Source organism: Toxotes jaculatrix, chromosome 14, assembly GCF_017976425.1.
Source record: "Toxotes jaculatrix isolate fToxJac2 chromosome 14, fToxJac2.pri, whole genome shotgun sequence".
NCBI lineage: Eukaryota > Metazoa > Chordata > Actinopteri > Toxotidae > Toxotes > Toxotes jaculatrix.
This window is the reverse complement of record NC_054407.1, coordinates 13,567,163-13,711,341: the sequence shown is the minus strand read 5'-3', so window position 1 is coordinate 13,711,341 and position 144,179 is coordinate 13,567,163. Positions and strand designations below refer to the sequence as shown.

At 39.7% G+C, this 144,179-nt stretch overlaps 1 protein-coding gene across 1 annotated transcript; it reads left to right on the top strand.

The window, feature by feature from the left end:
- Positions 1-55,125: 55,125 nt before the first annotated feature.
- Positions 55,126-115,717, top strand: tnr (tenascin R (restrictin, janusin)). Its single transcript, XM_041055472.1, has 28 exons — positions 55,126-55,209; positions 56,239-56,455; positions 56,585-56,685; positions 57,795-57,960; positions 58,911-59,387; positions 64,681-64,800; positions 64,953-65,096; positions 66,513-66,628; positions 69,803-69,953; positions 72,614-72,792; positions 73,166-73,256; positions 73,665-73,747; positions 74,674-74,776; positions 75,583-75,672; positions 77,722-77,855; positions 78,046-78,175; positions 81,003-81,269; positions 84,343-84,462; positions 84,857-85,000; positions 90,892-91,011; positions 93,011-93,154; positions 102,019-102,149; positions 106,221-106,353; positions 107,120-107,271; positions 107,504-107,600; positions 113,340-113,501; positions 114,140-114,303; positions 115,598-115,717. Exons 1-28 carry the CDS (start codon positions 55,126-55,128, stop codon positions 115,715-115,717), a joined length of 4,140 nt encoding a protein of 1,379 aa, XP_040911406.1.
- The last annotated feature ends 28,462 nt before the right edge of the window (positions 115,718-144,179 follow it).

The following is a 144,179-nucleotide window of genomic DNA, read 5'->3' as shown; positions in this document are numbered from 1 at the left end:
CACTGGAATATAACACTTTTTCCATGTATTTGTTTATCAGGTTTCAGACATCCTGGGAACATTCTGTGTAAACACCCTGTTCTCTAGCCTCTTTTTGACCTTCCATTGTGGTATTGTTCCCTCAATGTACAGACTACAAATGAAACCCTTGTAGAAAAGGTGTTTTAGCTAAGTTTTTAAAAATGTTTTTTTATTGTAAACAATCTCTTTCACCGCACTGTTTCTCAGTAAACACAATAATACGCCACAGGGCGAGAATAACAAAAAATATTCAATACAGTGGTTTTTGAAAATAATAATAAAAAAAAATACATCAACATTTAAGCCTGTGGGAACACACTTTTAAAAACCAGTAATTACAGATAATAATTGAGGTTTTTCATGAGTGGCAGCATCAGAGGAAGAGCTTGGAACACATTGCAACCAGGCCCTTCCAAACTTATTTTGGCCTTTTTGCCTCCAACCGTATGAATTGTGTAGCTTAGTTAAGCAAATCTAGTTTAATTTTTTATGTTTACCTTTCTATGTATTTTCTCCATTGCTTTTGCAAGAAACCAAAAAAAATGTGTGATATACTTGTATTTGCTCACAAAAATACACTGTAGGGCTCTCAGAGGATTTATAAATGAGGTCTGCTCCTCCAGGAGCATTGTTAATCTAGACCAAGGTCACTCCAGTAGTTTTTAGATATACTCTACATTTTTAGTGTCTATTTGTGTGTATGTATTTATACATGTGTTCAAGTGTAGATCAACTTGTTTATATGTGCACTATGAACCTGCAGAATTTAAGTGTATAGAGAAAATGAAGACCCATACACTCACAGTTATTGGCAGACGGAGGGACATGGGGGACCCCTGCAAGGTCAGTGTCACTGAGCCATGACAAAGATCCAGTGTTGTAAATAATAAGAGCTCTGACCTTTCACGGGAGCAAGATGAGCCATTTATCAGCTTCATCGACCCATTGTCTACTTCTTAACTGGTGTTTGTCATAGCAAGTGCGAACAATGAATGGATGTTAATAGTGACATTTATTTACATAATGAAACTTTGTTGGGTTGTAATACTAATATTGAAAGAGCAACCTCATTTAAAATAATAAACCGACTTTGGACATTTTTTCAGCAATAACCATTCAATGAATATGGATTCTGTTTTTGTCTTTCTGTGTAGTTGTTTTTGAATTCACTGGAGTCTGACATTCCCCTTTGGGATTCAAATTACCTATACGTAGAGACACGTGCAAAAACACACAACCACAAGATTCACATAATACATGGTTGTGCATCAGTGTTAATCTAGGGCTGTTGTTTATTATGTAAAATTCAAACTTTAATTCGAACATAGGGAAAACCTGTAATGATCTGTTCCAATTCAAACTTCACAACCTATCAGGTCAGCAGACGGTTTGAAGTAGTTTGCCTTGTAGTCCAGCAGGGGGCACTCTTAAAATCCACTACCGCCTTGACCAACGGCATGCCATATTGACCTTTCGCTAAACTAAGCTAATCATAAAAATGGAGGACAGTGGGTGAGTAAGCAGTGTGAGGAAGTATTTGGGGTTCTACACCTTGTTGTCGATAGCTAAAGTAGCAACAAATGTGAGGTTGTTTACCGACTGTAAAAAGCAGCTACCTTACTATGACAGTGCTGTAGGAGCTACTTTCAACTTGCTCAGTCCACAGTATGTTTTGCTGCACTGCCAGATACTTTGTTTATTTTAGGTAATTTTCAGAAATATCTGTTACTTTATGCAATAGTAATCTGGAGATCAGATTTATATGTTTCCCTGAATTTTCGATACAGTATTTACACAACTGCATCACACTGTAGCCTGCATTATCTTGCCTGTCTTTATACAGCATCCATTTGAGTAATTCTCTTTAAAAGTGAATGCCTGCTCATCATTCTGAGCTTGTTTTTGTTGTTTGTCTTGCATTTGCTTCCCTGGTTATTGGATTTTGTGGAGGAAGGACCTTTCTGTTGCACTTTTCCACCTTATATGACCTTATTTCTCAGTGGGCACCTGTCATCGGCAAAAGATTGGAGCCCTCTCTCATAAAGCCCTTAACCTCCAGAGGCACCGTGTTGTTAGCAAGTCATAACAAATGTAAACAAAAAGATAAAATAAATATATCTAAAAAAAAAAAAAACCATCTCAAAAATCTATTGACATACAGTGAGGCTTTGATTAAAGACCACTGGGAGTATACAACTAACCAGCACTCCTAAATTTATCTTGGCTCTTTTCAAAGACCTGACTGAGTATCTACACTAACACTTGCTCTTAGAGCCATTTTGAAAATGAAAACCCTGAAAGCCCACGCTGCATCAGGCTGCACTCTTCAGGCCAGAGCAGATGAAACCAAGCCCTCCATGCTTTGTTGTAGCGCTGCTTCATCTCTATTTAACGGTGAATGAAAGAGAGAGAAAAGAGGGATGGAAAGACAGAGATGTTGATACGACACAGCTGGGACGTGCACTCAATTTCACAACACCAGAAATATTATGGAGCGTGTCCTAGCTGGCAGAGCACACCAGTAAGCCCCAGGCCTCCCATTATATTGAGGGGTAAGACATATCACTCCCGTATCACTTGTCAATAAAGACGATGGCCTCTGGGAGACTGGACATGAGAATAGCTTAATAAAAATACACTTCAAATAAAGTTTACAGCCGTATAATAAATCATAGTAACACATAGCAAAAAACAATATGATAAATGTCCATCGTTGTAAGCTTTAGTATTTGTTATTCTGAAAGACTGTCTTGAGATTGTTTTTCACAGAAAACCATCCTACATATAACTTAGGCTAGATTTAAGCTTATTTATTCAAGTGAATAACTTGAACTTAAGTTTTCCTATATTTATTTAAGCATCCATTTTAAAAAACTATTTAAGCAAATACTATATACTATACATTCTCATTCAGTTGGGTTACAATTGAATGAAAATCATCTGCTCAACAGCACATTTTTAATGCAAAAACAAACCAAATTCTTTCTATGAGCTTCCCGTTTTTTTCAGATGTCCTTGAATGCAACGCCAAGGAGAATTTTGAACTTGCTTGCAGCTGAAGGACCAGACAGTGATGAAAAAAAAACACTTGGGCCAAAAATAAATAAATAAATAAATAAAGACAAAATGTGTGTGCTGTGATGGATTAGGTTTCTCAAACCAGTTTCGAGTCTCTGCCAGTTAATTTGCAAAACATAGTGAAATGAAATAAAATCACACTGGCTGCCTAGAAGGTAGGAAATCAATCTAAAAGCTTGCTTTGGAAAATTGTTAACAATAATGTAAAGTGTACTCAATTTGCAGTTAATGGTCTAAAACATTCTTCCAGGTTGGTTCCTCTAATGAGAATTAGATCAACTCCTTCCTCATTGTATTCAGGTTTAGAGGAGTGATTTCAGCTTGGTGTATTATCATAGTCCATTTTGACTGTACAGCAGTAGATTTGGTGCACATACAGTCTTATCACAGCTTGGCCCCAGCAAGTCTCCCTTTAGAATAGGATTATATTTAAACAGTTGTGAGTAAGGACCTGTTCTTCACATGCAGCCTTGATTAGTTTTAGTATTGTGTTTGAATTATTCTCCAAAGCTGGTTTAGATTCTGGACAATTTTTCTTCTCCTACAGGAGCAGAGACTGTTCTTTAATGCTATTCTTTCTTATACTGTATTAATTAATTTTTTTTAACTTGTGGTGAGGTGGAGCAAAACCTGATCCAAACCCTTGATATGCTCCTCCTGTAATCTGATTGTCTAAGACCTTTTCCCTGTAACCTTGACATTTTCTCACTTGTTAAGAGGTGCTGCGTGATCACAGGCTTTGAAAGACAGTTGTGGCGAGCAGAAATGGCTAAATATTAATGAAGAAAAAGTTTCGAACGGGTTGTACTGAAAACAGCCTTTTAAAATCAGCAGCATCTTAACATTAAACTGAGGCAACTTTGCAAGTGTGACATTGCAAATGTATTATTGTTTTACATTAAGTATTTATATGTGAAAAATGGAAGATGTTTAATATTCAGCAGAACAGGCATATTTTTGCACTGATAAAATGTAAAAAAAAAAAAAAAAAAAAGACTAGTTTTTGCTTACTAATTTCTGTGTGTATGTGTGTTTGGCACATTGACTTGTTAAAAATACTTTATGCGCCTCCTTCGGAAAAAGTCAAATCAATGACCCTGGTGCTCTTGAGTCTGTCCAATTGAGGCTGGCAGGTCAGGATGTTCAGAGGGAGCTAGATGAATCGGGCAGCAGCTCCCCCAATCGATTATGATGTGGACCAGGGGAGGAGGTAAAGAAAGAGGAGAGGTAAGCATGGGCCTAAGGCAAAATGAAAACATCTGCGTTCGTTCAAACCAATTAATTGCGAGGACCTGTAATGGCGCAGACCGGTGAATGTTCCCACCCTTCTCTCCTCCCTCATTAATACTCCTTGCCATTTCCTCATCTTCATCTTTGCTGGTCCTTTGGCCCTTCTATCTGCCATCTGTCTTTTTGCTCCCCTCCATGCCTGCCATTTTCTTCTGCATCTTTCTGTTTTCATCTGCTCTCCCCCACCTCCCTCCCCCCACTTTTCCATGCCCTCTCCACCTCTTTGCCTCTTTCATTATCCCATCCTCACTGCTTCGTGCCCTTTTTTTTACCTTTTCTTCTTGTACATAATGGAAATATACAGAAAAGATAGTTCACTGATCGTCGTCTCCTGTCTTCCTTTGCTGCCTCCTCACACCCCTCTACTCCTTTCTTTTCTTTCTGATTTCTTATCTACATCACCTGCCCGCACTTCACTGTCTCCACTGCACACACTCACACTTGCGCACATACACACACACACACACACACTTGCACACACACACACACACAAAATGTTGAATTAATTCCTTCAGCGTTCCTGCTCACCGTTGGTGGTCCTTTATCTCTTGGGGTTGTGGAAAGGTGACTGGATGGCTCCCCATCATTAAAACCTCATCATCTGAGATGACACTGTCTGCCATTATTGACTTTCACTTTTTTTCTCCACAAAGAATGTGTCCATAAAATCCAATTGGCAGATGACTATTCAACCGCGATTTCATTAAAGGTGAATTTAACACTTTTATAGACGCTATAAGTACAGAATAATACAGACAGAATACTATAACACGGACAGAATAATACCAGTTCTTGCGCAGAACTCTGCGCAGAACGCCAGAACTCTGAGCAGTTTCACTGCATAGTCTTCATTTTCTAAAATACAAGATCCGGCCAGGGCAGATAATAATGTGTTATGGGTTTCCTGGACTGCTTTCAAGAGAGAGAGTGAGAGCCAAGAGAGAGAGAGAGAGGGAAGGAAGCAATAGAGAAAAAGATGGAAATGTCAAAGTGGATCATTTCAGTGGAAGACTGGAGCCTGGACGCTCCCGAACAGAGGCATCCCTAAAGGTCACGTCAATAATTCTCCTGTTTCTCCAGCTGGCCATTAATCATTTGGTCGTACGTCTGTCATCATAGGGGGCTAATGAGATCTACATAGATCATTTCTTCCTCTGGCTGGAGGACAACCCTGCTGTTTTAAAAAAAGCTCTCTCATTGATCTTGTGTTCGTCTCAGAGGATCTACGTGTGGCCACAGTCCGTGTTGCTCTGCAGTGTTTCCTCTTTTTTTTGTTTTTTTTTGTTTGTTTTTTTTTTTGGGTGGGTGGTTTGAGCTAAATAGATGTGGGTGATTTGATGGAGCTTTTGAAATAATGGAGCGTGAATCATATGAGAGCATGACTTTCATAATGGATGAAATGGGTCCAATTTTGTGACTGGAATGACCTTGTACCAAAAAATCAACCAGATATTAGAAAGTGCAGTACCACATAATGAACAAATAAAACTCAGAAGCTGCTATTTGATAGTGAATTGAGGACAATCTGAATTTTGTTTACGCTCTGAAATACGTTACTAGTTCATATTTTCCATAAAATTGAGGTGCTGTTGGTGAGTCTAGGCAGATGGCTTCTTAATCACTGTCAATGGAACACCTTCATGATTTGGTCATCTAATTTTTGGCCATCAGGAGGTACAGGATATGAGCCGTATGGCTCCAAAATGAAATGTCCAGCCTTTGATTAAACTGGCTACTTGCTACTTTCTCTGACAAAGTGATTGATTGTTCAAACTTCAAAACAAGCGACAACACCCTTCAGGTTTCAAGAGTTTTAAGATATGAGGCAATATTCTGTAGCCTATACAACATTTTATTTGACAAGGCTTGAAATGAATCTTAACCTGATTAAACCCCCATGCTCATTAATCATCCTGTCAATCAATAAATCAACAGGTCCGGTCAATGAAACTGTAGTTTAACAATGTCAAAAGAGCCATTCGTCAAGCTTTTGTAAATTTAAAGCAGATATACATCTGGGACACTTTTCAAACAGCTGACTGGATGACAGATTGCTGGTCAGTGATGACTCAACCATTGTAAAAGGGAACATTAAAATCTCTACACATGCGGCTGACAAATTGCCTGCTCGGCAATGAGAATATGTAATGCAATGAAAAGAATTAGTCAACGTCAGTGGCACTTTTGTGTTTAATTTTAGTTCAATCTAACCGTGTTTCGGTCATAACATCCAATTTATTGAATCACTGTGACTCGAGGTATGCACTTTTTCGAGCTTTTTCAGCTTTTGTGGTTGGGAAACCTCAATTTGTGGATTAACATTACACTATAACCCTGATGAAAAATATAATTTTGAGTTCTTTTCAGTGACTTTTATTTTACCATCCGAATCTACCTCAGGCCACTTCAAGTCATGATGATAAAAACACATCTGTATGACCATAGGGCTTAACATTTACCACAAAGCCAATAAAACTGTCTGTAGAATTTTGTCTACAGACTGTCTGAAAGACTGAAAACTGTCTGTAGTCTCATGAATGAGACTGAAAACCTGAGGCCCACTCTGACAGAAGACCTGGTAGAGCTCCTGCGCTGTGATGGGGAGATCAGTATCGTCAGTGCAGCACTTCTGCATGGCAGGGAGGTTAAAAAAAAAGTGGAGAAAAAGCAAAACAGCACATCTGGACATCACACAAAGACATAAAATAAATAGGAAGCATGAAGCAAAAGATTTTGACTTGTTATTAAACATAAATGACCCCCTTAGTTAGTGCTGCATACCTGGCAGAAATGATGATAAGCTGTCTGGTATATGCGGGTGATGTACCATGGTCCCCACCAACTGTGCTGTGCTTTTTTCTTGACAGCACTTCTGTGTTTCAGCTTTGAGTTGATGAGCGAGCGAGCACCCCTGCTCTCATGGCAGGCTCAGTGGGATAGTGAGCATTGCATGTGCTTCTAAGTGTGTGTTTCTGTGTTAGACATGCATTTAAACCATGAGTATGGTTGCTAGTGAATTGGATAAAAAAAAAAAAAAAAAAAAGTCATTTGCTATGCATTTCAGTTAAATCCAATATCCTGCCCCCGTCACTGTGATTACCAGGCTGTCACACTCAACTGAGATCGCTGTCAAAATACAAATCTACTGTACACAAAACATTTACTTTATGATTATTTTGTGTGTGCTCGCATGTTTGTGTGTGCAGTTTTCTCACTGTTCCCGCATCTGTCGTGACAAGCAATGCATTTATCTAGTTTCTGACTTCCGTGTTTTATTTACCCATTTATATTCAGTCCCTGTGCCTAATAATCACAGATGATGCATCACATATTCAGAATCATTCAATTACAGGAGGAATATGCCCTGTACCCAACAAAAACATTTCAGATTTTCCATTTCAGCTGTCCTCCCAACAAGCACTATAATGTAAGTCCATTGTTGTCTTGGCCCAGTCTTTGCTTTTATAATAGAGAATGAAAGCTCATTATATGAGTCATGACAGATTTTCTTTGTGCAGGAGAAGAATCAAATGGTTTTGAGTCTGACTGTACCATTGCTTGCCTTTATAATTTTACAGTAAATAGCAGAAAAGTCAGTTACCCTTCTATGCCCCCAAAATACATTGAACAAAAATTAAAGCAGAGCAAATGCTCCAAATCTCTATTCTCTTTTCACATTTATTCATTTTTTGGGTTTTCTTGGAGCTCAGGATGCAGTAAAAGTTGTTCCCAAATATATATCTCACTCTTCAACTATTCCCTGGTCCGTTGTGCCTTTTCTAAATTTACATTTCAGTTACTATGAAATGTTTGCATTCAGAATATCAGATACATTGTGTTGGTGAAACACAAAGCCATGGCCTAATCTTAAAACCAGTTTAGATTTTTTTTTTTATTAATCTTGCAACTATGTTTAACAGTTTATTGAACTAACGTTGTTTTCACATGTGAGTTGCAAATCCTTGTTGTATTTGCAATTTAAACACAAGAAGTATGAATCAGTCAATAAAATTAACCACCAACAGGCGGTTGTGGAATAAAAAATAAGGTTCCACTCTATTTATAAGAAATCTTGAGATGAAACCTTGGCTCTGGTATTTTGTGATGAATTGATAAAACAAGTAATTTTACTGCTGTACTGTAGCTGCCCATTGAGTAGCTTTTGCCAACAAAGACTGAGCCAAACTTTATTTTTCAAGCTCATTGACTCTTACAGAAATCTTAAAGGAGCATAATAGTGGCTTTGCATGTTTTACACCACTAAATACAAACAGTTTACTGAACAGTACTGCCCACTATTTACCAAAGAAAGCAGCATTTCTTTGACTTATGTGGCAACTCTACACAGGAAACTCAAAATAATGTAATAATAATATATTAGAGTTTGTAGGGTGCATTCACTGTCTGAAAGCACAGATAGTGATGGGCGCAGAGAGCTTGGAAAGTACAACAGGGTCTTTTAAGAGTCCAGAAACATTAATGGACACTGGCATCTATTTATAGTGGGAACAGCTAAAGACGGTGAATAGAAAAGCTGAACAAAGAGGGAGAGAGCAGAGCCACTGGCAGTGTTTTCATAATGCTTTCAGGTTGTGTAATGCAAAACAACTTTATAGTGAAAAAGTGTTTTTTTTTTCTTTTTTTTTTTTACTTTTATATGTGAATTCTTAGATTCTATGTTTGTTTCACCAGAAAAAAATTAATGAAACCATCCAAAGTACTGCAAATTTGAACCAAATTCCCAGGACATTTTCAGGTTAAAGGATGAATCTGTGGTCACAGAGCCAAAAAGGCTATCTATCCACCCTTGTCTGTTTCTTGGTTTGTTGTTGTCAGCAGAAATACACAAAAATTACTTGATTTGACATTTTTGCACCAAACTTGGTGGAGGGATGGGGCATGGGCCAGAGAAGAAAACCTAAAATTTGGGTGCGGCTCCAGAATTTATTTTGTATCGCTTTCTTCAACATTACATTTTTCGCCTTGATGGAGGTATGCGCTGTACTCAGTGCTGTGCTAGTATAAAGCTGTTGTTGTGCTTTTCTCAGGGGAGCCCAAATTTTTAGCAATGGAAGAAAAAAAAAAACATACAGACAGGACATATTCACTTTTTTATGTGTTCAGTGTTTGTAGTCGGTCAAGTCGATGTTCTCATCACTATTCTGACCACAGCATCTTATACAGTTGGGAGGAGTGAGGAAAACATGTTTTTGTAATTCATCTTCTCCAGCTCTCTGGGTGACGCCATAAAGTCACACCATGATATATTTCTCTTTCTTAAGACATATCCAAGAATTATGCCCCATTTGAAGAAATCCCTGAAGGTTCTAATTCATATTCTCTATATGATTGGACCATCAATACTGAGGGTAAGTGAAGGTCGCTGTGACAGTTTTACGGGTTGGCAGATTTGCCTGCCTCACTGCTGTTTCTTCACAAAGCTCTGTATTGCTGTTTTTCCAGTACTGCTGATTGCATTGTATCGTGACAGACTGCCAGTTCAAAAGATAGCAAATACAATCAAAGCTGCATTAGACTGAATGTGACCTCTGCTTGCTTGTTCCTGATAGGTTGTTGATAATATAAAGTAGCTTACCCTGCCCTGAATAGCCTTGAAGACATAAGTGATATAAAATGTGTTTTTTTTCTTTCTTTTTTTTTTTTCTCATTCAGGTGATGATCAAGGTGACCTGTTTGTCACTGATCATGGATCAATAAACAAGCTCTGTGAACCTACAGTGAAATCAGGCACTGGTCTCACAATGCATTATGCTTTTAGCTGAGTGATCTTTTTACTGTCAAAAACAGTAACAATAAAAAAAGATCAAGGGCTTTACAAAGGGTCTAACATCTATTTTAAACGTTGGAAATATCCACTGACTGATGCATAGCTTGAAAAACAAAACAGCATGTCTGCTTCATGCTATGTGAAGTATTAGATGAATATTTTATGATTTTCCAGACCTGCGTTTGATATTAATGAACTTTCAGTCTGAGCCTAGGCTGCTAGCTCGCTAAGATGACATATCTGCCTGCCCACCTGTTATGAATATTTATAACGTGCTGGTGGACAAAGGTTAAAGAGGCACATTTTGATTTTGGCTCCCAGGCTCCAATTCTTCTCCTTGATTGGTAGTCAAGAAATGTTGCTGTCCATGGTCCTGAACTAGTGATCCACTTACACTCGAGTGGTGGATTCTCTCTCACTCTCCTCTGTTTCTTTGTTCTTTCTCTCATCATATTGTCCCTCTCATTGCAGTCCGTGGAACAGTCAATGTTGTCAGCTATTCAGGATGGCTCAAGTGTCTTAGGAGAAAAGAAAAAAAAGCTTTGATTACAATTGTAAATGACTGAATGGCTTGTTCAACTGCTGCATGATCCCTCACCTTTTCTGCACTAAGAAGAAGAAGGAATTAGATTGGAGAGAAAGAGAACATGTGAAAGCCTTATTGACCCTCACCTGTAAAACAAAGGTTACAAAAAGGTCTGAAAAAAAAAAAACAGTCTGGGATTAAATGTACTTCTGCCCTGAGTGCTGCCATACTTGACCTGTGGTGGACACTTTTCCCCTCTCTCTGTTTCTCTTTCCGCCTCTCTCTCCATAACCACATCTCAAACTAAATGGAAAGCCTGTAGGAGTGTGAGTGTCATAAGTATGGCTGCGCATGGCAAAACAATTGCAGCCTGTCCACTGCATAATAGACGAGTGGAAGTGTAAGCACTGTTCCGTCCATGAAATCAATGGTCCACTGCTTGGTGGCTGGCTGACTCCTCTCAAAACACACCCAGGCGGGTGCCATAAAGGATGTTTATTAGGCTGACAAGTCGACACTGCAGCTCCTTGTCATGCTCTGATAATAGGGGCCAGGCACAGACCAGTGGAAGCCTTGCTTCAGCTGTTTAGGAGACAGACAACCCCTTCAGGGGTGCAGATAAGAAAGGAGAGGAAATAAGAGAGGAAAAGAAAAGAAAGAAGGAAGGAAGAAAGAGGGAGGGTGGTGTATAAATGCAGCTAGTGCCTGTTTTATGAGCGGAAGAAAAGAAGGGAGAAAATAGGAAAAGGAGAGGAAGAGGTGCAAGGTAGAGCCAGGTGTAGAAAAACAGATTCAGAGAGGATGGAGAATGGTAGGTGAGATTATGCAAGCAGTGCTTGAGAGTGAGGTATCTGATGTGATCACAAAATATGTAAAAAAAAGTGTAATATTTTCACGAGGTCTACTTCATTGCCAGTTTAATATATGGATGCTTGAAAAGAACTGGATATAGTGCTGGTACTCCATTTATTGCAGTGAGTGTTGCTTGCCAGGCACATACGGCTCAAAGATTTCTTCCTCAGGTTCTCAGTTTTTGGTCCCATAGAGCATGTGCATTACAGACTTTGCTTCCATGTTATGCGGCCCACTGCACGTGTGCATTAGTGTTTCCCCCGCTGGACCCACCTGCACGTTCCCACCCGGTTCATTGACTTTATGTTGTGATGAAGTCAAGTAAATGACTAACTGACTTCTCTACTTTTAGAAATTTAAATCCTGCATGGATTAAAAATTCATAAAAGAAAAGCATAAGAAATGAACTTGTTTGCAGTTGGAGGTGACTTGTCAACAGTTTTAAAGATGTCTTTATAATGGTGGTGTATGGGGGAAAATACTTTTTGAGGCGAAGGGAATGTTTTTTTGAATGAATTTTTTTTTTTTTTTTTTTTCACAAGTGGCCACCGGCTGAGTTGTGGCACCGTATCCAGATCTCTCAATACAGCCACAGTCTTGGCTGACTGACTTCCTGCTGGCTCCCTCCTCTGACAAGTGGCATGAAAATAATTTACTGTAGAGCTGAAACGATTAATGGATTAAGCCATTTGTCAATCAATAGGCAGCTGTTTTAATAATAGCTCAATCAGGTAATTGTTAACTCAGTTTTCAGACAAAAATCACAAATAGTTTCTAGTTCCACCTTCTCAGTTGCAAGGATTTCATGCTTTTCTTTGTCTCATGTGATAGTAAACTAAATCTTGATGATGTCTCCTTGGGCTTCAGGAAATTGTGATGAGCATTTTGTTCTGCTCTGTTGTAGATAATAATTACTTGATCAATCAAGAAAATAACCAGCAGATTAATCTATAAAATAACTGTTAGTTGTTGCCTAATGTACTGATATAGCTGCCCGAGTCTTTACAAATTTAATTAGAAAAATGAATTGATCATTTTACAGCCATTCCCTTGGTAATTATTTTAGATGAAATCTCTTTGGGTCAGTGGACGTCAGGCTTTCTGCAATTTCAACTGTGGCCATTATGCCAAAATTTCCTCCCAGCCCAGTGCAGTTTCCTGGTTTAAGACTTTAAATTACATTTTTCCTGTTCTCACAGTGATGTTTCTGCATACAGTAAAAATTGCTGTGTTAAGCTTCGTCAGCATATTTCGTGCACTGGATACACTGTAAAATATATCCAAAGCTTTTTAAGATTTGTTTTAGACACTGTATGCACTCCTTCTCTTCTCTTCTCTTCTCCATTGTTCTCCTGTAATGAGTGGCTCTACATTCACTGTGAACCCAGAACAGATGCAAGCTATAAATCAGCTAATCAATGGCACCAAAGTTAGTCCCTGAACAATATTGTAGGAAAACGGCCTCAATGAGCCTCATTGATTCGGCTTCACAAATCGTTATTTCCCTAAGAAAGGCTGACCTTGAAAGACAACAAGGTCGTTACTTGTCACTCTTCACACTGAGAAACTTATTGTAATTTAAAAGTGCCCCCATGCACAGTTAACCACAATGGGAGTTTTTCAGTCATTGATTTCTGTTTCATATTTCAATTATATTTAAGTCATTCCTTGTCAGTGGAATCTCTCCCTTCGACCTTCATAATTATCTCTTCTCTCAGGGAACCAGGTCAAAGCAAGAAGATGAGCAGATAGGGTGAGATGTGGCTTATTTCTTGCTAACTCATCATAAAATAGTGCATCGCACCTCCATTTTTCCAAGGGTCAGTCCTTTTGAGTCAGCTCTGCAGAGGGAAGTTCCCAGCACCATTATGTCATCAGGAACAAGAGGACGGAAGGAGAGAAAGTGCTACAAAAGAAGCTATTTTAATTAAAGCTGGCAGATTTACTCGCCTACCCGGGTTTAAAGCGTAGGCGGCCCGGGCCGATGGGGGGCAAAGTGGCGGTCGTTAAAATGACTCATGCCAGGCAGGGGCGGAAAAGAGCCCCCTGAGGAACGGGTGGGGGAATTAAGGTGGGCAGTTGGAGGCTGTTCTGTAATGAGGACAAATAGCGGAGAAGTTTGTCGTCTGACAGAAGGTCTGGAGCTGGCCAGGGAAATATGCATAGTGCAATACTTTTAGTTCCTGTGACATTTTGGCTGCACTATGTCATCTTCATGAGAGATGTGGGGAAGGACAAGGGATGAGCTAACAAGTAAGAAAGATTAGATAAAACAAAAGCAACTAAAATACTTAGGCATGGCATTCTGTGAAGCTTATTGTTTTGTTTTTTCAATAAAATTTGGAAAATCTGGTAAATTTGCTAGTATTAAAGCATTTTAAATGCTAAAATAGTTGAAAATCATGTGCAAGAAACTTCTGTAGTTTAACCTTTTTATCAACTTTAAAGGGCTCAGAGTGGCTGATCTGCAGCATAATCAGCAGCTTATCGTCTAATACTTCCAACTGTCTTAGACAATAAGCTGTAACACCTTGCTGTGCTTGGTGAACTTCACACAATCAGTGTCTGGCTTATTTCTTCCAAAAAGTGATGTGATACTCGATATTTGGCGCATTCAATCAAAAGATGTGTCATTTGACCCCCCCCAAAAAACGTGAGCTAGTGATCAAGGTAACGACAGCAATGAATCCATCCACCAGAGAAAGTAAACCTTTGTAACAAGTGTGAGACCATGTCATCCCCCAGAGGATGATGACTAATTATGATAAAATGAATTGAATAGCTTTTGTATAATTAAATGCAAATTGGATATTTGGATGATTTCAAATTTTTCTATCACAAAAAATAAGTTGCCCATGCACATTTTACAATACTGCCAACAGTTTCGTATATAAACTCTAGAAAACAAAATCCTTCTATATATGTACTTTAATAATTGTGTGTAAAAAACAAAACTGGTGGGTTCATTTTCTCATAATTACATTATAATAAACATTGCTATTTTGTAAAAACCCAATTTTTTAAGGTCATGACTTATCAGAACTTAATTCTATTTCTATTTTGCCACAGACTTGTGTTAACCAAATGATTATAGTAATGGATTTTCTGTGTGTGTATCTGATTGTGTTATTCATGAGTTTCCTGTTCCCTTTTCAGTGCATATAGTGACAAAGACAGGCTATGTATCACATGATCTGCCTGTGTTTTTTTTTTGTGGGTGAGCAGGGCCGTGCTTTGCAGCAATTTTGGCAGCTATCAAACACACAGAGTACATGTGTAAAGCGTGGTGCGTGCAGCAGCTGCTGTCTACTCCCAGTGCCAGATTTTAATGGTGGTGAGGAGCCAAAGGAAGCCTGTGCTATGATTCCGGGCGCAGGGCGTATCACTGTGGTTTTTCTGTTTTCAGGATGGTGTGAAAATCAACCAACCATCCTTTTCTTCTTTTTATGTTTTTGATTTGTGTCTTTGTCTCACCTCTCACACTCTTGTGCTTCTCTCATCTCCCTGTTTGTTCTGTCACTCTCTTTCCCAAGCTGGTGGATGTCCCTGGGAACAAATGACGAGACCCCCCCCCCCCCCCCCCCCCCCAAAAAAAAATCGCACATCATACACATCACCAAAAGCGCTGTCTGTTGCAACAGCAGATGTGACTGGATGCATGTCAGCACTGTCACATATTCCCTCACTCTCTGTGTGTAATGGAATTCATAATTTATAATCACCATCTGTAAATTCCCTTATTTATGTCTTTGTCTCACTGAGTCATTAAGAGATTCTTTTTTCATCTTTCAGAACTAACCAAAACAAAGAGACGGGGATATGCACTAACAGATTTGCTGGGCACTGTGCCATCTCGAACGCAGCACAACAATAGATAGCACTTAGTCTGATAAATCCTAACAAAAAACTTTAGACTGCTACAGATGTCCCTTATGCACTTGAAAAGAAACTAAATCTAAAGTTTTCTCAATTGAACTTCCTTGCTTGGAATGATTTTGTGGTTTCATCCCACTGATTGAATTAGTCTGGTTGGCTTTGTCAACTCTCAAAATGTGAGCTGTCACTCAACCAGACACCTCAGTGCAGTGAGAAGTCTCAAAAACTTCTTTTCAGCATGTTTTTTTTTTTCGTGGACAAGTTTACCTGCCCATCTTTTTGTGAGATTATAGTGCTGGGGAAATCAAATGTGCTGAACATGGAGCTCTTTCTGTGCTACCTTAATATTCTTTGTTTCTTTCTAATTTGGAACCTGTTATTTGCAGTTGTAACTTACCTGTATTTGTTTCTTGAAAACCCCTGAATGTTGGCACAGAAATAAATCTTGCAGACCTAGTTGTTGAATTATTTGTTTGTTCTTGCTTTAATGTAAAGTCAAACTTTCCTAAAGCACCACAGAATCTATGTCGGTCTCTTCCTCTCTCTCTCTCCTTGTGAATATTAATTTCAGTTGCAGCTTGTTTATTTGCGTGTGTTTGCTTCTTTAGCTGTGTTTTTACAGTTGATAAGAGATAAACAAATGTTTAATTCAGACTCAAGTCTGACCTTGTAAACACAGTGAGGCAAAGATAAATTTATGAACGAGTAAATCATCTCACTTAATGTTACGTGCTGATGTAGCTGGATGTGCCAGGTTTTTGTCTCTCTCGGAGTGTGGAGCCTTGCAGTGTGACCTCAGGTTGAGTTGATAGCAGCTACATGTGTGTGTCTTATGTACATGCCTACAGTACACACAGACACTTTAAACCTGTGTTTAATAAACACTTGAACTTGACCAGACACTGATTGTAAGTCTCAGTGCTGGAACAATGTGGCAACCTAATTAGGATGATGAGAGAAGCTCATAAGATGAGTGCCTTATGCAACAGGAAAGGTCATGTTCTGCAATACTAGATCCTACACACACACACACATGCACAAACTATGCCTGCATCCACAAGAGTGTATCCAGTGCTGGCTCATGTCCCAAGTGTAAAATGAGCATCATATCTAGTGTCCTTGAAAACCATTATAAAGGCTAATTATCTCAGGTGCGGTGTATGTTTGTGTACAGTATGTGCTTGCATAGTAACAGAGCAGCATCACTTAAGCGTGATAATTCTGCAAAGGATGTTTAAAATGAATCATCATATACTTACAACATTTTTATTTTCACTGTTACAGAGAGTCTTTATTTAAAAGACAGTAAATTTAGGTTAAATATCTGCCATCATCTTTGCCACGTGCAAAAAAGCACATCTGCCTAATTTGCTTCAGGTTTTAATTTTGTGCAGTTTGATTGGTGTGGGGTTAGTCGGGGGACAAGACGTACTGTAACACCCTGAGATTATGTGCACAGTTATATTTGCATTTGTGGTTCTCCCGGCCTAATTAATCACCTTTAGGAGAATTAATTGTGCTTTCACATTTTAGTGCCCCTGTCCTACACAAGACTTAACAACTCTCTCTTCTTTCTCTTGACAGCTGGAACCCAGAAAACCAACATTAAAAAGATCAACTGTTGCTGTTGCGCTCAAGGTGAGTTACACCTTCAGTTGCATGCTACAGCACACGTTTGTGTGTGTGTGGGTATAATGTTTACTGCTTTCCTCAATAAAGTGCACACTCCCTCTCTTTATATATGAGCGTATGGAAGAAAAGTGTGCAAAAATGTATTCACAGGGCACATGTAGAAAAGCAACACAGCATGGTACCTGATGTGACTAAAAAAAAAAAAAAGACAAAAAACAAATTGCTTTTCAATGCACATATTAATGATTCTTTGGTTGAGGCCTCTACATACCTTCTTTCTCTTGGTGCTTAAAGTCTTCTTTACACTATCACAGCTTGGGTTTTCTGTCTGATGTGTGACTAGACATAAGCTGAGACCCATTTGCTATCTGTTTGTGTCCCTGGATACCCCCTTCAGCCACATTAGCATTGGAGCACATACTTTAGGAGCAATCGCTGTGTGCTACATATCTCAGTGATCTAGAGACACCATTACTCTTCTTGCAGTGGGTTCTCTGTGTAGCTCACTCCAGCGAGGTGATGTATTAACTTTCAACTCTTGCAGCCGTTTAAAAATCATCTGTATTTACTTTGTGTGCCACCTTCTCATTCAGCAATCAGCAGGGCACAAGGTTCAGCTCTTTCTTTAGTCAATAGTTAGGTGCCTTTATTATTTTTGTACTGTATGTTCATTGTCTTGAACTTGTTTATCAGCTCTGTTTCTCAGTTTTCATCAGGATGATTTCAATGAGATGCAGTAGTCACGGTTTAATCCAAGGATCTTGCACACATCTATTTTGCCTCTTAAACAGAAAAAATGTACTGTAAGTTTTTTAGCTGCAGAGATGGCCTGAGGCAGACAAGCCCTCTTAGAGTTTTTAAGAATTAGCAAACCAAGTATAAAGTGACGAATCCACACTGCTTTGTTTGCCTTGTAGCACACTTTTGGGTTTATTGTTTTTATCTCTGAATTGCTCTGTACCTTCCATTGTACAGGAGTAGACCCAAGGATAGGTTGATAGATTGGTAGATAGGATGGTGTGCATATATTACTGGTCAGGTGACAGGATGGAAGTTAGATAAATGACATTTATCGATTAATAGAGAAAGAATATGACAAAGTCACCAGTAGTGTCTTATTCCAGACATTTTCAGAAGTTTAAACCCTTTCCATCCATCCATCCATCCATCCATCCATTCCTTCATTTTTTTAATTTGTGAAAGAGATCTGTAGAGGACTCACTCAGGGGTCATAGGCCTTTTAGTAATAGTGGCTTGAGTGACAGGAGCCACATCAAGCAGAACCAAGTAATTATGCTCTCATGTCTCATAAGCTAGCAGTTGTACTTAGGGATTAAGATTTTAACAACCAAACCATAATAAAAAGTTTCTTTAGTTTCTTCACAAGAGCCATAACATAGCTTTTCTTTAATATATATCCATTTTTATATTCATTTTCATGTTATGTCATTTTCATATTATGTTTTGACCCTACGGTGGAGAATCACTCAGTTTGGGGACCGTGGTAGGCTGAGAGAAGAAAGGAGGCATCGCTGCATGTTTGCCTTTCTAATTACTTCTCATAGGAACCCAGCTATTGATTGTTGCAAATGCCCATTGATTTTTAGCACGGCTCTGCACTATTTGACGTTTGTGCTAAATGCCATGGGACAAACGACATCTGTGTGTCAGTGATGTCTGTGACATCACTTTTACTTTGCGTTTCAGTGTGTGTGTGTGTGTGTGTGTGTGTGTGTGTGTGTGTGTGTGTGTGTGTGTGTGTGTGTTTATGCGCTTACAAGTGCATTTGTGCATATTTATGAGTGCATGCATTAAATGAGAATGGGTCTGGGTAGCTGACGAATAGGAAAGTCGCAGCATTCCTTTTGGCCCGGGCAGCCTTAATCGAGAAACATCGATCTGGCCGGGGAAACACTGTGCTTACTTGCACATCGAGATAGCCAAAGGCTATTGGCAAATTGTTTGTTCTCATTGGATAAAATCACAAGACTTTCCTCCCGGTGGTCCAAACAGATCACTATGTCAGAAGGTCAGAAACAGTACCACAATTAATCAGCTAGTGTCCTTCAATATTTTCGGTAACAAAATGTTAAGTGAAGCCACAGTTCTATGAAGACCTTAATTATCTGTTAATGAACTTTTCCCACATTGCATATGTTGAAATGACAGAATGTCAGCTGCAGAGGACTGCAAAGTAAGCATCTGCATTAAATAATGCTTTTTAAATCCAATATGAAAAGCCTGGAATGCATACTAAGATTAGCTCAAAGAAAAATACATGGGGATCACATTCATGTAGCATTACATGGTGATCCCCATGTAATGATACATGAATGGTGACAGTTCATGCAGCATGTCCACAACGTCCAGGGTTTGATTCTGGCTGGGGACCTTGGTTGCTTGTCATGCCACTTCTCTCTCTCCCCATGTTTCCTGTTTCCTGTCTGCCTCTACACTGTTGACTATCAAATTAAGGCAAAAAAAAAAAAAAACCCAAAAAATAATCTAAAAGAAGAAAAATTGAAACTTAACATGTAATCTCGAAGTGCTTTTCTACTATTAGACATATATATTTCTCTGGTTCTTATTTTTGTACACTTAGAGCAGCCTGCGCTCTTTCAATTTCAGCACAAAATGATCCATATCATTACTGAAACTCTAAAAGGTAAACATGGTGTGTGCATTTAGGAAAAAGTGAATTCATTTGAATAGGCAAGCAGCTGTTTACATTTGATCTCTCATGTGTGACATTGGCACTTTTTTTTTCTTATAGAAAAAACAGCAGGATTCTGAATGTGTGAATCACAGTGTTTGATGTGTTTTGACCCTGAGGGCTCCATCAGAGACTGTTCTAAACCAGCTTGACAGTATTCAGGATGTTGGTTCCAGTCACTTGATTTTCCACATTGAGTTTGGAATGTGACAGGTACAGTATTTCCACTGAGGTTCACAGCAGGCTCAGTTCTTGCCACTTAACTGACCATTTGGTTTTGCACTGTGAGTCTACACGAAGTGTGCTGTGGGTGGTTAAAAGCTCAAAGGTGTCAATCTTGGTCATTTGATATACTGTTACCCAGCCCTGTTGTCATGGGGCTTAAAATGTGTCCATGTGAATATACTGGTTCTATGCTGGTTGTCTCATAATATCTTTGTCTTAAAGTATTCTAGTAAAAAAAAAAAAAAGAAATAATAATAATACTAAAATTAAAAATAGATGGTCCTGTGACAAAAACTGATTCTGTCCCAATGGCTGTGACATGTGTGAATGTGTTAACTTCTCTCCTGAGTGTTGCAGCCTCTTACCTTCTTTACTGTGGTCTTAAGATTTGTTGTCTCAGCAAATGGCCTGCTTTAATGGGAATTTACTTGTCATTGTTCCTAACTCTCACTCCTGTGAGGGGTTTGAATAATGCAACGCTCAGTCCTTAACTTCCATTTGAATATATATCTGTCTGGTCAGCAGGGAGAGAGAAAGAGACAAAGACAGAGAGACTCAGTCTCTGGCGAAGTGAAAGAGGAGCGAGAAGAGAGAAAGTTAGTAAGAAAAAGGCACACAAAGAAAGTGATGGACGTATTAAGAGAGGAAGATGGATAGAAAGACTGATTGTAAGAGAGAGGCCCAAACAACACAGCATCTCTATTAGGCTCAATTTAGATTTGCTGAGTTTGTTTGTGATCAAGCATCTCAGCAAATAAAAAACTAAAATTGTAGGATGTGTTTTGTCAAACTAACATGAGGAAAGAGTGAAGACGAGGAAACACCTGAATATGGAATCATCAGCAAATTATTATTAGTAAATTATGATTAGGATTTTGTTTTCAAACTTTAATTAATGGGGCATCTACAATTTATTATAGTACTACACATCACCGGACTATACATGTGAAATAGGAGGACAAACTACAAAGGTGCCTTTTAAAGGAAGTTAATGTAGTTAATGGTCTTAAGGTGAGATACTTTTGTTGTCTCCATTTGATAAATAGACAGTCTGGTCTGCCAAATGGGATTTTTAGTGAAGGTGGAAGTAGCTGGAAGTTTGACCTATTGCTGCACTTGTTTAGTTGAGTTTTTAGCCAGAGTTTACTTTCTGGCTCAGTTACTGTAGTTGATTAATGAGGGAGGAGGAACATTTTTGTGGATATGTATTTTGTAGATTTTCCCTCTTTGCTAATGTTTATTGCAACAATGAACATTTGACTGAAAACACTTTAATGCATAACTTTAAAGTTTCCTTATTTTTGTTGTGATTAGAGCTAGGCAGCACTTAACACTTTGCTTGTAGCTGTTAGCAGCTGTTTAGCCCAGCAGAGCAATATGGCAGAAGACAGAAGAGTGTTGTATGTTATGTTTAGAGTTTAGTGCTTTTACTTGTAGTTGTGACCAGCATTTTATATTTCCATCAGATTATATTTATTTTGCTGCAATTGTCGGGTAAACCTCACAGCACTATGGTTAGTGGGACGTCAGAGAATTGACTGTGTGGTCAGTGAGACAGAGACAAAGACAGAGATATGGGGATCTGTAGAGTATATCAATATTCAGACGCCCAGTAGATCAATAACTGAAAGTTCAATAGAGCACATTTGTAACCATGAGTTTTCTTCTGTGTATTGGGTGAATGAATCTGAAATTCCCCACAGGAGCCTCATGAGTAGCTGACCAACATCAGTTCTGACAGCTTATATAGTTTTATCTTGGTGTCCACTTTTGGTTTGTTAAAAAAAAAAGTCTTTCAGTTCCTTCACTGCCTCTGGAGATTATAAATGTGTCACCAAAAGTAAATGCATCACACATCTGGCCGGTAGTATATTGTACATCCTGCAACTGCACTGGCGCTGGCCCGTCTTAACCATTTTATTCATTTTTGCAAAACAGATTTCAGAAAACTCAAAAACTCAGTTGAGCAGGCTGAAGAGGACAAAATATGATTTAAGCTTCCCTCTGGAGGGAAGAACAACAATGCAGCTCTGGCAGAATCACTGTTAAAAGTGGAGACCTTACTGTAACTCCTATGCTGCAGTCTATTTTGAACCTCCATTGTACCTTAGTTAAAGAGCTCCCTCATGTCCTTTTAAGCACAGGTACTGTATTTCATCAGCTCTAATTTCACAGCTGCTTTCACACTCCTTAATTCCTCCATCTCCATTTCAAACTACTGACATAAAGATCTTTCTCACTGTTAAGGAGAATCAGTTGAGGTCTTTCTTTTCCCTGCTTTCACACTCACTTTCTTCCCTGCCTTTCTTCTCTTGTTCGCTCCCTTGTTTTTTTTTTCTTTCCTCTAAGAAGACAAAGTCGAATGGCCCAATAGCATTTAATTGCTGTGGTTTTTATGTGGTCTGCTGAGAAGTAATAGCCACTCAGCACTTCTGTCCACAAGATAGATGCTGCTGATGCTTGTCTGGGAGCTGGTTGCAGCGTGGGAGCACACCCAGTGGCTCAAGGAAGTGCAGGTGAAGTAATAAAAGAAAATGGTTCGCTGGGGGCGGGGGGTAGAATCCCACAATGGATTTCATTTCCTTATTGGAACCAAGTCACTCAGGGTCACGCTCACACTCATACTCATCCGCATAGACACACACGCCAACACAGCAACACACACGCACACACACAGGGGTCAGAGAGGAGCAACAACTTGTTAGCAGCAACCATTCGGTGTGACCGTTCCAGTAATGCAATCTGCTCTTGCTGTTGGACAGGCCACCATATGGAAGCGGTTGCAGGGTGACTCAGACCAACTCAGAAATGGAAACAGCAGGAAATCAAAAGGATTGTTTGGATCCTTCCTGTATCTGGCCTTGCTCTGGTGTCACAGACTGCATACAAACCTATTATTTCCAGAGGCTCTCAAACATGTCCTTGTCCATCTCTGGGGTTGGGCTTCACAACAGAACATCACACATCTTAACACTAGAGCAATAATATTATGTAAAAAAAAATATGCCTTTAATAAACTTTAAATCATTACGTATAGGTAACAAATTCAAATGTTACAGTATTGTTTTTCTGTAATAATTGGCTTGTTTTATCAGTCCTATACTATCTGCAGTTTTTATAATACCTCTTTTGATTGCATGTATGTATAAGTTTGCATACAACAACAACACTGAATCAGACACATTTAGCATATTAAATCAGACACATCCAACATAGCGGCCCAGCTAGCTCAGATGGTAGAGCGCAAAACTCAATCTCTCAGGGTCATGGGTTTGAGCCCCACTCTGGGCGGCTCCACCTCCCATGGGCCCACCACCTGTAGGAGGTGCCGTAGGACACCCCCATTGCCGCATTGTGGGCGGCAGTCGCCCCCCGCGACCTGGGCCTGGATCTAGATAAGCAGCAGATAATGACATCCAACATATGGCAGGTTAGTTGAACTTGTATGGGGATACACTATTCTGAAAATCCTTGACATTGCAATTTAACTGTTGGGTTGTAATTTAACTGTTGGGAAGTTTGAGCATTTCAACATAAAGAGTAATATTTTGCAAATTTTCAATAAGGTAAGTGCAGGAGAGAGAAATGGAAAGACAATTCGAGATGGGACAGTGAGAGCTCTTACAGTGTGCAGTGTGGTTTTCTCTCTGTGTGGAGCTACATAACAAGATTTCTGTCATGGTATGAACGACATCAGTCCTAGTACAAAACTGAGCCAAAGAGCAACAGAATGAGCTCATATCGCATCACTTTACCCAGTCATATTTTAACTGCTAATGATATCTTGTTGACGTTAACCTGTAATGTTCAGTTCTCACAGGAAATACATCACTTTACTTTAGGTTTCTCTCTACTGGAAAATAAATGTAGTCGTGGAATGATGTTGCCTTTTAGTGCACACGGAGCAACTCCATTCATCTTGTGCAGAAAAGGAGTCTTGTTTATAATATAGAGTTGCGGGCACCGTACATTTCAGCAGTACACGGCTTTAACAAAACTTTAGATACACTACATACAGAAAACATCATTGACGTCCTGAGAGGAAATTAAGTATGGATCACAGTAAGTTATGTGATTACCTTGGAACCGAACCATGTCAGAAGTTCACTGAAGAGTTTAATTGCTATCCGTGTGATTGGATTTTGTTAGTCTCACCACACGATAGAAATTCAAAATCTGAGTCCATGAAAAAGCAATTACTTGCTTTACTGCTTAACTGTTAAGAGGCTCTCATTATCTAGTTAAAACCATTTCACAAATTTAATTCAAAGGAATCTTTAATTTGCTTTATTTCCTGTCACACTGTGTGCAGTTTATGCATCCTCCATGAATAAGAGACGCTGAAAGACAGGCTTGGCATTTTTGACATTTGTGACAAGTGCATTTCTCAGATCTGTGTTTGTTCAAAGGAAAAGCTAATATGATGCTATTTGAAGGTTTGACTCAGACCGCATTATAAATAACAGCTTGAAACATCGAATGTCATATTCCATTATACTCTGAATAAAATATTAAATTGCAGTGAATAGAAATCAGATGTTTGCCATGCAAAAGGTGAAGTTAGGCACTTGCAAGGAACTAATCTAAAACAGTGGTTCTTGGCTGGTCTAGCCTCAGGACCCACATTTTTCCCCGAGTCATCAAAATTTTTGAACCACTCACATTTGTTTCACAAACAATAGTGAAGTAATACACAGTGCCTTCATGCACAGTTAAAGTACAAACTAAGCCTAAAAACTCAGTGAAATTAAAAAAGACTTAACCTGGATTACAGGCATGTATGCTTTTTAAACAAGTTTGAAATGCTAATCGTGTTTCAAGAATCTAGTTTTAACTGTAGCAGAGATTACCCTATCAGGGGATACATACTGAACAGCATTGCACTCTGAAGAATATTCAGTGGCACTTTACGTGAACCCTTCATTATAAGGCTGACACAGCAGGCCTCAGTTTGGGGGAACTAATGGGATACCTGGGGATTCTTTTTGGTCCTGACAAGAGCCTCAAAGTCTGAGGTGATGGTGGACAAAACAACTCTGAGAACAGGCTTAGTGTCGTATCTGTTCCTCTGCCTCCGATCATGTGAGAGCTCCACCAGCTGACTCTCTTTGTCGCTTGGCAACGTGACGCTTTCCACATCGATCAGCCTGACTGTTTGAGTTTAAAGAATTTAGTTAAACGGTTTAATTATTGTTTCTTATTAATGTTCCCACTGTTTGTGAGGTACAAGAAAACTCATTACTCTGTTACTGCCAAGTTATGACTTTACTTAAAGTAAAACGTAGTTTGCATGGATGCTTGTAGTGAGGATGCACACAGAAACACATAAATGTACTTTGAAGTTTGCTTAAAAGGCCTAGTTATAGGTCTGTGTAACTGGGGGACTCCTGCAGGTCTCATGGGTCTTGACACAGATATACTTTTCACTTTCTTTTTTTCCTGTAGCACCACTTGCAGGCATAAGACATGAAATTAAACGAGTCACAATGCTTATGTAAATACTGCAGTGAAATCTGTTTGCATTGTTTCTGAAATGCGCCTGCTAGCAAGTCAGGGCATCACTCTTGCTTAGTTTTTTGCGTCCAGACTCAAACTGGCCTCTCTGGCCTTACATAAACTGCAGGTTATAGTAGTGCTAGTGGCTTGGACTGACAATTACTCTGTTTAAAATCACAAGCAAGGTAGTGAGGTGAGCTGGTTTATGTTATTGTTGGATTGTAGAGCTACTGTACACTTCTTGGCTGTTTCGTTTACAATTTTTTCTAGTTTTGCATTTTTTATTTGATGCAAGAAACAACTTTCCTTTTGTTTTAGTATTAGTAACTACCGATTAGTGCTCAAACTCATGGATGTGTTACTCAAACTGGACTTCCTGGATTGCATTTCATGTCTCAGCTGTACTTGCAGCTGCCTATGTTGTTTCAACATAGGGCTTTTTTCAGTCTGAACATCTGCTTACTGTCCTCCAACTCCTGCACAATACCCAGCACATTTGCCATCATAACCAGTATTTTTTTCTCAGGGGTCTAGATTGTATCCATGGCAATGTTTAATCAATTAAACCCTGTATTTGTAAACTTCCTGACTGAAAATTACACTTGAATTCATGCAGTAGATTCAAATAAAAACAGGGCTTGATTGAACCTGATTGTTCACAACTTTCAAATGTGCTTTTCAGGTTGTTCAGACAGTGCTGTTGCTATGGTCAGGGGAAACATTTAGGCATCCAAAGCCCTCAGCTGGGGCTACTTAGCTACTTAGTCTGGGTTACCGTGGTGATTTGGGGGAGAGGCAGCCATTTGTCCTAGTTGAGCTGGCAGTGCTGTAGCTATCCTACACGGAAAACAGCCCCTGGTGAAAATGACTTTCCATTACTTGTGACCCCATCTGTAAATGACGTTCCCTGCTGATAGGATAATTCGCTGCCTAACATATCCACCGTACCATTATTTTTGTTGCAAGATAATGGAGGTATATAGTGTAACCTCACAATGTAGAAATGCCTCCCTAAAAATAGAATAATGTATTCGTCTTTTTCCGAGATGTTTGGATGATGGATGATATTCAGGGGAACCGTGTGCTTCCGTGGCCTCCATCTCAGGAACCTCACATATAAAACAATGACATCTCACCATAGTGTTCTTGTCATATTTGTCATGCTTTTTTTTTTTTGTGTGTGTATTTTTGTAGTCTTCTCTGGATAATGGCACTGTATTTCTGTGTAGTCAGCATCATAGAAGATATATTGATCACATCATTAGAATGCAATGAGTGGGAGAGCAGGTTAAAATTGATTGCTGTAGGGATGTTTCTGAAAGAGACTTGTTTCATTGCATAACTCACAAATCAATAGTCTCAAAATAACAAATTATCTCTTATCAAGTTGTGTGCTCATAGCTATCTGTCATAGTGTGTCTGTCTGTGTGTGTGTACGCAGGGGCGTATGTGTGGCTCGTTCATTTAGCAAAGCACTGAAGCAGAATTTAGTGTCATAACAAAGCAAAAGAATCAATGCAGAAGCACTCTTGATCTCTGTTCTCTGTATTAAGAATATTGTTGAAGCAAGATGACAGCACAGAAATAGGCAACTCGGGAGAGTGAGCGAGGGAGGAAGGAAGGGATGAAGAAACACAAGACGAAAGAGAAGCGAGTCCACATTTTTCATCTGTTTTTTAGAAGATAACCATTTGGTTATTTTGAATCTCAGTTCGCTGCTAAATCGTTAGGCCAGTGTCATGCACAGAGACGTCTCGCTAACTGGGCCAGGCTGCCAGACATCACATCCTGAACACAGAAACGTCTCAAGATAGTTGCAAGCCCATGAGTCACACTGCATAGGTTGTGTCATAAAGTATACTATTATTTAACTAGTGGCTCAACTCAAAATAGAGAGAATATTGTCATGAACATGAGATAACTGCAGCGTTTAATACTACATCACTAAATGTTGTGGTCCACATAAGAATACAGCCTTTTTATTGAGTGTACTGTGTTGCTGCTCACTATATGACAGCATTGTTTTCCAAAACATAAAACATAAGTAAAACATAGATACATTTTCTTGTGGTACTTTTATCAAGATTCACCACAACGTTACTACATTCCCTATATACAGTACAGAGGGAGCACATACACCCTTGCCTCACACCACTGTTTTAAACATTTCCTATAGAAAACCTTATTGGCTGAAAAATATTAATCTGCATTCAAGCAGATGGCCGTTAAAGGTATGAAAAGGTTCCTGGGAATCAATGAAACATGCAAAGTTGATTCACCGGTCTTGCTTGAATAACTGAGGTAATAGAAAAACTTTTATCAAAGCTCCCTCTCACTTTCCAAATGCAGTTTCGCTCATCGGAAAGCAGAGTCATCTCCTGAGATTATTGGAAAGTCTGCTGCTCAAAAGAAAAAGATATAGTTTGTATGCTGCACTCATACAGTTGAACATGCATCTGTGGTACCTTACAATCAATTTAGGGATTGGCTTTATAACATTTTTAAGCAGTGTTACAGGACTCACTCCTCATTAGCAACAAGCTTAGAATCACAAAAAATGCGAATCACAGCATCTGGCGAGATTTACAGGTAGTTAAGACCTTAAACTTTAGTTAAGACCAGTTGTTGATCACTACATCAAACAACAGCACAGATTTGACCATTGTTTTTTAAATTCACAGATCTTACACTACTATTGAATATTTTGGGAGTAGTAGAGCTACCAGTATCCCATGCTCCTCTTCCACTGTTAGTTTCTCGTGCAGCCATGTGAACATGTGAACCACCTGTGATGTGTTTTGGAGCCTGCAGACCAAAAGACCACACTACCTGCAAGGAGTTTTCATCTTGATTCACGATATAAAATATTAATGTGGAGGAAAATATTAAAGAAATGTCTCTGTATATTTTACAAGTTTACATTAACTGTTGAGACATAAACCCAAGTTGAACTTTGACAACCAGAGTTCAGTTTGGTGTGAAGCTGAACTATAATACACCTCTTGGCACTGAACTTAGAACCAAAATTATTTCTGGGAATGATTTAGTAATCCAACATGAAGGCTTTTATGTAAGGTTTTTACTTTGAAGTTCTTCATTTTTGATTGTGAGTTTTTCTGTTTTAAACATATACCATATTTTGGATGCACTTCACAACTACAGTAACCCCAAAAAATCGTTTTTGTGCATATATTTTAGTCTTCTTTGACTAAGTTTAGACTATTTTGGACTGAGACTCTATCTCTGTTGGAAGCTCTGGTAATGAGACAGGCATGCATATGTGCTTAACTAACGCTTTTCCTGTATAAAACCAAAATAGATGCGAGCAATATGGAAAACTGTTGTTGTATCTGCTTGTTTGTCCGTCAAATCAGGCAACATCAGCGATACAGGCTGATACTGTAAATGCAGGCATGTTTCATGATTGAGTTACACCTGGCTGACCACAAATTGAATTTCAGCCCACCTATGAATGTGAAGTAAATCTGATTTGCAATAATCTGTTTCTGTTTGTGTGTGTGTGTGTGTGTGTGTGTGTGTTTTTTTTTTTCCTTCAGTCCAGATTTAATAAAATTCCAATGTTTATTCCAATCCAGATATAACAAAAACAAGATGTGGGCTGCAAATCTATATTTTACACACATCTCCTCATCCGTAAAAGCATATTTTTTTATTCAGAAACCAGTCACGATTTTAGCAGTCATTATTCATATCAGCCTCAATTTGCATTTTTAAAATACCTGATTTTTTAAATGTGATCATCAAACAAAGTATAATTACTATTAATACATTTTTGCAAAATGATTTTCAAAGTACTGTAGTACAACCTTACCATTAGAGCTACACTTTTCTAAATTTGCTGCATTTGGAATATGATTAACCTTCCTGGGACCTAATTTTCTAATTTCATGCCAGTATTGTTGTGGGTTTTACATTTGTACCTGCTCGACATGCAGGGTGCATCCATGGTTAAACCTGCATTTACATAACTTTTAGCAAATTTGAAAAAAAAAAAAAAAGATTTGAATGCCTTCCTTAGCTTCTTGTGGTTTTTTTTCTTGTTTTCTTTGCACTTTACTCTGCAATGTGTTACCACAGAGCCTCTAATTCTTGTTTCCACTGAGATTAGGTCTTCCACTGCTCTTTCGGAGTTCACATCTAGCTGCGTATAGTTTTAGGGTTTGAAATGAATCAATTTATTATTATTAGCTAATAAAAGAATCTCATTACTTTATGAAATATTTATGTAATCAATTGCTCCAACTGCCACACAGAGTACACTGAACGAGTTTCACCGTTTAGTGTATGCCTTGTTAGCTGTTTTCCTTCAAACATAAATAAATACACAGGGTTGTTACATCCCTTAGGTCTGTTTCGCTTATTATGTTCCCACTGTTGTGAGATTCAATAGAAATTGACTGAACGGTGCTCTCCTCCTCTCTCTCACGCTCCCTTCTGAATCCCAGTCATCCTCCAGGATATGCGCGGCCAGACCTGCAGCCCTAACCTCTCTGCACTGCTCTGACAAGGACTGCGCTGTCTTTAAAGGCTGATATGTGTGTGTGTGCGTGTGTGCTTGTTCACAAAAGAGATAGATGTAGAGAGAGAGAGAGGCTGAGTTGTGAGGCGAAGTGGGGATCTTGTGTGTAATATGCAGTATATGTGGATGAGTGGAGGAGACAGTGTGTGTTGCTATGCGATTGCAGCCAAAAGACAGCAAAGAGACACATTCTTCTTCTCTGCGAACAGTGGGATCAGTTCAGACATAAAATCGTGATCACAGTAAGCTTTGGCGATGACATGATATGCAATGATCTGCATAATCTGAAACACATTTTAGGACACATTAAAAAAATAACAAAATAGGTATTTGTATTTTGGTATTCTGCTTTCTGTTATTCCTGTTGTACTTGGTCAGTTCATAGTCAAGTTTCCATCCAAATGTAGTGCAAATTTTTACTGCAGGTCCCAAAAAAAAATCACAATATTAAGAGTTACACAAATATTAGGAGTTGTGTGCATTTAAATAAACAGTTGAGTGATGGTGCTAACTCTCCAGTGGGGTGCAACACAGTGAGGTAACTAAAAGGGTGCAGGTCAAATCTTAAATGGTGGAAAACAGTGTGGAAAACGAGATGGAAATCTGGCATTTATGTTTCATGTATTAATTTGCGGACAATTACAGTCTTCTCATGGCTCCACGCAGATCTGATGTTAAGTAGCAGATGTAATTATAATCGGTTGCAAATTTCACAATATAACAGTTACCCAGCATGCAACAGACATTAGCTTGCTGTGTGGCCATATTGACACGAAAATAGCTGAACTGATTCCTTTTTATTTTCAAAAGGGGAATTGTTGCTGTATTTTTCATACTTCAGTATGATTGAGGCTGGTAAATTGTATGCAGTTCTGTATGCAAATGAGAATACTTACATGTGCACTTACACACACACCCGTACTGTACACACACACAGATTGCTTGTTATTCTCTCTTGCTTTGGTGAGGGCTGAAGCCATGATACTCAGCACATTATTTCAGCTGTTAATGCTTCTCCACATCCTTTTGATTGATACACTTGTTCATTCAGAGCAGCAGGAGAAACACAGCTCGCAGCTTTAAATGTAGAGTCCTATTTCTAAACCTAATAGACCTGAGAAACCAAAGACTATTAAATGTCACATATTTCATCTTAAAGTCCTACATTTTTTATGATGTCTGTGGCTGTGAAAGGTAAATGTGGCTTTTCATCTGTATGAAAGTATTTACCTTCACAGAAAGCATCTGACAACTTAAATGACCTGTGTATTGACCTCTGTCTGTCACTTATGTGTAATATAAAAGCACTTTAGAGCCCAGGGACACAAGAACCTGAGAAGAAGAAAAGAGAGATGGAGAAAAGCTAGTGTTCAGTTGAGATCTGTCAGTGCTGCAAAATATCTTAGCTCTTTGTTACTATGTAAATGTAACAGGCTGCTGACATTGAGGGTTTGTTTTTTTTATGGTGTTGTTTTTTTAGATTTTTGCAGGTGAGTATGTCCTGGTGTCTCCAGCAGGACACTGCAGCTTGCCAGAGAGATAATTTCCAGCTTCAGTTAAAGGTTTGGTGCAATATGTGACAGACTTCAGGAGGAATATATAGTATTAAGTGACTGATTTTGCTTGTGTTGATTGTCTTTTACTTAATTTACTACAACTCTCAGTTTTAAATTTGTAAACTATGGAGTTTGTTGCTTCCTGGATTAATATGAATCTGCCTTTACCTCAGCACCTGTGTGCTCTCTTTTATTGATCTACTCGAAGGCTTTTACTTTGTAACTTCCCATGCTAAAAGATTGATTTATAGTCTTTTAATTTGTTTTTATTTATTTGACTTGGTGGATTCATCAAATAGCCTGTGGATCTATCAGCTCTCCCACTCATTTACTTGTTGAGGGTATTCTCTTGTTGACTTTCTCTCAGGCTGCCTGTCACCTTGACTCTGTTTCTCTGGCCGTCTCTCCCTCTGTCTGTCTCTGCGGGATCGATTACTGTCATAATAAACAGTCTAACATGAAGGCCCAGTGATTCAGAGGGTTTATCGTTCCTGAGACCTGCGGGTCTGCTGTATGTCTGCCTGTGGTTTTGTGTGGGTTTCTGTGCTTGAGCACACACATTGAGCATACTGACTTAAACAAACTTTGGGAAAATGCATCAGCGTAGTGATAATCCAGAAAGCTTTTGCATACACACTTGATTGGATCACATGCTAGTACAAGTAAGATGTGTGTGGGAAGAAATTAGCCACAGTGGATCAAACAATTTTAATCATGTTGACATTAAAATATTCACTTATTTCCCCTTTGCACAAACCTACACACCCCCACATTTTATCATGATTTAACAGTCTGTTATTGTATCACAGTTATTGCTGACATATTACTGTCATTTTTAAATTTATTTACAAAAATATAAACTGTCTAATCATGCCCGTCCGTTCCAACTTTGTGGTTGTTGTTCTTTGTGGTTTATTCTTTTGCTTTTGCATTCTGTTTATCCTGACACTGTGACATTCTGCTCTGATTAATTAAGTGTGTCTGCAGTGTGATCAGTCACTGTCACCTCCTCAACTGAATCAGGAGGAGACAGTGATCTGATCAATTGATCCTGATCAATTTAGTTACTAGATGATGGTCTAAACACTCACCTCACTCATTAAATATGTGACCCTTCACTGTGTGAAGACGAGCCTCTGCTCCTTGTCCCAGAAACTTAATGTACATATCTAATAAACACATAATAATTTTCTTCTGGTGATATCACAGGAGAAGGCTGCTGTTATAAGACACTGCGGGAAACTCTGAACAGAACAGAACAGAACAGGTGAAAACCGAATGTGTCATCTTCAACTGAAATATTTCCACCATAAACCATCATACCTCCACCATTTTTTTTTACTGAGTATACTAAATTTAAGGCTGCAAATCAAAGTTTTGCTGCACGTCACTGAAGTTTTAATTCACCCAGACATAAAGCAACAGCAGTAGCTCTCTTGTAAGTGTAGTTAACTCTGAATTTCATTTCCTGCTCTGCAAAGATAACAAATGTCTCATTTTCAGCTGCCCTCACTCACATAAATGAGCTCATTGCACTAACAGTGTCACTAACGGTGTTAGCTTCATTATTTTTACTGACACACTGGAGTGATTTCTAAATTAAATCCTGGCATTTGAAACGAATCTACGTAAATTCAACTATTGACTAATTACCTCAGTAGAAAGAGAAAAAAACATGTTTGTCCTTTAATCTCCATCACTGTTGGCATGAGCTATGAACATTGCTTTCCTAAATTAAATCCCTCTTTATCATGTAAATAATTATTCATGGAATAATTTAAAATGTGAGGCATTCAGTTGCATTGAAGTCATTTCACTGAAAACACATAAAACAAAACAAGAAATGACTTTGCTTTTATCACTTTTTACACTTTATCACTTAGGTTTTTAATCAAAATTTAAAGGTCAATGACCTCTTTCAATTTTTCCATAAGAATAAGAATAGTGCCTCTTCACATTTAGTGTCTTCAATATTTCTCACAAATTTCTGAAGTAGGTTTGAGGTCACTTAGGGGAAATAGATTGTGTCTTTTTCCAAAGAGTCTTCTTCCAATGATGTTTAAATTGTACTGTTTACATTTTCATTACTCCTAATTAAACATGATAATTGTTTCATCACAAGTAATTATTCTACAGTGTTGCCGATAGTTTTTCTCTACACTTTGTTGTGGTTCTTTCCTGTCCATTGAGGATCTTTGCCTTTCGCTTCTTTTCCCTTTCTTTTTACGCCTTGAGACAGAAAATAAAACTTTTTCTGCTCAAGAGCTGCAGTTGGACCGTGTGATGAAACCTGTTTCATGACACGGTAAATGACTTTTATTTTCTTGAGGAAAACGATGGCCTAAAACCCATTTTTCATTGGTGTGAAGGGGGCAAAGGCAGGTTTTGGTGTGGCAGGTGATGAATGGTTAGTGGGAGGGAATCCATCTGCTGCATCAACACAACGGAAATGGGATCGTCCTCTGATTAAAAAATTGCACACTCAGAGACAAGCCTGATTCACACAAGACCCAGGCACACTGTACAGGACAATAGAGTCCAATGTGTGTGTGTGTGTGTGTGTGTGTGTGTGTGTGTGTGTGTGTGTGTGTGTGAGAGAGAGAGAGAATGTCTTTCAATCTGTGTCTCCTTGTCTCTCAATTACTTTTTTGTGTGTGTTTCTCTTTCTGTTTTTCTGTTAGACACACTCTCTCTCTCTCTCTCTCTCTCTCTCTCTCTCTCTCTCTCTCACACACACACACACACACACACACACACACACACACACAGACACACACACAGAATTCACAAGTGGCAGTGTGCCATCCTGACTAAATACCAACTATCTATCATCTGAGAAATTTCATACTTCCTCAATTCAATAAGCCAATATGATTTATGTAGTGGCTGCAGCAGCTTTGGTTCAGAATTATGTTAAGGTTTAGGAATAGAGACAATAATACATATTAAGTTCTTTGTGTTTTTAGATTTATGTGCACATACAAAAAAGAGAACATTTGTTTTTCAAATTTCTGTTCTTCAGAAAGTTTGAAGTTATATACGACTCACGCAAACGTGATGTGAAAACGTGAAACCTCCAGTGCACATACACATATTTAAGCTTTCTATAGATCCTGCAATCACAGGTTGGTAACATGAAAATCAATGTGATATCAGAACAAAGGCTTAAAAGGCTAAAAAAGGCTTGAATAGAAAAACTACATGAGAAAAGTTTAAGTCAATAATAATCATGTTCAGTCCGCTTCCACCGCTATGCAAATTAAATAAAATACTGAAAGCACTTGTCTTGCCATATGTCACTTTCTACTGAGTGTAATAATAACACCATTAATTGTATTAAACTTATTGTTTACAAGACTGAACATCAAACGAGAGCAGATGGGAGCTGTGAGCAAGCAGAGGACCATAAATCCCTTTGGCCTTCTCCCCCACACCATTCTGTGTGAATTGTAAGAATTCAAAGACTTCAGGAGATCTGTATGCCAAAACTATGATTTACTTTCCCATTCTTGTTTCATAAGAACAGTATCCTTCCATCAGTAATCCATTATCCCCAACTTTCTGTCTTCAGCTCGCTGCTATTGTTTGGTTAGGCTCAAACCAAGATGGAGGAATGCAAATTATTTATTATACACATTCATTTCTGTTGTCTTACATTTTTTATTCATGCTCAGATTATTTTTTGGTGATAACAGCATTTTTCGATGGTTGCTGGGCCAGCGAATAAACAGCGGGAACATGATATGATTTACATTCAAAAGCGATCCCCTGTGCTGCCCTCAAAACTACAAAGCAGTCAGAGGAGGGAAACAGGATCATCTGTAACTTCCACCTCTCTCAGTGGGATGGCACATAGAACTAATGCAAAAAGCCTGTGTACATTTGTATGTGTGTATAGTAGCGCAAATAATTTTGTGATGTTTGTTCTGATATTTGTGTATGAATTACTGTAGAATATGGGCTTGTGAATACTTGTCTCTCCATCTCTGTAAGTATTTTTTATGTATTAACGGTGGTTCCGATAACTTTTTGAAAGGTGTCCATTGGCGGTTCCTCCTAGTACCAGAGAGCATTTTAGTGTTTTTCAGCTCACTGGTTTGGTGTAGTCTCAACAGTTTTGTTTCCAGCCTCAAGAGACAACAGTTTTCAGCAGAAAAGGGGCTGCTAAACCCAGTGTTCACTATCTCGCCATATCTCTGCATCACCAAAACTGGACACAGACACAATTAGCAAGTAGCTGATGAAGATAGCGGAGCATTTAGTAGCTAAAGTACCAGAAATTTCCCTCTGGAATTGGTGGAGAGCATAAAGGACAATGACTATTTGATTTACATTCAGCGGATGGACAGAAACAAGACTTCAAATTAATACTAATGTTACTCCGGGTCTGCTGCATGTGTAGACATATTTGTCATCAACCATGTAAGGTGTCAACTTGTGGTCAAAAATAAAATGTAGTTTTAACCAGAATAGTTTTTATATCAGCCTGTGGTCCTTCTCTAACTTTAATCAAGTAGTTTTTCTGTCTAAACCAAACCAAACCAAACAACAAACTGTTGGTGGAAAATCAAACATTCATGCAGTATGTATTCATTTTGTATTTATTCATAGTCTAATGTACCTGTCCTTGAAGGAACTAACAATGTTGTCCTGCTGATCATGGCGTCAGATCAGAGAAGGCTAATGTGTCATAATGTAGAAGCAAAGGCACTGGATAAAAGGCACTGTATTTAGTCAGTTGGTTTGAAGGACTTGTTATCTAACATAGTTTACTCTTGCGGCTTTGTGGGTTTAAATGAACATTCAAGTCAAACAGTACTCGGCCCCATACTGCATATAAAGCATCAAATATGTAAAAAATACATTGTTATATACATTTTCTGAAAATACAATTTAAATATGTAAACAATGTGAATTTGCGTGTTGATTTCCCGGATGAAGAGGACACACAGAGATGAGTATCTTTCCCTCTTACTATGTTTGAAGAACTAACAGTGGAGCTCTGAGCTGAAAAGAACCCGGCCTGCAAAACATGTCATTTTATCTCAGAGGGTGAGCGAGACACCCTCAAGAGCAAACACAGCTTGGTTTTGTGTTTGCGTGGGTTTGCGCGTGTGTGTTTGAGCGAGTGTGCCTCAGGAGGTGTGCTACAACAAAAAACCCTCAGCAGCACGCCATGCGAGGAAAGCAAATTAGTACTTTTTCCTTTTTCCATGTTGATGGAAGAGCCTCGATATGTCCCTGTTCTTTCACAGCAGGGGAAAGTATACATACATATGCCTCTGTGAGCACTTCTGCTTGTATGTTTGTGCTTTTGTTTGTGTGCGTACTGGTATGTGTGTGCCTTAAGTTTCCCAGCAGTGCCCCATTGTTCCTGTATGGTTATACAAGAGATACTGGAGGCAGTGCTCGTTTGCTCTGTGAAAACAAGCGCCGACTTACATTTCTGATTCACAATAACATCTCTGTGTTTTAGCATAAACACACTGCCAAGCTATAAGGGATAGAGAAGACATAAGAAGGCTTAAATGTGTGTCTGTACCTGTGATTTATGCTATGTTGTGTGTGGGAGTAATAAACACTTCTGCCAGCATGTGTGTCTTTACCGCCGAGCAGTTTGCATTTCAAATCATTTCTAGGGAATGCTGAAGTCTAAATCAGGGAAAGCAGTTCAAATGTGTAGTTTGTGTAATGCTAATTTAATCTTCCCCTTCTCCTGGACAGGTGCAGAGTCAGAGAGAGACTGGCAACAAGAGAACAAAGTACTCACAGAAAAGGTACTGCGCGCACACGCACACACAAACACAGACACTCCTACGTGTAGAGACGCATTAATGAACATCCATATTTTTCCCTCTGGCTATAGTGTAATGTTCAATTTAATGGTCTAATGTTCCTTAATGACTGCTTTATGTGCATGGGCTTATTGTGCATCTATCAACCTGAAGCACATCTAATCAGACAATTAGCCCTCATCTTGGGCTAATTTCCATGTATGTATTCATCACCATAACTGGCTTTCTAATAGGAACACAAATGGATTTGTCACTTCTCTATCACATAGTAGACACGCACACGCACACACACACACACACACACACACACACACACACACACACACACACACACACACACACACACACACACACACACACACCTACCTGTCTGTGTGTCTGGGTGGACAAGCAGAGCAAAGCGTAGCATCAAACCAAGACAAATCCAGCTATGAGATAGGAGATATATGTACCTGAGTATAGACCCACTGATGCTTTAACAGTTAAACCCAGATATACCAAGCTGAGTCATTGACTGTTTATATGCAGGCTTGAAAAGGAAAAAGGAAACGGACAAAAAAATAAAGTCCTCCGGTGCAAACATGCATGAGAGAGCACGTAATCAGCTGTTAATATTTTTATGCTTGTACATCAATAACATCTCATCTCTGACATGTGCAGTCAGGCTTCTGTTATTTTTTTTCTTCAATTTCTGTTTCTGTCCACAAAGGGATTAATGATTATTTCTCTCAGCTGTGATTTTTTTTGCCCACCAATGCCATAGATAAAACTTCAGGGTCAAAAGACTAATACCCTAAATTATAAATTATAGCAAGTAATGAATATACACAAGCAGTCAATCCAGAACAATGGCACTTTTTTTTCTGTGTGCTTAACTCGTCTTAATTTATTTAATCACTAATTTTACAAGACTATACGGAGTGCAGTACATGTACTTTGTAGTAAGCGTTTCCTGCTGGGTGTGAATAGTTGTAAACATCTCAGTTTGTGTTACGTAGTGTGTGGGAGTAATAAATACTTCTGCACTGTTAGAGCTGGTGTGAAAGGATCACAAGCACAAAGAACAATTGTCTTGGTTTAAGTTGGCAGAGGCGCACACGCAAAACTGCTGTATCTAAAACCATCTTTCACCGTGATATACATTTTACATGAAGTGTACATTCACTGTATTGTGCATCAAATTATGAAGTTTGTTCAAATTAAAACAACATCTTCTATGTGTGAGATCACTGTAAAGGGTGATTTTTCATGTAGAATGCATTCCAGCTTTAGCTATATGGGCATTTCATCTGCACTCACTGATTTGGGAATACGCTGCACTGCTCTGCCTAATTACACATGGGTTAAACAGATAGGGTATCTTCGTCTGTTAATTAAATTTTCAGCCCTGGGATCTAACAAAATAGGTACATGACCCTACTGTGCTTATTTACACACCGGACTGGTAAGATATTCCACACAGATTTCCGTTTTAAACAGCGATCATTGGGAGTGTAGCAGGTGTCCTCAGGATGCACCCCGAACTCCAAGAATCCAAACACCATTTTCTCTGGATAATGAAAATAAAGCCTTTAATTGCATAAACAGGATTATTACGAGGAGCTCTCTGTTTATGCTCCGTGACCATTGCTTTTTACAATCATTGCAGTAGTGGCATTATTGTGTGCATGTTAATTACCTAGACACAATTTAATGCAACCTTTCGCTTACTATAGAAAACAACCTAGAATGGCCACAGATAATAAAAATAAACCCACATTTTATTGTGCTGCAAGTTACTGCACTACATTTGAGTACATGTTATTTGGAAGTAAAAGGCCTACTTGAATTTGTTTTCTGTACAGTTGTGATCTGATTGCTCTATGTTATTTCCTGTTAAAGGAACTGTTGCATTGCGACCAACACAACTACTGTGTGTGTTGAATCATCAGATGTGAGTCTTTTACATTGAGGTTTGAGCCAGTTTGACTGCTTGATGTTATAATACTGTGTTTGTGCTTAGGTGAGTGGCTTGATCTTAAATATATGAGGTGAACACCACAAAACACATCCTAATGCTGTGCTCTGGTGCGTCCTGAAATATATTCATAGATTTGTTTTCCACAGAAGAGAATTTAGTATTGGAGTGAACAAGGGACGCTGTTGGGGGATAAAATATCTTCATCGTCTTAATGGAATACTTGGAGACTACTGATAGCAGCAGAGAGAGAAAAGAGAATTTCAGAGAGGGAGAGTAAAACAGAGAATGACAGAGGAAACAAAACAGAGGAAGTGATATGATTACTGCCAGTGTTTGTCTCTTCGGTTGTTTTCATGCCCTAACCCTTCCATTGATTAAATAGTTTTATTACTCCTGCAGTCATTAAACATGAGAAGGTGAGCCACCTGTATCACTAGCCATGATTTGGAATCTGTGAAACTACTAAACATTAGGTGGTAAAGCAGACAGAGGGAAATCTGTTTCAGAAGGGGCCAGTTTATTCTGACTGAGATGTTCTTATTGAGCTTTGCTTCAGGTTAGTAGCAGAATGAAAGCCTTTACAGTTTATAAAAATCTATTGAAACAGGTGCACGGATAAGAAGATGAAGGACTGACGTAGAGGCATAGAGGCATAAGAACGTGAGAGAGACATACAACTACATAAACATTCACGCACAAATAAGTGAGGACCAGTAAAGACAGGGACAGGCAGGGCAAAGAAAGGAGCAGCATAAACAGAGTGGAGACAGGAGGTGAGAGTGACAGCAGCGGAAGCCTTTGATCTTAGGTTTCTAATCAATGGGGATTATGGTCTGTGTGCCTGTGTCAGTCCTGATTATGGCAGCAGTGCCAGCAGACATCGGTGCATCCAGAGGAGGAGCAGACAAACACAGCTCCTTATTCTAAAGAGAGGTGCTCTGTGCACAGCCTTGTCTAGATGCATCTGATCAGACGTTTGACAGGACTCAGAAAATCAGCGTGGATATAGATTCAGCATTTAGAAAACAGCAGAGAGTGCGACTACAAACCCAGTGTGTAAATCTTCGTCACACCCAAAGATAGTCTGTAGAGACTGTACTGTCACACATAGTCAACCAAACTGCTACACTGTGATAATGTGCCAGCAGCGTGGGAGTGCGTCTCCACTACAGGGAGTAAACATTTTGAATACATGACACAGGAAATCTTATGAAACATAAGGTTACAGAAGACTATAAACTGCAACAAAAGGACAGACAGACCCTGGAGAACTACTTTAAAATCTCTGAAAGTGAAATTCTTTCCATTTCCACTGACAGCAGTCAGATTTCACCACATATATCTGGGGAGTCGAGATGTCAGGATTTTACTGACGTTTGTCTGAGACAGTGTTTGGGGTATGATGGATTATGCATCTTGTTTCTACTGTTCCTTACTTTTCTCCTATCTCCTTTGTCATTCCACACAGCTTAATTTGTTCAGGTGAGGCTGGGCTGGTGATATGTTTTTTTAAATTTTCGGGGTTGCAACTGCAAATCTTTATATGATATCCTGAAAGATCATGTGTTGATTATTCTTAACTGTAAAAGCATTTGATCCTATACAGAGAAACTGAGGTGTCACAGCAGCAAAAACACCTGCATAGTATAGATGTGGAAAAACTAGAGTACTGTGAGCAGCGGCTATAAACAAAATAAAGCACTGGAAAACAACAGTAACCACAAACTGTATCAAGACATTAAAAAATCACAAATAACGGAAAAATGTATATTTAGACGAAAGATGTGGGAGCATGTAATTGGATATCTACTGACTGCAGGAGTTTATTATGAGACATTTGAAAGTTACTGAATGTTCTAACATGAGAAAATAATGGTTTTTCAGTGACTCCTAACAGTGTTTTGTGTACATTTTTAGTTGAGGAGAGCTGCACGTTGCAGTGTGAACTGCATGTTGTCTTAATGAACCAGACCTGGGGGCCCCTCCTGGCAACATTTTGCCAGGCAGACTTTTTGGGTCCGATGAGAAAACTTGTTCAGCTGCATCAGAAGATTATGTTGTAAATTTTGGTGCAAGTCTTGGAAATATATAATTCATTTTGGGACCATAGCGCCACCTAGATTATTATTCTACTGTCCTACATTAAGGATGTTTTTGGCCGTGGTAACCTGATGGAATTTAAGAAGAAGTTATCACCATACAACCAAACCATGTGGTTCACTTTTTTCACGAATTTCCCAGAACTAGTTTCATTCTAAAGTCTGATTAACATTTGGAAACAAGAACTTTTCTTTAAACTATGCTTTTTTATTAATAGCTGTTCGTGAGATTTTATTCTGTTGCTACTTTTGCTCAGTTAAGATGTTGCTGCTGAAAACAGTCTGTCACAGTGACAGGCTCTCTGCTAATGAACTGGACCTTTGTATCTCCCCCTCACAGGGCTATTCCTGGAACTGATAGCTTCACAGTCTGATGTCCCGGTACAGCGATGTAGCTGAGATAACCCATTCAATCTGACCTTACCTTCCTTTGTACTGGAAGCTTTCTCCAATTTGACCTTGTGTTAGCTCGATCAATACTGGATGTCTTAACAGTCTGACCCAACCTCTTAAAAACATGAACTTTACCTTCAAACTTTACTTTAAAATGTGATTGTGATGTCTGAGTGGTTTTCTTTACCAAGATTATGTCCAGGCGTGATTAATAATGCCTTTACCGGTATTATGGCTTTCAAACAACATAAACAGTGGTTACTGATACATGTGTACTTTGTAAAGTCTGATCTGGCATAAAAATGCATTGCCAGACATATCCCTCAGTATTACAAGTGGCATCTTAATAACCATAAAGCTTTACAAGTTCTGTTTCTTTGTTCATATTTTCCTCTCTGTCTTGAATTTGAAATAAGGAACGATGTTACTGTATGTGGGTACTATTAAAAAATCCAAAGATACATTTACAAGCTTAACATAAAAAAGCTCTTAGCATATATTCATTGTGTCCCGCATGGAAAAGATGCAGAGATTAAATAAGGTGATGGCAGAAAGCAGGCAACACAGCTTACAACAGAAACACAGCTTACAAGAGCATTTCCCTGTGTACATGTTGTCCAATTCTTATTGCAGAGAAATTGAAGTTGTACCTTTCAAGCAAAACCAAAAAGAACATCAAAGCAAGTTGCAAAAGTACACAATTTCTAAATTGCAAAAGTAATTTGACAGTGCAGTCAAAACAACAACAAAACCAGGTACAGATCAGCACCCAGTCCTCAAAGTAAGTTTTTAAAGAGTTTGGCTTGATCTCATTAGACTGGTTGTTCAAAGAGTCTGGCAGAGCCCTGATGGGGAAAGCTCAATAATCCGTAGTCGTCTGTCTAGACTGTGAAATGACCAGAGCAGCGCTGCCTCAGGATCTCAAGCTGTGCTTGGGCTCACAGGGGCTTAAAACCTCAGAAACACCTAGGCGCTAGTCCAAGATGTGTCTTAAAGGTAATGAATAACATTTGTAGATGAGTCCTTCATTGCATTAGTAGTGAAGTCAGGCAACAACCAGGCTTCTATAAGAGCATGCTTTCTGAGAGCCTTAGGTTAAAACCACCCTTAAAGATCAATGAATTCTTCATATATCTGATGATAAGTGGAAATATAATAAATCCTACAGACTGGAACTGTACCCACAGATTTGTGCCTGAAGACGGTCAATAGTACTTTTGTGCTTACCCTCATAAAATGATTGTCAACGGACTTGACCAGTCAGATTATTTGTCTACATTTCAAAATTCTTTATATCCCCTCAGTAATGAAAGTCTGACCAATCTCAGGCTCACCAATCTGTCCCAACAGGTTGTAGCTCAATCAACAATAAAAGTCTTATGAGTCCAATCATAGCTTGATCAATAATTTATGTTTTACAGTGTGACTCAGCCGGAGTCGGACCTCGGTCAATAATGGAGGTCCAACCAATCTAACCCTTCTGGGACAGACTGAGTATTAAAAAAGTTGCAATATTGTGGTAGTTCCAGGGAAGGACTTGTTGATTTTTTTGTGGCAAAATAATTTCGTACTTTTCATAAATTATTGATATACAATATATCCACAACTTTCACAGACAATGGTCAACAAATTCTTGAATTATATTATATTTATGCAGACAGTTAATACTGAATATCATCCCACTAAAAGATCATCTTCCCTATTGCGTTATCAGAAAATCATTTCTTTTTTCTTTCCTCTGAGCTTCACTTTGTGTTAACAGATTCAAAAAAATCATGCTAAAGATAATGAAAGATAAGGCATGCCAGGTACAAGGAGATTGCACAGGCTGATGACATATATCACAGAAATTATAATTAAAAAAAAAAAAATGATGGCACATGGCATTCAAAAAAAAAAAGTAATTGACAAGCCTGTTTCAACATGTGTGAAATATAACCATTACTATCACTAGAGTATGTTATTTATGTTTCCCCATTTCAGCGAGAACACTAAATTTAGAAACAGATTTCGTAAAAGTGGGACAATGTCACTACAAACTGTTGCAGATACCTGTAATAATTCCTGTCAATAAAAACATGATGCCATGCAGGCTTTAAAATAACCACCTATTGTGGTTCTTTGCTATTGAGCTGTTTATTTGGTAATTGAATACAATCCCTGCTGAGCGCCGGGAGCACTTCTCCCCTCACTGTCGTGGCATCGAACAGACAGCACCAACAGAGGAACGTGTCAATCCTTTTGATCCCTCGTAGTTACTTTATCATCTCCACACAGCTTACGGTATTGGATTTTTGCTACATTTTGTGTGTCGCATCAGCCCACTTTTGTGTCATAGAAGAGAGAGAAAAGCAGATAGCACAGGTGGGAGGAGTATCACTGGGTTTTTTTTTCCCACCTATTTACTGTATATAAAAGGTACAGGAGGATGCCTTGTCATTTCTGTCCCACAAGAAACAGAAGCCTTTGAAAGAGGAAGATGAAAGGACAGAAATGGCTTGCTGGAAAGGGAGGGAGAGAGACCGGCAGACAACAACAGCTCATGAGGTGACAAACGGGAGGTTTTTGAAGTTTCTTTTTTTTTTTTTTTTTGTTTTAGGTCATGCCTGAGCAAAAAGATAGGGGCAGAGAATTGAGTGAAAAGAGGGGAAAGGGAGGCGGAGGACTACAAGTGCATGTCAAGCTCAGACAGGCTGTTTGATGTGTTTTATGCAGGTACCACAGCCACAGAGCAGAGAGACAGATTAGAAAATAATACTGCTTTCTAAAAACCTTATACATATGCTTTGCACCTAAGACACATCAAATAACAAATGCTAAAGAACTGTGAGAAATAAGACAGATGAAAAAAAAAGAGAAAGAAACATTCTTGTTTGTTTTGGTCTGCACTTAATGTAACTGAAATGCAGAGCAACTTTTGGTTTAGTTTACCAGCACTTTCTACCTTTATATTTTTAATATGAATTTTTTTTTTTTTTTTTTGAGTCTAAAATGACCAGCAGGCAGCTCTGAAATGGAAAATGAGTTTGCTAAAAGCCATGTATTGTGTCAGAACAGAATAGAGGAGCAGTGGGTATTCAGCTGTAGCAGACAGTGAGAGAGAAAGAAATCTATTCAACTCCTCCTGACTCATAGCTGGCTGAACTCAAAAAGGACTTAAGCATTTACCTCCACTCTCTAAATTTTTTACTGTCCTCTCATGGTCTTTCATCCCTCTGTTCTGTCTCCTGCGCTCTCTTTCTGGATCTCTCTCGTCTAGCTTTCCCTCTGGTAGCTTTTCATCTTATTCGGTCTTTCCCACTTTTGACTCTGTGCTTTTCTTCTCATACTGTCTGTCTCCTGCCTCTTTTCTTCTGTCAGCTCTCTTTTTTTATCTTGTCAGCGTGCATCTGTAGTTGCAGTTCATCTCATCACTCGTTTTTAATTTAATAAACAAGTTCCATATGTTCAGCAAGACCACTAATAGTTCTGCGAGGGGCTAAATCGGAGATGTAGGAAAGACCACCTGAGTCGAGTCCAAGAGAAGTGTGACTCTGAGTCAAAGCTGAAACCGGAAAAGAGTTGAGATGGAGTCAAGGAGGAGTTCAGATACATGTAGCTATGAGATGGAGACAAGACTAAGACCCCAAAAATCTGAGTACTCTCTCAAGACCAAACTCAAACTTGGGCTAGGATATAACTAACACCTATTCAGTTCTCTTTTTTTGTTTTGTTTTGTGAGTTTTGAGTGTTAACTACAACATAAACCTTAGAGAACACAGTCAGTCGGGTTTAATCATGCAGGGTCAGGAAATCAACGGTGGTGTACTCTCATACAAAGTAGTGCACAGACTGTGAATTGCAATCTGTTACTGTGCATGTACTTGCAGACGACTGCTGGTGACACTGACTATGTCACTGAAAATTACAGGAAATGACAGACTTCTTTTAATTGGTTGCACTTGCCAGCTTGCATGTCGTCCTTCACAGACTTGGGGCCACACTGGATAGAAATGTAAGATGCTCATCTGGTGTCTTTATCTTTCAAAATAAAACTCTTGGCAGGATTTCCACATGGCCTGGGTCTACTGTATTGGCCACTGTTGCAACTGACAAAAGATTACATTTGTAACTTCAGTTTGACTGAACTCAACTTGTTTTGACCACGTAAAAAGTTTTTAGGGAACATGTTGCCAAGGAGTTGTTATATGGCTGTATGGCTTTTTAATTTCCTGCCACCATGGTACATGGTATGCGTGACATTATGTCACCATGCTGGCATCTGTGGTTCAGTAAACACATTCGTATGAACCTGATAACTCAACAATGATATATAAATGTAGATGATCTGTTTAGATTTTACAGCTTTTCTGTGCATAAATGTGCATATTAATGAGGGAACATTGATTTCCTGGAAATTGCTGTAACTCCTTAACACTTTAATTCCAACATGTTTTAATTGAGTTGGTATGAAAAATTAATCAATGAGCTAATTAGCTTAAATAGGAGGAAAATGATTTTTCTTGTGGACATGACAACTCAAAAACAGTGGCTAGTAGAAATATCACCACAGGTACTCCATATGGCGTAGATGATCAGGTTTTGATTTGCCTTGCTGCATAGATTTACATTCTAATAAGTGTTTAAACCAGTGTTGTGAGCTTACATATTCTTTCACATGGGACATAAGGCAATCCAGTCCTGAAGGACAGCAGAGCTCTATGGCTCAGAAGCTATTTCAGGCTATAGCTACATAGACAGTATTTAGTAGCATAAATCCATTGTTGTTTTTGGTCACTTTATCTCTTTGCCTTCTTTAGCTGTGGATTAGTCATTAGTAAATTACCAATTAGGAGAAAAAGGCAGTAAACGAAGTCTTATAATTAAAAGAAATGCAAACATCTGAGGTATAAATTAAAAGACAAATACCTTGAGAAGATAAAATAGCGTCTAGCTCTTCCTAACTGCATGTTAACTCAATTCTCCCTGTGAACATTTGTTTACATTCTCCCTGATAAATTGATTGTAGTGTACAGCATGGAGGCTGCAGTCATCAACGGCCTGAGGTTGTATTATTTGCTGTAGAATGGAATCCATTTCTTGGTCCCATCTTTGCCCTGAAACAGCCCAGAGACGGAGGAAAAGACTTGTGCAGTCCTCCGGTTGCGGGAGCAGCCAATGAACAGAGCCCAATGGTCCTGAAAGACAAGGCAATTTGGCCAGAGTGATGGGAATAATGAGAAAAGCATCGTAATGTTGCCAGAGTCCAATTTACAAGGTAGAGAGAGAGATTGAGAGAGAGACAGATAGAGCTAAAAAAGAAAAGCAGGGACAGAGAGGGAATAGAGGAATGTAAGAGACGGGAAGGAGAGTGAGCGATCACCCACGCAAAAAGGCCTGGTATTGGTTTTGTGTTCATGTTGAGGTGGCTGCACATTAACCTGTGCAAATGGAGGTTATGGCTTTACTTCCATAGGGTGAGCAAGGAGGGGATAACAGGGCCGCTGCCAGAGAAAGAAAAAGCAATGAACGTAGCAGAGAGAAAATTCAGTCCTTCCATCTGTACAGTATGTGACTTTCAGCCTGAGAATCAGCCGCAGATGCGTCATTATACACCACATCTCTAGAAGAACAGATTTACTGTGCAGAGTGGGAAAAAAAAAGACTTTTAGGGATAAAGAAAATCCTCAGAGAAAGACAGAAAATGAAAACCCTGTCAGAGAGATAAAAGGAGATGGTGAAAATGACAAAAAGAGATAATGAAAAATGAGAGAAGACGGACCAGGAGAGAGCAAAGGTGATTTTCAGAAAGAGGTGAATAAAATCATGAGGAAGGAAAAAAGTGAAAGAAAAATTCTCCACTTGGCCACTCTGCTCTCTCCTGACTCCACATTATGACACAGCAGTGTGAAGCTACAGAGCAGAGACAAGATTTCAGCAGATGGATTGTTTTCTTGGCCCTGCCCTCTAACCAGTTCAGTTCAGGCCTGAGACCAACATCCAGCCTGCAGCATCTTAAACCAGAAGCAGCCCTTGATGCCTCCCTTTGCACTGACTGCTCACAATCACAGTGTCTCTCTGAACGCCTGTGTATCTCTGTGTTTCAGCAGCTGGGGAGGCGCTGGAGATTACCATCGCAGCTGGATAACGGAAGACATAAACGTTCAAACTGTCCTCCCCTTGACTCGTAAAGGGATAGCGACAGCAAACTGCTCCCAAGACTGACTTATCAGTTCTCGCTGAGCCCCTCCCCCAGGGCCGCAGCAAGGAAAGAGACCACATACACAGATTGAGACATAATGTCTACAGGGCAGACAGCAAGCACTTAGTTGGGAGGCAACAGTCTAAAAAGCCCCGTGGCCATGGGAAGACTAGCGAGACACACATACACAGGGAGAGTTAATGAAGCTTTCCAGTGCATATCCCTCCATAATCTAATGGGGATGTTAATCTCCTGTGGGTCCCTAACTGCTAAAACACACACACACACACACACCCATACACGCTTTTTTTATTGCAAGAGAGACTGTGATCACAAGCAGTGTGTGGGAAGAGAAGCATTCAGTGGCTGCTTCTTGTTTCATGATGCAGCTGGTTGGATGAGAGAGGCTTGTTTAGCTGTTTGCTCGTTTTCTTCAGCTCTCTTTGTTGTATCTCTTAAACCCATTTGTCATTTCTTGTTCATTATTAAATCCCTGTAGTCATTTTACTCTTTTCTGTAATTATATTGTGTTAATTCTCACATTTTTTTTTTATTTTTTGTCTCAGGCTTTCACTCATGTTTTTTTAATACCTGATGTTGTCCATCCTCACAAATTCCAGGCTAAACCTTCCCACGTCATTTACACTTTGCACTAAATATGGACGGTGTATGGTCTGTATATGAATAAGATGATGAAAACAGCGTGTTAATGCAACACCTCTTGAAGGTGCTCTGCCAGGTGTAAATGCAGTCTGCATTTTGAAAGAAAGCCCACGGGAATAAAAAACGTCATGACCCATTGTCAATTTTGCCATCCACTCTGCTTCACTAAAGAGCCGCAGGCACAATACACTCCCACAAGTCATGGCTCCTTTCACTCATGCATGGTGGAGAATCATTATGGATGCGAGAGGGAGTAGCGCTCACAGCAGCTGTTAATTCTGTTGCGGTAATAACAACCTGTCGTCTTTTTGTGGCTTCCTATGACAGACTTATGAAAGACAACTCTTCACACCTCCGGTGAAAACTAAGAACGAGCTGTACAGCACCGGGAAGCCCTGGGTAAATCTTTATGTGGCCCCTTTTTTCCGTTTTTCCCACCAAAACCAAAGTCAAGCATTAACTTAACCACAACATTCTTTTCTCAGAAAACAGAAATAAATTTGAGCCTCCATAGAAATCCCTGATTTTTTCTAACACGCTGTCTACTAAACTAAAAACTACAGTACCCAGCTGTTCTACAAAAGAAATGAAAGTATATTTATGACCCATTGTTAAGATTTACATCTTCAGACATAACCAGTGGGCTTTGGTCTTACAGCCACAGACAAGTTAATGAAATCAGTTAGTATTGAGAGATCATCTGTAGACCATGCTGCTTCCTCTGTGCTCGACACTTCACACCCACACTATAGTGAGTGACAGTCACAACACAGCCACGCTGGTATAAAGTTAGAAAAACAAAACCAAATGAACTTTGATCTCCTGTTTGAGGGACATACAGTCAGTGGTTAGCTGTTAGGTAAACTTACTTACTAAACTTCCAACTCCTCAAAACAGTGAATAATATAACTAAAGATGAATGTTTTAAGTATGCAGACAGGGCCAAGAGGTTCAACTAAAATCAGCAAGCTGTGTGATCTAAGCAGAGTTGCAGTTGTTGCCAGGTGGGAGGTGCAGTCAAAAAAGACAGAAACAAAAAAAAAATCATACAGTCAGTGGCAGCTCTATCTGCAGGGGGGGGGAGCTGTCAACACGAGAGGTCAAAGGAAAACAAACAGGAAGGAGAGACAAAAGTAGAAAAATAATAGCTCACTGAGTCGTCTCTTGACAACTCACGAAACATGACAGTCACATGAATAGTCACAACTGAACAGAGCTGATGTTGTGAGGCATGTGCGGATGTAGCTGAAAAACCAGATTCAGCAATAACATCATATGGAAGCCTGATAGATTATAGATTCAACGTGGGCCAAAGTCCCTATTGAGCATCTCTAGCATACTGTTAAAATCATGCCTCAAAGAATTCAGCTTTTCTGGAGGTAAAACCACGGCCCGCCTACTGCTAGGTAGGTATACCTAATAAAGTGTTTTACAGACTGTATGTTAAGGTCAAATAGGCCAATGTATAATCCACAAATTGAAGGTAAAGTCTTTAAATTAGGGTCTGTTTATAAGCATGAGCATTGCTTGATAAAGCCACAAAGCAGCATAAAGCCCTTTGCAGTGTGAGCTTTTGACCTGATGAGTGCAAACACAAATCCCAATAATCCCTTAAGTGAAATTTGCATTGGACTCTCTGATTGTTACCGACACCCTTCCAGCACAGCCTCTCCACTCACTTCATTGCATTAAAAGCTATTAGTGAGTTACCAAAAAGCCAAACGGACCCTTATTTGTTGCAGGGGGTTGGCTGGAGCCTATCTCAGCTGACTATGGGCCACACCCTGGACTGGTCGCCAGTCAATCGCAGGGCTGACGCACAAAGACAGACAACCACACACACTCACACCTACGGGCAATTTAGAGTAGCCAATAAACCTAACCCCCTTATTTGTTGCCTTTCTTTTATTGTGGTTTTTAAGCATCCTTATGTTCTGCTTTTCCAAAGTTCTGTAGAGTTTACTATGAAGTACAGAAGTGTCATCCATATAAATGTCAAAATCAAAGGCAGAGGTTTAAATTTAAAAGGCAAGATGTATATTTTCCTTGCTCAAGCTTGACATCATTGTCCTCATCTACAGTATTCTTCCTTTTCCTCATGCATTTCATGGGCCCTGATGTGTGCATGCATGATGATTCATTTCAACCTCTGGGGGATATTTGTGAAAGATGAGACACCAGTTTAATGGTATTAGTCTGTCAGTGTTTGTTTGACTGTGAGGCCATTAGGGAAAAGAAAGCAAGCTCAGTAGTTTAGTATTATTATTTTTCAAATAGCTAATATTCCCAACAAGATGTTCTTTCCAATATCTGCCATTGATTTGTTTAACCGAGGATATGTAGAGAGGCTGAGCATGCTCTTCAAGAACTGCATTTAAATAAGGGATGGCTTTAAAGGTCTTATATGTACGTTTTTGTAGCTCTACATAGCCTATATTAGCATTAACAGCTGTAGAATAAATGTTGCGAGTTCAGCATCAGTTTATCAGTTTATGCAGTTATAATTTAGTACTTGCCATCTCCCGACATCCAGCTCCACATCTGGATCTGCTGCAGGTGATAAAAGGACTCTTTTCAAAGCATTCACACGATGAAGAATTGGATTAGTATCTCAGTGTAATTACACCATGCATTTTCAAATTCAATTCTCTGTTCATATCGACTCGCCTGCCCGTAAACCACATTGTGGATGAAAGAGAAAGATATTGTCAGAGATTCAAGACAAAAAAGAAAAAAAAAATCCAAAACTCACCTAAGTGAGAAATGTAATCTAACAAAGATGAAGAAAGTTAGAAAGACAAGATCAAAGTGATTATTTTTTAACATCAAACTTCTAAGTGTGCTGGTTTTTGTGAGTCATTTTAGCTGAATATTTTACCTTTTCCTTTGTGACATTGCTTAAAGTGCCCTGATGGTTTTTATTATAATTGGAAAAGGCAGTTTCATTTCATCCTCGCAGGGGGTAAACTTATCCAATTTCTCCCAAGAAATTCGCCTGGTAATACGTAAAGTGACAACATTGTTTCAGCGCATTCTCGAAGTCATTAAATTTATATTTTTCGACACGCCCAGAAAATTTAGCTGTGAATAAACGGGAATTGTGAGCACACATACACATGCACTCTCAGCTTGCCATGCAGCTAAATTACTTCACAAAGGGTTTTTTTTTTGTACTTACACCTTTTGAAAGCTTCTCTAGATTGAGAAGATGCATGCTGACAGATCTAATTACCATCAAGGCAGGTGGACTGTTATTAAAATGAAAGGCAAGAAACACTTGATACAAGACACTCAGTGTGTTTTTATGCTCGTGTACTCATTCTGGTGTGTATACGTGGATATGGCTGTGCATTCAAGAGTTTTTAAAGTGTGTGTATCAGCACGCTTGGTCTTGTGTTGGCTCATGTGCTCATCTAAGTGTGTGTGTTCTCTCTCCTGGAAAAAAAAAGTGAGTAAATTAAGCCAGTTTTCAGTGCCTGAAGCATGTTGATTCTCTTCACTCTGAGCGAGTAGGTCTGTCCTTAATTGAGCCTCCATGAAAAACCTCCTCTCGTTGTGTGTGGTGATGCTTGTGGGCATCAGCCTGCGCCATGACCCAATGACTAAAGTATAATCTTGTGACTTTGAACCTCTTTCAAACTTTTTATCACAGCCAGTATAAAACTGTATATAGGGTTGCCTTAATGTACAGGTCTATATTTGGTAGACATTGAAAAGCAGTATGCCTTAAAGGGAAACACTTTGCATGCATGCACGAGACCTTTTTCTCTTTTGTTTATAGTGAGATAAAAAAGGTTGCATGACACTTTCATCACATGATACATCTGTTTGTGCCTCCATTTGCTTGTTGTAGGAAAGAAGAAACTGGTGAAGAATAAAGACTTACGGATACATTTCCGTGGCTGATGTTATTTGCTAATTTTAGCTTCTAGAACATGTATTTACTTATTTATTGTTACAGGTACAATGCACATTAATCAACATCACAGTAAATTTGTGTTTGTGTTATCAAACACTGTTGTCCTGTGGCTAAATGTTCAATTAACTGTTAAAACGACACTGAAACAAACATAAAATCAGAACAGATTAAAGCAGGCAAAGCACTGACTATATCTATATCTTGTTCACAGTTCTTTAACAACCAAGATGGTAACGCTGTAATTTAATTTTCAAATAATTCCCAAGACATTTCCTAGAAAGAATTAAGTAATTTAGTACTCAGCATAGGGAAAGTAGAGACAGTGTACAGCTGGCATAATACAATAATAATTCCAGTTAATTGCTGGTGTTACCTAGAAATTGTTTAGTCAGTGCACGGCACATCAGATGAACATGAAAAATGAGAAATTTGTCTAAAGGTAAGAAAATGTAAAAACTGGCTTTTTAGTTTAAATAGAGCTTTGAACGACATTACCCTTTTTCCCCATGATCTGTACCATATTATGGTGGTTTTTCTTCCAGGAAACTTCTGAGACATTATAAAGAAATAATTTGAAAATGAAGAATACATAAAGACAATGGGATCTTGCTCAAAAACGTTTGTTAATGTTAGCAAAAGAACAGATCAACTGTTATATTAGAATTTTTTTTAGGATAAAACATGATATAATGGCAATGGCTGCTCTCGGGAGCTGTTGCAGGAAGTGAGTGGAACGTCCATGTAGTGCCATTTATCATCATCACATCTTTTAAGCATGCGTCCAAGCCATCTACTGAAGCTAGCCGAGGGGACACTGCTTTAGCTAATGGCTTTGAACAGGATGGTTCCAGTTGGCTTTGTCCATCCCACTCATTCACCATCTGCATGCTTCTCATTTGTTTGGTGAGTTCAGCAGTTAAACGGCTCGTGTCGTGGCAGACAGCAGCTGCATGCTTGAGAGGAGGTTTCAAAGTAGAACATTTTCCGTCTCTTGGGCGGGTGGCAGTGGTTGACAGTTGATTCCAGCAAGGCCAGAGTCATTTTTAAAAACATTAGCGGCACTGTCTGAAGCGAGGCGTGCCGTAGATTGTAACATATGACCAGCTATCTTTCCCCAATGGGTTTTTCATGATGTACTGTGCGTGTCAACGTTCTTTATGTGTTTCTGTTCACCACACACATATAGAACACACACACACGTACGCACAGGTTGTTCGATTTTGTCTCGAAACGAGGGGTGTGCTGAGGTGGGTGCAAATCTTGAAAAGTGAAGTGCGACTGTGTGTGAGAAACAGTGAGCGAGCAGGATGTTTGGGACATTGAGTATGCATCAGTTTAAAAAAAAACATTTTGTTTTCTCTGAATGAGAGAAACTTAAAAGGACACATGGCTCACACACACACACACACACACACAGGGATTCTCTCAGTTTCTCATTTATGTGCAAATACACTGATGTTTCAACATTTCCACCATAAATGATCAAAAAGGCCCGAGCCAGTAAGGTGTGATAAGAAGACTTCCATCTGGCTCTCACAAAAGGCGCCAGCTGAGTGCAATAGCCTGCTTCACCAACATGAGATGCATTGTTGTGATAAAAGGAGCTCTTGAATACAGACTCCACAGGCTCATCTGTGAGATGTTTTTGTTTCTTTTTTTTTTTCTCCTTCTGAACCATCTTCTGCCCACACATACGCCGGCATGAACGTGTTAAAACTCAAGGGAATTACTACTCAGAATTACTGCGACGTACACATGAACTCACACACGTGCTACGGATGTAATTGTTTGTTAGTGTTGTATAACCACTTGTCCCCATACTCGTATGATAAACCATCTTTGCAGGTTGAGTAAGATGTCTGATTCAGCTCCGAAAACCCAATAAATTCAGATCGCCACTTTAAACGCTCTGCACGGTCTTGCCTGTGTTGAAATGTGACAGTCTGCTTGAAGGGTCCACATTAGTTTTTCCTCCGTGCTTCTTTTATTTCAGTGTGTCCCCGTTCTCACTTCCGCAGTCTATGGAGAGGGGATTACTGCAGCATCACTCAAACCATGTCTCTGCTGAAATCCATCTATCAACTCTCTCCCTGAGCAATATGTCTATATTCCTCCCAAGTGGAAAGATCAAATAGTTGGAATTGCACAGTGAAATACATTCAAAGGTTCTTAACCGGCTCTATAATCCCTTGAAGAGTCTTTTTTTCCCCCCTTCTGAAGCCATTTATTTTACATCAGATCAAAGGTATTTATTTACCATTTACAGAGGATAAGCTGATGGTAGTGGGACTCCCCACACGTTCACAGAAACACACATAATAGACACACATGACCATGTATGCTTCCACGTCAACACAGTAACAACCACACTGGAACAGCTACAGTATCCACTGTGTTGCAAAATGTGCTACGTGACTGCTTGGCTGCTTTTTTCATTTATACCAACTCTTTACGTTAATTTCTCCCACTTCTCCCTCCTCCACAGGTGTGAGTGGACAGGAGTGGTGAGGTTTCTTCTCAGCATGCCACTGGCACAGCAGCATCGCAGGGCCACTGTGCCCATAACAGGCTGGATCCTGGTTTTGGCTCTGTTTCTTGCTCTACAGGTAAAATTTGTTCAGACAAAATAGCCCTGTCCATTTTTTTTCCAGGAGTGCAGCTGCCCAGGGCTTTTTTTTTTTCGTATTCATTATTTATTTGCAATCTAGTATTTTTGGCAGCCATGTTAATCACTTGACTCTGGGCACAAATCCACTCAAATTCTGTCCTGGCTGGTTTGAGTATCAAAGAGAAGTGATGCATTCTGTGTGTTTTCAATACTTAATATTAGTTGCTTTCCTGTACATTTTGTATATAATGTTGCCCCCCACCCCAATGTGTTTACAACTATAATAGTGGCAGATTTACCACTCGAAATATACCGTTAGAAGACTGAAGGCTAGATTGGGGCACAATAACACACTGTTTGATCCATTCTTTCGTGCCTGTGTTTTTGGGTTTGAAAAATGCTAACACCCTCCAAACTCTTTGTGTGCAGAGTAACATTCTTACTGCATCCCTATGCTCATTGCTTCAATGTGTATTTGGCAAATGGGTTTAGCAAACAGTTTCGTGCAGGTAGCACCAGAGATCACATACAAATAACTGTGTAAAAACTTTCTTAATCAAATATTTCAACAAACCTGCAAAGTTCACATTGAATAACATGTAGCTACTGAGTTGATCCAGTGGTGTTCAGGCTTGTCTGCCTGTGGCTGTATTATTTTTGCTTGTCATTCCTTTCTCCTTGAAATATTATTTGCTTATTTAAATTAGAAATTCTCTGAGCTCTCTGCCAGACATAAAGAAAGCACAGTCTTAAAATGCTGAATTGATGCCAGTCTTTCGCAAATGACCCACATTTTTAATATGAAAATTGTGGTGTCAGTGTTGCAGCCACTGAGAATGTCTTTCATATACTGTATATTAGAGTCATCTTGTTTTCTGTCCCTCTGGGTTCTTTTCTTAGTCTTCACTCCATCATTCTGTAAACACAAGATAGAAAGAACAAAAACAACTGGAAACCCCTGAGTCCAAACCATGTGCAGTGTTTTTTATTTCATATTGTCTCTCTCTCCCTCTCGCTCTCTCTCCAGGGTGCCGCTCATGCTGCTCCATCAGGAGACAACAAGCTGGTTAGTACCACCAGAGTGAGGAGACAGACCCCAGGGGGGAATCAGCCTGCTTCTTCATCCAACCAGACCCTGCGGGAGCAACCCGTGGTCTTCAACCACGTCTACAATATCAATGTTCCCTTGGAGTCTCTGTGCTCTGTCGACCTGGACGCCTCCGCACCACCTGCCTCGGGTGATGGTGAGGTCTTCTGATCAACTGAATATTTGGGTTCAAAATCACTTTAGCCATCCTATTTGGTGTCCTTGAGACACCTTATCTTCACAGGGACATACAAAGTTATCAAGGCATATTCTTTTCATTTTCAAGGTCCACGTGCTGAGCTGGGGTCCAGACCTTCTGTGGAGGGTCCAATGGATCCAACTGGACCAACAGAATACACTGAGCAGACACTGGATGCTGACAGCCAGGTCGGTTGTTTTTTTTTTTCTTATAAAAAGTTGAGAAAGGTTTGACTTTATGTAAATGTCCTCCTCCGCAGGGAGACATTCAGCTGCAGTTTCTCTGACTCTGGTGAAATAGAAGCACAGCTGTTTTCTGCTCCAACACAACGGGGCCATGTAAATCACTTCAGATAAATGGGGTACAGGCCAATTGTCGCCCCCTACAGCCAGCTGCCCCCTTCAATATGATGCAGCTTGAGCAGGTCATCGGGACATGAAACAGAAAACAATGTGTGGAAACACTCAGAAACACTCACACTATTTTGCTGCACGCCAGTTTCAGGGCAACAGGAGAAGGTAACTGTCCAATCAGAGCTGAGCATATAAATTACGTACTTAACGTTAAACACCTCAAAAAGCTTCGAGCTTGTGACAGGTAAGAGGTAACCTGCTGCTTCGAGTTGGTATGTGTGAACAGGGAATAAGAATAAGAATTGTTATTTTACCTTGAATTACTGAAAGTGAAACACAGTCACCCCCTGTAGACTTGAAAGGTGGCTGTACAAAATCTGTTGATTGCTCTTTCATGAGGACTGAAAGCTGAAAGCCAAGTCAGTTAAAATTGATTCCAATAGTGACAAGATTTCACTGGAAAAATAAGTGAACAAAACTTTCATAGTAAGTTGTCAAACCACTCTTGCAGCACAGTCCACTTCTCCACTGCTCATTCATACAGCCAGCATCTTCCAAACAGTTATATTTCAGCCGCAGTTTATTTAAGTGCACCACTTCCCTCTGAATTCTCACACATGACCTTGTCGAGCTTGTTTATAGGTCCCCACTTTTTTCTCCTAGTGCTGGGTAAAAGTGGATAATGTTGCAAGAGGTAGGTTTAAGAAGTTTCTGTAGACGTTTTGTTAATTTTTATCCGATCATGAAAACTCACTGTGGCCTTAGTTCCCCCTGACAAACAAAGCTATAAACTCTTCCGCCACTTTGCGGGTGAGTGTTTGATATTTGAATGATAGACTTTGGGTGAAGTATCACAAATTCATATTGTCCCATGATTACAAAAGCAATTAGCCAAATGGAAATGGAAAAGTGCACTTGTTAACCCCACTGTTCTCCTTGTTCAGGTCACATTTACTCATCGTATCAACATCCCAAAAGCTGCATGTGGTTGCGCAACAACAACAACCACAATCCAGCAGCTCGCCACCAGAGTGGAGATGCTGGAGAGAGAAGTTTCACTGCTCAGAGCCCAGTGTGGATCTGGATGTTGTGGGGAGAGCTCAGCCATGGGTGGGTAAAATAAACAAAGAGTTTGCTGATGCTATCATACTGACCTTCATCTCACCAAAATTTAACTTGGACCCTTAGGATTAGTTGTTTCTCTTATCATTGTTAATGGTTGATAAAAAATGAGGGGTGGGGGTGAGGGTATGAACTTTTTTTTTGGCTGCTAAAGAGGGGCATACCAGAAAAAAGTTTTGAGTACCACTTGAACAACTGCAAGAAAAACATTGAAAACAGGAAGTCTCATATGCGGCAAGAAGACAAAACATATCCTATTGGTAAATTCGGGCAACAAAAAAACTGTTTATACGATGAATGCAGAGGACATAGACGGCAGCAGAATATTGATGCCGGAGGGCAGCTTCTTTTTTCTGCTGCACAGTCTCAGTCTAAAAGGTGTGGAGAAACCTTTGCTACTGGTAAAAAAATGTGTTCACTATTCAGGAGATGCTGCCATTTTAATACAAGGGGACTGAAATGGATAGAGTTATAGGATATATTACGGTTAAAGGATCTGCTCCATTGACACCATCACCCCATTCAAATATTTTCTGAAAACGCTCCATCTCTACGGTGAGAATGTGATTATCCCCAGCAGTCACTATCTGAATCAGAATGAGGATGAAATGCTCAGCTGGGGAGGATGGTCCAGGGAGGATATGCACAAAATGAGACATGTTTTCATTGATGTCTTGACTACTGTTTCTCCAATCGAGACTGCTGAAGCATGTAGACATGAAGCACATTAGATGTTTGATATAATTTAATTTCTGAGTGGATATGTAAATTACATACAATTTTATTAGTCCAGCTGTCTTCTTAGAAAGGCACAGAATGTAATATTACCCAAAATGTCAAACTGTTCCTTTAAGGTTGATTGTGTGGGAGACTTTCCATCTTTGAATCAAGCATTATTTTGCTGCATAATATATGATAAATATTTACATTTTTCCCAGGTCGTTTGGACTTCGTCCCAGGCTGCAGCGGCCATGGCAGCTTCAGCTTTGACCTGTGTGGCTGCATCTGTGAGGAAGGTTGGACCGGCAAAAACTGCTCTGAACCGCGTTGTCCGGACGACTGCTCCGGCCAGGGGGTGTGTATTGAAGGGGAGTGCGTTTGCGACCGTGACTTCGGAGGCGAGAACTGTTCAGAGCCGCGGTGCCCCGCAGACTGCTCGGGCCGGGGGTTGTGTATCGACGGGGAGTGTGTGTGCGAGGAGTCCTTCACTGGCGAAGACTGCATGGTCGGGAGGTGTCTCAATGACTGCTCCGACCAGGGGCTGTGTATCAACGGGACGTGCCAGTGTCGGCCTGGGTATGTGGGAGAGGACTGCTCGCTGGTGTACTGTGCCAACAACTGCAGCAAGAAGGGAGTCTGCAAGGAGGGTTTCTGTGTCTGCCAGGAGGGCTTTGCTGGAGATGACTGCAACTCTGGTAGGCTGTTATTTTTTTATCCTTCACATCAGTCTAATCCTCTGACCGTTGTCAAGTACAAAAAGTAGTTTGTCAGACATTTGTCGTTCAATTCCCTGAAGCAGAAACTCTAGGCAACACTTGCTGTCAGTGCGACCAGCACCAAGTAACTCAGAGCAGAAATCCAGACTAAACAGATTTCACAATGACACTCTGTGACCCCCAAACAGTTCAGGCTGAATTCTTGAGCAAGAACAGGTTTCTTTCAAAATTAGAGCCACAGCATTAGATGGAGTGCCTCCATAGCCAAGAGTGATTTTCTGTAATGTGGGCACATTTTCTGTTCATGAATGGCTGGCACTATCTGCTGAGGTTTATTTGGGTGCGAAAATTGAATACACGCTTCAGATTACAGTCTAGTGAATATCTTTAGAAACTTGATGTCTCTCTATCTGCTTTACTTACAGTGTGGGAGTAATTCCAAAAAAAAAAGAGAAAAAAAACAGATTGGTTCCACTTGATAAAGAAGACCAGCAAACTAAGATATTTTCCCTTAAGCTACTCTTATAAAATGTAGCTTTGGATGCGCTCACACTGTTAGATGTCATGAATATGATGATGTTTGGAGTGGATTTTTATAGAGCCGAGATCTGAGAGTCCTATACTATATATCTGTGTAAACACCATCTGTCAAACATTTACAATTAGGGCTGCAACTCTGTTTAGCTAATTAATAAGTTATTTAGTCTATAAAGTTTCTGAAAAACATGTCCATCACAATTTCCCCAAACTCAAAGGGATATTTTAAAATGATCTGACCAGCAGTCCAAAAACTAAAAATATAGATTTTAGACACCAAAAAAAAAAGAATCCTAAATTCTCTAAAATGCTCACATTTTAGAAGCGAAAACCAACCAATGTTGGCTTTTTCTGCTTAATACAGTATATAACTGAAACAGTTACCAGATGTGTTGGTAATTGATTTTCTGAACATTGACTTACTGATTAATCAACTAATCGTTTATATAAATCTCACCTATTGTGCTCCATGACTCATGGAGTCCAACCACACAGGTAGATAGAGCTAATTTGTGGTATAGGCTTTGAAATGTGAAGCCTTTTCTCTCTCTGCAATAACAGCTCTCAGCCCCGTCATTTTTAGTATGTGTGCAGCCCTGAAAAACAAACCCCTCTGTGCTTCAATTGTAGGTGGTGGGGTGCGTGACTTGCTGGACAGCAGAAGGTGTAACAGCATTCATTTGTCAAAAGTCACATTCATCCGGGGAGAGAACTGTCACATTAGCTGCAGCCGAGACAGTTTGTGAGCCGTGCTTGCCTTTGTTCAGAGCCAGCTCTCCACGCCAAAATATCAGATCCTCCTCTGCCATTTGAGGCAGCTGTCAACGAAGTGACAGATGAGGACAGACAGAAGAGCGAGCGATAGAAAGACAGGGACTGCAAATCATATTACTAAGGCTGATTCCTCAGTGCTGCCCTCCCATTTAATATCTATACCAAGTGAGGGAGTCCGAATTGCTTATTCCTTTGCAATTAGAGGCTAAAATAGCCAATACGTGTAGGGGACAGTTGTGATGCATACAAAACAAAACAGCTCAGCTACCAGAGACCTGTAGGGTGACAAGCTTAAGTGTTTCATGTTATCATAAAATGAATATTTTTGCTTCAATTATGCTGGCCTATATTCTCCCACTATGAGAAATAATGGAGGCTGTTGAATTTAAATTGGATGTTTCAGGCGTGGGGCAAGATTCAGTATATATCTTTACATAAAAATATATCCACCCACAAAACAGAGATCAACTTGCGCCAAGGAGTGGCATTTAATCTTGACAGCAGAGGTATTCCACCATCACTCCGATGAGTTCTGACGCTACAGTGGGAAAGTAGCGGTGACATTCTCACATTGTTGACATCCTCCGAGTGCCTCTGTGGTGACAAGTGACATTTACATTTCTCACATAGCTGTGGATCTCAGCACTGCAATGCAGCTGTGAAGTCCTGAAGTGTATATGAAAACTACAAAGAAGTTTGGTGTCATCCCTTGTCTACTTTATTGCCATATTTTATTTCCCTATCCTGCTGTGTAACATCAATCTCCTTTATCTGAACGGCATGGCTTTTTTATTTGCAGCAAGTCACACTAGTAGAGCAGTTTAGAAGCCTGGTTTATAAAGTAGCTTTGCCTCCATCAATTATAATATTAGGCAGATTAACTGTCTCAGTGATGCTGGAGGTCTTCAGCAGACATGTGACAATCCACCGCATCACACAATCGAGCACTTGTTTTAAACACAAACACACACCTAAACATAACCTGACAGCCACACAAAGAACACACAGTATTTCTCAGTCGCTCCTGGTCTGCCTCAGCATCATGAGGACGCAAACTGTTTCTGTAGTTTTGATTGAAATTCTATTGTAGCTTGTGACAAAAGTCCTTTAATATCCAGAACCATTCTCCTGCACTGAATAGAAATTGAATGACAATACATCTTTGACAGTGTGTGTTTGTTTTTTGGGTTTTTTTTTTGAGCTGCCTTTTTGCCAACCAAAAGAGACAGAAATGTGGGTCAGATTTTTTAGCTAACACTATCCCTTTTTTGGACACTTTTCCAGAGTGTAAGATAAGAAACCGAATTTGCATTTGCAGCAAAAGAAGTCCCACAGGCCTTTTTATAGCATAACTTAACAGTTAATTCCCTTTTCACCTATAATAAAACACATTAGCTGTAACAGGTTGTGTGGATGGACTGGACATCTTTTTGGATATTTGCAACCAGTAAATAAGAAAAGATACTTGCAAAGGGGCTAGAACATTTTGACTGTTATTATGGAATAGATTTCTGCATTGTCCCTGAATTACTCAGATGTTTTCTATTACGTACAAACCCCAAAACTATTGTACTACACACTGAAAGTTTCACTTTAGTCAGTTGAGCAAATCAACAATAGGAATGTCATTACACAAAGTTGCCTGAAGGTAATTTAGCCCACTGATGATACACTGACCTCCGTTGTCAGCCAGAGTTTTACTGTCAAGGTTTTAGTTCAGTACATTTTGTTGTATCTACCTATAATGTTGTACTGATTAGACCTAATGAGACTTGAAGACTCCAGGCGAGATTCTTGAATAACCTTCAGCAATTCGCCCTTTGGAAGCAAACCATGGCTGAGAAATGGTTTCACAATTTACCAGAAATTGAGAAGACACAGCCCTTGAGCCTCTCAAGTAGTAAAATTAAATTATATTAAATTATATATTATATGCAAATTATATCACCAGTGTGCAGTGATGTAACAACTTTACGTAGATTTTTAATGCAAGTAATTAGTTGTGAGATAATGTTTCTAATATTAGGCAGCAGGCAAAGAGGCTAAAAGGCCCTGTGAAGATCTCCCGTCATATTTCTGGTGATTATTTTTCCGTTCTCTACCTGGGAAGAGGCATCAGTAGAAAAGTCCTTTAAACTCACCCTTAGATGTTTTAGAGAGAAGAATAAAATGTACTTAAACTGAAATTTCAATGAGAATCGAAAACAAAGAGATCACACGAGGCACTGAAAACTGCTGTTGAAACTAGAAACTGGCCCAGTCACAAAGGTCAAGGACTCGCTTGATACTCTGCAACCGAGAAATGTAGATAGGATGTCAGGTTGCACCTGTCCTGGGCGACAGTTTCAATCCAGTAAACAAGCATTTGCATTCAGATTAACTGATCGTTGGTGACCTCTCACGTCACAACAACAAAGTGAGACAAGTTTTTTTTGCTGTGTCTTGTGTGTAACGTCACAGATTTCAGCTTCTGCATTCTTGGCTAACTTTTCTGAGCAACCTTTTCCAAAGTGCTCCCTTGAGAGTCTGCCCTTGACTCTCTAGTGGAGCTAATGTCTTTACTTTCAAGCAGCTTGTCTGTTCAGCCTCCTGCATGACCTCATTCAATCACTCCTCTCCTAGCCCACGGATTACTGCTCCTTCTTTTGATTTGTTATTTCCTTCATACATTTGACGAAGCTGAGTCCAATTGATGAAATAAATCTAGCTAAGTGAAAGTTGCAGGATCTGTCCCCGGTGCAGGTTCACTGTTTTGAAATGAGCAAACTACTGTAAAGCATGCAGCCATCTGTTGAGTGTGTGAGGAAGTAGCTGAAACAGCTACTTAAGAGTCCAAAGGTTCCCTGAGGAGTCCTCAGCGCTGTGCTGTAGAATCCTGTATCACAGGCTGTAGAGATGATGAGGGGGTGAGCGGTTGTTTATCACACCATCGCACTTACTGCTCCTTTTACTCCTCTCCCTGTCTCTCTTTTTCTTGTTCCCTTTTCCTCATTCTCTCTCTTTAAACTGTCTTTCTGTGTTAGTCATTTGTTCTCATCTCGTCTTGTGTTTTCTTCTCCTGTTCTCGTCCGTCCTCTGTGCAGCCATCTTGTCGTTTCTTCAGCTCAATCTGTTTGTACCTTCTGTCTTGTCTTCTTCTCCTTTATGCCCTTCACCTGTCTCCCCCTCCCCCTCCTCATTGTTTTTGGCAGAGGGAGCTGTAAACACTCTTGTTTATGCCTCCGCATTTACATTCAACACCACCTCTCAGGTTTATGGCTTGACAATCTCCACTTCAACTTGCATGAGTGACAGTGCTTCTCCCTCTCATGTTCACGCTTAGCCTCTTGTTGCCACAAGCGCTGGCTTCTTTTTACGGGCTGGAATGCACATTCACAATGCAGTCTGCTCGAGTCTGAACAGAGACGAACTCAGTAAGCTGTCTGAATAATTTTTCTTTTTAAATATATACGTATATATATAAATATATAACAGAAATTGCAGATCGCAGAAGGCAACTTGACACAATCTACAAGTGAACAGGCACACGGTTTGGGCATGAAATTAGTGTTTAAAGGACCATTTCAGAGGTTTAGCATTTTTGATCTAAATAACTACTATATTTGTAAAACCTTTACGCTGCTGTCAATCATTTCCTAAAGCATTCAACTCTGTTTTAGCTTTTGTTGAGTTGATACACCCAACTTAAATTACAGCCCTTTGCTGGCTAACACACACACATCCACATTTATGAGTCCTATGAGTTGTCATTTCTTTATCCTGGGAGTATTTCCTGACAAAAATACACATTGCTTCCTTGTATCTCTGTGTTGGATCAGCTGGCAAGAAAGATACAAATCAATCTGATTGGACATGCTCTGCCTCACCTAGCACAACAAAACACTGCAGTATCGATGGATACTAAACAAGATGAAAATAACAAATGTTTAAACCCAGTTTGCTTTTGTTTTTTTTGTTTCAGTGGCACCTGTCATGAACTTGATGGTCCGAGGGGTGACTGATCGCAGTATTGACCTGGAGTGGGAAGGCTCAGTCGTGCTGACAGATTTCTTGGTGACCTACACACCAAGCAGCCCCGGAGGTAAGTACACAGCTATGCTGGCCTTTCAAAGACAGGAAGGTTGTAATTTAACTTTCAGTTGATTGACAGCTTTTCTTTTCTTTTTTCTTTTCTTTTTTTTTTTAAAAGTGCAATCATGAATCTTTTTATCTTTTTACCTGTCGCTTCGTCAGGTGTGCAACTAGAGATAAGGCTTCCTGGCAATACCACCACCTGCACTATCACAGGCCTGGAAGCAGGCATGGAGTACAACATCAACGTGTTTGCTGTCATTAACAACAGTATCAGCGTCCCTGACAGCATCACTGTTTGGACCTGTAAGTGCAGTCCAGTGGGTTGTTTTGACAAAATGTTAACATAGAGGGCTAAAATATATTCAGCTGCTGCCACGTGACCAACAAAGAATTAATTTAATACGTCAGTTTACTTTCTCATTAAATATCCTCTGTCTTGTACAGGATCACACATGCACAGTCATTCCTGTGGATGCACACACACCCTGTCTCTCACTTCATTTTTTTTTTTTTTTTGGGTTAAATCCTCCCAAAGATGTTTCTCAGTGTCAATAGAGTGAGAATACCACCTGCTCCTCTGTGCCAACTGGTTGTGAGTCCTACCTGTAACACCTGCTTGGTGTCACTCACACTCCAGTGCACACTAACACACACACAAATATGAACACATTTTGAATGTGTACCTCCTAGTTGGTGTTTATGCCAGGTCATTGGACCTGACAGAGAAACATACCAGTTGCTTTTATGCTCATCACAAGTATATAAACTCACCCAGCTCCTGAATAATTAATAGCCTACTTTTAATAGCAACAGAAAATTGTATCGGCTCATAAACAGCTGGCAGGTATACAGCTGATACAGGTCGATTGCGCAGTCTTTGTTGGTAAAATTATCCTCCATTTCACAGATAAGTGAATTTAATTTCAGTGATAGTAGAAATTGGAGTAATAAAGACAATCTAGGGCATTTAAGCTCGATGCAACCATTTGTCAGTGCCGATATGATTTGTTGGGTTGTCTTTGCTAAACTTAATTATAAATTGCAGTATTTGATTACCCGGAAAGATTTATAGGGACACAGCTGCCTGTGAAAAAGGCAATTTTATCATTTTATTATATCAAAGTATGAGCTAGGGCTGTTTGTTTTAAGGCAAGGAATCAATGTTTCAACCTTTATATTCAGTGGCTTCAGAAAGTATTGACACCCTTTCACATTTTGCACACTTTATTCTGTTGTAGATTGCCTTTGAAATGGATAAAATTGCTGTTTGTAAATGCAAGACTTCAGTTGTTGATTTAAATAAATTTGCAAAAATTTCTAAAAACATGTTTTACTGTTCCATTATGGTTTGTTTACTGTAACCTCAAGGGCAAAACTTATTTCATCAATTTAAAATTAAATCTTCAACACAATAAAGCGTGCAAAAAAATCATTGCATAAATGAGCTGAAAAAAGCCTTTTGTGTGTTATGAAGCAGGTGTTCATATTTTATATCTGTTTAAACAAAAATGATGTCTTAATTAATAACAATTAATGTATAATCAGTAACTTTAGCGCAGCATTGCTCATGATAGAAAGAAAGAAAATGAATAGAGACAGAGGCAACAGAAATTTAAAAGAGAAAAGTTGAGCATCGGACACCTTCAGCAGATGGAGTCGTGATTTATGGGCTGTGTGGGTCACTGAAGAACAATAATGCGTGTCTGGCTACCTCTCCAGATCTCTCCAATCCGGATGGTTTAGTCTTCAAATCCATCACAGAGACGTCGGTGGAGGTCCACTGGCAACCCTTCTACTATTCCTTCGATGGATGGGAGATCAGCTTCATCCCCAAGGTAGAGTAAAGCTGTGTGAACACCCAGTGTATGTGTCCGCTGTCAGTCCCAATGTAAGGCTACAGAGTGCACTGTGTGTGGGGAGAAAAAAGGGAAAAAAAAGCTAACTGAACAGAAGGAGAAAAGACTGATTTTTTTGTGCTTTTAATGAACCATCACCAAATGACAGATTTGCCTGCTGTCCCATACACACAACAGCAGAGTTTTCCCATTTGGCTTTTTGAGCAAACAAAAATATTCCTGATTGAAAAAGAATTATTTTAAAATCTCACTAATGCTAATCTCTAAATGACTTTCTGAATTTCTGTGTAGAAACAGGACGAAAAATAACTGAATGGACTTAGGTTTTCTTGGGGGCACATACCAAATTAGACAAACGGATTGTCTTAAGCTTATTGGCTATTAGATGGATGAGCCATTAAACCCTTTTCCAGAATAACCTTTCGTAAAACCATAGCAGGGCCAGGTTGAAAGCCAGAAAGCAAAAAGCTTTCTCTTTCTAATTCCTGCTGTAAGCTCAGGTACTCTCAGCACTCTAATCTCGTGCCCTCTCACAGTAATTGGTTTTCTCCTTTAAGGTGTTCTCAGGGGGAGATATCCTTTGCTCTGGTCAGACTCCAAGCATTAAATCTGATGTTAAGATGCTTTTTTTGTGTTTATTTCAAGCCCTTGTAAGAAAGAAACTTTCTTAATGAAAATAAGCAGCGTGCCTCCTGATTTAATTTGATTTCTTTTAGCCCTCTTTTCCTCTCTCTTTCTATCCCAACCTACCATGTTTCACCGCTGACCCTCTTCTTCCACCATCTTTCAGCCCCTCACCCTTCCCTCATAATCTCTTCTTTTTACTTTCCATCCACCATCTCTTGATGGAGATCTCCAACCCTTTCCTCTCTACCCCCAAAGGTACCCTTCACTCCATTTGTTCTCCTTCACCTCTCTTCCTATCCCTTTTTATATACATTCATCCCTCTATCTCCCCTCGCTTTCTCCCTCTCACTATAGCCACAGGGGAAATCATATTATGAGTTGGCAGTCCCGCCCCCTGTGGATCTAATCCAGCAACGGGGATTGTGAATTTTGACAATCTCGTAATGGAAGGAGGCATGAAAGCTTTGGCCTATGCGAACAAACACTCGCTACCCTGAAAAAAGGGAAACAGGGAGAGTGAGAGAGAGAGAGAGTGCGGGAGGGAGGGTGAGCATCAAGACCCACCGTTAACACTATTAGAAACAGCTACAGTAGATATCTGACATTCCAATAGCACACACATGACCACGTAAAATTAGAAGAGCTTCCCTGAAGCATCTCAGAATTGTGAATCATGTTTAAAGGTCAAACAAAGTGGTCAAAGTTCAGGACACGTGATGAGGCTGAGCAAATCTGCAGTGTTATCTTTACATAAAGTGTTTAGTTCATAAATGATGTCGACATGAATGATGTTAATTCGTGCCTGTGGCTGTAACACTGTTCAGGTTGCACTTTGTTACTCACTCTTTCACTCTTGGGAAGAAAAGACAGAGCCTGGCAGATTCCATGAGCAACTAAGAATTATCTTTCTTGCTCATTTGAGCCTCTGAAGCTGCATCATGTAGAAGAAATTGTGTGATTAAGTTATAGGGGAACCCCTTGCATACATAATGGATACTGTATGCAAAGGTTTAAAAAATTAACATTGACCATTTGTTTAAAGGGTGAATTCAGCCAAAAAAAACGAAACCATATTGTCTCACTTACCCCTATTAATATCTATCTCTTGTGGTGATCTGAGAGACCTGCTGTCACCCCAATACAATAGATGTATTGGAAAAAAACAGTGTATTTTTCCACAAGTCTAGATGAGCATGCAGATTGGGGCAAGGTGCTGGGGAAGCTGGAGGCTGACGAAACAGGGCTGAGCGAGGTGAAGGCTGAGTGGTGAGCGTGGCAGTGTGATTGGCCGGCAGGCAGGGAGACGAAGAGGAAAGCTGGCAGGCGGACGGTGATCCTGTGGCACAGGGAAACAGGGACTGACTTTGAAGAAAACATAAGGAACAAATCTCAGAACATTTGGTGATGACGGGATGAAGAAATGAGGCTGATGTACTGCTGGGTGATGAGCCAATGGACTGCAGGTGTGCTGGCTGATCAGCAACGGGCGACCTGAGAGGGAGAGAGGAGCGCCACGCTCACAACACAGACACACACATACAGAGAGAGAATGAGAACGTAACAGAAATAATGTCCCCGTTACTCTTGATAATAGACTGACTGTACTGTCACCTTTTTTTTCTTTTTTTGATTGGAAATACTTTATTATTTCTTTATCGTGTTATCATTACAACCTTGTCATTCTTGACAACCTTAAAGTAATAAAAAATACTTCTACAAGAAGCCAAATAATGTTTTTTAGTCATTCCTCATCTAATCGAGCTTGACAGCTGTGAGACTGATGACTAATCATGAGCAGACCAACACAGGAGATGGGAGTGGGATTTACTGTTTGCTTTGGCATTTAACTATGTTATTACTGAGATTGAACACCACTTGTTACTGGAACATTATCGTTGTGTGTTACAGCCCACCCTGGTAATTTAGTCTAGGTGTTTAAGTTAATTACATCTCTAATAACAGTTTTGATTCAGGAAAGTAGCAAGCTGTTATAAATTGTGTTTTAAAACAAGCCTTCATAGCGCAAGGTTTTTGGGGATCTTGGAGCAGCAGTAGCTGCAACATCTGTCTGTCGGCAGGAAGTGCATGTGCAACTCTGGCTCTCTGAGAACAGCTGGGAATAGCAGGGGTTCCATATGGATGAGTGACAAGCCTTTGGAAATATCTAGAGTGCTGCCTCTGCAGAACGAGGCCTGAGAAATATCACCGTGGCACACATATTCATTTTTGCCAAGTAACGAGGTTTGGGAATTTAATGTGCTAAACCATCCAGACGCTTACAAGTAAGTCAAAAGAGAAGGTCTCAGTGTTCAGTTCAGAAAATTTACTTCATAGAAATTAGCAGCATGAGTCACTGTTTATTTTTTACTGGCGAGGATAGTCTTTTATCTGCTAGATTCTTTATCTCCGCTGAGAGAAGAGGTTTGTGCCACACAGCTTCTGACATTTACTCAAAATATGCAAACAATGTGCAACAGAGCTCCAGTCTCTTTTCAACACATCGCTTCTGTCTGTGTTTTTCCCCAGGACAATGATGGAGGGATGACTGCACAGCTCCCCAGCACCATCACTTCCTTTGTGCAGACTGGTCTGAGACCAGGGGAAGAGTATACAGTTAACTTAGTGGCGCTCCGAGACCAGGGTCGAAGTCAGCCGGTCACTGCTACTGTCACAACATGTATGTATGAATGAAAACCGGTAATTATGAAATGGTAAAGATAAATCTTTACACGAGGAGATGATGTCATTGAAAAGATCTGAAAACTATAAATGCTAAAGACATCAGACTTGGTTCATGGGGCCCCTGTGTGATTGTCTATAAAACATCGCACCAATAGCACCACCACAGGGGTCAGTTATAGAGGATTTTGGTTTCATTTTGACTTTTGGCTAATAACACAATAATAGTAAGGCGCAGATAAAATTTGTTTTTGTTTTTGGGTTCCTTGGATCAGTACAAATCTGTGATAAATTTCCTTTTGCACCGAAGTAGATTTAAATTTATTTGTAAAACACATTTTTCTCCTTCTATTCTCCATATTTCAGCCAATCTTAGCACATATCCTTTTTAGGATTTCAGAGACGACATTGGTGTTTGTTTTGTTTGTTACGTGTTTGTTTTATGTTACGCACCATTTTCTTACAGTTTTGGAGTTTCCCCCCTGGGTGGTGCTCCAATTAACATTACAGACAGGGGTACAGTCCGAGCTCCTTGACAGAGACAGAGCCAAAATGTCCTCTACATTACTGTTATTGTATCACCAAAATATAACATTAGAAATCCCCAAAAACTTTTCAATCAGCTTTTTGTGACAGGCTCCCAATCAAACACAATTTTCACAAGTTTTTTATTAGTGTTTTTGAATAATCTGTCAATTAATCTCAAGGTGGCACTTTAAAGTTGCTTGTTTTGTCCAAACAGCAGTCCCTAACTGAGTGTTGTACAATTTACACTGATTATATAACTGAGAAAAACTGCAAGTCCTCATATTTGAAAAGCTGAAAACAGCAAATCTTTGGCTACTTTACTTCATTTTCTGTCAATTGATTAATTAAATGTATCACAGTTCTCCTTGCACTCTCAAGACGTGACGCGCACACATACACAGTACACACCCAGATAAATGCCCTTGCATAAGCAGTGTCTCCTTGACGTATTTGTTGGTCTCCCACCATTTATGTCCCTGAAAGTAAAGCTCACTGAGGTATTGCCCCCACTCTTCACCCAGCTTACACGACTTAGACACCTGTAATAGATCCAATTCAAACCTCGTCCATAACAATTCAAACTCTGATGTCTGCAGTCAAAACACCATCAATTTCCTGTCAAGTCTTTGTTCATTCCGTGGGTTGTAATTAAGTATCGATTAATAATTCATGGCACTCTATCATTAATTTTTCACGGCGGCCCACTGCAGGACACCTTATTGGATGAAGAAAGAGGAAAAGACAAATTTGAAGTTACTCAATTATTTAGAGCAAAGATTTATCCTTCCTGGGAGACGGAGGGAGAGCGTGATGAGGAGTCGGAGGAAAAACCAGAGGGAGAGGACAGCTGATGTGGGAACTGGTTCTCTGCAACTGTCTTCCTCAGGAAGTTTTCTAGGACGAGACCCAAGGGGCCAATTTCTAATACATCAAGAGTCAGGGTGGACCTGCAGTATGTCAGGTCTGAGTCTGGGACTTATTTAGATCTCAAAAGCTTAAAGAAACACTTTAAAGAAGAACACTGGTCTTTTATTGCTCAGTGTGTGAAATATGCCATTCACATGAGTTCCCCCTCGGGGCCAACAACAGAATAGTTATGCTGTCACACAACACTGTGGCGCTTTCATTTTAAAGCATCCATGCTGAACTAAGCATTGGGTCATGTGCTATTTTGGTCAGTTCCTCAAACACTGAATGACATTTGTCACCAACTTAATTGGAAAGTGTTGATATGAAAATCAAAAGCACCTGCATTTTCCCCGACAGCTGCTACAGCAACAGATGTCAAATCTTAGCTTTTGTGGAAAGAAGTAATTAACAGGTTAATGAAATAGAGTGCTAATTATCACTTCCTCTAACACCCCATTACTTTGACGGAAATTTCTTTAGATTGGCATTGATGCTCCAACAATGAGAACGTGTAGAGAAAATGTTTAGTCAATCCCTCTCTTGTCAAACATTTTGAAGACGGTTTTTCCTCATAACGCCTGATGTGTTTTCGGCTCTTCACACCTAATAAGTGTTGTTTTCCAGCAGTTGTCTGGGAGAAATTTTAAGCATGGCTTCTGGTTTTACACCTTGCACAGATAAAGCCCATAGCCTCAGCATGTGTCAGGTCTGATAAATTTTACATGCTGGACGCAGAACAGCTTTTTCTGATAACATATCCACATCTACAGCACTGCTGCAAAAGCCTGAAGCACCGACAGGAACGCTGGGAATTTTGACTGAAATGTGTCCAAACAAAAAAGTTGGCACCAAACTCACTGTTTGATTTTGTTTCATTTAATCATAATTTGGCCGAGACTGTGTATTATTTAGGCCAAGTTGTTTTCCAGCTGCTTGTAGTTATTTAACAATTGAGTTTAGTTTTCTTTTGCTGAAGAAAAATGGGTTTTATAGACAAATAGTTTATATTCCTCAAAGTAGAGATGAAAGATGATTAGATTGATCAATTAGTTAATTGGTTGTACTGTTTTGAATGTCCAATGCATGCATGTCGAATGTCAAATGCATGCAATAGATGGCAAGGCTGACTATTGCCTTGCCATCTATTGCACCCCAGCGACTCTGCTTTGTCCATAACAATAGCAAGAGGACACTCGCTAATTATACTTGTTTTTGTCACAGTGATTGACGGCCCCACTCAGCTGATTGTGCGGGATGTGTCAGACACGGTGGCGTTTGTGGAGTGGACACCACCGAAAGCAAAGATTGATCAGATCGTGTTGCGTTACGGCCTCATGGGAGGTGAGGGGCCGCGAACCACCTTCCGCCTCCAGCCCACCCTCAGCCAGTATTCCCTGCAGGTGAGGCTGTGTGTGTTTGTGTGTGTGTTTGTGTGCACAATTCATCATTCAGGTCCTGAGGTCACAGATCTGATCATACAGACACAATATGTGGACTCACCTGCCATCTGGGGAAAGCCAGTCTTCACAACTTAAACAGTTTATGTCTGGGTTGAGAGTTGGCTTTAGGGGTTGTTACATTGTACCCACAAGTTTAGTACTACTAACGTGTGTGTGTGTGTGTGTGTGTGTGTACACTTGTCATGCTTGTTAAATGATCTAATCAGAGACTGCCTGCCTTCTGTGTCTGGAGATAAAACAAAAACAAACAGAAAAATCCATGCAAAGAGATTAAACACACCAAACTGTCCCTGTTTTTTTTCCGGTGCCACAGGTTCTGCGTCCTGGCTCACGTTACGAGGTGTCTGTCAGAGGTGTGAGGAAAGGAAACGAGAGCAGATCCATTTCCACTGAATTTACTACCGGTGAGGTCTGACAGCGAGCAGATGTGGTGATGGTGGTGTGTGAGATCCTGTGCATGCCTCTGGGAATAGAACAGTTGATGACATATGGCCTAATGTATACCATATTGTTTATATATATTGGATATGATAGTGAACATCTGATCATCATGATTTGGTTTGAGTGCAAACAGCTTAATCAAAATGAATTTCAACTACATCTGGAGCAACGTGTATGGATATGATGCCAAAATATCTACTGAATAATATAAACTGATAATGATCTGCTGTACTTAATATCACCTTATATACAGGCTACATACAGATTAAGTCCAGTAAATGCTGTTTTAAACTGCTGATGTTTGCTTGTTCACAATCCCTGAGAATTGGTCTCAGTGTCCCCAACATTGTCAGCTTTATCGTTCTTCTCAGAGATCGATGCCCCCAAGAACTTGCGGCTCGTGTCCAAGACCTCCACCACCCTCGAGCTTGAATGGGATAACAGTGAGGCTGAGGTAATTAGACATGGTCTGAAGAACATTTGCGGTTTGTTTTCATGACAGCACAACAAAGTTTAGTCATTTGGATGTCAGCTTTGTGTCCACTTTGTGTTCGTTGTTGGCATAACTGTTTGTGTTCTGGTGCAGTAAAGCATCAGAATTTGCTAAAGATTCTATCTGTACTTTTTCTTCAGTACATTTTTATACCAGTGTACAGTAGGTACTTTTACTCAAGTAAAGAGCCTGATTACTTCTTCCACCAGTGGAAGCAATTCATGCTAAACCTTCCAAAATAAGAGTCTCCTTCTTCAACAGTTTCATCTTTTATATATTTGTTGTTTTTTTGTTTTTTTGTTTTTTTAATAAGTGTAGTGGAGTGCTCATTACATCATTAAGTGTATGTTAATTATGTCCTTTTTGTAAAATGAGATCTTTAATTAATCCCCTGACCTTATCCACCCTTTCTCGACCCTTCCTACACACTTGCCCTAAAGCAGGTTTTAAGTCCTCCTGTTTTTCTCTTGTTGTCTTGAGCACTCTATCTTCACAAGCAGGTGGGTCTGCATTTGTCAGCATGGTAAATGCCAATAATGGCAATGGAACAAAGACCTCACAGGGCACAAGCGATCACTGTATGTTTTACTCTGAATTAAAATGTAATAAATCATACTTCTGGGGCTCACTAACTACACGCCCAGAGTTACGAAGCCCGTCTGTTTTGATGCCTGTTAGCACTGCAAATTTATTCATCCTCATGATTCTGCAGAGTGTTGACAGAGAGCCAAATATCATACTGGGCAGATGCAAAAAGAAACCATTTATTCTATCAACCATCAGCAATGCAGGGGAAAATTGAAGCTGTTATGGCAGTGAAAACATCTTTCCCAATGCTACTTTCAGTTTGGTGTTGTCACTTTTTAAATATGTATGTTTAACTGTAGGTGGAGGGCTACCAGGTGGTGTACAGCACTTTAGCAGGAGATCAGTACGATAAAGTCATTGTACCACGAAATGAGGGAACCACCACTAAGACCACTCTCACAGGTGAGTGAGGAGGAGTGATGGGTTGCTCTTGTTTCATTTAGCTTGTTTCGTAGTCAATTTTCGTTGAATTATTTATCGTCAGCCTCTGTAGTCAGCTCTTTTGCTCGGTTCAGTGTTTTTCATGATGCCGTCAGTCTTATCACAGTGCATCTAATGTGTACTGAAGAAGCTGGGAAAGGCCTGTGTGTTTTACATGGCAGGATTATCTCCAGAGCTAACACTTGGCTGACGGGCTACTGATTGTATCTGTAGAAATGCTTGTTATCCTGCGGGCATATTGAAAGGCTGTCATAAAGGAGGGGTCAGCTGGGATGTTTTTTCTGAAAGGCCACAGTGCTGGAAAGGGCATGGCCGGCATAAGAATAGAAGCAAAAGGTCCTTGTGTTATTCTGTTCGGCCACTGCAATCAATGCTCTCTCCACTCTCATCCCTCCTCTGTCACTCTCATTTTCTCTCTCTTCTAATAATCTCTGCCACTCTCGCTCATTTCTCATTACTCATCTCTTCATCTCTATTTCTGTAGCTTGAGAAGCTCAGTGTGGACATACTGAATTGATTTGAAACTGATCAATTATGCGGTGGGCAAAAGAAAAGTTGGTTTCTTCACAAATCATACTGATGTACATGTAAATTTGCCAAGACCTCATCTCCGATGTAGAGCTAATTGGGCTGTTATGAAAAACTTCAGCTAATTGACATGCACGTTGTGTGAGGAGGAGAGTATGAAACAAGTCTGTGTGGTGCTTCTTCTTGCTATATTGTGTGTTAAATTAGTCACTAGTTCTCTCTTTGTCTTTGTGCCTCAGACCTGCTGCCAGGCACAGAGTACGGCATCGGCATATCTGCCATGAAGGGCAGCAACCAGAGTACTCCGGCAACAATGAACGCCAGGACCAGTGAGTGAACTGCTGTTTATACTCCACTGTATACTCCACTCATGCATTTATGACACACTAAGTGAATCACAGCTGCATTGCACTGGAAATCTCAGCATCACAGCAGGCTCGTTGGCCGGTTTGTCATTATACATGTAATTCACAGTTCATGCTGTGGGTCATTAAAAGCCATTTTAGTGAAATTAAGCAAATCAGATTTTGGCAAGACTTGCGCTGTTTTAGGGAGGTGTGCGGCTCTTTTATATTACCGGCTTGGGTCAAAGTTCCCATTACAGCATTTTGAAGCTGTAATAATGCATACCATTTTGCTAATGGCCCTCTCTTTACCTCAGTACTTGATCGGCCATTTGAATTTTTATTGTGTTTTGAGTTGTTTGGCTGAAAGAAAAAAAGACCCCATTTGACCTTCTGTTTGAAATGTTAGCAAAAGGAGGCGGTTCACTAATCTTTCCCATCACGTCGACTGTCGAGCACATCTTTTCCTCCAGTTGCAGTTATTTTAATGGCACGACAGTATTTTGCACTTTGCAAAATTATGCCTCCATTTGCCTTACGAGCAAGCTCTTTCTACCCCACTATTTTGTGCACTCTCTTTGAACTTTGGAAATGCACTGCATCTATCACATCTCTCTCAAATAGCTTTAAATAATATGACAACACCTCCTGTCTGCCTGGGACACAGCTGTGCTCATGTTACTATAAGTGTGAGATGCTGAAAGCTGAAGGCATCATTTCCATTAACAGTGGTTTTATTTGAAGTTCTTTCTGTCTGTGTTTCCCCCCACCCCAAAAAAACAAAACCTCCATTTGACAAGGAGCTGCAGAAACACTGAAGGTTCAGGCAAACAGTGCAGCTGAAGATTACATGAGAATTAAACATTGGTGATTCACTGTGCAAGTTGGGTCATTAGGAAAGAAAGGAAAGAAAATGAAAAACATAACACGACAAATACAAAAAGACTGAAATGCAGAATGTATGATCATTAGTTTAATACAGAGGTTATACTGGAAATCAACTTCCTGGAAGGAAACAGTTTAATTTTAACCAGTGATGATCTTTCTTTTGATGTCAGAGCTTCTCCAAAGAAAAGGATAGACAACAGTTAAGAATACAACAGAACCTATGAATGATTTATGAATTAATAATCGCCAGCAGTAGTTATGTTTCTGTTCAAATGATGTTTTTTGATATTTATGTCTTTGTGTATTCTGGTTGAGGGGACCCTAAAGCATGAATGCTTTGAGCATAGCAGCAGATGGTGCTGCAACTTGAAGGTGTATTAGAAAAATCTGGTTCATCTGCTTTTATTGCATTTTCTCTTCTTTGATATTTCACTTTTTCTGCGTCAGCACTTTTATGCTATATTTCATCTTTTTTGTGCATGATACAACAATATAAAACATAGGTCTTTGACACTATAAATACAGCAACAAACAGAAAAAAACACAACATGACCTGATATTGTAGACATATTGTAGCCAAATTGTCCATTAATATACATATAAAACATGAAGCTTGGTGAACTTTATGCGGTAATGATATTTTGAGTTGGCCCAACTAAAGGGAGTGCAAAATTAATAATAAGTAAATAAATAAAGAAAGAAGTCATTTGAATTTCAAAACTGAAATAATCAGTTTTTCTCCAAATATCTGTTTTTATTTGCAATTTAAAATGTTGGAAAAGTAGTTTTTCGTGATCAGATAAAGAATAAATTATTTTCAGTGCCTTCAGTGACTGTTGACATTAACATGAAAATGAGCCGTAAGTGTAAATATCAAAAGGTAATGTCCCACACACTTGTGCCTCAGTCACATGGACATTTGTAATGGCAGAGGACGAAAGCCCTTGAGATGTCATATAATGTCTTAAATTGTCATCAGTAGCTCACCCTGTTGGTGTGCAACCCCTCAGGTGCCTTCTCCTAGGTAACTGTTAATATGCTCATGCAGTAGCCTGCCTTAATGCTGGGGTGGTGCTTAGCATTTTTGCTGAAAATATTTCATAGCCCCTGTGCTTTTTTAGTGAAGTCTTGCTTCTCCTCTGTTAGGTCTGGATGTGCCCATGGATTTAACTGTGACAGCCTCGACAGACAACACCATCACTCTGGTGTGGGGCGTGGTCCAGGGCCCCATCGACCACTACAAGGTCACCTACACATCCTCCTCTGGTGTCACAACTGAGGTAAGGAACTGGACAGATGAACACTGAATGGATAACAGACATTTATAAGTTGTCTTGCAGGTGTGTACACGTGTTTATCCACTCTCGTCACTGAAGGGCCTAACAAGGCTTTGACCTTCAACTGTGAAGATGTCTTAAAGTATAGATAAATTCCATTAAATATATGTTTAACTGCTTCCTCTTGTTCCAGCTGACAGTGCCTAAAGATGTAACCACCACCACCCTGACAGACCTTGAGCCTGGGACTGAGTACACCATCACTGTAGCAGCAAGAAGAGGAAGACAGCAGAGCACTGCAGCTACAATAGACGCCTTCACAGGTAGAGGCATCACTCAAATTTCAGTGTAAAAAAACACTTAACAGTGATACTTGAGATTGTCGTACATTAATAGAAAGAATCCATAAAACATCAGTCTATTGAAATACCATCAGTCCTCCCTTATATTTCTCTGTGCTACAGCTGATATAAACTTTCCTATAGAGTACCAAGGTTGCAGTACAGTTTTCTCAATTAGCTCCACTCAATTATCAACAAAACTAAGATGAAATCCACTCCCGAGTGTTTCCCCCTGATCAGGTAGACATGAAAGATCAGCCTATTACCGCAAAAAGCTAGAGACCAGTTTGAACAACAGTGGAACGTAATGAAGTTGATTTGTGAATATAATGAAGTGAAGTGTGGCAGCAGGTAAGGCAAGTCACGCTAAAAGAAAATGGAGGACCTTAAAAGACTTCCAAGAAGCAATTAGCGGAGGTAAATTAGTCAAGTCAGCTAATGAGCTTGTTACAAGTGTTCCCTAATTGCACCTATGTTTTGCATCTAAATGCATTTGTGTTTTCTTCGGATCCCTTTTCAAAAACACATTCTCTCTGTTTTCCTGTCACACTCGCTACTCTTTGCCTGCGCTGCTTGATGTTACCTCTTACTCTGAGAATTTCGATCACAACCTAGTTTTCTTTTCTCCGTACTTGTGTCTATCCATCCGGCTATTTGTAGGATTGCCTGTCAGTCTGCTCAGCTCTGCTGGTTCTTTGTTATGCTTACTGCAGAAAGCTTGATTTGATTTCAGTAGCACAAACGATGGTGTGAAAATGCGCCGACCTTCTGTCAGATTTGTCATTCTTTTCTTCACCGCTCATCATCATCATCATCATCATCATTGGCTCTTTTCTTCTCCACCGTGACCACCGTGGCAGTTGTCACCGTCATAACCATCATCGTCATCATCGCATTCTTCACCTTTTTGTCATCTGTGGTTTCCTTCAATAGCACCAGTCTAACCATCTGGAGAGGAGAGATGAGAGAATGATGAAAATGACAGATCAAGAGAACCAGAGGAAAAATAATTAATCACCTGTCATCTTCTCATCCACTGTTCACTTGGCCATATTGGCAACATCTGTCTTCTTGTATTCAGTTGAACTCACCATAAGGGAAAAAAAAAAACCTGGTTAATAATCCAAAGTTTGATCTCAAACTATAAATCCCAGACTGCGTTTGGAGCACCACTGTCTGACCTACAGCTTGTGTCTTAGTCACAGAATATGTACTCTACCACTTGTTATCTTATAGTTAGGCAAACCGTAGGTTTGCAAACCTTCTTGTGTATTCATTTATTTATCACTGCAGTTGTATTTTTACACTGCATTACTCCGAGAGCAACAGAGGATTGTTAATTTATCATATGTATTAATTTACATATAATTTTTGTGGATGCATTCCTTTCTTTATTCCTTTACTCATCCATTCTTACTCTTTTCCAGGCTTTTTAAGATATATAAGGCTGAGACCAACAAGGGTGAGGAAACCCTTCCATAAGGAAATGCACTTTATTTTCATTATCTACAGTGTATACATGTGTATACCTCAGTTTTTATAGCTGTTATTTAAATTTACTTAACTCAATGTCTCAGTGTTTCTGAAATTAAAGCATAGAACAAAAAAGCACTTCTCATGACTATTAGACTGACATTTATCTATAAAAGTTCTATTTTTTTAAGAAATCATCAACATCTTCTGTGCTATGAAACCCAGAAGTGGCATTACAGTAAGACCTACAGAGCGTGACTCTCCAAGTTATCAACACATATTATCTACGTCACCTCCTCACTGCTCATTTTTAGATGCATCTTCCTGGCTTTTAAATTATTAACAGCTCTGCAAAAGACTTGTTACTGTCATCCAGATCAACGATGACAACTTCATCCTGACCACTGCCACCATAGCCATCACATTACAGTTACAGTTACTCCTTCCTCTGCAACATGGAATCCCTTATTTCTCCCTGTAAAGCTGCCATGTTTTTTGACCGCTCTTGGTGCTGTGGTGCAATGAGCGTGTCCTTGTTGTGTTGTTTGTATCACATCTTCCACCGCCTTTGCGCACAAGGACACTCGTGTACGCCACAAGCATGGGGTTTACGCGATACAGATTATTGCTGACTGCACAGGGCAGTAATGCAGTAAATTCGTGAAGGATAGTAAAAGGTAGCGATCCACCAGTAAATGAAGAGAAGAACATAAACACAGGCCAGTAAAATAATGCAGGTTTCAGATGATGACTGATCCCAAAGAAAACATCACTGGACAACTTTAATCTGGATAAATCAGAAAAGAAACAAAAAAGTCAATGTTACCGCATCTTACCTGCTGTTTATACATCAACACATGGCTTATTAAATTCAAATCCTCTTGTATTTGTTGCTGTGTCAGCTGCTGCACTGGTTGATATTCATTACATCCTCTCCTGTCCAGATCATACATTTTGACAACAGCATCTGCTATCATCATCATTTCTCCATTTTCTTATTGTGAACAGTCCCCTCACATGTTCATCTTTATGGCAGGTAATCTCATTAGTTTCTTTCTTTTTTTAAATGACCAATTAAATCATTGCTTCCACATGGTCTCTTCTGTCTCTCACCTGCCCCATCAAGACTGCACCCAAGGATAATTTTCTCTGCCATTTTATTAATGATCTGTTACACCATGACTGCTTCCATCCATCACCGCATTGCTCGTCTGTCATCTCATCACGATGGAATCCGTTTTTGTTTTTTTCTTTCTTTTCTTCGCTCTTCTCCAGCTTTGCACCTGTCCTTGAAAAAAAACCTTCTGATGATCTTTGGACTATTCCGTTCTTCCAGGAATCAGACCCGTAACCCACCTCTACTTGTCAGAGGTGACTTCAGACTCAGTGTCAGTGGCATGGAGCGCCCCGGCGCCGCCCGCTGACCTCTTCATCCTGAGCTACAGCTCTGCCGACGGGACCGACACCTCTAAGGTGACTCTGGACGGCTCCAAGACGAGGTCACTGGTCCAGGGGCTGCTGCCGTCCACTCAGTACACCATCAGTCTAATTACAATTCAGGGGGATGTTACCTCTGAGCCTATCACAGCATCGCTCACCACAGGTGAGCTGCTTGATTTCATGGGAAAGTGGTGGGTAGGGTTTGACACTAATGAGGACAGATAAACATGAGCAAAATAGTACAGGTCTGTGTGTCTTTGTATGTTATGCATCCTTCACATTACTGTTTCTCTATGCATGGGCAGCGCACATGGATTTTCAGCAACCTACAAACAACTATTTACAAGTTAAAGTGAAGATCGATGAATTGGTTCATTGTTTGGTCAATAATAATAATAACGTCAGAAAATAGTGAAAAATGTTCATCATAGTTTCTCAAATTCTGAAGTAATGTCTTTGAATTGTTTGTTTTTCTCAACTAACAATCCAAAACCTAAAGCAAATTCAATTTACTATCTCTTAAGATAAATATGCAGCTAATCCTCATATCTGAGAGGCAGTAACTAGGCAATGTTTGCTGTTTTTTGCTTCAGTGATTAATCAGTTATCAAAATTGTTGCTGATTATTTTCCTGTTGATCAACTAACCAATTAATTGAGGGGTGGTACTGGAATGTCCCCAAATCCTATTGAGGATTGAGGCGAAAAACAGAGGTTGGGAATTGGAAAGAGAGGATTTTTTTTGTAAGGAAAGTGGTGAATTAGTGAGGTATGTGAGGAGAAAGGGAAGAGGAGGAAAATCTGTGTGAGAAATGGAAATACAGAGTGATTTTAAATTAAATATGTATTTGCAAAAATGCTGTTTGGGCATTTCATTTGCACAGAGCCACAGCAGAATGAGTTTTGTAATTAGCGATCTGCCTTGAAGGTTTTTATTTTCTCTTTTTTTTCCCTTTCTTTGCCAGGTTTAGAGACACAGTAGCAAAAATCCTTGCTTGTTTTGTTCTTCTGTGGTATCAGATGGCTGAGGTTTGCCACATATATGAAATCTGAGTCAACTGCAAGTCTGAATAATGATCCAATGTTTATTCTAAACTCAAACACTATTTTAACATTGGGGGATATCTGAGAAACTGCTGATAAATAGCACTCTATTAAAGAGAAGGACATAGAGAAGGACAAAGGAGAGAGGGGAAGGACGGGCGCAATGTGAGGGCTCAAATTGATACTGTAAAACCAAGTGAAAGAAGCAGAAGAAGAATCTGCTTTTGCTTTGTACTGAGTTCTGTTTCCATCTACACAGTTGAATTTAATCTTTTTAATCTTCCTTTTCTTTTATCTCCTCTCACAATTTCTCTATCATTTCTCCCTATTTCTTTTAATGAAAATGTTTTACTTTCAACTCCTTCACACCTTTCTTCTTCTTTTTGTAATATATGATAAAGTATTACTGTTTAATTTTTCATTAATTGGCTTATTGCGTGAAAATGAGTCTCAGAAACATTTCTTTTGATTACGAGCATGCGATTCTCATCTGGGAAGGGGATGAATGAAATAAGGGTCAGTATTGAAAACCTGTCTGAGAATTAGACAACGGGCAAAACAGAAAAGAGAGTTTTTGTTTATTTTATTTCCAGACAGAAGGACAACAGAGAAATTGTCAAAAGCGAAAAATAAGAGAGGGCTGAAGACAAACAGTGAAAAGAGGAAAGTCAGCATTGAACAATAGAGATGTTAGCTTTGCATCAGTGCCAGAGACACCTGCATGCTGTCATCTGATTTTTGTGCCAGGTTCATATAATACTTTGGCAGCCTGCAGCACCCTGTCTCTCTTTACATTCGCCCACACATGATGATAAGCAGATTTCAAGGGTGAAATTGGACGGGGATTTTGAGACAGATGTACAGTATTTCTTGCACCTGTCTTTAAGACTGTGGTAATTTTGGTGTCCCACTTTGATCTCACTTTGAATGTGAGTGCTAATGAGAGAACGCACTCTGGCTTTCCTTGTATAATTAGGTGTGCTGTTAGGATTACATTTGGTGCCTTCACAACATTTGAAACTTGCTGCTTTCTTACAGGTTTAACCACAGTTATAGTTGGCGAGTGGGTTCATATTGCTGTGATTGTCAGCTGTGCTCAGTGTAAAGGGAGTCTTAATGCGATTCAGCCTGAGGGCCACTTTCATTTATTATCTGGTGCAAATTGCACACTAGCACAGTGCAAACCGAATTGTGATCTTCTATAGGGACACAGTCAACAGCAGCAGATGCCTCAGACAGAACTATTCTGTGACCCTGAGGAAGCCTCATCAGAAAATATACTTTTTCAGCCATTGTTCTTGGGTCCCACCTTCTCCGAAGCAAACACAAATTTGTAAGATATGCACGAATGAATAATCACAATTTATATAAATGCTACTGGATTTCATACAAGTGGAACTGAAATTAGTACAAAGCCAAGAGTTACCGTATAAATCGACCCTTGTGCTTGTGAATAACAGCCATTATTCTTTTCAAAGTGGGCAAGAGAGCGTGGAGTAGCTGGTTTACAAGTTTCTCTCCTTGTCCTTAATAAGAGATGGAAATTATATCTTAATCTCTTCCTCCTGTTTTTGCCTTTTTCTGTCCTGCTCTCTCAGTTTATGTATCCCTCTATTTCTTCCTCTAACAGCTTAGGAGCCGCCATGAGTTTAATTGTTTACTCACATTGTTTTCGCCATAACCTTTTCCATAGTAGAGCGATTGTCTCAGGAGACACATAAAATAAACTGTCAGCAGGGGGGTGGGTGGGGTGGTGGGGCTGCTCAGTCTCAATGCTAATGCTGCCCATTTTGATCTTTTAACTTTATGCAGCTGGATTTCTCCTGGAATATCTTTTGATAGTGTGTTTTAAATACAAATTCGCACTAAAAATGCATGTGCTTTCACAGACCAAGGACAGGTCTGTTTGTGTAAATGCAGTGAGGAGGAGATTAAAAATGACCTAAATGAGGATTACTGAACTACTTGGGCTTTCAAGGGCACTGTTTCTTTTAGATGTTTATGTAAATTCCCAATCTTGCTCAATAATACACCACATAACACTGTCCTGTTGTATTTCTGGGACTAGACCAATCTGATCTGTCAACTGTGGGACTGATTGATAAGATTGCCCTTTTCAATCTCCCATGTTGTCTTTTATAGATCATTTTTTGACAAGATGTTAACAATTCCTTACCCATCACCCCCATCTAGGCATGGACCCACCAAAAGAGATGACGGTGTCTGATGTGTCCGAGGACGCACTGACTATCTCCTGGATCAAACCACTGGCTCCATTTGAATACTATAAGCTGTCCTACCAATCAGCCAGAGGTAGATTTTACATACTGTATTGTTTGTCTTCATTACATTTTAATAACAAGGTATTTATTATATTAACATATATGCCGAACACAGATTGTCCTTGTTACAGTTAAATGAACTTGGCATTTGCTGTACCGGGTCTCACTGATGTAAGATATTTTGTTGCAGAGCACCCTGTTACACACCCTGTTATACCTAATTAATTCTAACATTTTATCAGTGAAATTTAATTGAAATTTTAATTAAAATTCTCCATTGATTAAATATTTACTCTAATTTACTCGTAAACCATGAACATGAAGAAAGGTGATTTTCTGATGTTAGTCTCTCTCTCTCTCTCTCTCTCTCTCTCTCTCTCTCTCTCTCTCTCTCTCTCTCTCTCTCTCCCCGGTGTCTCCTGCAGGCCGAGTGGACAGCGTGGTGATTGACAGCGATGTGACGAACTACACCTTGTCCAGTCTGTTTCCTGCTACAGAATATGAGATCAGTCTCAACGCTGTCAGAGGGAGTCAGGAGAGCAAAGTGGTCAGCACCTCCGTGTTCACAGGTGGGAGCTAATAATGAAACATGATTAGGACTCTGTGGTCATGACAGATGATTTCATGGGAGGGGAGTATTTTAGGTTTCTTTTGCCTTGTCCAATCAGTAGCAACCGACCACCACCACTGTCAGTCGACACAGATGCTGCGGTTGCATTTGCTAAATTCAATTTTTTATCTTTGCTTTCTATGAAGATGGAAGATTTATGTCAGTTTAAGGGTTGATATTTCTATAACTCAACTTACAACGACTTGTGGAAGATGGTGCCTACTGACTTGCTGTAACCATGCCCCCCTGAAAGGCACAGACACCGACTGTAGGTACACATAAAGCATTTTGTAATTTTCTGCTCTTGTAAAATAGGAGGCTACGTTGTATTAAAACCTCATTCCTCACTCTTTTAACTACGACTCCCTGATAAACATTCCCGCTGCGAGTGGGCGGCACAGGGACAAAGTATTTTGCCATGTAAAATGAATGAAGAATTCCTCTTCCTCTGGTAGACTTTCAGACCAATTGTTCTTCCCACAACAATAACAGCTCTGCGTCTGGAGATTTGTACTAAAAAGAGCAGCGGACTCTCACACACACACACACACGCACACAAACACGCACACACACACGCACACACAGACGCACACACAGACGTCAGACAAAATCTAAGGGTACAGCTGACATTGCAGGAAGTACAATCTTTGCTGCTGCAATAGATGAAGCTGTCCATTCAATGACCCAGTAATTGCTAACCTACTCCCAACTCTCTCTCTCTCTTCTGTCTCTCTCACTGCTTTCCTTCCTTGCTTATCTCCTTATCTTTTTTCCTCACTTCTGTATTGTTCTGCCTTTCTCTATCTCTCCATTATCCTCTGTCCTCTCTGCTTCACCCTTTTTTTTGTTTAACCTTCCTTCCTTGCTGTGTCTTCCTAGTTCATTATTATATGTGAGAAAGCTCCAGTTCTCTTGCTTTCAGACTCTTAACTTAGCACTGAATCTTAAGTTAGGAAAACATAAAACCTCACTTGAACATGCATGTAAATAGGAGACACTATTCTTCTCTGAAAGAATTCCACAAACCTAAGATTAACACTCACTCCCTGTGCTGTACGCATAATCTTCAGTGTGTGTGTGAGCGAGGGAGAGGGAGGAGAGCACAGAACAGGAGAGAGAAGAGGAGAGCAGAAGGTGTGTTTGCATGCCAATGAGACCTGATTCACCAGGAGCTGCCAGGTTCAAGAATCCAGTGAGAGAGAAGAAGCTAAAAGAGTCTCTTTCGCTCACTTTCACTCTCTTTCCCGTCTCTGTCTTGCTCTCCCTTTATTATCAGCTCCCTTTTCTAACAGTCCCAGTGTACTTACAATGAGCAGAGCCGTTGGGGCTGTAATAGCTTGAAAAGAACATAACTCCAAAGTCAAGCTTGTTAGAAAGGGTAAATAACATTTTCCTCACAAAGCACAATGCCCAACCAGGGACATTTTAATGCCGCTTTCAACAACAACAATACATAAACAGGGGATTGGAAGAGTAATCCAACATTGCCTGGCCACGTATGTAATGACTAGAATTGCTACTTACTTCACTTCTGTAATCAATTATTGTCAGAGGGGATGAAAAAAAAGCAGGGAGCCACTTTTAATTTTGCCAGCACAGCAGGTACTGTTAATCTAAAATGAATTTGGGAGGGTTGACACTAAATGGACCATGTGAAGGCCTGTTTAAGGGCTCATTAGCACAGTGTCAGCAACCCTAGTAAAGTATCAGTCTACCCAAAACTGAAGGTTAGAGAAAGGCTACTGAAGACCTCCTTGCTTGTCCAGTTTGTTCTACCAGATCTCTCAGAGAAGGTCGAATGGATGCTTTGCTTTTTAAATATCCCATAAAATCGCAATTAACAGTCAGTGGCAAAAAGATGAATGTTTCAGGGAAGGATATAAATTAAAAGAAACTTATGAAAAGATGCAAAATACATCTAAGAGAGGTGATGTGCTTTTCAGAAATCAGTCATTCTTGTTGGACTGGACTTGGTGTGCAGCCGCCTGCAGCTTCCAGGCTAGTGTTCTTCAGGCCATGTTACATGTGTAACAGTCTGAGCACGACACGTCTGCTCAAGTGCTGCAAGAGATCACGTATAGTATAATCAATTATAGGTGCAACACTGGTCATTTACACCCAGTGGTCCGTTATTTTCCAGTCATACTTAACAAAAAGGCACAGAAAATTGTAGTTATTAACAGGTAGGGAACAAATCTGCAACTAACTGCCAATTATATAACAGCTAACAAGTAGTTCCTGGATAACTCTGAACAAAGGATTATAATAATATTAAGTCTGTGGGCCTGCCGCGTGCACACTTAAAGAAAATCATCTGTTCAGACCCCGTTCAGACCTGGCACGGTACGGGATGTGCATTGCTGTCTCCTGCTAGTTAAAAAGCAACAACACATTTGGTCTTTGCAAACAGGATCGATGTACGTGTTTATTTGCATACAGAACGGGCAAGAAAGATCCGATCTCAAGTGGTCACCGGAGACAGAAGTGGAGACACAATTTAATGCCAGTTGTAAAGTGACGTACGTTGAGCTCGCCACTTGTGATCGAATCACCCGAGACACATGTTAATGGTCTGAACAGGGGCCTTCATCTCACACTTTGAAGCAGTCTGTTATGTTAATGTTAAATTAACGATAACTGCCTATTTATTTAATGATTGCTTCAGGTTCAGGTGCTAAATGGCACATATCCAATAACTAATCATTACTTGCTGATTGGGTGTAATGACTGGTTATGTGTCACTTTTCATTTAAATGTATTAGCAAGCATATATACCACCACATATATTCAGAATCTAAATTCAGCATTAAAAAATTTCCCTGCAGCTTTTACAGCAGTGCAGCTCACATGCAGCTGGTGCAGCAGGCACACATTTGCATGGCTGCGGTCTGTCCCATGAGTATTGGTACTGTGCCACAAACACATACAGCATAGCTCTGGGGTTAATGTGAGTGAGGACACGCTCACACACTGATAACCTGCTTTTTTCTGGTACAGCGAAGCAGTGCAGCTTCTGCAGTAATGAGGGGGGTTGCAGAAGTAGACTGGGGAGTAAAATGGTCCAGTGTGTCTTACTAACTGTACTGTCTACACAAAGACCATGGCACAGACAAAGCACAAAGCAGACCTCATGGCCAACCAACACAGCTGGGGTGTCCCTGAAATACCATACTCAACCACGCACAAATAGTCAGTTTGCAGCCTTTTTCCTCGAGCTTCACTGACGTATTATTCAGACATTTAATAGCGCACCAAGCATAAAACATAAAAACGTCCCATCACTACATCATCCCCGTGCCCAATTGTCCCCGATAAATTCAAGGGCAGAATCAAAGCTGTTAGCAGGCTTATAAACTGTATCAACATTTATTTCACGAGTCAGTCAAACTATAAAATAAACTGTTGGCTGTTACCTTGTAAGTATGTTTTGAAAAGTGGTGTCTGTGCAGAGGGAAAACCACTCTATACCTTTCTGATATCTAGAAAGAAGGAGGATTAAGTCTCTTTAGGGTTCAAAGACAAAACAGAGTGACGTCTCTGTCAGTCGGTAAGCAATCTCGTGTCGTTTAGCTGACTGCCCTTGTCATAGTAATCCAGCCCAGGTATGTTGTAGCTAGTTAGCAGCAGAATGCTGACCACCAGCTGAAGCTAGCAGACAGTAAATCATAGAATCAATCAGTTATACTTAGGATCATATAATCAGGATCATCTAGCCATGATGATATAAACTTAAAATATCTGACTTTTGTCCTTATTGTCCTTAGTAGACAACCTCATAACAGTCACCACTAAATATTATTGCTCTTTTGAATGTAATGATTAGAATAATGAAAAAGAAATGTATAAGTATCACAGTAATAGAGCGATTATTACTAAATGTGAGCTAAAGTAAACTGGTCTTGTTTTCTTGATACAGTTAAAGTCTGGTGAAACAAAGTGGTCCATATGATTTAATGATTTTCTCACAAATTATCTCTTTGTTTAGTGAAATCACAAAGGAGACAAAGATATATAGGTGTGTCTGAAAGAATCTAATATCAGTTCTCATGTCATCATTATATTATCTGCAGCACTCACCTGGTGTATAGTTAACCACTGGAAGAGTACTGCTTGGCCAGTCTGACCCTCTCTCAGACAGCCCAAACACTTTACTGCAGAACTCTGAGTTTATTTTCCATTGTTGTACAGCTTTTAGAACAACACTGAAGGGTCATATCAGTGTTGTTGCTTGCTTTATTGTGTTACTGACACTTGGTTTTGTGACTTGCTCTGTAGTCAGTGCCGTATTGTGTTTCTGTTCTGTGGGAAGAGCAGGTTTATACTGGAGCCAGCTGCTAAATTCACATGCTCATTATCTCAATGTCCACGCTTTCCTGTAATAGTGGATAGAATTTGGCAGTATAACATGTAAATGCCGTGCTTCTCGGCAGCAGTCAAGGTTTAATTGTGCGGAGATTCCCGTCATCATGTAACTGCACCTCAGGCAACATTCTGTCACCACACAGCAGCCTTTGCTTCTGCTTTTACAAACCTTTTGTCTTGTCCTCAACCCAAACATAATGTTAAGCACTGGAGCTTGACTTTCAGATACAGATCTGAGCGCGAGTGTGACGTATTTGGCTCGAGCCTGTGATTCACGGGTGCAATCAGGAGATGGAGAGTGATGCCCGGATTATCACAGGCCCAGATGAAGGAAGATGACCTGTTTATTTATTTATTTATTTATTTATTTATTTATTTATTTATTTATTTATTTGGCCATCTCTACTCCATCTCCATTGCCAATGTAATTGACTTGGCAAGCTTCCATTAAATTCACTTAAACCTTTTTGCAATTAAAGTAATGATTTTAATCAGGTTTGTTCATCTATTGCAGTGAAAAGAAAGACTAACTGAGTTCGGCGTGCTAATGAGCACAATTCTTTTTTTTTTTTTTTTTTTTGTTCTGATGAGAGCAGGGCAATATTAATTACCTCATCTGGCCAGAGCTTTGGAGCACATGCAGTGTTCTGTGTTCTCCGGCCCTCTCTCTCTGCCATGCCAAAATAACATGCCTGAGGAGAAATTGGGGTTGAAACACTGAGGTTAAAGGTATAATTAAATTCAAACTCAATTTTGGCATGTCCATGAGTCTGAGAATGAAATTAGGAAGAGGGTGGGGAAACAGTAGGCTCAGGAGAATATATGAGCGTTTCTACTGCCTATTTGGCTGCATAAACTCACTTTGATGTGTTAGAATTGAGGAAACAGTGATCAAAATGGCAAAGAGAGTCATTGTAATTATAACTCAGATACGAGACGAATAATGGTTTTCCATTCACAATTGTTTAAATATAATTGATACCTTAGTTCTCTTTATATTTATATCACAATCCACAATGTACAAAATAACTTCCCCTTCTTGCATTTGTCAGCATATATGACACAATTCTATAGTTGTGTACAGATTATTTGTAGAGTATTTCAAAATACCTGAGATGAGGAGTCCTGCAGCAGCCAGCAGCTAAAGGTTTCTGTTATGCAGTGTACCTTTCCAACTTTTATCATTAATAGTTGTAGACCTGAAGCAATTCGTTTCAGTAATTTTTGGGGCTAAAATGCCAAACCTTCCCCGATTCCAGCTTCTTAAATGTGAGGGTTTGCTATATTTTTTTAATAATTGTAAATAGAATATATTCAAGTGTCAAGAGTGTTTATCAGACAAAAGACATCTGAATGCTTTGAATTAGTATTTTTATATTTTATATTTTTTGTATATTGAACATGTTTTCCATAAATGTCCTGAAAACTCGTCCCCCTATTTATGTTTAAATACATCAAGCTTATATTTTTGTTGTATTATTATCCTAGCGATGGACATGCCGGCTGAGTTGACAGCCCTCAACATCACTCCACAAGGGGCCCTGCTGAGGTGGAATCCTCCTCTGTCCAATGTCGACATCTACGTGCTGACCCTCACGCACAACCAGGGTAAGTTGTCAGAACTGCCATTCATTTGCTGTTTATTAGACACTGAATAAATAGATGGATTAAAAATCAACAGAGGACAAAAGTTAGATTTCTTCTGTGTTCTTTGATGCCTTGAATTCTGGGAAGTCAGGTGACTATTGCACTATTGTTTCACATCCCCACTTATAGTGTTCTTCCTACACTGGCTGCCAGGACTCAGAATCTGAATTTTTATGAATCAGTCCTTTTACTGATACCAGTGTCTGTATGCTTTATGTGTTCCATGAAGCACTTGGCTATGAATGGTGCTTCATAAGTAAATATTTGCAAACCAAACTGGAGAAAAGCTCTGTATTCACTGAGTAGAATCATGCCACAGAGTGCAGTAACAGCAGCCTGCAGAGTCGGAGTACAGTGAGCAGATTTGTTTTTAGGTCATTCAGGTGCAGCGTGTGGAGATGTGACAGGTACCATCAAGGTTTTCCCATTAAGAAGAGAGATCAGCGTGATGCGTCCTTTGAGGCAATATAGATCCATTTGTCTTGCTTTCAGAACAGTTCATTATGCTTGGTTGAACTACTAAGCCTTGGCACAAACATCGCAGTTATTACACAGCATAGGTTTCTGCTGCGGCCCATGTCTTCACTGTCTGACAGCCATATCCAGATAGATTAAAAATAGCCAAGTTGCTTGGCCCCTCAGAGCCAGTTTATAATTTGCTCCCTGAACTAAGTGGATGAGTGCCAAGTTACAGTAGGATAACCAGCCCCAGATACAGCTTAAAGCTACTTGACACGCACAGCTGGGGTCCTGAAATATGAAAGTGTAAAAAGTTTCAAAGGAATAGCATCTTTCAAACAAACATCGCCCAGCGTTGGCAGTCATTAGTCTGTGCAAGGGCACTTTTTAAACTCACCAGTCAAATGTTTAACGACACTTCATCTCAACCATTATCTTCTCTCTGACTGGAGTTATCCACAGAAATCTGTATTACTCAGCTGTAGGAGTCAATGTGTAAATTACACCCTGAGTGACTGGATCGCAGCCAGATCATCTTAGATACAGAGACAGTATCTATATGCCGGGCACATATTTGGAAACCAGCCACAGCCAGGGTTTACAGAACTGCAATGTAAGTTGTGGACAAATTCCTGTGAGTGTCAACGTATTAAACCAAGGTCAATAAACCTCATATTTCATCGAGTGTTGTCCTGCATCAAAAATAGATTTTTATTGGCAACCAGGAACACCCACATAAAATCCATACCATCATGGTATCAGTCTCTCAAACTCCATCTAAAACAGTAAAAAATCTGATTCGCCAGTGTCCTCACTAGCAACACTGTCACTGTGGAGCTTAACAGCTTTCATCATTATTACCATAAATTAAAACTCTCTGACCCAACAAGATCCTGTCAGTGAGCTGTTGACAATAGAGCAATTATATTAAATGTCTTCTCCAGTCAATTTGATGTCTTGTGCTCATGTAGCACAATTATTTTCTTAATAAGACATTTTTCACAGCCAAATTCAGGGGCCGTTTCTTATGACCGAAAATGCAGATCGGTAATCAAATGGTGATTTATCCGAATTCAGCATGTTTAAATTGGTTAGACAGATATCTTGGTCATGAAAATACCTTTATATGAGTCCAGGAATATGCAGTTACATAAGATCAGTGCTGAAGAATGTTGTATTTCAGGTATATTACAGGATATTCTGTCATATTTTAGTGCAAAAGACATTTATAGTGTGCTTTATTTTTGCAGAGTAGTCCCCTCAAGCATATTTCACCAAAAGCATAATTAGTGTAAAAATTCTCTGAATTGAAAAAGGGCCCCAAAGGTGGTTAAACAGTGTAGGCTTTGAGATTCAAATCAGCCGTTTTTCCATGCCGGGGTGCATTTTCAAAGAGATTTAATGTAATCTATTTACACAAGACTGAGAACAGAAGATGTGTGGGATGGTGTAAATGTAGTAAACATATAAACCTTGTGTGTGTTTTACTTCTGTTTTTCAGTGACAGCTGATACTTTACTTGTGGAAGGCAACAAGCAGGAGCACCAGCTGTCCAACCTTAAGCCAAGCACCGCCTACTCTGTGGCCCTCTATGCCACCAAAGGACCCCTCACCAGCGGCACAGTCATCACTAACTTCCAAACACGTACGTGTTCATTTTTATTTAGCTGGTCTGGGTACGGTGGGCGGCATGGTGACTCAGTGGCGATCGCTGTTGCCTCTCAGCAGGACACTCCTCCAGGCCTGACTGGAGTCCTTTCAGTGTGGAATTTAAATGTTCTCACTGTGCTTGCATAGGTTTCCTCTTGATGCTCGGTTTCATTCACACCAAAAAATATGCCTGTTAATTAGCAATTATCCTGCCATTGTCCTTGACCAAGGGCAGTGGCTACACATTGTTGTGGGAAAGTAGTTAGAATGAGTTGAATACATGGGTTGCATTTCTCCCAGGGGATTAATAAAGTGTAGCTCAAACAACAGAAGCATGTCATACAAAGAAAAAATAAAACCAGTGTTTATGTGCCACTCCAGTAAATCACCACCACCAAGACTAACCTGTAAAAGTCACAGTAAATTGGACAGATGGATGCAGGGCTGGGCAATGTAGCAAAATAATTTAGCACAATAATTCTTTTCATATCAGTTGGTATATATTGTCATGGTAATATATTTATTTTGATTAGCTGCTGATCATAAAAAAAGCGAGTCTTATCTAATATGAGTCTGTCAGAGACAGACACAGAAAGGAAGAAGGACAAACACAAGGAAGTTAAAGCTGCAGAGCCGCAAGTAACTCATTTGTTGAGACCGTGATGGATAAACAATAATAACCCTCATCCGTGAAGTGATTTGGTTTGGTTTCTGTCTGTGTTTATATGTTAACCCTAATGAACTGAAACAAAGTCAGTGCATGGTTGTTAACGCTCCAGAGAACACCTGGCTGGTTTAGCCACAAGGCAGTGTTAATTCATTTCTCTAGACATAACAACAAATCATTTCTCCACTACTACCTGGGCCGTGACAATGTCACAGCAGAAAGTAAGTTGTTTCTGTTGAACAGATAACCATAAGCTTTAAATTCCCTCCCAGTCTAGCAGTAGATTTGTTCTAGGGGATACATCTAATTAGTGCTTGTACTCTGCATGCTTTATTGGATGGTAATGTCCCAATCAGTCAATCAATCAGACTTTATTCAAGTGATTAACTTAGTTTGTGGCATTTCCTGTTTTTGTTGACACCGGTTTTCTGTTTTGAGCTCAGGTTTCCTGTATACTGTTTTTGCCTAGGCAAGGCTTTCAGTAGCTGGAGTACCACCACACCACTGACAATGATCTTATTTATCAACAGTTTTTACATTTAACTGGTGAGCAGAACGTTTCCTGGGAAGGAATGTTCGGCCTCTAACTATCTTCTTCCAATGCCTTCATGGCTCTTATGTTATGAGACAGGCTGCTTAGTTGGGAAGCCGTGGCTCTCATGCAAGTGTTTAATGCATGGTTTTCCTGGAATTTAAGTCCATGTTACAGCATATTGCAGGTGTTTTCACGATTGTCATCTTTCTTTGTAAAATGAAGCCACACCATGGTTCCTTCTTGTTGCAAGTTTCCAGCAGCATAGATGCAAGTTTCACTTCACTGTTTTACAAATCGCAACTGTCAGAAAGTCATGCCGGCATCAATAAATGGAACTGATACACTCGGAGGCATACCACTGCCAAGGGTTTGGGCAATTTGGAACTGGTTCTCAATTCCCACTCCTACTTGCTAGACACACTCAAGCTGTTATGAGATTAAACTCATAAACTCTGTATGGCTTTTGTCTGGTTCACCTCCAGGTGATCCACCTCTTTAATTATATTCACCTTTATCAGCAGCTCCATTGAGAGGAAAGTTATGGGTGAAGGAATTGTTCCAGTTTAGCTGAGTTGCAGCTCTGTAAACTTTATTTTTTCTAGAGTTCCTACGGAGTAAAAAACAAAAAAAAACCAAAAACTTTTCAGTCAGCAGGAGTTCATATCCCCCAAGGAGTACCAGAGCTACCTGTCCTGCTCTGCAGCAGAGACGAACGGCTTGAAACAGAAACAAACTCTGACAACGGATGAGAGCAGGGCTGCAGAGACACCAAAACATAAATGGGGCTCAGGAAAATTAGGTGTACCTGCAACCATGTCAATGCTGTACGTGCATATAGTAACTCATACATAAACAAATGTTCTTGGCAGTTTAAGGTGATTCTAATTTGGAAACAGATGCTCTGCCGAGTGCATCATGTACCTCAGCTTCTCAAGAGAACAAAAGAAGAGAAAAAAAGAAACGTGCATTTCTACCCTGGTTAGTCTCTCTCATAAGCAACGCCACGGAGAGAGCAAAGAGCACAAGGATTTTTGTTTTGAACACCATGTCGTATTGAATCAAGCAAACGGTTGGGTGCTTGCCTTTGTTGCTTTCCTCCTCTGAGTGGAGTAGACTAAATTTATTCTTGCCATTCCATTTTGGTAGAAATGAGACTGGATAGAGTAGACATGTAGACCCACTTGGAGGACAAGTAGATCCTCCAAGTAGGAGAGACAAGTGTCATGTACATATTAATATAGCTGAATCTACAGTATTTGTATTTCCTACTATATATTTTTATGTTGTCCTAGATTAGGGCCTTTAAAAAAAGATAACATTAATATTTTAGAATCAAATTCAAATATACTGCTCATAAGTTTCACCTCATTTCATTGAGGACCTAAATTTAATAAAGGAACAATGAATTATAATCCTGAGCTTAATCTAGTGCCACCTTTGGGCAAATATCAAATTTATTAACACTGTTAGTGCCTGCCTCCCAGTACACATGCATTATACACAGTTAGTAGTATTCACACAGCTGTGTTCTATGGGGACCCATGTAGATACATGTGCACAAAGAAACACACACATTAGTGTTCTCTTTGCAGGACTAATGATAACATGTCTCACCAAGGGGCATCTTCGTTTCTTCGTTTCTTGTTTCTAACACAGACCATCTTTCTTAAAAGCCTGTAACTCATCATGCTACTATGTATTGGAAAATGTCCCCATACACATTTGTGTGCAATTTTCTATTGTCTGCATTTCTGCTTCTGTAGCTCTGTATTGCTGGTCCATGTGTTGTAGAGCACCAGTGCACATACAAAGGCATGATGTACAGGGGTGAAGGATCAGTCAAAGTTCCCGCTGTCGGGTTTCTCCGTCAGCATGCTAAACACAGCACACAAGGGATAGGCGAAAGGAAAAAGGATATGAGGCTGGCTCAAATCAAAATGTGGTCGAGACTGCCTCAGCCTCTTTTTTTTTTGGGGGGGGGGGGGGGGGGGGATTCTTTGTTGATTCCCAAGCCTCTTAACCACAGCTGAGAGTTGTTTTGTTGTCTGGCCTCCATGCCTCAAGAGTTCAACACAGAGTAAGACAGCTTGGTTCCCCAAAGGCTGATATTTAAGCTATAGGGCTGGAAAATAAGGGATTTTGCTATGGGTGTCTCTCTAAGCCTGTAGGCTGCAGCACCGGGACTTTTTCCCCTCAGATGTGTCTGAGCCCACTTGCTGAGAAGTACTTGGCAAGTTTTTGAAGCAGCAGAGATCCTTGCTGCGGGCAGCTTCATTGAGCTCTGACTGATAGTTGTTCACGAAGTGCTGAGAGTGCTGCTATTACAGGAACATAATCTTAGTTCTTCATGCAATTGAGGCTTTTTTTTTTTTACAGTTACTACAGGTACTTTTAAAAACTGGTGTCCCCATAAAATCTGTGCTGTTAATTGTTTTACGGTAAAATGCTCAGAACTCCCGCAGCTATTTTAAAAATGTACACACTCAGATGTAAAAGAAAAGATCAATGATCGGTGCAGGTCACTCTGAGACTCAAAAAGCCCTGAGTCTTTCACATCACAGCACTGTATGGAAGTCGGAAAAGGTTAAAGGTTAAAACTTAAAGCCAGTGATCTCTGAGCGACAACCTATCAACAACCAATCACACTCGTTTTAATTCCCTCATGAAACAGAAGCACATTGCATAAAGATGTAAAAACAAAAAACATAAAGAGAAAACTGACAGTCAGCGTCAACGGCTTCCTAAATGTCTCTAATAGAACTTTAACAGTTTAATGCCTCATAAATAAAAGATGTATGTAGAGCATGTAAATTATGTGCTTAACACGCCCACAAGCTTCAGGAGGCAAAATCTCACTGACGCATCGTAGCTTCATCACACCCCATGTGGTTCCTGAAATGAGAGAGAAGAACAACAGGAAACAGAAAAGGGGGGTTTGGACTGGAAGGATGTAAGACAAATGGTAGAGTCAGGGGTAAGACGCACCTACATAGGTAGGTAGAGGAAACTGTATGATATAGAGGCATGGTCTTTTTTTTCCTTTAACCAAAGCTATAACTTAGTTAAACAAGAGACCACAGTTGAAAAGTGGTTGACGCTGTCATGTCATCCAAATGGCTCAGCCCACAAGTCAGCAAACTGTGTCGTCTTAAAGATAATAACAAGGTGTTTGCTTGAACAACATAATTCCATCTGTGAAATCCATCCAAGCAGCTCTGTGATTAAATCTGATGGACTTGCGAATCGGCATGGAGATGTGATATCCACTCCAATAGAATAACTTCCTCTCTAGAACAAATTGCTGCCGCCCATGCTGCCCTTCCCATCTGCTTCTCTGTGTATGTTTATTTATTTTTTTTCCCTCTTGCATTGTTTACACTGTGTGTTAATGAGACATTAGGTGTAGCCAAACCTATTCATCTCAGTCCCATTGTTCAAACCTCCGCGTCTGAAGACAGAGCTTCGGAGCTGCCAGGAACTCAGGCGAAACCTGCTCACCTGCTCGGGCACACTCCATGCAAGGGTTTAATTGGAGGGAGGGTATGAGAGAGAAAAGGACAAGGAGGCAGATTTAACAGGAGAATGAAGAGAAGGGAAGAATAAAGACAGGCAAAATGAGGGTTGTTGGGGGACCCTCCATTTCTATGAACTGAAAACTCCCCTCCTGCCTCTTCCTTTTCTCATCTATCTCCTACACACACACATAATGCAGCACCAGCGCTCATCAAAATGAGGGGATGACAAGAACAAAAGAAACTCCATTCACTCTCAGCCACATTGAGTGAGTTAGAGTGGCAGCCTGTCAGATAAGGTGGAAAGAAGGAGGTGGACAAAGGATGGGAAGACAAGAGGAGCAGCAGAGGGAAACACAAGCATACATGGAGATAAGGAGGAGAGTGAAGGAGAGGAAGACCCCAGGTTGATGTGGGAATGGGAGGAACCAGACAAAGGATGAGGAGGAGGAAAAGCAGAAATGAGATGCACAGGAAGTCAATGAAGACGAGAGGGTGCAGGAGAGGAGTTTGGCACATCACCACGGACTTCAGCAAAAGCTGCAATGTGCTGCTTTTATCACAAAGCGCACTGTTCAGCCTCGTACTCTTAAACAGTCTTTGTTCCCTCTTTTTCTCCTTGCTTTCTGTCCTCTCCCATTCCCCCTGTCACACAATGTGGATCTGCCTATCACAGTCTCTGAGAGAAGGCACCCCGCATCGTTCAGGAGGTTATCAAGGCAGGTTTGTGCTGTTAATTACTGAGCTGTCATTGATCGTTCCATATGTGTGCACATAAGGAGGTTGAGCTAAAAGTTAAGGCTTTGGCCTCTCAAGTCCTTGGGAAAAGATAAAAAATTCAAGCTGTTTGTAAAAGCCTGTGTTAGTTTCACAATGGAGAGAAGAACAGAGGAAGAAAAAAGTGAGAATCAAAAGCCAGAAAGAAATCAGACAATGGGATTCAGGGAAAGAGAAAGCCCTGCAGTGGATGTCTTTATCTCCAACTTATAGCAGTGACGCTGGATTGCACATCACACAAAGCACAGCACTTCATTTGTTTCAGCACCTCTGCCTCCCCTGCACGGAGCGCTGTTGGGTAACTGGCTGACAATGTGCCCCAGAGTCATGATGCAACTCCAGGAAACTGATTTTTCCGAGTAGAAGGTCATCTATTTTCTATCACGGACTAAAATGAGGTTATAGCATGTCAATGCTTCTGCTACCATGTCGGAAGATCGGATATTGACTCAAAAAGGATGATATAAGGTGGTGAAATTGAGGTGAGTCTCCTTGTGATGTGGTTGAAGTACCAACAAAGGCACTATAATCAAGCCTTGTTTAAAGCTGTGCAGGGACCAAGAATATATGTGGATGGTATGATGAAATGTGCAGTAAAACTTGGGTGGGCTTGCTGATCAAGGCCTTGAATGCTTTTGAGGTTGTTAACAACTGTGACTAAACATGGCAAAGTGTCTCCCTGCTCTTCTTGCTGAGTCTTGTGGGAATTTGAGATTATTGATGTAGAGATTTTACACATTTCATTGAAGACATTCACAGTACATGTGCAAGAATGTCTCATTGTTCGCTTTGCTTTGTTTTCACTTATCTTTTCTACTCTCTCTTTTAATTGCTTAAAAAGCTAAAGATGGTAAAGCTCTCTTCCCATAGTAATATTTAGTTTTACTGGCGACCAAACCATCTAATGTGCGTTGGTTTTCTCACAATTTAGGATAAATCTAGTAATATTTTTGTTATTATCAGCAAACCCTATGCAAAGACCAAAACCAATAATTAATTGATTTTACTTATAAGTGGTGCCTCTGTAGCAAAAGCCTATTACAGTGTTCCTCTGTGCCAAAGACCTCTATACATGTCCTACTAAAAATATATCAATGGGCCACATTGTTGCACTGGGTCACATGCTCATTACCATGAAAACATGCACAAACTCTAGCTTATTTAGACTGTCATGGTGTCATAAATACTTAATAGTACACCAAATGAGTATTAATCCGAAGCTAAAAATAGTCCCCAACAAATGTGTGGTTTGTTTCATAGAAACTACAGTGCTCAGCTGTCAGAACCTTTATGTATTTTACATACATACATGCAGTTTGATTGATAAATTTCTTTACAGTTTTTAAAAGGTTTACATCCAATTAAGTATGTTTGTACGGGGGTGTCCCGTTGGTCATGTGGTTTAAGATCGTACACCGAATATGTTTACCATGTAATCGCAACATGATTTCTGTTGGGAACCTCTGTCGCTTTTCCCCTCTCTTTCCAGCAGTAAGAAAAATATAGCGTCAGCCTTATCCTTTGAATCTTGATCAAGACTGAGAGTATCAAAATTATGGTTCAAGTGGCAAGAGAAAAAAAAAAATCAAAGTAAAGAAATCCTTTAAAGATGGCCTTCAGCAGTACTGGCATAACATTCATCTTGATGAACCTCAGTGGCTGAGGTTTTGTTGGGTTATTGCTGTTTTACTTTATCTACTACTGGTCTGTTCAGAGAGAGAAAACCTGGCCAGGGCAGGACAATAAGCTTCTCAACATATGAAAAGCAACTCAGTGCTTTTTGATTGCTTTGCTATGGACAGGGCAGTCAGCTTCATACAAGTGTGAGTTGAAATAGAGTGTTTGCAAACACAGAATGATACGTTTCCCTCCCTGTAGATTATCTGTGGGTCAGTCACGGCTAAATTCTTGGTCTAACTTCACAGTTTTTAATTATGCCTCTAAGGTCTAAACATAACTCCCCGCAGTCATTTTGATTATTTTGCAGCTGATGGTAGCACTGCCTTGTACTTCTTTCGTGGTAGTGAGTCAGCCACAGCTTGACTTCATTAACTGTTAGATGATCAAAAGCCTGCAGGACACGAGACCTTGAGTTCAGCTCAGCACAGTAGTTAAGGAGCTAGGGAATGCATTATGTCAATTAGTGTCCTCACAAAGATACAAGTACAAGTTTTTTTCTGTGTGGGTGTGTGTGTTTATTTATTTTTCAGTAGGATTTCACAAAAAGTACTGAACCTGTTTGCGGCAAACTTGGTGGAGGGTTGTGGGGTATGGGAAGAACTTAATTAAATCTTGAGGCAGATCTGGTTAAAGAATCTTTTTTTTTTTTTTTTTTTTTAGTCACTTTCCTTAACATTTATCACCTTGTTGGATGCATGTGTTCTACTGAGTGCCATTCTAGATTTGCTAAGCACTGTTGGGGGGATGGCAATGGTGGCCAAATTTAAATCGGGTACAGTTTTTACTTGTTATAGGCACAGTCTCAGAACTTTCTGCTTACACCTCGTACTAAGGTGCAATGTGAGAGCAGAGCGTGAGTGAGAGCTGAATTTGGCTGCACTGTGGGTCAGAGTCATTAAGGCCTGATTCTGACACCACTGCCTTAATTAACATGACCTAATGTGAGGAGGGCAAGTCCCAGATTACTTTCTTGCCTATTCTGTTAATTAAAAATTTCAGTTATAAATTCAACCTCTGGGAGCCAAAATTGTGAATGCTGAAAAAGCAAATTAAGAAAACACTTTTTGCCTAATAACCTCTGCATTAACATAACACATTAAAATTATTTTGTCCAAGCAAAGATACTTAGCACCAGAGTGTCGTAAGTGAACGTGAAGAGTTAAAAGGAATTCAGACCACACAAAACTGCAGGAACCTAAAAGGGAAATATGCTGCAGTTGCACAGCTGCACCAGGTAGTTCTTTATAAGTCAAGCACAGGGGTGCTATACAGCACATTCACATGTACAGTAGCTCACTGAATTCTACACACCGTAACAATGTGAAATTTTCCTCAACAATTTTCTTCACTTCTACACCAGGCAGTCACTCTCTCCACCGAGCAGAACTGAAAATATTTTGCACAAGTGGGCAGACAAATCAACACCACAGTCCTTATGTGAGAGCTGCACCACACTGTAGATACAGTGCATTCAGAAGATCCCTTCACTTTTTTTCACATTATGTTGCAGGCTTATGCAAAAATCACTTAAATTCATTGTTTCCCCTCGTCCATCCATACTCTATACTCCATACTGACAAAGTGATTTTTGCACATTTATTAAAAAGGGCAAACTGAATCACTGTATCACATTATTTTTTGCTACCAACTAAACTGAGTGTAATTTTTTTTTCCTGTCCTTCTGGCAGCCATGGACGCACCCCTGAACCTGACAGCCAGTGAAGTGAATCACCGCAGCGCTCTCATCTCCTGGCAACCGCCAATCGCAGAAATTGACAACTACATGCTCACCTACAAGTCAGCGGATGGCAGCCGTAAAGTATGTAGCACACACAGATGTCATGTCTCAACTCTCTCTCTCTCACACACACACTACAGATATACACACACTGTTGATATTATAAGGACTATAATTCCATGTATGTTTACATGCAGACAAAATGTATCTACCGGTTTGGAAATCCTGTTGAGTATCCAGTCTGCAGTTGCAAACATGTGTCAGGGAGATAAACTATACTTTTGTTAATCCGTTCACCTGAAAATAGAAACTTAATTCTGCAGGTCCTGTAGGATACACTGATACTCCTTCCTGGATTTATGTAAAGTAGAAAATTTTGCCAATTCAATCAACTAATCATACCAGGCTTGAACAATGTTCAGTAAAAGAAAATTAATGCAGAATCACAACTTCATGACAGGCACTTCAAAATTCAAATTTTATCTTTCTATCTAGTAATCCCTTGATGGAGAGAGTGTGAGCGTTCGGGGACACACACGCATATACAGACTGCTACACACACACACACAAGGGAACGACAGTGAAATTGCCTGTCCAACAGAGATATTACTTTAACGTGCCTCAGTAGAGACATTGTTTATTTTGATTAAACCTTTTGATGTGGATGAGTAATGATAATAAAGCACATTAGTAAGATCTGTGTGGAATGCTGCACGCCTGTTAACAAATTGACTGGAACAATTTTCCATGATGTTCTGCAAAAGACTTCCTTTTATTGCCAATTAGATGTCTTACACACACATACACACACACACACACACACACCATAGGACTGTCCCTTTCACTGTCCACTGTAGAGGCATGATCCTATAAAGGGACAGCTGAGAAATAAACTCACTCATCCATTGTCTCTCCCTCTCTCTCTCTCTCTCTCTCTCTCTCTCTACCTGTCTATGTTTGTCTCTCACTCTGACCTTTTAAGTGTGGCACTGCGGTGTGGTCGACCATTGGGTGTCACTCATGCACAAAGAATGCATCTGTAACTCTTCAGATGATCCTTTTATATGATTTTGCTTCCAAAGCAAACACACTTCTCTCAGCACTGGTCCCACTGTTGAACCCCATGTTCTTCTTTTTTGTCCTTTTTCCAGGATGATGATTTTCTTTTTCTTTTTTAAAGAAACATTTGTACAAATATATTAAGGCTTTTATAAATGAGTTACATTAAATCAGCCTTTTATATGCCATTTCCAAGACTCCATGCATAAATTTGCATGTTAATTCAAGCTTAAAATAAGGTTTGGATAATGTTTCTCTTCTCTTAGAATATACATATCTGCGTAATGTATATACACACAGAATACACACACATATATATATCGTTTTTCTGACACACTGAAACAACAGGTATTGTAGCCTTCTAAATTGGGCACGTCTTATTTTTCACAAGCTTCTTAATCCTAATACCCAAAGTTCAGATTCAAATCTATAAAGTTTAAATTACTGATACATCCATATATGGATAAAGGTTTACCAGGGACAAAGTGACTCCTGAAATTAAACTGATATGAAGTGATCATCTGGAGAGAAGAACAACATGTGTCTGCTGGAACTACAGAAACACTCGGCCTACTAACGTCTGTACAGTAGTTTTACACAGTGATTCTTCTTTTATCTCATAACCCGTCTTTGACAAGTTCAGACACTGACTGCACAATGTTCACAAACCTGACAACAGCCAAGTTTAATTTTTGCGTGCCATCCAGTAACTCTCAGAATTAACATTTATTAGGGAGAGCTAATACGTCCTGCCAGCTGCCACCTTTATCATTTGTCACCTGGTGAAAGCAACGGTGAGTGCCGGCTAAAAATAAGAAGCAGCTACCTGAATGTTTTCTGTACAGCTAATTAGAGAGGAGAGACAACAGCGAATCCCTGTACTTTGCCAACCCAGGTGTCAGGACAAGAGTCAGTCACCATTTTTCACATTCTTAAATTTCTACTCACATATCATGAAATGTTTGCAGTCAGGAGAGCAGCCTGCTGCATCACTGGAAGGCTGAAGTGGACAAAATACAATATAGTGTAGCAACAACTGGATAGAATCGTTACCGATCTTTTAAAATATAGCCCAGATCAGCCCGAATACTCATCCTGAGGATCAGCTTGAGACATCCTTACTGCTCGCCTCCGTATGCAAAATAGGTAGCTAATAATCTAGTCTACTGCAGCACTTTAAGTAGGATAAAATTTTTAAAATGCCATTTTGGTCCATTTAGATGGTGGTGTCATTACTCTTCAGTGCCACTGCTAGCAACACACTGTCTGTCCTGTATGTAAGATACAGTTACCAGCGCAAGGTTGTTCACTTTGTCTCTTGTTCCCCTGTTGGTGCTCAGCATGCAGGCACCACTGTCAATTAAACGTGGGCGCTGATGCACCCCTTCAGAGGCTGAGGGGGAAAAGGAATAGCTTTGATATTTATTCAAAAAATATTTTCTTATTTTTAAAATTTTTATTTTACTTTACTTTTATTTCACTTTTTTTTTGTCTTTTCACCACATTTGTTCATGTTTTTCTAGATTTTATTCAAACCTTCATTCGCCATGGTAAGCTGTCTGAACAACAAGTGCCACATTTTGAATTCATATCATACAACAACAGATGAGTCACCACTCATGCTCAGAGCAAAAAAACGATTATCGCAGCCAGAGATTGAAGTGTTCCTTGTGAGATTTTCCTCTGGTTGTCTCTATTTGAGGCCTGTCTGAAAAAAATGAAATGCAGCAGTATTACCTCGGCTGTAATCTAACCACCTATTGGTGAGCCTTACGGCTGTTCAGCCTGCTTCCCCTCTTACCGAGATAATGGACTTTTATAATCTACACAAAGTAGCTGTGAGATTAATTCCTTGTCTGATTAACATTTACTTAATAGTTTGTAAATGCATGTTATCACTGTTGGTGAAGCACGTGCCTGGTGTGATAAAGATCACCCCATTCACACACACAGACAAGGGCGAGTATCCGCAAAACATCCGACCACTCAACCACGCATACGCAACATCTAAAGAGACTTTCTGAAGGTATGTATTGTTCTTGATAAGACAGGACTGTTTCGCTTGCAATAAAAAAAAAAAAACCTTATCTTGACCCTGAAACCCCGGTGGGAAAATGTCAGATCCTCAGAGACAGAGAGACACCATTTACCAACTGCTTCGCTGCATAATTCACATGGACACATTGCCTGGAAATGTGTGATTGTTTTTCCAAACTGGCTGAATATTTCATTTTTTCTTCTTCATATTTAATGTGTATCCAGGCCAAACTGTAACACGCATGCACACGGACTCACACACACACAAGCACACACATAGACAAGTTGACATTTTTGTTAATCAGTTGAACGTTCTCCTGGTGGATTTATGACTCATCTAAGAAACTCGTGTAACAAACTGATGTCAAAAAACGGTCAAACGTCTTGGCTTCTTAAGACGGGCTCAATAAAAGAGGATTTGTGAAAAACAAAGAGAGAAGTAACTGCACGGTACCTTCATGACTTTTTCACCAAAAATAGAAATGTTTGTTTCTTGATTGCATAGCAGCTGCTCAGCTCGGCTGTCCAATACGAGTCTTTTATCTCATTCTCTTTAGTTGCCCCCCCTTCTCTTACCAGCCCCCAAACATCCACCCTTCTCTTTTCTTGTTTCTTTTTTTTTTTTTTCCAATGGCTCAGTCACTTTTCACGCGTAAAAACAGAGGCAGGCCTGTTCTGCGGTAAGAAGTAGGGCAGTGGTTACTAATACAATATCTAAATTGACCTACTATGCCTTTTTGGCACCCATTTCTCTTCCCAGTTTTAAAATATTGTGCTAGTGGAACAAAAACCAAGTTGCCAAGTGTTTCCTTAACAAAAATAGCTTGCAGATTTATTTGTTGCTAAAGGTCTTTATAAACCTCACAAGTACAATTCAGTGTTTTATTAGCAACTTATGGGGATTCTAAAATAATTTGGTTTTACCCAGTGGCTTTTACTGAACCCACATTTAATTATTTCTTTTATAGAGGCCAATTTCCTTATCTATTATCTTTTAACTCCCACAGTATGTGTTATGTGAATGAATTTGATCCTCTGTGTGTGTGTGTTTACTAGGAGCTGATCCTAGATGCAGAGGACACTTGGATTCGATTGGAGGGACTGGCTGAGATCACAGAGTACACTGTCAAGCTCCAGGCTGCAAGAGGACTCGACACTAGTGCTATAGTCTCCACTACCTTCACAACAGGTACAGTACGCACACTTTCACTCACATACACACACGACATGTTTGTATTCTTTGATCTAAGCTTGGAAAGTGATTCTGATGGGAAGCGTTTTCTTGGCCTCACAGATTTTTCCTCTCTTTTGCACTGCATTTCACATTACAGTAACCATAATAATGGGTCCCCAAAGCCAGGCACAATTTTCATCTCCATTCCCTGTAGCACAGTGAGGGAAAGTTCCCACAAGGCTGCACCTGCAGGGTGGTAATTTACAATCCTGGAGCTGAACAGCCTGCTCTAATCTGTAATTGGGTGTCAGATGTGTCAGGAAAGCAAGGGATAGGGAACATCATAAAGTTGTTAATCACCTGGAATTCATGGGAACATGCCACAAGTAATATCCAGTATTTTGACCAAGCAGTAGCTATAGCAGTGAGCTATGCAGTGGTGGAATGATGTATTTAAAGTGTGCACAAAAAAGTAGGAATACCAGTGTAAAACTACTCATTACATCTAAAACTCCTGCATTCATGACTTTAATCAAGTCCAAGCCAAAAAACTCAAAAGTTGCAGGCTCAAATATGCTTAGCAGAGCTGAGTGGTTGTGCATAATTTAGTGCAAGTTTGTGTACAAGCAAGTTCATATAATCTACTCTCAGTATAAAGAGTAATTAGTGAATCTTGCATGAGTTATTAATACATTTCAAAGTCAGAAGGAGTAGTTAAAAAAAACCAAAATAAAACAAGCAAATCCTGACTTGTCACGACTCCTCCTCTGCTCCTCTCCAGGGAGTCGTCTATTTGCAACACCTCAGAATTGTGCCCAACACCTGCTGAATGGAGAGACGCTGAGCAGCGTCTACACCATTTACATCAACAGAGACCCCAGCCAGGGTGTGCAGGTGTACTGTGACATGACCACAGACGAAGGAGGCTGGATTGTAAGTCACTGTGAAAATAACACCATCTCTTTTAATAGCACTTTTGTCAAATGTGCAAATGTGTCAGGATGAGGACAGTTGGGGAGAAAAGTGGAATTGGATTTCACTGTCAAAATAACTTCTTTGTACTAAGCATCCTTGTGATCACAGCACTCAGTTATGTCAGCTATTTTAGTCTGAGCAACTGGTTCATATTTTTCTGATCTTGTCGTATCATCACTTTGGTGTCCAGGTGTTCCAGCGTCGTCAGAATGGACTGACAGACTTCTCCAGGAAGTGGAGTGACTATCGGGTTGGCTTTGGAAACCTGGAGGATGAGTTCTGGCTTGGTAAGACCCTTACTAAAAGATAATTAAACTGTATATTTAAGAAAAATGTGCATAGTATAGTTTCAAATACAAGCCATTATCCCCCAACCCACTACACTTTTTGTGACAAGTGCTAGGCAAAGCAAGCGCCATGTCCATTTTTTTTTTAATATCTGGCCCCAGTTACCCCCATTATTAGAGCGAACACCTAACGTAACATCAATGATCTTGTCAGCTATCTTGAGATTGCTGTTGTGCTTCAATTTATGTTTAAAACACACTTAAATGAATCATTTGACATTTTGAAAAATACTCCTATTTGCTTTCTTGCCAATACCACCCTCATATCTGTTCAGTGTGAAGCTGAAGCCACACACAGAGTGGCAAAGGCTGGAAACGGGTAAACCGCTAGTTTGGCTCTGGTCCTGGACTCTTGTTGCCACCATGAAGTCACTAACTAGAGGAGACTGCAGGAAGTCACACTGTTTGCCAGGAATGGTTCAGCACATAAACCCCCTCAAAACCCCCAATTTGTCATTTTCACTCTTTGGTGTCTGTATAGATCAAACAAACAAGATACAACAAGTTAACATAGCCAGACTAGCTGTTTCCCCCTGTTTCCAGTTTTTATACTAAGCTGTGCTGATCAGCTGATGGTTCCAACTTCATATTTATCACACAGACATGAGAGTGGTAAATATCTTCTCTTCACAAGAAAGTGAACAAACATATTTCCGAAAACAACTGTTTTAGCTTTACTTCCAGGGCTGAAATAAAAATGTGCCCCCTCAATCAAATCAAGGGATTTTGAAATGACGATACTCACTAACTCATTGGTGTTTTACATAATTCAAAGTTAAGGTCAGGTTTGCTGCTGCCTTACTTCAACTTCCTGTCACTCCGCCTTACATATTTCACCAGAATTTTATAGGCTAGAGGCTGATATTGAGCTGCAAACTACCACCCATTTTGTTCAATCTATGTTCTGGTTTTCTGAAGGCCGTATTACCCTCTTTATCTGCAAGCTGTCTCCATGACTGAAGTGGATTTAATAGATGCAATCAATAGAGGGTCATAGCTTTCACTTGGTTTCCATTGTTACATCTATTTTATGGAGAGGAAAGATGTTTCCACTGTCCTGTGCAGGCAGTAAACTCTTTCTTCTAAGATTTTTCACTTGGTATGAAGATGGAGAACTGTGCTGCTAGATCTTTTATATAGTTCATCTCATCTTTCTGCACTTGACTTCTAAAAGTCTATCCGATTCATTACTGGATTCTCTGAATGCTCATCTCTGCCTTGAATGACTGGGTAATTGTTTTTAGCGCTGCTCTGATTCAAAGACAAAACAACAGAACATCCTCACTGTTTTTGATGGACTGCGCAATATTTTTTTTCTCCCCCTCTTCAAATCTCATTATGAAACAATAATTATATTCATTAGAAAATGTGCAAATGAGTCATGTTTCTTCATGGGCCAGTCTTTGTGTTATTGTTTTGGTGCAGATGATTAAAAGAAAAATAATACATGAATATTTCATCAAGTGAACCAGGACCTTGAGAAGAATGTTTTCTGAACTTTTTGATCAGAGAAGTTAAATAACACTGTGGGGAAAATTTATGGCATTGCATTATCACCGCATTATAACTGAGGGAAGGCTGTTACTTTGCATGTGTCACATATTGGATCATAACACGAGCTAGCTGTGGCACGCTCTAGTCTATTAGTGACTAAGCACACTGTAAGTGATGAAAGCATAAAGAGATTTTTAGATCTAGCCCATCATGAACAGGGATATACAGCATAATGCAATCCAGTACAAATGCTTGCAATTTTGTGTTAAGGCTATGTTAGATTTGTTGTTTCACACATTATTTTAAAAGCTGTAGTTGGTGGTTTTGTTGAGTTGAATAATATTTGTAAGCTGTTCCTGTTATTTTGTACACCACCATGGGGAGGGCGATCAAAGGTAGCTCTTAACATCTTATCACAACAGGAAAAGCTGCATTGCTGTCTGCTGGTATAAATGAATTATGCATCTGTTTTTGTATTTCAACAAAGAAAAGTGGAGAAAATTACTCACTGAAGCAAAAGATTGTTGATAAAACTTTTGGACAGATATCTCTGTCAGATGACACAACACACACTATACAGGAGAGAAATCCATCTTCTTTGCACACTGCACATTATGAAGTATAGTGAATTATGCATAAAGTGACAGGAGTATTTAAGCTGTTTTTATTAGACCTAAAAGAATCACGCAGAAACCAATCCAAGCACAGATTTGCTTCATATCTGGGAGGTTTTTAATGGCTGTGTCTGTACAATATAATCTGAAGACTGAGCATATCTAGGTCAGTGAGTACAACATTTCATCTGACCTGTTTCTACTTCAGCTGAATCAGCAATAATCTGCCCCCTCACCGGTACTGAGCATATACCAGTCCAGGGCACCGCCATCTCCAGAGTCTTGCTTTACTTTTTTGGTGACCCCCCTGAGGACACACTTTCCCCTCTCCCTCCCTCTCTGCCCCTCTTCTTTCCTGTTCTGTACTCTGCCCTCTCAGTGCATTAAAGCAGCTTAATGCAACCTCAGGGTGTGCAGCATCAAGAGCTGCTGTTTGCTCCTGAGAAAGCCTCTCCACATGATGCCAGATTAAAGATAACATGCCAGCAGGGAACACGGTAACCTCAGCGCACGGTACAAAATGTCAAGACAACTGTATGAAGCTGGCCTGTTAGTTCGCTGATCTACTGGTTAATATAGTTTCATCAATTTCGTCAAAGGTCACCACCACCAGGCTACGGGAAGCTACCCGAATGTTCTCATTTAAGTGCAAAGGGTCAAACCTTCAGTTTGAGTGTCTAAGCTTGATGTGTTTTCCCCTTTGTGTGGTTTCTCTCAAAAAAAAAAAAAAATCAAATGAACAAAAGCTCATCACTTCTGTCATGTGACAAGGTTCACTCTGCTCATGGGTTAGATGTGTCTGAACCGAAAGCGAAAATAAACACAGGAAGATGGTTTACTCTGAAGGTCTTATCAGCCCAAATATCAAGAAGGAAAAGTACTTTTGTTAGTCGAGGTCAGACCTTGAGCTCAAAGTCCAGGCTAAACAGAGTATGCCTCGTAGTTCAAGGTCAGAACATGTGAACCACAAATACAGTGCCTCAGAATTCATTCACGATGGGATGGAAAACTAGAGCCCGACCTATACTGGATTTCTGGAATCGATACTGATACTGATTTTAGGGAGTAAAAAATTCTGACAGATATAACAGCTGATATTTTTCATACATATCGCAATGTACTTAACAAACCAGTTAGAACCTTAGTGTGAAGATACTGCCCACACAAAAGTACGATTGCTGTGTTCAGCTCTGCCAAAATGGATCGTACCCAGGGGGAAAACGAACCTGATTCAACTGGACTAAACAATGTAGTCACTCCCTAAGAGAGAAAATTACAATGCACAGTGCTGCTTACTGTCAATAATCCTGCTTTTCTTGCAATACTCACTCTGAATATCTGATGTTATGAACATGTAATTTTCTTGTCCACAAAGACAACCCCCAATTCCCCCAATTCTTCAAACCTTTTCCAGAAAAATTGTCTCCTATGCATGTCATTGCAGGATCCTTTCTCTCCAGAGTGGTAGAGAACTCTGCATATTTTTTTTTCTGTTCATTTGGCGTAAAAACATGTAGGCACTAAACCTACGTCTTGTAATGGTAGGGTAAACCCCGTAACGCATCCTTACATAAAGTAAATGGTATTATTATATAGATGGTAATTACAGTTTCAAACCATTTGACCTTCAGTCTTCTTTCTTCAGATTAGATCACTGTCGTAGCCCTGGAGCCCCATTATCGTGAACACTTAGCTAATCACTGCCTCTACACACAGATCAGCAATATTCCGGACAGTATGGACCCATAAACATCGGTATTAAATCCACTCAAACTGAAAAGAAGAGGCACTTTGCTGGCCAGCAGTAAAGAATATGGAAATTAAGCTTTCATTATTATCTGCACCAGTTTGAGAACGGCCGTTTTTACTGCTGCTTGAGGGCAATCTATTCTCCATCCTCACTGACCTCAGCCAGTATCATGCTGAACACAGTGTCAGTTTGATGATGTAATAACAGAGAGAACCCAGGGTAGCTGTGTGCAATATGTGATCATTATCCTATTCCCTTTCTTTTCTTTTTTTTTTCTTTTTTTTAATTCTCCGCCTTGTTTCTGTGTAAGTGTGAGAGAACGGCTGTTAATAAAATGTGACGAGATGGTAATATTGGTAGTATAATAGGACAAGAGCGCAATAGAGTCAAAATGTATTTTTAATCGTTGCAGTTTGGAATAGAGCAGTCTGATCCCATAAAACTGTTGGAGGGAAAAACCAGTAAAGAAATTATGGGTGCTAGATTAATTGCTGATAATACAGTGCTATTATACAATGGAAATTAGGTACGACTAAGTCTTGAACACAGTTTTATTACAACAATTGCTTTTCCCATGTCACCCTAAGTGCCTTTGGGTTGTAACATAGATTTTATCTGCTTTACATTGACATATTACTGCAGACGTAGGTTCCCTGCTCTCCCGGATTTCTACTTCCTATTCCTTATCAGTGAAAGTTTGAGGATTTCTATTTTTCTTTTCCGATTTTCGCCAGGTTCAGAAAAAGTGCACGTGACGGTTTTGTTGGGAGGTTAAGCAGGGAAGGAGGCTCTTTTCCAAATGGGTGCTTGTTGTAATCTGATAGTGAACACAGTTCCAATCTCTCAGGTCGGTGTGGGGCCTTATCGCCTGTCTGAGTTCAAACGAGCCTCGTATCTGCTACCTTGGAGATAGAGAGCAAAGCCACATATCTCAGAAAGTTGCAACATGTGGCATTTGCAGGGGGGCCAGTGGTGACAGTGTCCAGCTCTTGACAGTGACTATCATCCACATCCACACAAACAGCTGACAAAGATGTCTGACATGGCACTTAACGGGATTTAAACCTTTAACCTACGAAGCTGTAGGTGGGAACAAATTGTATTTCCCAGAAAAAAAAAATAAAAAATCTAGGTGTGAGTGTGGAGGGGAGACATTCACTAGGTCACAACAATCAACAAATTTTTAGTACTTTAAGTAGTGGTTTTACTACTTCACTGATACAGATTCTTTATGTATGTTTGCACTTATTTAACCTAATATTGTCATTCAGGGGTCTGGGGTCGTTTAGTGTATTCTGTAAAGCAACACTATCTTAAATGTGCTCTGTGGAGTTTTCTTGTAAAGGGGTCTGTTCTGGCGCATTACTGCCACCTGTGAAAACATTGGTAAAAACGAGTATGTATTCCATCCTCGCATGCGCTCATGTGTGCAGGTTACAAACAAAATCTTGTGCAAAATCACAGGGACCCAGTAGTTTTGTCACTTTTTTGATTTATTTAATTTTATGCAAAACTCAAACAAATGTTATTTGAAGTGTTTGGTTTTTTTTTTTTTTTTTGTGAAACAATGAGTGCCCAAGGACCCAGCCATCACAACATGGCTCCACAGTGCTGCTAGCAAAACTCCACAGGGTACCTTTACAAGTTACATCCCACCTTTCTTTGGTTATTAAATGGATGAGAGGTGGTGTAATTGGAAAGTAAAAGTTGTGCTGAAACAGCAGGTATAATTGTGTCATGATTTGGTTTGTTTCTCTGGAGTCTACTTACAATGCAGTATCTATTATAAAACTCAGTGTAATGTGTGTTGTTTCTCTGTAGGTCTAGACAACATCCAGAGGATTGCTGCTCAGGGCCGCTACGAGCTGAGGATTGACATGAGGGATGGACAGGAGTCTGTCTATGCCAATTATGACAAATTCTCCATTGGAGACGCAAGAAACCTCTACAAGCTCAGGATAGGAGAGTACAATGGCACCGCTGGTATGTGGTTCATTATATCTTTTTTTTCCAATGCATAGATTAGTTAACATATTTCACTATTTTGCATTTCATTTGTTGTGGATGAAAGCCTTGTGATCAACCCACTTACCTTACAGAAATAGCCAGTGAGGACATCCAACATTAATAGGTTTTTGCTCTAAGACTTTTTTTTTTAATGAAAAAATACAACACCCTATACTATAATGTAGAAAACTGTGTGCTTTTCCCACCTTCTAAGTGAAAATCCTCGTCCATTCCTCCTATGCCATCTGCCATTTCTCCTCCTGCCTCATTTCCCCTCCATCTTTTCTTTTCCCTGATGTCTGAAACCCGCCTCAGCACTCCTCCACATTTCCACTCGCCCTCGCTCTCCATGTATCTCTCAGTCTGTCAACATGACCATATGCCAGAATTACCTGTCATCCCCTCATGTTTATAATTATAATTCTCCCTCCTAAATACATTCAGAGAGCCTGCAGCAGGACCTCTTTCCTCTCCATCTCCTTCCTGCCTACCTGATCATTTATGTCCCCTCATTGCGCCGTTATTCAGTGCAGCCATATGCCAGTGTTGCCCGGGATACATTGATGTTCAAAGCTCCCCATCTCTCTCTCTGTCTCTCCCCCCTCTGATCCCAGGTGACTCTCTGAGCTACCACCAGGGTCGGCCCTTCTCTACAAAAGACAAAGACAATGACATCGCTGTCACTAACTGTGCCTTGTCATACAAAGGAGCTTGGTGGTACAAGAACTGCCACCGGGCCAACCTCAACGGCAAATACGGCGAATCCAGACACAGTCAGGTCAGTCATCCTGTATATACACTGATCAAAGCGTGAATATGACAAATAAAGTAGTCAGTTAATCTACTTAGAATTAAGGCAAGCATCTTTCATGGCTAAGTTAAAAGGGCTGGTTTACCCAAATTGCAAAACAACAAACCCACTTCTTGTGGTACTGTATCAGGAATGGCTACAGAACTCCAGAGCCCAATAGCTCCATACGTTGTGTGTGTGAAATGTTTTGTGGTAACATTGTGTTAACATTTGTGTGAACCAACCCTTTAATTCAATACCGTCATTTGAAAAGGACAGCATTATGGCATTGTAGTTTGGCATTTTACAAAACTCCAATTAACTGGAACGATTACAACACCCTGATTAAAGGTTAAAAACTGTCATTCTTAAAGATTTGTAAGTTAAATGACTTATGACTTATTACACTGATTGGACTGATGGAGGAGCTATGCTGAAAGGTCAAAATTTCAAGGACCCTAAATTCTACACCACTTGTCCAATCTTAATGAAACTCAGAGGGATGATGCATCTTAATACTGATTGGTCAGAAGTGCCTGTATCATCTGTTTCTTTCTGGAGGACTTTATCCAAGCACTCATAGCAGCAAGTTCATATTCAAATTACAAAAATATTTGGAGGAGAAGGGCAGCGTTTATTCATAACACGAAACAAGTCCGCATGTGTGTGAGTAAAACTAATAATACACTGGTGCCCTATTCTCACACTGAAACGGACCTCTTTTTGTTCAGTATCAGTGAAGTGGGAATGAGTGTTGAGGGCTTGTCCAGAGTGTGTGATGTAGCTCTCTCTCAGCCTGATGCTGAAATGGCTCAAGAAAGACAGTGAGGTGTTGTGTGAAGCTGTGATAAGGCTGAACTACAAAGGCTTTGTAGCATCACTGCTTCTCTCACTGTGCCCTGTACCTTCCTCTTCTGTCTTTTGATGACATGAAATGTGACCAGGTGGGAGCAGAGATGGACAGGCATAAAGACATGCAGAGAGAAATTGCCTCTCAGTGGCTGCAAAGCTGGAGGGTTTTGATGGTGACAGGGATTAGAGGGGCTGGAGTGAGACTATAATTGCACAAGTTCATAACTGTGCCGGCTCTTAAGTCAGGATTTCTGCCCTCCTGCTTTGATGCTTCCTTCAATTGAAATTAAAATACACTTTGCTGAAAATAACGCATTTCCATCTTCAGACTGTTATTTTACATTTTCTGTCATTTTCACAAACACCTCGCCTCACCTTAAAAGCCCTACAGATTTGAGCAGTGTCTGAAATTGTACTTCTGCTCTTACAGGGTATAAACTGGTACCACTGGAAAGGCCACGAGTTTTCTATTCCCTTTGTGGAGATGAAGATGAGGCCGTTCAACTTCCGTAGCATCAGCAGCAAGAGGAGGCGGTCTGCCCCTGTATAAACAAACCGCCTCCACCCAGCCCAGAGTCATGGATAAATCAAGTTCAGACACTGTTTCGTAATGAGTTTCTGCTATGTGTGCCTCACTGACAGTGCAGGCTTGCTGTAATGTAGCAGCGCCAAAGCTCTTTAGTGAGGCTGCAAAGAAGAAAGTGGTTATGACAAAAAGCTACTAATATTTTATTAATATTCATTTGTGAAATAATACAACACATTATTAATATACTACCAACAATCAAAAGCTGTTACAACCATGGATGTGACCACATAAGTATTACAATAGCAGCAAAAGTGTAACAATGTCCGAACTTTGTTTATCTTTACTCATGCCCAGCTTTAGCTGTCTTTCCCTGCTGTACTTCTACCCCGATGATAGAAGACACTGTATGTAATTTATTAAAATACTTTGAATGACAATGGTTTTATTTGCTGTAAAAATGGAAAGGCAAACCAAGAAGCTTTTTTCTCTTTTAAGTCTGTGATTTGCCTTTCCCTGGGGTGCGAGGAAATGTGCTCAGAAATGTCCTCAAGAGTGCTAGAGCTAGCGTTATTTTAACCTTTATGAAATAACAACTTTTAACAAAAAATATACTGTATATGCCCTTAAAACCCTTAACTGTAAGATATATATATTTTTATAACTGATATTGTGACAAAAGTCCATCTATTTAATATTATTTGATGCCTTGGTTTTTTAGCCTATATTAAGTTAATGTAATCATAAAACATGATGACAAATACTGGACATAAGAGATAAAATTAACATCAAAAAACAAAACTGAACATTGAGAGTCATCACTCACTAAGCAGTGCACCAGCAACAGCTTCATTGCCATCGATTTTATTTATTTTACATTTCTGTTTTACTGTTAATTACAATATTCTTTGTGTTAATTATTAAAGAACAATGAAAATAAACATCAGTATTTAAGTTTATTATTATTGGTAGCCACACTGAGACAGTATTTGCACGAGTGGGAACACAGCAAAGCTATTGTTCATTCAATTCAGTTTGTTTCTGTAGCTGTTCATGGGCATTTGGTATTACTTTCACGCAAATTACAAATGATTACTGTTTCCTGTTGTTAGATGCTGTGATTGCTTGCAGAGATGGTGCCGATAGATGTAACATTTAACCAAAGATCTGCATAATAAAAACTCAGCCTCTTGTTTGGAAAGATGCCAGTCAGTCCTGTCACCAAAGCCACTGAAGCAGCTTTTTCCTGTGTTAATAGATTCTCACTTTTCAGGGACTTCTATGGAAATTATGTCCCAAGGCATCATTTTATGCAATGTGAACACTAAATTCTATGCAAAAGAAAGTCAGGGTGGGCATAGTGCAGACTTTAGCCTGGCCTCTCCTCCACTGCTAGCTTAAAGGAACTTAGCAAAGAAAGCAGAACAGTAGGTGGACTGGAGCCAAGCCTTTCCTCTGTGCCCTTCTATTACTTGCTTCGCTATTTAAGTTCCCCAGTGAAACAACAAAATCAGCAAACATGTCAGAGAATATATTCTTTTAGCAGGGCGGGCGTAATCTGCAGCATGCCCACCAAGCATTTTGTTCTATTCAGTGTTCACACTGTCGCAAAAAACATTCAGCGCCACTTAGTTTTCTGGAAACTGGTTTTGTTTTAGTTTCATGCCTACAATGTGGGAGAAAAATGATCGTTGTGGATTTTGAAGACAAACCACACACAACTGGCTAAATCTCCTCCCTGGCCTCATAATATCAGGAAAAACAAAATTTAATGTCCAGTACAATACTTGGATATCAATGTCGCCATCGCTGCAAGCAACATTTGGTCTCATATGTATTCAATTTTCCAAATACTTTTTTTTCCCCTCTTTGAACAGCTGGAAATGTCATTCGTCTATGTGTACGACACATTATACACTCAGTTTCTTTAATTCAGTTTTCTCATTGAAGTGAACCAGCAATTCTGGCTTGTATTATACGACTGTGTACATTTTTCATTTGCGTTTTCCGTCCTTTTTAGAATTGAAAACAATAGTGGCTCTCCCCTCTATATGCTACTAATACTAATATACTCGTGTAGATATAGAGTTGAAGATAATGTGTCTTTTGTTGTGTTCCCCCTTTAACTGCAAACTAAGTCATAAAACCCTCTGAAACATTTCCACTTTAACCACTGTATTTTTAGCCAGTGTTGTGTTCCAAGTATGGATGGAGCTTACTGCATGTCGACTAAACTGCAATCACGAGCCTGATAGTAAATGTCATAAGAACATGTTTTAATTTGATTTGTAGTGACACTTTTCTTTTTGCTGATCTGGGTAAAAGTTGCTCTTGAAATGGTTTGTAAGTTAGAAGTTGTAGATAGATTATCAGGTCCCTAAGCTGTTGTGGAAACAGTCCTCAAAGGCAAAATAAAAACCAACATAACCTAAAATATAATTTATAACAGACTGTTTCGACAGTGTCCTTTCCCAGGTCTGATTTATGTTTCAGTGTCAAAGTGACTGTTTCAGAGCCTCTCATGCAATCCATGTCCCATAGTGATTTATAGTAGAATAGGGAATTCTCTATGTACCTAATTCATTAACTACTTAGAAGAAATTTGCCTCAGTGTATTTTTTTACAAGGAACAAATGTCATGAAGCTTTGCAGAAAAGGAACAGAATGTCACTTGTATTGTGAGGGATTTCTCTCATGGCAACTATAAGGTGCTCTTTAAACTTTCCAGAAGAAAGCTCATGTAATAATTGTTTATTTTTTATTTATTTTTTTCCAATCATCCTTCATCAATTTAAGCTGTTTCTGTCAATCAATAAAAAATTGACCTGCTGTTAAAAAAAAATCTGGAAACAACATGCCTTGAATTACATAGAATAAAGAGACTGAATTACATCCTTGGCATTATAAATAACTCTAAGGTATTCCCTCTAGCATCAAGTAAGCCCAAGTGGTTTCTTGTTCTCTATACTTTTCTTTAACCTTTTTTGATGGGAGAGGGATAGTAAATTGGCATTTTACTTGTACTGCGTGTTTTTCATGATGTGAAAATTCATCCCTTCAGTCAACTGTATGGCATCAGGTTTGAAAAGAGCATCTCCTCCATTATTTAAAAATAAAACTCAGTCTCAGTCACTGGAATACACTCACACTGTATGAGTTTGTTTCTACCAAGCTTCATAAAGTACAGGAAGCCTGTTCCCCTTATTTATTTCACTGCTATCTATTTTCCAGTCACTCTGTGACTGATGTTACTTTGTACAAAAAAAAAAAAGAAATTACAGTTAATAATGACACCAGGTCCTCGATGTTAACAAAATGAATTGAACAAATTACTTTTACAAGTTGATTAACTGATATTACCACCAAGTTTGGTGGTATTTGTTATATAAGCCAGATTCTGTCAATGATTTGAAATCTTGCCATGGAAATGTTAATGTTGAAAAAATGTGATCTTGACTGTTTGAAAAGCTCATATATGCTGAAACTACGGATTTATTGTTGGATAACCTTGGATATTACTGTCAAATTTAGCTCTAGTTTGACTTAAACATGTACTATATAGTTCCTTTTTTATTACATTTTCTACATATTAATAAAATATTCAAATAGCCTGATTTGGTGTCTTTTGTTTCTATTTTTGTTTAGTACATGTTTATTGCATGTGGTTATATATAAAGTATGTGGCGAACCTCAGCTCAGTTTATAATTTCGACTGACTCCATGTCATAAACTTTTCAAAGTATCTTCACCTCTAATTGGAGGTCATTAAAAACTGAAGCGAGGCCAGCAGCAGTTACAAGTGAACAGTGAAAGGTGCCGTTATAAAGGTCTGCCAGTGTGGTTTGGTTCCAGGACCTCTAATTTATGCCCACACAGAGACACAGCAGATCTGCATGGAAATGAGAACACATCTGGAGACTTGTAGAATATAGAATAATAGTGTGCATGCAAAGAAATGCACCACTAATTAATGTTTACATTTCTTTGCATGCACACTATTATTATTCTCTTAGCACACTGAACCACTCGCGATTTCCCGCAGGGGAATTATCTAGTTAGGGCTACGCACCGCACCACATCAGCATACAAGAAAACAAGAGAAAATAAAGTCCTGTGAGGATTTCAGTGTCCTGACGTGGTGCAGGCACATTAGATCCATTCACAGGGCCCAAAAGCGGACCTTAGCCAAAGGTTGTGAATGACAGCCAGTTTTTAGTAGTTTTTACTTTTGTTTAGTTATTTGCACTTTCTTAAATTTGCCCTATTGATTTTATTTTTCACAAACAATTGTGTGTAATGCAAGCAAATTTTTTGTTATATTTTTATAGTGTTGATATTGTTATTTTGTTATATTGTTGTATATATTGTTATTGTTTCTGAACAAAAAACTGAACAAAAATATTAACTGAAAAAGTAAAATTTAAATTTTGACTTAAAAAGTATTTTTATTTTCCTAAAATGTCCTATGTTTTATTATGATCATAATCATGATCAACTAATAGAAAACTGAAAAATCACAAAATCAAATCAATAGTAATAAAGTATTGATATTGGTATCCTTACTGGCCCTGTATTTACTTGGTATGGGATCATACCAAATTTTGCAGTATGGCACACCCCTATTGGTTTCTATGTTTTGTTTCGTAATACATGACCTGTGGTATTATGGTCTGTCTCAATTATCACTGGCCAATCATTAGCCAATCAGAGATGACGACCCACCTGGTTGTTAGGGGGGTGGGACTTAAGAGGCGCAGGTGCAGGCCGCGAGAGCGCTAGAAACAGATGGACAGGGAGACGCCGGTTGTTCGCTCATTCAAATCTGTGAAATAATGTTGTTCATCAGGTGAAGACCCGGGGACTTTGAGTCAGTGTGTAACCTGATAAAACCGGACGCTGAGCCGTGTGTTGGAGCTGGTTTCAGCTTGTAGTTCAGCTAAACCACGGTACTACTGAGACCAACACGCTCCGCACCGAGTCCGCCATTACCGAGTCCGCCATTACCGCGCCGGTTTAGAGGAGAGGAGAGGAGAGCGCGTGTGCGCGGAACACGGACTTTCACCAAGTTTCTGAGTGAGTATGGAGACAGTGTGAACACACTGAGGGAAACAGACCAAGTGTATCAGCCTGTGAATCTCTGTGCTTCAGATTCTGCAACAGAGGCCTTTCCCCCCACGTGAGCCACAGACGCCACTTTGTATGCACGCCCGCGCACACGCTCGCGCACAGAGTCTTATTGCGCGTCTCCATCGCACAGCTCACCTTGGACAGACGGCTTGGACACGGCTTTCTGGACTTTCTACGAAAAGTGAGTACACACAACATTTCAGTCCACAATTTCAGACGAACCCCAACAAGCGCGCCAACAACATGGTTCCGAAAATAGTCACAGTTTACGGCGTCATGTTGCGCTGGTGCCACCTGGGGTTATGTTTTAAGGTGGAGCTCACCTGGTTCTGTTTTAAATATTTTTTAAGTCTTGGTGGTTTGACATATTAAAATTCTGGGCCGTGATGTGGTTCATGTGGTGAAGATAAAGGCTGAATATGACACGCGGGGCAGCGCAGCCGCACAGAGATAATTAGGCCTCTTCGGCCTCCTCAGTTCACGTTAGTAAACCCTCAGTTCCCTTCCCACGTGCTCAGGTTATCAGGGGTATGCAGAGACAGGCCTGTAAGTCCTCAGAGTTTTTACCCACATAAACATTTATTAGTTATATTAGAGACCAGAACTGCAGATCAGTGCGTGCGGACTGTGGCTGTCGGAGCGCACTGAGCTCTGAGTGAAGCTCGTTTGATCAGTGTTGATTTTCCGTTTTACTCCTTGAACAGAATTTAATCAATGAACAATATTTAAAGATTGTGAAACGCTGCTCAGTGAAGAGAACATGCTGCCGATCTCTAAACCATCTGCAGTCAGTCTGAAAATCTTCATCTTTCAGCTTCACCACAGTCATCCTCACTCACACATCACAGTCTCCAATATGATCAATAACTATGACAGGAATGTTCCATAAGCTCGATCACAGCAGGAGAAATGACTATCAGTGTGAAGTGTGTGTGTGTGTGTGTGTGTGTGTGTGTGTGTGTGTGTGTGTGTGTGTGTATAAAGCTTTACACAGATGGATTTATATTCAGTGAACTGATGTGTTGGACAGGATCAGTCCACTCTGTGTCTTCACAGGTGAACTGGCTCTGACCTGCAGACTCAGACTGAGCTGGTTCTTCTTCTTCTTTCAGGTCCACAAAGAGATCAGCATGAGAATAAATCAACTAATTGTAAGTGAAGTTTTTTTTTCCTGCTGCTGCGGTGTATGTGTATGTGTGTCTCTCTCTCGCACACACACGCATGCACGCACACGCAGGTGCACGCACGAACACACACACACACACACGTACACACACGTACGTGCACACACGTACGTACACACACACACACACACGGCCACTGTGCCAATCTGTCTCACCCTCTTTTTCTTTCTGTCTCACACACTGCTACCATGCCATAATTATTTGTCCGCCCGACCGTTCGCCTGTTTGTCACTCCCTTGCACACGCTCTTGCACTCTAACCCTAACCCCAACCCTTTCAGCATTGTAGCGTCGATTTTGACCACGTTGGATGAAGAGGCTATACGAGGTATAAGTTTCATTTCTTTGATGCTGGGATGTCTGGCCGCCGTGCCATAACTTTTCCTCCTACAGAATTTGTTCCTGTCCATCCAGTATGGCTGCCATGGGTTGTCTCTCTATCGGTCGGGCGGTTGGTTGTTTGATTGATTGATTGTTTGTTTGTTTGATTATTCTTTGCTCGTCGATTTTGACTACGTTGGATGAAGAGGCTATTCGAGGTATACGACTTTCAATTTTTTGATGCTGGGATGTCTGGCCGCCGTGCCATAACTTTTCCTCCTACAGAATTTGTTCCTGTCCATCCTTCCAAGCTGGCTGCTGTCCATTGGTCCAGTCTTCAAGAGGTATTTGGTGTCTGATGTTTGCTTGGCCATCGTGCCATCATTTTACCTTGTTTCGGCTGCTGTGCCAGTATCTGTCCTTCTGTCTCTCACACACACACACACAGACTCACACTCACACCTCTGTCTCTCTCCCTCCCTCCCTCCCTCTAATCAGCCTGCTAGGGGTTGATTTGGGGGCCCAGCATTGGGGCTGTTTAGGGCCTGTCTCTCTCTTTCTAATATGGTCAATTTTGGCCTCCCCCCCATTTATTGGCAGATCAGATCAACCTAAACACCAAATTTCCAAAGCAGACAGAAGATTGGCAGAATAAATATTCATATATATCAGCAGTTATGTCACATGACAAAATGCTTCAAATAAGACAACTTGAACTTGTGACTATGGTCACAAGTGTGGAAGGACAAATAACACAGGCAGCTGTTTAAAAAGAACAATCAGGCATTTTGATAAGTCAGACCCTCCTTTCAACTTTCAGTTTGAATAGTTAAGGTCAGGTTAGGGTAAGGAGCTAAGGCATTATGCTTCAGTTTGTCCTCACAACTGAAGTAAGACAAGAATGTGTGTGTCATAGGTCTACTGTGTATAGAAGTGAGAACTGTTGAGGTAAAAGGTAGAGTGTGAGCAAGAAGGCATCTAGAGCCACCATGTTGGTGTGCTGGCTGTCTCTTAGGCTCTGATGGTGTTTCCTCCAAGTAGGTGCTGTACTTTAGTTTAATCAGAATCTGAATGTTTCAATGAACTTCTACATTTTTATTTTTATTTATGTATTTATTTTTTTTATTTTTTTACTGGCTCCACGTGTGCTTCCCTGTAAATTCTTTTAATCTGTTGATTAACCTTGTTATTTCCTGGTGATAACTTCTCTAAGCTCATCATAACTGATTAGGACCAAAACTGATAATGACTTGCCTGTATTTTGACTGGTAAATGGAATTATTGATAGAACGTTGCTATTCTGACCTGGTTGTAAATGTGTTTCTCATGTTTGCTTTCTCAAGCAGTTATTCAGCCCATGGATGATGTTTTATGAATACATCTAAGATACATTTGTGATCACATTTTTTTGATATTGAGTAAAAATAATTCTTAAATCCGTAATTTTTCCATCAGTAGATGGTGGAGGTACACGGGCAGGTCTGATGTCGATCTATTGGGGATCCTCCATAGTAAGACTTGAGCATAGTTGCACTGCTGTCCATCATCACCCAAATTTTGATGGAAGCTTTATTGTACAGGGAGGGTGAGTTGAACTTTGAGGTCAAACACTGGCTTGTCTCGCTCTGCCAAGTTTCGTTCCAAGGGAAAACTGGAGTAGGACCTGTCTGGGTTGACGTAGGTGTGGTGAGGAAAAGTTTTGCAATTGTTAGGTTTTTTTGGTGTTGGTACAAAGGGAGGCCTCCCGACAGGGGAATTTTCCCACCCCTGTAAAGCTCTACGCACGGTAAATCGCGGACAGGATTCACTGCAATATCAAGCGCCATTGGGTTATTTGGGTCAGTTTTAAAGTGTAGGTGGGTTTGTACTTTTTTTTTTCTTTTTTTATTGCGTGGTGGACAGGGTAAGGGAAGGAAGCCTGGCAGAGAGACAACTCAGATAGTTCAGACGACTGTAAAGATGCACCCAGTTTGGGTATATTTTCTTCATTTTCCATCTAGTGGTGATGATGAACGCAGTGACCACTGTGAAAACCTAATAGATGTGTCAAGTTTACCAGGTTGAACAATAATGATTAGTTTGCTCCTACTGAGCTACGTGCTGTTGACATACTTGAAATGAGACATTGTCATAGACTGAACTGAAGAGAAGGTCTGTAGGACAACAGGCTTTATCTTGAAGTAGAACTGCTAATCCCTGAAAAGATGTTTACAGATGGTAGAGAAACCTTTCTCTATGTTTTAGAAACCAAGTCAAAGACACTGGAGGGGAAGACACAGTTGAGGCCTTGTTCCAGTGCTTGAAGGAACAGAATGAGGAAGACATGTTGAAGTTTGGACCAACCATAAGTTCTGCTTAAACTATTGTGTAGCTGCTGGAGTTCGATTATGAGTGAACTGAGGCTTTAATCTGTGGCTGAACTTCCAGTGTTGGTGTTACTCTCTTTATCCATGCTGTTTACTTTTACATTGTCTGTTGCAAGCATTGCTCCCTTGTTGTCATCTGATGCTGTCAGTTTTCTGTCCTTTAGCACTTTTTCATATACTGGTCAATTTATTTATTTTAACTTTACATATTTATGGGTTTTTTATTTTTTTTCATGGTTATCCTTTTTCTTAAATTTTTTGTTATTGTGAATTTATTTAACCTTGTCACTTTCATGTAGAAAACCTTGTACTCTAGTGCTTGATCATTTGTTTTGTCTTTATTTTATTTCTTACTTTACATTTAGACTTTTCTGTCTCTGAGCCCATGACATGGAGCTGTCAACCTGTTAATGTTAGTCTGTAAAAGGTGTAAAGTGCAGTAGGAGACAATAACGTCTTCTCAGACTGTCTCCATGTATGTCAGGACATTGGACTGTGTAATTACTGCTGAGCCTCTATGGAAGGCTTTGCAAGGATCACAAGACCAAGGCAGAACATGCTGAGGAGGAGTTCGACAGGCAATACAGAACTGGAATGTGATGAAGTTTCCAGTTAATGGACTGATGGATAGATATCTTCGGAGACTTCCAGCAGACTTTCCACCCTCTAGGGATGAATGCACTGGACTGTTCCACCATAGTCTGTGAAAGCAGCAGACACCAGAGTCAGGAGAAGTGAGAGAGCGACAACCAAAGGTGAGATCTGAGGTCATGTTGAAGGTTTGCTGTAGTCTGTTTGCTTTTTACTTATTGCTAATGATTGTATGTTTTTTTTCTCTGTTTGAGTCATATGTCCAACCTTAAGGAAGGCTGGAAGGGGAATGTTGTGGCCTGACCTGATCCACCAAGCCCTGGACACCGCCTAGATCTCCGGACCTCACCTGTGAAGGACTGTTGCACCCCACATCGCACAAGTCTGCAAGATGCTCTTCAAACTACAGGACACAAGCAGGAAGTGTGTCTGCTGCATTTAGGAGGTGGATGGGCTGATTTTCTGCCTACTGAAGCTCAAGTGCTGATTAAGCACAGACTGTAACCATTTATTTACTCAGTTGTTGGAACCAAAGTTTTACAAACTCTTCACTTCTGATACCTCAAGAGGACACGGTCTCAGGAAAGTTGAAACGAAACACAGCTGGATATGTGATGTTGTCTCTCTCAAGCAGTTATTCAGCAAGGAGATGCTTGAAGAAACAGAATCAGGAAGACATGTTGAAATCTTTTTTTTTTTTTTTTTTAATTTCTTATTTTACATTTGGACTTTTCTGTCTCTGAGCCCAAGACATGGAGCTGTCAACCTGTTAATATGATTATTCTGCAAAAGGTTTAAAGTGCAGTAGGAGACAATAGTGTCTTCTCAGACTGTCTCCATGTATGTCAGGACATTGGACTGTGTAATTACTGCTGAGCCTCTGTGGAAGGGTTTGCAAAGATCACAAGACCACGGCAGAACATGCTGAGGAGGCGTTCCACAGGCAATACAGAACTGGAATGTGATGAAGTTTTGAGTTAGTGGACTGATGGATGGATGAGTTCGTAGACTCCCAGCAGACTTTCCACCCTGCAGGCATGGATGCGCTGGACTGTTCCACAACAGTATGTGAAAGCAGCAGACACCGTAGCAGATACTGGGGAAATTAGTCAGAGGAATTGAGAGAGCGGCAACCAAAGGTAATATCTGAGGCCATGTTGAAGGTTTGCTTTAGTCTGTTTGGTTTTTACTTATTGCTAATGATTGTTTTTTTTTTTCTCTGTTTGACTTATATGTCCAACCTTAAGGAAGGCTGGAAAGGGAATGTTGTGGCCTGACCTGATCCACCAAGCCCTGGACACCGCCTAGATCTCTGCACCTCACCTGTGAAGGACTGTTGCAGCCCACATCACACAAGTCTGCAAGATGCTCTTCAAACTACAGGACACGAGCAGGACGTGAGTCTGCTGCATGTAGGAGGTGGATGGGCTGATTGTCTGCCTACTGAAGCTCAAGTGTTGATTAAATACAGACTGTGACCATTTATCAACTCTGTTGTTGGAACAGAAGTTTTACCAGCTCTTCACTTGTGATGCCTGAAGCTCATAGATGAATGTAGTATGCAGAAGAGTTGACAGACTGAAGTAAGATATAAACATTTTTTTTAGATAAATTTAAATTATAAATAACAGAATAAAAACAAAACTACAATACCCACCCCTTAGAATACACATATACCCCAGAATCAGAAAAAAATAAATGCGTCTTCATATTTATATGTACATCATAGGTCTACTGTTTATAGAAGTCATTACTGTTGAGGTAAAAAGGTAGAGTGTGAGCAAGGAGACTGACTGGTTTAAAGGGAGTTATTGATACAACATTGCTGTTCTGATCTGACCAATTGATTGTATATGTGTTTCTGACTTTGGCTTTCTCAAACAGTTATTCAGCCCATGGATGATGTTTTATGAATGCATTTAAAATCTGTATTGGCATCTGAGATACATTTGTGATCACATTTTTTGATATTGAGTAAAATCATTGTTAGGTCAGTAAGTTGATAAGTTTTCCATCAGTAAATGGTGGAGGTACACAGGCAAGTCTTATGTAGATCGATTGGGGATCCTCCAATGAAAGAATTGTTTTTTAATAGTATTTAGCCTGTGTCTTGAGCATAGTTGCACTGCTGTCCATCATCACCACCCAAATTTTGATAGAAGCTTTATTGTACGGGGAGGGTGAGTTGGACTTTGAGGTCAAACACTGGCTCGTCTCGCTCTGCCAAGTTTCGTTCCAAGGGGAAACTGGAGTAGGACCTGTCTGGGTCGAAGTAGGTGTGGTGAGGAAAAGTTTTGCGATTCTTACGTTTTTTGGTGTCGGCACATAGGGAGGCCTCCCGACAGGGGAATTTTCCCACCCCTGTAAAGCTCTACGCACGGTAGATCGCGGACAAGATTCACTGCAATATCAAGGGGCGTTGGGTTATTTGGGTCAGGTTTAAGTGTAGGTGAGTTTGTACTCTTTTTCTTTCTTTTTTTTTTTTGCGTGGTGGATAGGGTAAGGGAAGGAAGCCTGGCAGAGAGACGACTCAGATAGCTCAGACGACTGTAAAGATGCACCCAGTTTGGGTATATTTTCTTCATTTTCCATCTAGTGGTGATGATGAACGCAGTGACCACTGTGAAAACCTAATAGATGTGTCAAGTTTACCAGGTTGAACAATAATGATTAGTTTGCTCCTACTGAGCTACGTGCTGTTGATATACTTGAAATGAGACATTTTCATGGGCTGAACTGAAGAGAAGGTCTATAGGACAACAGGCTTTATCTTGAAGTAGAACTGCTAATCTTTATAAACCTGAACAGAGTGAAAGCCATTTCAGAAGGCAAACCTGAAAAGATGTTTACATGTGATAGAGAAACCTTTCACCGTTTTAAAAACCATGTCAAAGACACTGGAGGGGAAGACACAGTTGAGGCCTTGTTCCAGTGCTTGAAGGAACAGAGTGAGGAAGACATGTTGAAGTTTGAACAGACCATAAGTTCTGCTTAAATGATTCTGTAGCTGCTGGAGTTTGATTATGAGTGAACTGAGGCTTTATTCTGTGGCTGAACTTCCAGTGATGGCGTCACTCTCTTTATCCATGCTGTTTACTTTTACATTGTATGTTGCACGCATTGCTCCCTTGTTGTCAGCTGATGCTGTCAGTTTTCTGTCCTTTAGCACCTTTTTCATATACTTATGTTATTTATTTATTTATTTATTTTTGTGTGTTTTCATAGTTATACTTTTTCTTAATTTTTTGTTATTATGAATTTATTTAACTTTGTCACTTGTATGAAGAAAACCTTGTACTCTGTAGTGCTTGATCATTTATTTTGTCTTTTTTATTTTTTTTCTTACTTTACATTTGGACTTTTCTGTCTCTGAGCCCATGACATGGAGCTGTCAACCTGTTGATGTTAGTCTGTAAAAGGTGTAAAGTGCAGTAGGCGACAATAACATCTTTTCAGACTGTCTCCATGTATGTCAGGACATTGGACTGTGTAATTACTGCTGAGCCTCTATGGAAGGGTTTGCAAAGATCACAAGACCACGGCAGAACATGCTGAGGAGGAGTTCCACAGGCAATACAGAACTGGAATGTGATGAAGTTTGGAGTTAATGGACTGATGGATGAATGAGTTTGGAGACTCCCAGCAGACTTTCCACCCTGCAGGGATGGATGCGCTGTAGTGTTCCACAACAGTATGTGAAAGCAGCAGACACCAGAGTCAGGAGAAGTGAGAGAGCGACAACCAAAGGTGAGATCTGAGGTCATGTTGAAGGGTTGCTTTAGTCTGTTTGCTTTTTACTTATTGCTAATGATTGTTTTTTTTTCTCTGTTTGACTTATATGTCCAACCTTAAGGAAGGCTGGAAAGGGAATGTTGTGGCCTGACCTGATCCACCAAGCCCTGGACACCGCCTAGATCTCTGCACCTCACCTGTGAAGGACTGTTGCAGCCCACATCACACAAGTCTGCAAGATGCTCTTCAAACTACAGGACACGAGCAGGACGTGAGTCTGCTGCATGTAGGAGGTGGATGGGCTGATTGTCTGCCTACTGAAGCTCAAGTGTTGATTAAATACAGACTGTGACCATTTATCAACTCTGTTGTTGGAACAGAAGTTTTACCAGCTCTTCACTTGTGATGCCTGAAGCTCATAGATGAATGTAGTATGCAGAAGAGTTGACAGACTGAAGTAAGATATAAACATTTTTTTTTTAGATAAATTTAAATTATAAATAACAGAATAAAATGAAAACTACAATACCCACCCCTTAGAATACACATATACCCCAGAATCAGAAAAAAATAAACACGTCTTCATATTTATATGTACATCATAGGTCTACTGTTTATAGAAGTCATTACTGTTGAGGTAAAAAGGTAGAGTGTGAGCAAGGAGACTGACTGGTTTAAAGGGAGTTATTGATACAACATTGCTGTTCTGATCTGACCAATTGATTGTATATGTGTTTCTGACTTTGGCTTTCTCAAACAGTTATTCAGCCCATGGATGATGTTTTATGAATGCATTTAAAATCTGTATTGGCATCTGAGATACATTTGTGATCACATTTTTTGATATTGAGTAAAATCATTGTTAGGTCAGTAAGTTGATAAGTTTTCCATCAGTAAATGGTGGAGGTACACAGGCAAGTCTGATGTAGATCGATTGGGGATCCTCCAATGAAAGAATTGTTTTTTAATAGTATATAGCCTGTGTCTTGAGCATAGTTGCACTGCTGTCCATCATCACCACCCAAATTGTGATAGAAGCTTTATTGTACAGGGAGGGTGAGTTGGACTTTAAGATCAAACACTGGCTCGTCTCGCTCTGCCAAGTTTCGTTCCAAGGGGAAACTGGAGTAGGACCTGTCTGGGTCGAAGTAGGTGTAGTGAGGAAAAGTTTTGCGATTCTTACGTTTTTTGGTGTCGGCACATAGGGAGGCCTCCCGACAGGGGAATTTTCCCACCCCTGTAAAGCTCTACGTACGGTAAATCGCGGACAAGATTCACTGCAATATCAAGCGGCGTTGGGTTATTTGGGTCAGGTTTAAGTGTAGGTGAGTTTGTACTCCTTTTTTTTTTTTTATTGCGTGGTGGATAGGGTAAGGGAAGGAAACCTGGCAGAGAGACGACTCAGATAGCTCAGACGACTGTAAAGATGCACCCAGTTTGGGTATATTTTCTTCATTTTCCATTTAGTGGTGATGATGAACGCAGTGACCACTGTGAAAACCTAATAGATGTGTCAAGTTTACCAGGTTGAACAATAATGATTAATTTGCTCCTACCGAGCTACGTGCTATTGATATACTTGAAATGAGACATTGTCATGGGCTGAACTGAAGAGAAGGTCTATAGGACAACAGGCTTTGTCTTGAAGTAGAACTGCTAATCTTTATAAACCTGAACAGAGTGAAAACCATTTCAGAAGGCAAACCTGAAAAGATGTTTACCTGTGGTAGAGAAACCTTTCACTGTTTTAAAAACCATGTCAAAGACACTGGAGGGGAAGACACAGTTGAGGCCTTGTTCCAGTGCTTGAAGGAACAGAGTGAGGAATATATGTTGAAGTTTGAACAGACCATAAGTTCTGCTTAAATGATTTCGTAGCTGCTGGAGTTTGATTATGAGTGAACTGAGGCTTTATTCTGTGGCTGAACTTCCAGTGATGGCGTCACTCTCTTTATCCATGCTGTATACTTTTACATTGTATGTTGCACGCATTGCTCCCTTGTCAGCTGATGCTGACAGTTTTCTGTCCTTTAGCACCTTTTTCATGTACTTATTTATTTTTTTTATTTTTTTTATTTATTTTTGTTTGTTTTCATAGTTATACTTTTTCTTAATTTTTTGTTATTGTGAATTTATTTAACTTTGTCATTTGTATGAAGAAAACCTTGTACTCTGTAGTGCTTGATCATTTGTTTTGTCTTTTTTATTTTTTTTTCTTACTTTACAATTGGACTTTTCTGTCTCTGAGCCCATGACATGGAGCTGTCAACCTGTTGATGTTAGTCTGTAAAAGGTGTAAAGTGCAGTAGGAGACAATAACATCTTCTCAGACTGTCTCCATGTATGTCAGGACATTGGACCGTGTAATTACTGCTGAGCCTCTGTGGAAGGGTTTGCAAAGATCACAAGACCACGGCAGAACATGCTGAGGAGGAGTTCCACAGGCAATACAGAACTGGAATGTAATGAAGTTTTGAGTTAATGGACTGATGGATGGATGAGTTCGGAGACTCCCAGCAGACTTTCCACCCTGCAGGGATGGATGCGCTGGACTGTTCCACAACAGTATGTGAAAGCAGCAGACACCAGAGTCAGGAGAAGTGAGAGAGCGACAACCAAAGGTGAGATCTGAGGTCATGCTGAAGGTTTGGTTTAGTCTGTTTGCTTTTTACTTATTGCTAATGATTGATTTTCTCTGTTTGATTCATATGTCCAACCTTAAGGAAGGCTGGAAGGGGAATGTTGTGGCCTGACCTGATCCACCAAGCCCTGGACACCGCCTAGATCTCCAGACCTCACCTCTGAAGGACTGTTGCAGCCCACATCGCACAAGTCTGCAAGATGCTCTTCAAACTACAGCACACAAGCAGGAAGTGTGTCTGCTGCATCTAGGAGGTGGATGGGCTGATTTTCTGCCTACTGAAGCTCAAGTGCTGATTAAGCACAGACTGTGACCGCTTATTTACTCTGTTGTTGGAACCGAAGTTTTACAAACTCTTCACTTCTGTTTTTTAATCGTATTTAGCCTGTGTCTTGAGCATAGTTGCACTGCTGTCCATCATCACCACCCAAATTTTGATAGAAGCTTTATTGTACCGGGAGGGTGAGTTGGACTTTGAGGTCAAACACTGGCTTGTCTCGCTCTGCCAAGTTTCGTTCTAAGGGGAAATTGGAGTAGGACCTGTCTGGGTCGAAGTAGGTGTGGTGAGGAAAAGTTTTGCGATTCTTACGTTTTTTGGTGTCGGCACATAGGGAGGCCTCCCGACAGGGGAATTTTCCCACCCCTGTAAAGCTCTACGCACGGTAAATCGCGGACAAGATTCACTGCAATATCAAGCGGCGTTGGGTTATTTGGGTCAGGTTTAAGTGTAGGTGAGTTTGTACTCCTTTTTTTTTCTTTTTTTTTATTGCGTGGTGGATAGGGTAAGGGAAGGAAGCTTGGCAGAGAGACGACTCAGATAGCTCAGACAACTGTAAAGATGCACCCAGTTTGGGTATATTTTCTTCATTTTCCATCTAGTGGTGATGATGAACGCAGTGACCACTGTGAAAACCTAATAGATGTGTCAAGTTTACCAGGTTGAACAATAATGATTAATTTGCTCCTTCTGAGCTACGTGCTATTGATATACTTGAAATGAGACATTGTCATGGACTGAACTAAAGAGAAGGTCTATAGGACAACAGGCTTTATCTTGAAGTAGAACTGCTAATCTTTATAAACCTGAACAGAGTGAAAACCATTTCAGAAGGCAAACCTGAAAAGATGTTTACATGTGGTAGAGAAACCTTTCACTGTTTTAAAAACCATGTCAAAGATACTGGAGGGGAAGACACAGTTGAGGCCTTGTTCCAGTGCTTGAAGGAATAGAGTGAGGAATATATGTTGAAGTTTGGACCAACCATAAGTTCTGCTTAAATGATTCTGTAGCTGCTGGAGTTCTATTATGAGTGAACTGAGGCTTTATTCTGTGACTGAACTTCCAGTGATGGCGTCACTCTCTTTATCCATGCTGTTTACTTTTACATTGTATGTTGCACGCATTGCTCCCTTGTTTTCAGTTGATGCTGTCAGTTTTCTGTCCTTTAGCACCTTTTTCATGTACTTACTTACTAATTTATTTATTTATTTTTGTTTGTTTTCATAGTTATACTTTTTCTTAATTTTTTGTTATTGTGAATTTATTTAACTTTGTCACTTGTATGAAGAAAACCTTGTATTCTGTAGTGCTTGATCATTTTTGTCTTTTTTATTTCTTACTTTACATTTGGACTTTTCTGTCTCTGAGCCCATGACATGGAGCTGTCAACCTGTTGATGTTAGTCTGTAAAAGGTGTAAAGTGCAGTAGGACACAATAACATCTTTTCAGACTGTCTCCATGTATGTCAGGACATTGGACTGTGTAATTACTGCTGAGCCTCTGTGGAAGGGTTTGCAAAGATCACAAGACCACAGCAGAACATGCTGAGGAGGAGTTCCACAGGCAATACAGAACTGGAATGTGATGAAGTTTGGAGTTAATGGACTGATGGATGGATGAGTTCGGAGACTCCCAGCAGACTTTCCACCCTGCAGGGATGGATGCGTTGGACTGTTCCACAACAGTATGTGAAAGCAGCAGACACCAGAGTCAGGAGAAGTGAGAGAGCAACAACCAAAGGTGAGATCTGAGGTCATGTTGAAGGTTTGCTTTAGTCTGTTTGCTTTTTACTTATTGCTAATGATTGTTTTTCTCTGTTTGATTCATATGTCCAACCTTAAGGAAGGCTGGAAGGGGAATGTTGTGGCCTGACCTGATCCACCAAGCCCTGGACACCGCCTAGATCTCCAGACCTCACCTCTGAAAGACTGTTGCAGCCCACATCGCACAAGTCTGCAAGATGCTCTTCAAACTACAGGACACAAGCAGGAAGTGTGTCTGCTGCATCTAGGAGGTGGATGGGCTGATTGTCTGCCTACTGAAGCTCAAGTGCTGATTAAGCACAGACTGTGACCACTTATTTACTCTGTTGTTGGAACCGAAGTTTTACAAACTCTTCACTTCTGTTTTTTAATAGTATTTAGCCTGTGTCTTGAGCATAGTTGCTCTGCTGTCCATCATCACCACCCAAATTTTGATAGAAGCTTTATTGTACGGGGAGGGTGAGTTGGACTTTGAGGTCAAACACTGGCTTGTCTCGCTCTGCCAAGTTTCGTTCTAAGGGGAAATTGGAGTAGGACCTGTCTGGGTCGAAGTAGGTGTGGTGAGGAAAAGTTTTGCGATTCTTACGTTTTTTGGTGTCGGCACATAGGGAGGCCTCCCGACAGGGGAATTTTCCCACCCCTGTAAAGCTCTACGCACGGTAAATCGCGGACAAGATTCACTGCAATATCAAGCGGCGTTGGGTTATTTGGGTCAGGTTTAAGTGTAGGTGAGTTTGTACTCCTTTTTTTTTTCTTTTTTTTTTATTGCGTGGTGGATAGGGTAAGGGAAGGAAGCTTGGCAGAGAGACGACTCAGATAGCTCAGACAACTGTAAAGATCCCCAGTTTGGGTATATTTTCTTCATTTTCTATCTAGTGGTGATGATGAACACAGTGAGATGTGTCAAGCTATGTGCTATTGACGTTTAGCACTTGAAGTTGAATGTCTGAATTTAAGCTCTGGAGAAACTGTCGGAACACGTGTCATAGGAGAAGTCATAGGATTTCTTTTTCCCTTCTCTTGTATTTTTCTCATTTAATTTTTTCACTTGGATGGAGATAATCTTGTACTTTATAGTGTTTAATTCTTTGTATTGTCTTTTATTTAGTTCTCACATTTTGGCAGTAATTTGGTGTCATTAACAGAAATCAATTAGTCAGAACTTCTCCATTATATAGTGAATAAGGTCAATCTGAGCCGATTCATATGACATAAGATGTGATACTAATATGACATAGTGCTGTTGTAAGTAGTTATTGTTCATTTAGAGTGTTGCTGACTCTGTCTTAAAGCTGTATGTTTGCTGAGTGATTTTAGGAATTAATTTCAGATCTGTGTTGCCATCTGAATTATGTGTATGTTTAACAGAAGAAGCCATAGCAAATTATTGTTCTAAATTTAGGTTCTTATGTTATGGGATATTCTGCTGTTTCCAAGGTTACCATTCTCAGTGTGTACTGTGAGGTCGGTATTAGCTGTTATCGTGCTCTCTCCTGATGGTTAGCTGCTGCTCTGTGTCATTTCCAGTCTCTGGTCATTCTGTGTTGAACTGCAATAAGTATGTTTCATTTTCTGTCAATGATTGTAGCCGAGTTCATTTTTCACCCCCAAACATCTTTGCCGACATCTGTACAACAGAATGTGAATTTAACTCTTAAGCACCAAAGGCAAACCTGTGAACATGTGGTCAGACAGAATGGAGGCTGGGAAACCAGAGAAAATATAGTTCTATTCAGTTCTAGTTCTACATTAAAATTTTAATCAACTTCAAAGGGGTGATTACAGAGAACGACCTGTTGGCAAAAGCCCAATTTTGAGTCAATTTAACGGTCAAAATTTTGACAATGCAGACTTTTATTTCAAGAAAAATATTAACTTACTGAATTGCAGTAAAAGCAAGAATAATGTAACTTTTGTCAAGCAGTGGCAACACCAAAATGTGGATGCTACTAAGAATACTTACCTAGCTTCCTCTTATATCTAGCTGAAGAAGCAGAGTTGGTGGTGTGAGGGGTTGTGTTGTAAAGCATTGCACACTTCTCGTGGTCCCAAATGACTCCAAAGTGGGCTCACCTGTTTGTACATTGCTTATGGAAGTTATCAAAATGTAATTTTTCTTTTGTGTGATGCTAATAACTTGTGGGTTTTACTAATATTCTGACCTTATGAGGTGTCAACTTCAAACAGGTACAAACATAGGCTAAACTGGTGCAGCTTTGTCCTGTGCACTTATTGTATCTTGTTAACCAAATGATATTTGAATTTTCCAATGAGTCTGAAAGACTGGCTCAGTTATATTGTTTGTTTCTATTTCTGTTTTCTTTCATTCTCGGACACTAGCTACTACAGCTGGACCTCCTGAGACCTTTAAGTGTCAAAGGCTCAGTAAATTAAAACACAAGACAAGACAAACATGAAGAATATGTACATTAAGCTGTTTCTTCACAGATACACATTACTAAAAAAATCCTTAGGGAAACACTAATGTTATTAAAACTGGGAGAGAGTGTGCTAGTTAACAACCAAGAGATAGTCAAACCTAGATAAAATACATGATCACATACTGTACTAAGTAGAATAGTCTCAGCTCCTCAGCTTTAAAAACCACAAATTCAGATTTGTAAAATTATTTGACTCGTCTGGTCTTATTAACTGTAGGCTTGAGCATGTTTACTCATGTAGAAAAAATATGCAAAACCACAGATACACACACATATTCATGATAGCAGCTACAGATTTTTATCGCAATAACAGATACTCGCAATCCCTCATTTCAGCAGTTTTAAGATTCATTGTTTAATTATGGCATGTTCTAATTATCCATTAATTATCCATTCAAGTGTCTGGTCAGCAAAAACAACTTGGTAAATAATGAGCCTGTGTGAAGTTTGTGAATATATTAGAGTCAGGCAAATAAATGAGCAACACAGCATTAGCAGTGTAGTAAAGGTCAGAGAGATAAGCTCTTGTTCAGTCTTTATCAAAACAAAACACTTCACATGCACAGCTGGGTCATTAAAACAATTTCATTCTTTGACAAGGTTTTCTATCAGTAATGTAGTCCTATTATGAAATTAAAAAGAAATGCTAGGTAGTTTTTGATGGCTTATAAATGTATAGTTTGTTGAACAGACCTTAAGCAGCTTGAGTAGCCTTATAGCAACAGCTTTATCATGCGAGACAGGGATGTTTTCCACTTTTATTGCAATTTTTTCACAATTTACTCAACATTTTGCTAGCCACAAGTGTACAATGTGACTGACTTCTCCTTTAACTGGTAACAGCACTTTGTAGGGTACAGTTGTTTGAATTCGATACTGACAGTTATCATAAATCATTACATGTCTCATTTAAGTTAATTGTCTTTTATTGCAAACAGCTTATTCTTCTTACTTGCTATAGCCTGATCTTTTTTGACCTTGAAAGTTTTGAGATATATATATATATATATATATATATATATATATATATATATATATATATACACACACACACACACACACACTATAATTACTACAACAATTTAGATTATTTCTGTTTAAACAGTTCTGATACTTTCTGTGTTTTCTGTGGTGATTTAGGACACAGTGTGCTGTAGGGATATTACACCTTACAGCTGCCAGCAGTTAGATATCAGCCAGAAGATCAGCAGAACCTGCTGGGACAGCAAAAATGACTTGACCCTTCCAGACTAAATTAGGTCTTATCTCGAAGCAAATTAGGAGAAGTTGATTTGACCTTGATTACAGTATATTATACCGCAAATTCCGTACCGCTTACACACTGATTTTCAGAAATTAGTTACTCATTTTGTGTAGTTAAGCTGCATGACACCCTGTGGTACATTAAACTGTGAATATTCATCATTGGAATAATTGTACATTATTATTTTGGATTGCTGCTCAGTTACTCAGTAGTTATTTAATCATCAATGGTCACACTTATGGTAATTGCCTAAGGGAAGAGTTGTGAGTGCAACACAGAGTCTGATGTGATCCCCCAAAGAACAAAGTTGAATGTATAGCCCCCCACCGCCTAATGCTATATGCTGTATGCTGTGTCGAAGTCTAGACTAGAAAGTTAAATTATTACATCATGCTGACATAAATAACTACTTAAATGGAGACATATTTACTACGGTATACCTTTTTTTTATTGACTGACCCCGGATAACGTCCCAAATAAAAATTATAATATTTTATGTGCTGTTAATATTTTTCCCTGAAACTTAGAAATTAACCAAAAATAAAGTACAAATAATACAAAAAAGATCTCTTTAAAAATAAGAAAATACATACATTAAAATATTTAATTACATTGTTCTGATGTATTGATAAACTTCACCAATTAGCAAAATAAGTCAATTAAGAATATTCATAAACAACCAAAATTAATTAGATACAACCTACATAGCTTCTACACAAACAATTAACTAAGACCCACATTCAAACAGGTCTAGGCCAATTTCCCTAATTTTTCAGCTGAAACTGATAACACTTGCAAAAAGTTACCATTACACCTAAACTCAGGCATAAAACCCTCCACTAAGCATAAAATGTTCCCACACACTCACACTAGTGTTTTGTTGGCTCGGTGTAACCAGCAGGAGTTTCTGAAGGCTGGTGTAATTTTAGTTAATAGACAGAATAAATTCATGCCAAGTGAAAATGAGTTGATAACAACTCCCGACATCTCTACTGCAGAAATGAACCAGGGAGAAACAGCCAAGAATTACAGCTGTGACAGAAGCCAAAAGCTCTTACGTTGTCAAATGCCTATGAGAGGATGAGAAAATGACAGTTCAAATCCATTCACTATATGCCTTGTTTAACCAATGTCATTTTATACAGAGTGAAATCACTCATGAAAATGTGAAGGATGACTTCAGGACACAGTGCTTACTTAATCTGTGAACATATCTGTTTCACTTTTCTTCCTGCTAATGTCTGAGTATGCTTTGAAAAACAACAACCTGTGTTGTCTTTTTTTTGTTAATTTTTGCAATAAATATTGTAATGATAAACACATGAACACTTTTCAAAGGCAATTCAGGACGTTCAAGTAGAGTTGCAACGATTAGTCGGCTAATCAGATTGTCCATGGAATTTCAATTAGTCGAACCATTTTGATAATCGAAGAATCCTTTTTAGTCTTTTATCAAGAAAAAATATCCAACATCTGCTGGTTCTACCTGTTTATATATCGTGCACACGATTCCCTTTGAAAATTCATCAACATAGACATGTTTGTACATCAAACAGCGTAAAAGCAAAGAAAGTTTTTCCGCCACTTACAGTTATGTTTCAGTCCTGGAGATCTGGCAATTTGGCATCGATCCTACTGACACTAGTTTGGAGAATCAAAAGTAGTAGTATCAGTACTTTATGAATCAGTTTGCCCACCCCTACTGTTAATTAACCACAGTTGCAACAGTATGCCTCTGACACTATATTTTCTCTGGTTCACAGTGTGAAAATCTTGGTGTAAGATACTGGGAGGTAGAACAGTATGATAAGAGATTAGACTGAGGTTCACTCTTTGTGTAAATTCAGGTAAAAATCTACATAGATACTGGTTTGACTGCAGTGTATCAACTTTCTTGCTTATCAAATCTGATCACTTAAATATTGTACGGTGAGATGTGCATCAAATGTTTTGTATGTGTATGTAAAGCATGTAAATTATACTGTTTAATTATGTAAACATCTGCAAGAACACAGGCTGTCTGCTTGTTAAGTGAAAAACAGGACTGTCCCCCCACTGTGGCCTCTTTCTGGACTTGAGGAGCTGATCGACTACTGAGCGACTGTAGCTACAGTACTGTCTATCCCCTGTCTGTGTCCCAAACCTGAGATGAACTCCAATAAGACTCCAGTAAGTCAGCTTTCTATCTCCAGTAAATCCCAGTGTCTCCGTTTTCTGCTTCATGGATTTTTTTTTTGGGGGGGGGGGGGGGGGGGGGGGTGGGTTTGAGTTAAGTCCACCAGGTCTTATGGGGTTTCTCTGCAAAATCACCAGAATAGCCTCTGAAAAAGTGCTCAAGGGCCCTGATACAAACTCTAATGTAGACTTTTAATGACTCTGCAAAGCTACAAACTTTTTACACAGAATATCTCTAATTGCAGCATTTTTTTCTATCAGCAATTTAAGCACAAAAAATGTACTTTAAATGTTTTTATTTATTTTTTTATTTTATGTTTGAGACCAAGGCACATCCTCTCCTTACATAAAAATAAGATTAAATCTTCTACGCTAATGTCAGAAAATGTGATTTTTGTGAAGTTATACATGTTATTGACTTGACTACTGCTTTGTCAAGGCAACAGGAGGCATTCAATTCATTTTGTGAGCCATCCCCCTCCTCTCTACTCTCCCTTTCCCTCCATTTGCCCCTTCCCCTCTTCTCCTCACCCCATCCATCCGGTAATGTTTCTACATCTCTCTACAGGATTGAGCACAGAGCTGGTGACGGGGTGAAGCTGATGAAAAGCGGCGTTGTGAGCCATCCCCAGTCTCCCATGCGCTCCTAGAGTCTCTTTACATCTCACTGAATCCAGAAAGTTAACAGGCCCTGGCAGGCATCTGAATAAGAGGGAGGTCCAACCCAGATCTCCCAGTTAGACTCTCTCTGTGATGGCGTTGTAAACACCAGGGCTTAATTGGGCAACCGGCCGGTGAACAGCTTGATTCTCATCTGGCATTTATTGATTCTCAAAGCTCCACGAGTTTGAGTCGGGGAGCCTGTGCTGAGTCTCACGTAGATCACAGATACGAAGGAGGCATGAAGATCTGACGGCCTCAGTGGGATTTGAACGGGAGGTAAGAAGAGGTGTGCTGGTTGAGCATCATGTTCTGCTACTTGAGCTGTTTCTTTTTCTTCTTCTTTTTGTGTGTGTACCAATTAGAGGATCACAAATGAAAATGAAAAACACCTATTATTGGACTGATCCATCTAACCATTCATTAAGTTTTTCAACAGTCTTGCAGTTAATGATTGAATGCATGAATGGAGGCTCTGAAGCCTGAACACTGCTTAATGAGACTGTTTTTCTTTTTCTTAACTAATTATGACTGGCCAATTATGCCCCAAACTTCTTCATGTTTTAAATTTAAAGTCTTTACTTTCTCCAGCTGCTTAGCCTTTATCCATGCACAAACCAAACCTATAAAGAAACCACAGAATTCATTGCTCGCCTGCCTCTACCTCTTGAATGGGGTCGGCCTTTAAATGTAGATTGGAGTTGACATGGTTCAGACGGTGAGGTTATGACTAGCAAAACAGTCAGTCTGACAGCTCAGCCAGGAAAAGGGCAAACCAAGGACAAATGATGAAGCGAGAAACTGGTTATTTGGTTAACAGGCTTTTATTTTGAGCTGACGTCAGAAGGATATGATGCACTTCCTTTGTTCTAGTGGTGACTTTATTCATTCTATTAACCAATGTGCACATCCTTCCCTCCCCCCAACTCTCCTTACACATGGTATTGTGCTGTTGCATGTGATATATTATTTACATCAGTGGTTCCAATGTTTTGTGATGGACCCCACAGCTATTTCAGATGGGCTTCCACACTTTTAGCATACCCTACTGACATATGGATTGTTTTTATTTTTTGTTTTTTTGTTTTTTTGTTTTGGAAGAATTGTTCAACAGTATGTCACCACAAAGAAGACACTGCTGTGTGTAAATCTGTATTTATTCTGTTGGTCTTTGTCTTTCTCTTTTTGTTACCATTGTATTCAGTTTTTATTTATTCTGCTTGTATTTGGAATGTCAGAAACTGGATGTTTCATCATTTTACTGTCTATTACTTTTTTACTTTCACTTGTTTTAATGTCTCTTCTCCAACTAGTCTTCATCATCTAATCTTAATCAACTTACAACAGATTCAGTCAGTGTCTTGTGCTCTCTTGTACCATGGTTGGTAAGTTATTGTGAGTTACACTAAAGATCAGCTTCACACAGATTTGTTCCAGCTGTTCAAATTATCTGAGATTTTCCATAATATTTACATGTACTCCCTGGAACTCGAGGTGACTGGACACTGTAGTGCCTTTCATTTGGGTGTTTCCATTCTTTGCTACTGCTTTCATTCCACTACATTTCAGAGGCATATATTATGCTTCATACTCCACTTCCCCTTTCTGATTTTCCTTTCTGTAGTTACAGATTAATATTAATATTATACACTAAAATTTAATTTTAAAAATGTAAAAACCTTAAAAATTTTACAATTTCAAGAGCAGTAAGTTGGGAACCACTGGATGAACCTAACTATATATATTGTAGTTAATCTCAACCAGCTACAACACTAAAATACTACTCACACAATGCATAAGCATTAGCAATTTGCTGAAAACGCTTTGGTATTTTTAAACAAGTGGGACTTTAAATGAAAGATTTGTTGGATTGGTACTTTTACCAGTAAGTCTTCCACCATTGAGTATGTCTCCAGTTTCTTTCTTTTTCCTGCTCCAAAGAGATGCTTTGCCATTTTCTATTCATGATTTAAGGCCAAATAGGAAATGGAGTTTGATTTTTGCTGTGTGCCAGCAGGGCTATTTAATGCTCCCTGCATCAGCTGAGCTACACAGAAGTCCTCAGGAGTCTTTCAGATATCAGAGTTGACATACATATGAAAGTGTCTCTCAGGGCTAGAGTGACCTGAGGGATGGGCTCAGCAGTGAGGTTTTTTTCTGGACTTTATCATATCACCTACAGCGAAAGCAATGTCACTTGCTCAAGACTTTGGACAGCATTTTCTTTCCTTTCTTTTTTATTTTCAGAAGCCATAGTGAAAGTAATATGTTTGTGTAAATGTGTGTTCACGTTTGTCATTTAAGAGTGCAGTTCAGCCTTAATTCAATGCAAGCACACATGCATCGATGCACTGTTTGAATTGAATTGAACTGAATGGAAATCATACTGTAATGACATGTCAGCTTTATTAGTTTTTTTTTTTCAGCCTTTTTCGTTAAAAATTAGGACTTTACAAGAAGTCAGTCTGAATGCTTGATGGGGAAAAAAAACTCTTGCCAAAAAAAAAAAAAGGTTTATCTCATAATCTTAACTTAGTTACACAAACTTCGATTCTGAAAATTTGTTGTGGTTACTCATACCTGTGATTAATTACGTCTGTGGTATGCAACTTAAAGTTCCATGTGGCTTTGGTTGAGACATTTAAAAAAACTCGTGCTGTGTTAATACAAGCATACGAGGGTCAACACAAAAAATATGTGCAAAAATTTAAAAACACATTTGTGTGTTCAAATTTCCTTCTTTTCTTGATCCTCTCATATAAATGAATGTTACTTAAGGTGCTCTGAGCAAAGTCAGCCACCTATTTGTTTTGTTAACAGGTGACATTGATTAACAGAGACAGGAAAATGTGGCACATTGAGGAGATTAATGCAAGCAAAAGATTCAATCAATGTCACACTGACACAAATTGAGGTTGAACAGAGTTGTTTCCTTTTTTTTTCTTACAGCTGAAAATTTCCAATTGAACTTGCTTGCTGTGTCAAAATGTTCCTGTAGCTTGGCATTTCAAAGCTACAACATACACAAAAAAGAGAGAAGAAAAAAAGAAGAAGGAAGTGCATTCTTGTACTTCTTGGTTGTCCCATGACCACATAAGGTCATGTCCCTGTCTATCAGACATTTCTATTTGTAGGAAACGAGTCAAAGTCTGGCTGTAAGAGATAATGAAACAGTATTAATCAAGTTTTTCAAGACTAGTTTGACTGTTTGAGAAATACGTTTATTCATTTCCTTGCCAAGAGCTAGATAAGAAAAACGTTACCAGCAGCTTCAAGGGTGAAAAAGCTAGTCTGGTTCTGTCCAACGTTTAACTAAATCCACCTACCAGCACCTCTGAATTTCATGTTACATCTCATCTTGTTAAATACAAAAACCAAAGAGTAAAAATGGCATCTCAATGTTTTACATTGGGTTACATGGCAAAATATTTCTTGGCTGGGAGCAGTATCCTCCTGGTGTCTTTGCTGGTTGCCTGGTAACTGGCCTTGTCCAAGAAATAGTCTGGCACAAAGCCTCTATAAAACAGGATTTTTACACTGTGGTTTTTGTACTGATTAAACAAACAAGATTGGTGTTAATTAGTGAGTTTTAGAGGTGCTGTTAGCCAGATTTTGTTAGCTTTCGACAGGGCCGGGCTAGCTGTTTCTTTCTTTTTCCAGGTTTTGTGCTAAGCTAAGCTAACTGGCTCCAGCTTCATATTTACTGTACCGTTATGAGTGTAATATTGATCTTCTAATTTAACTGTCAGCAAGAAAGCAAATAATTATATTTCCCAAATGAGTATTACTTTGACCAGAAAATGTCCATGTTGCATTTGAACATCAATCAATCTTTCTATCTGCATAATTTTTAATGTCACCTCTTTTTCCCAAACCACCTTAAACAAAAACAACCATAATAGCCCAAAATGTTGGCAAACTGGACTGAGTTTTGATTCCCA

What these genes read in the sequence shown, in the direction of transcription:
- tnr (XM_041055472.1), top strand. Translation starts at nt 55,126, where the DNA reads ATGCCACTGGCACAGCAGCATCGCAGGGCCACTGTGCCCATAACAGGC. An exon ending in TGGGGAGAGCTCAGCCATGG is followed by an intron (nt 57,961 to 58,910) that starts GTGGGTAAAATA and finishes CATTTTTCCCAG; the next exon opens with GTCGTTTGGACTTCGTCCCA. An exon ending in AACAATGAACGCCAGGACCA is followed by an intron (nt 75,673 to 77,721) that starts GTGAGTGAACTG and finishes CTCCTCTGTTAG; the next exon opens with GTCTGGATGTGCCCATGGAT.